The 141,847-nt window shown below is 40.9% G+C and overlaps 3 protein-coding genes across 4 annotated transcripts; 2 read left to right on the top strand and 1 right to left on the bottom strand.

Annotated features, from left to right (window-relative positions):
- Positions 1–2,776: 2,776 nt before the first annotated feature.
- Positions 2,777–3,322, top strand: LOC308492875 (dynein light chain 1, cytoplasmic). The gene has a single exon (XM_081038336.1). It carries the CDS (start codon positions 2,873–2,875, stop codon positions 3,140–3,142), a length of 270 nt encoding a protein of 89 aa, XP_080894462.1. The 5' UTR covers positions 2,777–2,872; the 3' UTR covers positions 3,143–3,322.
- A 42,846-nt stretch (positions 3,323–46,168) lies between these two features.
- TNPO3 (transportin 3) lies at positions 46,169–118,544 on the top strand. The gene is made up of 23 exons (XM_081038549.1): positions 46,169–46,682; positions 69,418–69,618; positions 71,509–71,582; positions 72,900–73,056; positions 78,424–78,567; positions 80,929–81,104; positions 81,654–81,792; positions 83,010–83,156; positions 85,006–85,113; positions 86,784–86,875; positions 88,922–89,061; positions 90,256–90,447; positions 93,182–93,273; positions 94,088–94,164; positions 95,629–95,689; positions 97,904–98,044; positions 100,322–100,438; positions 101,336–101,430; positions 102,750–102,906; positions 105,866–106,033; positions 109,182–109,294; positions 115,844–115,935; positions 117,426–118,544. Exons 1-22 carry the CDS (start codon positions 46,563–46,565, stop codon positions 115,902–115,904), a joined length of 2,772 nt encoding a protein of 923 aa, XP_080894675.1. The 5' UTR covers positions 46,169–46,562; the 3' UTR covers positions 115,905–115,935; positions 117,426–118,544.
- A 7,668-nt stretch (positions 118,545–126,212) lies between these two features.
- Positions 126,213–136,974, bottom strand: IRF5 (interferon regulatory factor 5). 2 transcript variants are annotated; one of them, XM_081038551.1, is made up of 10 exons: positions 136,719–136,809; positions 131,582–131,787; positions 129,642–129,831; positions 129,171–129,229; positions 128,653–128,686; positions 128,202–128,471; positions 127,816–127,964; positions 127,572–127,719; positions 127,365–127,483; positions 126,213–127,059 (listed from the first exon to the last, which is right to left on the bottom strand). In XM_081038551.1, the coding sequence occupies exons 2-10, from the start codon at positions 131,774–131,776 to the stop codon at positions 126,829–126,831; spliced, it is 1,395 nt and encodes a 464-aa protein (XP_080894677.1). In that variant the 5' UTR covers positions 131,777–131,787; positions 136,719–136,809; the 3' UTR covers positions 126,213–126,828. The 2 variants fall into 2 exon arrangements, with proteins under 2 accessions (XP_080894677.1, XP_080894676.1); XM_081038550.1 differs by having other exon boundaries at positions 127,572–127,964; positions 136,719–136,974.
- Positions 136,975–141,847: the final 4,873 nt, after the last annotated feature.

The raw sequence follows: 141,847 nt of genomic DNA, 5'->3' as shown, positions 1-141,847 counted from the left end.
CAAGCATTTAATGTTTGCTGAGACCCAGTAGCAAGTCAGAGCTATTTCTCCAAAGGAGAGTAGTTACCTTCAGACACTAGCATGGCTTTGCTCCAAAATCCCAAGGATCTATGCTGTGATTCACCTATGGGGGTCTGCCAAATGCTTCATATAACATTTCAGTCTGCCATGGCTACTTCGAACACCATCATATTTGCTCAGCCTTACAACAAGCAGCAAAGCAGCTTGTATGGTGGTCTGGACCTATTGCCGATCCTTCTCATGTCCTGAGCCCCACTCAAAACTGGCAGCTTTTCAGGTCACTCAATGAATTGGTCAGAATAACATTCCCAATGAGGTATACGCTACCTCCAAAATCTGTGGAGTTTCACTAGGTACTGTGCCTCTTTCTTAGAGATAGGAGGAACCAATCTGTTCATTACCTTGAAAGGGTTATCTCAAATGCTCCACACCACTGGACCCCTAGAAATTTTACTGAGGTGGAAGACTCCTGAATGTTTGCGGAATGTATTTCCAACCATCTGGTATATACGAGTGTTACCCATGTGTCTATATAGTTGCCCTTTCTGCTCATGGGGTACCATCATCATGATATCAACCACGTAATGGACCAGCACGATGTTCTGTGGAACGAAAAAGTGACGAAGGTCCATGCAGACTAGATCACAACATAGTGCTGGAGAACTGATATAGCCCTAAGGTGGAACAATGAAGGTGTCTACTGGTCCTGCTGGCTGACAGCTCATGGCTTCTGATGGCCTTTACAACAGGTATAGAGGAAAAAGCATTCACCAGGTCAGTAGCTATCTACCAGGTACCAGAGAAGAGGGTGATTTCCTTCAGCAAAGATACCACAGCTGGAAGAGCAGCTACGATGAAAGTCAGCACATGATTGAGTTTATATTGAACTGCTTTCATCCTCTAAGATCCACTTGTCTTCATAGGCCAAATGAGCAAGTTGAATCGGGATGTATTGGGAGTCATCACCATTGCATTACTCAAGTCTCTGCTAGTGACACTAATCTCAGGCATGTGATATTGCTTTTAGATTACAATACCGGTGGGTAGAAGCAGCTCTAAAGCCTTCCCCTGGGCCTTTCCCATCATAATAGCTCTCACCCCATGAATTAAGAAACCACTGTGGGGATTCTGCCAGTTGCTGAGTACGCCTGTGCCAAGGATACATTACAGAAGTGGGAAAATAACCAGAGGATGGTTGTGGGAAACCACTGGGCCCACTGTGAGATAAACCTGAGGCAGAACTCCATCGATCATCTGACAAACATCAACCCTGCTTCTGACTAGTGGACCACAGTGGTATTTTGGGTGTTCGGGCATTCGCATCAGTTCAGAGCCAGTGTCCAGTTTTCCTTAAAGTGTTTATTTCTCCTTTCCCAAGGCACTGTCACCCAGGAAAATGGCTGCAATTCCTACTAGAGAAAGCTTAATTAATTAATTAGAAAAAGAATTACAGTATAAATTTTAGACTGTGTAGCAGGTTCCTTCCTCAAGGGGACCTGGATTCCCCTTCATGCAAGGGGCTCTGGGTCTGTGAACTTGTTCCAGTTTGGGAGTTGGTTGGTTGATATAAATTGGTAAAATAATGCAATTCTTCAGTATGTATCTCACCTCTTCACAGGTTATATTCTGTACCTCATCATGTGGGGCATGCTATAAGTTGAATCTTATCGGCCTAGGGGCAATGAGAAGTGGTAGGGATTGGTCCTTAGGAGGGCTGTAATCCCTTGCAAGGGGAAGGCCTTTATGAGTTCTTTAGGCAAGGAGTCTACTGCAAGTTCTTGATAGGATGACATAGAAAGAAACAAATAAAAATAGTGAAGTATAATTGAATTTTCCTTTCAAGAATGATCAATTCTTTAAAGATATGATTTCATTACACAAAAACAGATGCAATTTGTCTCTTTTTGAAAGAGAGGTTGGATGTAAATTGGGTTTCGTAGACTACATCCATTCTATTATGAAATCCACAGATCTGTGACAGCGATTGCTAGGGTAGAAATTACCACTGGCAATTTTGATCACTATTAGTCATGGATTTTATGTCACCTTGATTAAAGGAGAGTTGTGACTCACTTTTTCAAGGTGATGTATTTGTAATAGGATACTGTTCTCTGTGGGACTTTTTGTGGGCACTCACCATGAGTGAAAACCTGTGATAATAGGTGTAAACTTTTTTTTTGAAATAAATCTGTAAAAAGAATTTGGATCCTTATGTGAATATCCAGGATGAAGTTATGCTTACAGGAGTTCAAACACAGTATAGCAAACATGCTGTGGGCACCTATTATATGTCAGACATTATGCTGGAGTACAGATTAAGATATAATAGCCTTAGGCATAAACTAAGGAGCACACAATCTACCTGCAAGGTTAGCTAAATTGATTAGGTTCAAAACAGAAATTGGGCTTGCTTTATCAATGGAGACAGAAAATAAATTTGAAAAGAATCAAGATAATTCTGGAAACACCATACCAGCATCTCTTTAAAAATAAAAAAGTACTTCAAACTGTATACAATTAGAACACATTCATTATTTTAAAATGCAAACAATAAAAAAGAAGAAAATAAAAATCATCTATAAGTTCTTCCAGAGTTTTCTCTGGGCACATGCGTGCACTGCCCCAAATGTATATTTTTCACAGCAACAAGTCTGATATTTAATGTTTTCCAGAAACCCAGATAACAGCATGGGGAATATCTGAAAATGTTTAAAGAACAAGGGAAAGAATTCTGTAATTGTCAGATGCGCCACGGCTTCGGTAGCGACGGCTTCTCCCGCCGGGTCTGAGCCTCGCCAGCCCCTCCCCCAGGAGACCGTTGCAGTCGGCCAACCCTTGCTCCACTGTAACCATGTGCGACAGAAAGGCGGTGATCAAAAATGCCGACATGTCCGAGGAGATGCAACAGGACTCGGTGGAGTGTGCTACTCAGGCGTTGGAGAAATATAACATAGAGAAGGACATTGCGGCCCATATTAAGAAGGAGTTTGACAAGAAGTACAACCCCACCTGGCACTGCATCGTGGGGAGGAACTTCGGTAGTTACGTGACACATGAAACCAAACACTTCATCTACTTCTACCTGGGCCAAGTGGCCATTCTTCTGTTCAAATCTGGTTAGAAGCATGGACTGTGCTACACACCCAGTGATCCATCCAAAAACAAGGACTGCAGCCTAAATTCCAAATACCAGAGACTGAAATCTTCAGCTTTGCCTAAAGGAACACCTTGATCTTGAACCTTTGTGTTTTGTACAGGGCTTTCCTGTACTCATTTGTTGTGGTTATAAAACAATTAGCAAAACAGCAAAAAAAAAAAAAAAAAAAAAAAAAAAAAGAATTCTGTAATTGTCTTTTGAACTGTCCCCGGATAATCCTACTTATTTTGTTTATGTACTATTTGGGGGTTAATTCTTAGTGAGTGTTAAAATTGTTTGTGTGTCCACTTTGATGTGGAATTTGATATATTTGTCACAGTATGTTTTGCCTAGTGGTTTGGAAAAGAGATTATCTGAAACACAAAGGAAAAGGAAAAATAAAATAATCTTAAACTAATCAAAATGTTAAGGTCAGCTTGACCTTGTTTGCCTGGAGCTGAGGGGGTTCCTGGGACATGGGACTTACAGTGCTGAAAACGAGACGGTCTGGGGCAAATCAGGAAGTCTGATCAACCTAGACAGAGCCTGGGGTGTTACAGAATACATGCTATGCACACCTTATTACAGCCTCAAATCTGAAAAGTTCTGGATTCTGAAACTCACCTGTCCCCAAGGATTTGAAACAAAGACTGTGGAGTGGACCTGTGAGGACATAGATTATCTCTGGGAGGAGACTCAAGCAATAGGTCAAATCTCCCTCCCCCGGGAAGAAAACAGGTGGCTGGAGGGCAGGGGTAGAAGGGAGAGTTTTCATTGCATGTGCTTTTGCATTTTTGGACTATGCACATGCATGTATTACCTATGCAAAAAAATAAACACAGTAAATTATTGACAGACAAAACTGGTCAGCATTAATTTAGGGCCTCTGGGTATCTGCTACAATTAAGCTTATTGGTTGTTTATAAAATCAGTAGTTCCAGTATCACTTGCTTCCTTATTCATCGTGGCTATAATATTCTTTCCACACATATCCCTTTACCCTCCAGGAACAGCAAGGAAGAGTGTAGACAGCCCCTACTCTTTGGAGACATGCTATTTTAAGAGTTTACAAAGTAGGGATGTTGGACCAGACAATGGTTCAGCTGGAGGAGATGAGCTTTCCTTTAAAGGTAATGGGACTTAACCAGTCAGAGGGAAATGATATTTACAACAATGCTACTTAGTGCCTGTCACTGTTGTAAGCACAGGGTGCCTAAAAAGTTAGGAAACTTAAGATAAACTAATTTTAAATCATATGTTATTTAGCTTTACAAATAATATGTTTTGTTTCTTCAAATCCTAAGACATCTTTTCAGTGAAATGACTCTAAATTTGAAGAAATGGATACTTGTGTTAATGTGAAAAGAAGTTTATTTCATATATATGTTTATATATAAAATGTATATATAATTTTTCCCATACTTTTTAGTATAGTGTTTATTGTACTTTTTACAGATTAAAATTAGACTCATTCCTTTAAATTAGGGGTCGTCCAAGGGTTGAAGAAAAGAATACTGATGATCTCATTTGCAAAACTAACATATTGTTTATAAACAAGTTTTGCCTATGTTTCTTGACTTTTCATATACCCTGTACTTTATACATATTGAATTCATTTAATCCTTTCAGTGATAACATGAGGTAGGTATTGTTATCCTTAGTTCACAAATGAGGAAACTGAGGCAAAGAGAGTTTGTCTAACTTGTCTAAGTTTATTCAGGCAGACACAGCCAGGAGGCTGTAGTCTGGGGCAGGGGTGTCAAACCTCTTTTCAACGTTTTTCACCAAGGGCCATATGCGGTAAAATACACAAACAGCCAGGCTACTCACTCGAGATGAAGTACGTATTGCCTCACCTGGTTTACTTAAGTAAACTAAATATATTTTTGGAATTTGCTGCGGGCCAATTAACAATGGGTCATGGGCCGCAGTTGGCCCGCGGGCTGCAGTTTTGACAGCCCTGGTTTAAAGCCAGCTAGACTAGCTCTTGTGCTGTTCTCATAACCACTGAATCTCACTGCCTCTTACCAAAAAAGTGTCTGAAGAACTAGGTACTTGGAACTGAATCCATGCGGGATCCAAAGTCTGATTCTGAAAAAGGGAAAGGAAGCTAATATCAAATATGCAATATTTCCAGGTTGCACTGGAGTCTTTAGATAGCTCACTTATGATTACAGAATACATCTTTAATGAAAACTGCTAAAAAATGGTATTCTAATATTTGCATACAGCTCCTCCTCAGTCTCCATTTCTAATTACTGCTATTTTCTGCAAGAATTTTAAACAATACTTTCTAACTCCACCCGGTGAGAAGGTAAGGTTCTGCCTGGGAAGAGTCCTACAAAACAGAAAAACTGCAACACAAGCCTAAACAGTGGTTTACACACTAGCCTCTGCACAATCTGTAAGTTTTTCTTTGTCCCACGGTGTCTTAAAATTTTTGAATTTGAATGCCTTTAACTTGGCTTACCCTCTCAAATCAGCCAGAGTGTCCACCACTCCTAATCACATATTCAGCCAGCTTCAAACATCGCATTTCCTCCTTGGCCCTGGGAGGCATTGAAGATTACAGTTCCAGTGCTAGAACCATACCTTATTAAGGAAGAGCAGGACACACAGAGAGGTAGAGAATTGGTGCTCTAGAGGGATATAGCCAATGAGAAGCCAGTGAAGAAGGATTCAAAGTAATTAGAAGCGCGTTGTGAATGAGGATAAAACTAGTGGGAGGTGGTTCCTGTGCACTGGACAGGAATATGTTACAGGACAATCTAAAAAAAAATTTTTTTTGACATGTAGGAATGATCCCAGGGAACATATAACTTGGTCAAAAGGCCCTGGGAGATTTTGAAGTTCTTTTTTAAGCAGAAAGACTACAAACCAGTATATGAGTGGAGACATTTCAGGTTCTTTTGTATTCATTCAAGAAATCTAAAGCACTGAGGTCCTTTAGAATACAGTGAAAAATCCCAGTTGTGCTCAACTGGACAATGTCATCCTCGCAGATCACAGCAGGTGGAGGACATATAATGTGTAGAACTCAGTGAGGCATCAGGGAGGGGCATCATGGGCAAAGGTGAAGGACTGAGGCCGTGTGTGCCCATTGGAGGAAGGAAGAGCCAAAGAAATTGCGGGTCCTTGAAAAACAGAACAGATTGTATTTAGGAGGAGCGAAAAATACTTTGGGGGCCGCTTATGGAGCGTCTGCCGCGTATGTCTGTCTGCCGAAAGACAGGCAGAAGAGTTCAGGTTGTATGAGTGAGAAACAAATAAGGTTTGGACTCTGGAGCCCTGGAGGTCTTGGAGGATGCTGGGAAATGGAGACTTGTCTGAGCAGCTGCAGATGGGGAAAGAGGGGACCAAGGGAACCAGAGCAACAGATCCAGAGGAAGGTTGGCCTTTGTTAGAAAAGGGTCTAGTCAGGGAGGTAACGGATCAATCCAGTGGGGACCTCAGGGAAGCATTCTGTGGTTGGGACTGAGGGCATGGACTGCAAACAAGGAGGGTGGGAACATTTTCTACCAGGAGCAGCCTAACACCCTTGGAGGGGTAGAGCACTGTCCATTTTTGTGTCATTTGAGAGGCTACATAAAGCTGCCCTTCGCTTCCTTCTCACCCTTACCAGCTTGCCTGAAATTCCCATTACTCTCTAATCTAACTATAATCTAATCTTATTTTAGAATAAGGGGTTAAGTCACTTATTAAATGCAAATATTCCTCCGAGGGATACCAACCCCAATCTCTACCCTTCATACCATCGATGTCATATATTCATGGAAATGTTTATGCTGTATACCCTCCATTTAAGCCATCCAGAAATCAAAGGATGAGAGAGATTGGACAGAATCTAATAAGTTTGAAATTTGGTCATTCTTTGGGGAGAAACAGGTACAAACACTTAAATGAGTCAAACTGAGTCCCTGTCCGTTATTTTGCCAAGCCCAGCATCCATTCCCCCTGCTGGTACCAGCACTCTAGATTTCCATTGGGAAACCACCCCACCTTTCCCCTCAGACTAAGTGTACAATAAGAGGGACATCTACTCTTGGGCCCTGGAGCTAGAGCATATGACTCGGTTCTGGCCAATCAGAACACAGGGATGGACATGTAATCCAAGTTGTCTCAATTAGAATGAATTCTAGAATTTGAACATTACTAAGATCCCCTCTCTCTTTTGCTGAGACCCCTAGCATGACAGGTGACCTGCTGATGTTGAGAACCACAACACTGTCAGAGGTAACACTGCGGGGAGCCATAGCTGAGAGATGGGGTAAAACTAAGTCCTGATGACATTGTTTGGGTCACAAGATCCAACAGTGCCTGAAATTAGCCCTTTCCTTAGACTTTTCAGTTATGGGAGTCAATACATTTATTTGTTTTGCTTGAGTCAGAAAAAGTATTGCTATAGTCTGAATATTTGTGTTTCCCAAATTCATATGTGGAAACATAATGTCCAACACAATGGTATTTGGATCTGGGGCCTTTGGAAGGTCATGAGGGTGGAGCCCTCATGAATGGGATTAGTGTTCTCATACAAGAGACCTCAGAAAGCTCCCTAGTTCCTTCCACCATCTGAGAACCTAGGGAAAAGACAGTTGTTTATGAACCAGGAAGCAGATTTTCACCGTCTCTGCTGTGTGCCTTAATCTTGGCTTCCCCTGTGAGAAATAAATTCTGTTGTTTATACACTACCCAGTCTGTGGTATTTTGATATAACAGCTAAACAGACTAAGACAAGTACTGACTGGCACACCATTCCACCCAGCTGTGTGCTGTTGTTAGGCAAAACGGTTTCTGGTGCTAGACACGACTGAAGCCATCTTAAGAAGTAAGTTGCTCTGAGTGACCAACAATTCACCCCCTGAGCGGTGGGCCGTATCATCTGAAAGGTATGTTCTTACATACAGAAGGTGCCAAAAAAATGCATACACAGTTTAAGAAAGGAAAAACTGTATTTAAATCGTAATACTCAATATATACTGATAACAAAAGATGAATACAAGTCATATGTATACATTTTTGGGGGGCATCCCTAGTAGATAAGAAGGCCCATTGAGTTGTTTACTGTTTTGGAATATACAGCTCTTAACAAGCATATGTCTATGGCTCAAGTCACCTGTGGTCCTGGAGGCTATATGTATCAAGCCCCATTTCTGTGTGGAGATTTACCATCTTGGTACTGCCCAAGACTCTGCTTCTGTTTGTAAGTTCCCTTACTAAGCTCTTCATTTAATTCTGGAGTTGTCAGCCTTTTTTTGGTCTCTTGGCCCCATTTTCCTTTGGAAGTTGGTCCCAGTACTCCTTGTGAAATTTTCCCAACAGCCGTGATCATAATATTCACCTTTTCTTAGGAATTCACCCCATCTGTAAAATCACCATGATGTAGCCAGATCTAAGACGCCTGTTTTTATAGTTTAGTCCTCAACTTCTTTGCGTCTGGTAATTGCCTGATGACCTCCTTTCAGCAGCTCCAGCAGAGAGAAGCACAGTAGGGCTCTTTGAAAACTGGATCCCAAAGACTGGTTACGCCAACAGCTAACCACAGTTAACTGTGGTAATCACAATTGGCCTGGGCAGTCCTGAAGTAGATGACCCACCCCTATACTGTGGACAGCTTTTCCTGCAATGCTAAACTCAGAAAGAACCCACCACAAGTTCCTTACTGAGAGGAAATAAGTTAGGGAAATAACTCAAGAAGTTTGGCTCTCTAAGCTTGGGACAACCCAGAAATGAGTCAGCTTTCTGGAGAAAACCCTCCTTCCTACAATCTGTGATTCACCACCTATACCAGGCCCCCACCCCCACACCAGTAAGGCCTATGCATTTCTTTCAAGAGCATAATAATACCTTACATTTGAAAAGCACTGGAGTGCTGTACCTCTTTCAAAGTACTTGTGCATTCATTATCTCATTAGGATACCAGATTTGCTATTTTTCTTTCATATTCATTTTTTTAAAAACTCAAATCCAGCAGAGAAATTTTTTATGTGGCTTTCAATGAGCCTTGAGAGAAGAAAATCAGAATTCAATCCAAGAGTGAAGCTTTCCTAGAGCTTCAGATATAATCCTTCTATCGTATGCTAAAAATAATAAAGGGGCAGAGGCTAGATTCTAGAGGAAAGAACATTGAGTGGGAATTGAAACCTGCGTTCTAGCTCCAAATCTGCCACTAAGCAGCTGTGTGACTTGGACAAGCTCCTTAACCTCTCTGTGCTTCAGTTTCTTCCTTTGTAACATGGTGGCATCAAGGTTCCCTGGGGAGATTCGCCTTGATATTTTCTAAAGACCTTTAAAGCTCTGAGGGTTAAAAAAAAAAAAAAAAAAAAAAAAAAAAAAAAAAAGCTCTGAGGGTTTTATAGCTTGGGGAATTGTAGAGCCCTAAGGGACTAATTTATAAGCAAGTTGGCACATTTTAATAAGTCCAGCTGCTATTTTGGGGTGTGCAGAAGAGAGTCCCTATCCAGCTCTATCCTGTCCTAGCCAGGAGCCAGCACAGGGGGACACAGAGCTGTGCATGGCTGATTACCCACAGATTCCAAGCCCGTCCCTTAGAACCACCTCTGAAAATAGTGCTTGGTTGGTGGTGATTAGTTGGTTAAGTGAACAGTGAGTGCCTGACCACTCACAAAGTGCTGGCCTCTTGATAGATCAGGAAATCCTGTGGCCTGTGGAACCGCAGATGTCAGATTGGTTCTTGGAACAGAAGGGAAGTTGATCCAGGCATTTTCCTGGAGACATGGCCTGTGTAGGTCTTGGCAGCCAGAGTAGGTGGCCCTCCTTCGCAAACAGGGACTGGCCCAAGAATTTTTCTTACTGAATTTTTCAACCTACCTTTTACAACCCTTTCCTCAAGCAAGCACTCTCTGCCCAGTGGTGAGGTGAATGGATTCCTCACCCCCGTGATCCCCTTCTGTAAATATAGTTTCCAATGTATTCTGGCTCTTCCTTTCATTTCCAGTGACTGCCTTGAGAAACTAGTATGTCAGGGGTTTCTCTTGTTTCACTGGAGCCTGAATTACATATTGTTTGAGAGTAAGGGCTATATGTCAGATGGCCTCCTACCTTACTCAGCACTGCTTTAGCTCTGAGCTTTTCTTCAACCTATCCCCTCCCCATCACCTGCCCCCCCCCGCCCCCGCAAAAAAGAAGAAAGAAAAAGGAAAAAAATCAAAACAACCAACTAGGACCACCACTAACAACAACAAAATCCCTCACTATTCTGCTATACATCTTATCGTCTTAGGAAAATTTTCTTTGTTCCTGAAGTAATTCATGCTAAAGTGATGATAGCTACTAAGGTTTATTTTGGATCCAGTTTGGCAGAAACACTCCCGGTAAAGGAACAGCATCAGACTTATAATGGGAGATATTTTTGTCCTTAAAAAAGTACCTTTTCGGTTCCTGCAGTTACAGAGAGGAGGCTGGGTACTGGTGAGGCCAGCAGCCTGGCCAATCAGGCCTTCCCTTGCTCCAGAAGTACCTTCCTATAAATAACCAGACCTGCAGTTTTAACACCCAGAACAAAATCTGCAACATTGCATTTGCCAGCCTCCCCGCATTTCACAGGTTATTTTGTTGTTTCAGGGATCTTCTCTCTTCCTCCTTAAATCCTGGCTAAGCCTCAGAAGCCCCTGGCTCTGTATGGGCTGTACTGCCTGGGTGTGGCATCTTGGCACCCTCTGAGAACTCCTCAATTTCCCTGCCTGCACCCCTCCCACACATCATTCCTGTGCCCCTTATAGAGTCTCCCACTTCCCATCGCCTAGGCCCAGGACATCATGGCCTGAGCTTTAAACAGGACCAGAGAAAAAGACCACAATTCTATAAAGTACAAGTAATCTCGAATGAATACTAGGAGACTGGCTGAGTCTCTGGAGCTTCCAGTTTTATGTTACAAGGAAGCAACTTTCTATTCCAGTCGTTTGTCTACTTTGAATTTCGATCCCCGATTAGTATGCTCTACCACTCACCTTGTCCCACCCGACTCCCCACAACAAGGCTAGGCATGTCCTTGTGAACAGGAATTGGCCCAGTACCCCAACTTGGAAGTCCACTTGATTATTTGAGGGGAAAGGTTAGAAGGGTCAGACCTAGCTCTAGGGTCAGGACATCCTTCAGTGAGCAGTTGCTCTGGGTTTTGCTGGCCTGAACCGATACGCACATGCACACACAGGCAAACTAGGAAGGAATTTACAGTGATGTGTAAACGGTGGCCAAGCGAAAGTAATAACGCGAATAAACAAATAGAAGGAAGGTTAAAGTCTCTTTTAAGTTTGGCACTCTAAACCAACACAGAAGGTTCCATTGGAAAACCCATACCACCCCATGCGCTGTCCTTTTCCCTTCCGACAGCCTGGGGCTGAGTTCTTGCAGCTGGAGAGAACGGAAAGAGACGCTCCCTTGCAGCCCCTGATTCATCCTGCCTGGCTCTGCCCGGTCCGCACCTAAACTCACCGTTCAGAGATGTGGTCACTTTCGTCATCTGTTCAGTCCTCTTGCCATTTCCACGCCCTGATGTTGATTTGGTGGACGACGCAGCTCAAGTCACAGCAAGCCCTTGGGAAGCACCAGAACCCTTTGTTAGGTCCCAATGTGGAGGTTAGTGATGAAGCCTCATTCATGATCAATGATCGAGAGACTTATGGGGACGTGGTAAAAAGAGATATTACTGCATAGGAAGAAGGAGGAAGAGGGAGGCTAGGGCTGAGGCTGAAGGAAATCCACTAACCAGTGAAGCCCATTTCAAGGTCGTCTCTGCAGCTGTGTCTGTGCTCAATAGACTCTTGTAGCTGCGTGGATCCAGGTAGACCTTGCCCAGCAGCAAACTAGAGCATCCAAACCGACTTTGTTCCTAATCCCACTTCTCTTACCGTGAAGAAGCTTTATCATCTTGTCTAGGCTTCTAAAACCTCACCAGCTTATTACCCCAGACTTGGGCTAACACCAGCTACAGAAAAGGGTCTTTGCTCAGTTTTCTGACTCACCCACTTGCCACCAATAGTCACAACCGCCAACACCAGTATGGCAGAGTGACTCTGCTTTATGCAAAACTGAAACATGGAAATCCAGATTTTCCCCCAAATAATTAATTTGGGAGATGATTGTGTATTTTAAATTAATTAATTAATTACATTTTTTGCTTTACAAAAGCATCTCTAAAGTTTTTTTCTTCAGCTTTTGTATGGTTTGGTTGTGTTTTTTTAACATTATGTTTGGTGTAAAATTATATAATCACTTTACCAAAAAAATTTGGAAAAAGGAAACCATCATACATGACTCCATCCTCTTAATGCATCTAGCGTATTTGCAAGTTTTCTTTCTCATCTTTATTCCTATCCACATTTTTTTCCTTCTAACCATTAAAGGTTCATTTTGTTTTACATTAAAAACAGTAATTCATATACATGAGAAAAAGTAAGTCTCTCTCCTCCACCCTTATCCCCAGTGGTCACTGTTAAGTCATACATATCTTTCCAGAAAATGGCTTTTCATATAAGGTATGCAGCTCGGGATGGGCGTTGGCGCGTGCCATGAGGAGCTGGGGCAAGCAGTAGATTTGCTCCTATTAGGAGTGTGGACACAAGTACCCTGTGAGTAGCCCCTCCCCGATGTCAGAATTGTGAGATTGAAAACTTGGGAGCTGCTAGGGATGGTGATACTGGCCATGTAACTAAAACAAAAGACAGGAGAGCTGGTGAGAGAGCTCTGGTACTTTTAGAGATTCTGGATCTAGTCCTTTCTGAAGTTGATCCATGACCTGGGCCTTCCTATGGTTTAGTAGTTCAGCCTCTCTCAGAATTCATGCCCAGTGAATTCCCTTTCTGTTAAAATGTATTTGAATTGGGTAAATGCCATGTGTCAACAAATTAGCACATTCATCATAAGCATTTCTCTTTCTCTGTACAATGTTCATGTCTGTAATTTTTAAGGATAAACAACAGCAACAAGCAACAAAAAGAAAAAATAGATAAATTGGACATTATCAAAATTAAAAACTTTGGCACTTCAAAGGACATCACCAAGAAAGTGAAAAGATAACCCAAGAAAGTGAAAAGAATGGCATAGAATTTTTTTGCCAATCATATATGTGATTTGTATCTAGAATATACAAAATACTCTTACAATTAAGTAATAAAAAGACAACCCAATTTAAAGCTAGGCAAAGTATTTGAAATAGATATTTCTCCAAAGGAAACATACAAATGGGCAGTAAACACAAGAAAAGATGCTCAATGTCACTAGCCCTCAGGGAAATGCAAATCAAAACCACAATGAGATACCACTTCACACTCACTAGAAAAGACAAATAATAAGTGTTGCTGAGGATGTACAGACAATGGAACTCTCATATACTCCTGATGGCAATGCAAAATGTTGCAGTTGCTTTGGAAAACGGTCTGCATCTCCTCAAAAGCTTAAACATGGAGTCACCATATGACCCAACAATTCCACTCCTAGGTAGATCTCCAAGAGAAATGAAAACATGTCCACACAAACACTTGTGCACGAATGCTCATAGCAGCATTATTTATAATAGACAAAAATTAGAACCAATTCAAATGTCCATCAACTAATTAATGGATAAAACAAAATGTGGTATACCCATACAGTGAAATATTCAGTAATAAAAAGAAATGAAGTACTAAAACATGCTACGACTTGGATGAAACTTAAATACATTATGCTAAGTGAAAGAAGTCAGTCACAAAGGATTCCATTGTATAATTCCTTTTGTATAAATATCTAGAACAGGCACATCCATGGAGGTGGAAAGTGGATTTTCCAAGGCATGGGAGGCTGGGGGGAAATGAGAAATGACTGCTAATGGAGGTGATGAAAATGTTCTAAAATTGTGATGATGGTTGTGAAAATCTGTAAATAAACTAAAAGCCATTGACCTGGATACTCAAATGGGTGAATTGTATAGTGTGTGAATTACGATAAAACTTATTTTTAAAAATAGCCTATGAAGTGGATGTGTCAATGGGATTATATACACAGTTGTCCTTCATTATTAATACTGCTGTGTTTCATATCAGTTAACAAATGTTAACTGAGCATCAGATGTGTTGGGAATATTAAAAGCAGAAGAGCATCTCAAGACCCAGTCAAGGAGGCAGCACCCAAGCACAGAAGATAAGTAACTTGGCAAAGCAGCACACAATACGTTCTACTGGTTTCAGAGGCAGGCTGGCTATCATGGGCTATCCAGCCTAAGGAAGTCTCATTGGGGTGATGGAAACCTTTGACTCTTGAAGGATACATGGGAGAAACATAAATATAACACAGTTATCATTTGTTGAGCACTTACCCTGATGGGCAGTGTTTTAAATACAATACAAAGAGGTTGGGGCTTCCAAAATGGCAGAGTAAGAAGTTAGATGAACCCTCTCCCCAGCAAAGCAACAACTTAACTGGTAAAAATAATAAAGCAAAATGCAACATAATCATTTAAAATCCCTGGAATTGTTCTAAGGGCATAAAGCAAATGGAGGAATATTATACAAGGAAATCTAAATCTTAGGAAGAACAACAAGAGTCTGTGGCATTTAAGCCATGACCCATTATTCCCTGAGGCCTTCTCCCCCAGCTCCTCATTACGGAAGTTCTATCCAAGAGCTCTGTTCTCAATAAGAAGGTTCCTCCCAGTTCCCAGTCTGTGGATACAGTCCCATCTTGGGAGAGGCAGACTGTCAGGGCTTCTCATCCCCCTAGTTTTCTGTTGTAGAAACTCTATTATAGGCATGACAGGCTGAGAATACCATGGGCCCATCACTTCACCCTTCCCTTAAGACAGTTTGTAGAGTGGAAGGTCTATACTAGGAGGAACAAGCTTCTATCAGGAACTCCCATTCCCCATCTCAACCCACTCACAGAGCAGGGTGTCAAGAAAAGTGGAACCCCACCCCCAGCTCTGATGGAGTGGCACAGGCATTCTGCCCAGGAGGAAAGGAAAATCCCCAAGAGAAATAAAAACATTTCCACACAAACACTTGTACACAATAAGGACATAGGTCTTTACAGCTCTGCTTGAGACATTGATTTTATTGGAACAGAGCCTGGAGAACTCAGCCTAAAGATGTTGTGGAAAACAACAGAGTTCTTGATGTGGAGCAATTAAGAGGAGGCTGGTAGCTCCATGACATAAGAAAAATGGCAGAGCAGCTAGAAATTTAATAAAGAACTAGGAAAGAGAAAGCCAAGGAGAGCCTTCCTGGAAGCCCTTTCAACTCTCCGGATCAGAAGGCTATGCAGACGAGCCTGGCTGCACCCATTCAGGGGCAATCAGAGCAGGGCAGGGGCAGACTTGAAAACAGTCCCCAAGCCACACACAGGCCTCTCAGGGCACAAGGGGCTTAGATACAACCTCTAACCGAACTGACTGAACAAGAAGCTACTCTGACCACGGGCCACTCCTAGGAAATCAGGCTTAAAAGTAAAATCACATTCATCCGTGGCAGTTGGGATGACTGTGCTCATGTCCAAGGCTGCACCCTTTCAGCAGTGAGTAAAAAGCGAATATCCAACCTACCAGGTCCTGGTCAAACATGGGGCAAAAAAGCAAACTCCATGAACTGCAATCGCATCCTCTAAGCCAAACACATATTTAACAACACAGAGTAAAAATATAACTGGCTAAAGGGCCTTAAATAAAACCTTTGACCAATAAGTAGCTTATGTCAACCAAGGGAGAACTCTGGGTAGCCAGGCAAAAAGGTGGAAACAAGGGGAAAATATCTGAATGAGAACATCAAAGGCTGCACAACACAAGGGAAATAGACTTTGCAAAATTAGTTCAGCCAACTCATTAAACAAATAAACAATGAAGCAAATAACAATAGCCCCAACCCCCTGGATGGGAACTCAGCATCTATAGTTGCTACAATCTATTATCTAAAATGTCTACTTTTCGATAAAAAATTATGAGACATGCAAAGAAATAGGAAAATGTGACCCATACACCAGGGATAAAGTAGGCAATAGAAACTGCCTTAAAGGCAGAAGGTGCACTTAGCAGACAAAATCTCCAAAGCATTTATTATAAACATGTTCAAAGAATGAAAGGAAACCATACCTCAAGATGTAAAGGATTTATGATGACAGTTTCTTACAAATAGAGAATATCAGTAAAGAGATAGAACCTATAAGAATCAAATGGAAATTCTGGAGTCAAAAAGTACAATAACTAAAATGAAATATTCACTAGAGGGGCTCAACAATAGATTTGATCTGTCAGAAGTAAAAATCAGTGAACTTGAAGATAGATCAAGAGAAATGATGCAATCATAAGAACAAAGAGAAAAAAGAATGAATAAAAATGAACAGAGCCTCAGAGAAATGGGGAACCATTAAGTGCACCGACATATGTGTAATGATAGTACCAGAAGGAGAAAAGAGAGAAAAAGACAAAAACATATTCAAAGAAATAATGGCTGAAAAGTCCCCAAATTTGATGAAAAGCACTAATCTACATATCGACGGTATGGCCTGGTTTCTCCTGGTTGTTTATAGTAAAATGCAAAACAAAAAAGATAAATTGAAAAGGGAACTGTTAAGCAAAAAAGAACCAGAGCTTAATGATTTGGAAAACTCTCAGCCTATCCATATTGCAAAAGATGAGAAAACATGCTCTGGAGAGAATGCCAGTGGAGCTTGGACAACCATTTGCTAAAGAGATTAGGCATGTGATTTATGGATCCAATCAACCATCTCAGCAGAAGCCAGGAATAGAGATGAGTTTTCCAGGAGAATGATTGTGTCTAATGGTGTGGATCTCCTTGACATCACAGAAGACTGACAAGGTTTTTGAGACTTTTGCACCGGCAGAAATACTCCCAGCCTGGACTGAAAGGGACATAAATGGGATGAAATGGAGGAGGAATGACTCTAAGGCAGCACTATGGACGCAGAGACCAGCAACAGTAGGGTCACCCTTGAAGACCAAAAGGACAGAGGATAGAGCCACAAAAGATTACCGTCGGGTATTGAAATCTAATGGAATTTGCCTACATGTTGTGAGTTTACTTTAGACCAGTAACCCTTGTATTCCTTCCATTTTTTTCGCCCTTTCAGAATGGGAATATCTATCATATGCCGGTCCTACCACTGTATTTTGAAAGCAGATAACTTTTTTTTAGGTTTAGCGTGTTTGTGGACTGAGAAATTTTGTCCCAGGATGGATCATACCTACAGTCTCACCCCTACTTGTTTAGATAATTTAGATGATGTGATTTGGGTTTTTTAAAGTTGATATTTAGATGAGACTTGGGACTTAGAGTTGATGCTGGAATAGATTAAGGCTTTAGGGGGTCTTGAGATGGCTAGAATGTATTTTGCACATGGGATGGATATGAATTTCGGGGACCAGAGAGTGGACTCTGCTGGGTTGAAGTGTCCCCCCAAAATTCATGTCCACCTCGAACTTCAGAATGTGGCCTTATTTGGAATTACAGTCATCCCCCCTATCCGCAGTTTTGCTTTCTGTGGTTTCAGCTACCTGAGGTCAACTGTGGCCCAAAAATATTAAATGGAAAATTACAGAAATAAACAATTCATAAGTTTTAAATTGCATGCAGTTCTGAGTCAGGTGATGAAATCTCGCACCATCCTGCTCCATCCCACCCAGGACATCAATCACCCCTTTATCTAGCGTATCCATGTCGCATATGCTACCCGTTCATTAGGCACTTAGTAGCTGTCTGGGTTAGCAGATTAACTATGGCGGTATCGCAGTGTTTATGTTCAAATAACACTTCTTTTACTTAATAATGGCCCCAAAGCACAAGCGTAGTGATTCTGGCAATTCGGATATGCCAAAGAGAAGTGCTTCCTTTAATTGAGAAAGTACGTATGTATAGGAAAAATCGTAGTACTTGTATATATAGGGTTTGGTATTATTCGTGTTTTCAGTTATCTACTGGGGGCCTTGGAATGTATCCCTCGCAGATAAGGAGGGACTACTATAGGGTCGTTGAAGATGTAATTAGTTAAGATGAGGTCATACTGGATTCGGATGGGTCCTAAACCAAATGACTAGTATTCTTATAAGAAGAGGAGAGGACAAACAGAGACACAGATACAGAATGCAGTGTGACAATGGAAGCAGAGACTGGAGTAAAGCATCTACAAGCCAAGGAACACCAAGGATTGTCACCAGCCACCAGAAGCTACGAGAGAGGCAGGGGATGGTTTCTCCCGCAGAGCCTCCAAAAGGAACCAGCCCTGCTGATATCTTGATTTTGAACTTCTGGCCTCTTGAGCTTGAGAGAAAAAAATTTCAGTTGTCTTAAGCCACTCAGTTTGTGGTAATTTGTTATAGCGGCAGCCCTAGGAAATGAAGGCAAGTGCCAAGATCATTCATTGGGGAAAGAATAGCCTTTCCAACAAATGGTGCTGATATAACTGTATACCCACATGTAAATGGATGAAGTTTGACTCCAATCTCACAGCACATGCAAAAATTAACTCAAATCAGATCAAAGACCTAACTATAAGAGTTAAAATTACAAAACTCTTAATCTTTATGACATTGGATTAGACAATGATTTCTTAAATATGACACCAAAAGCATAAGCGACAAGAGAAAAAAATTAGATAAATTGGAATCATCAAAATTTAAGGCTTTTTTAAAATTAGAAACTTTGTGCTTTAAAGGACACCATCAAGAAAGTGAAACGACAATTCACAGAATGGGAGGAAGTATTTCCAAATCATATATCTAATAGAGGACTTATATCTCGAATATTTAAAGAACTCCTACAACTCAATAATAAAAAGATGAGCAAAGGATTAAAAAATGAGCAAAGGATTTAAATAGACATTTCAACAGAATATATACAAATGGCCAACATGCACTCGTCACCAATAGTCATCAAAGGGTGAATTTTATGGTATTGAGTTATATCTCATTTTTTCAAAAAAAAATCAATGGCATAAAATAACATGTATAGAATTATACTGTATTTATACTGTATACTGGCTTGTAACATGGCAAAAATGCTGTTTGATAACAGCAGCACAAAGGAGGCAGGTGGGAGCAAAGCTACATTAGAATGAAGAAATCATACCAGATGGCAACTCAAATCCACAGGAAGAAATAAAGAGAAACAGGAAAGGTAAATCAGAAGGTTAACATAACAAACTCTGTAAATACATACTTGTTCTCCTTCTCTAAGCTTCTTTAAAAGTAATAATTATAACAATGCATCGTTGCGTTTATAATGTACCTAGAACTAATATGTCTAACAGTGATAGCACACGAAAGAGAAAAGGAAGTGCAGCTATTTAGGAGTAAAGGTTTTATATTGCGCTGGAACTATTTAAAACATAAATCCCTAGAATCTTTTGAATCTTTTGAATTCAGATTTCAGCGGGATCGCCAGGGCTTTCTTGGTCCCTACAGTGCTTTTGTGTGAGTTCCAAAGGCTTCCCTTCCTCCCCTCAAATGTAGCTCCATGTCAGACCAATAGCTTAACAAGCAGAACATGAACTGGGTCAAGCACCCACTCACCCTTGGGCCCTGAACAACCTGCCCGACTATCTGAGGGAGGTGGCCCCAGGCCTGACCCCATCTGTATTTTAAGATTGTTCGCTAACAGGTGGTCATGCACCTGATTACGAGGCCTATGCATAGTGCTGCCAAGTAGCAGGTAGCTGAGGAAGGGCTGCCACCTGTGGTCTCAGGACACTCCCTTGGCATCTTGAAAGTTGAATGCCAGTATCATCATGAAAAGTGGGTAGTACAAATGCCAATGGCTTCACAAATGGCCAGCTGTCATGGGGTCTCATGTGGGACAAACCCCTTTTGCACCTCTCATCCCCAGAGAGCACGTCTGGTATTGACATTTACCAAGACCAGAAGTCTTGGGCCCACGGAACTGGCCCTGGTGGATGAGGTACCCAGAAACTTTTGTGGCTTGAACCATAAATAAATTCCTGCAGATAAATGGTGAGGCATGAAGGAAAAGGGGAGGGTATAAATAGGATTGGAACTGGCAGGTTATTGGAAAAGGGCATACAACAAGTCCCACCCACAATATGAATGATACTTATCTCTATGGTCATGCACACACAGCTATAATTGTCCCCGTGGGACTCTGTGTTGTGAACAGACCCCAGGCAGGTTCCAGGCTTGGCCAGACTGATGAGCAGATGTAAGCAGTTAGCCAGCCTACCTTTCAGTCATACCCTCAGGGCCACCATTCTATAAGGCAGCTTCCCTTAGCAGCCAAGCTGATTCATAGCATCATTAAGTTCAGTCTTTCCTGGAAATTTGCACACAGGTCAAATCCAGAGCCAGGAAGCAGAATTCCATGAAAGAGAGGCTCATTCACCCTTTTCTTTGCTAAAGTGGACATCGGCCAGTGCCTGTCAGTCTTTTTTATCCCAAATCCAAATGATCCCATGAGGAATCCAGTGGAGTGTGGACTATGCAGGGTCTTTCTGGCTACATGAGGAGCACGAGTCATTTCAGGGTTTCCTAGTAGGGCAGGAAAACAGAAATCATTCTCTGATTTTCCTTGCCCCAAAAAACATGGGCCCTGGAGGGTCAAAAAAATACGGATCACAGCAAGATGCCACAAAACTTCAGGGTCTTTGGTGCAGTTGGAAAGGTGGAGGGAAGACACGGAAGACTTGGCCAGCACAGGGTCAAGTGACAGTGGCATTCACAGGCTCAGAGCTATTGGCTCCACTGATTGTAGAAGCTGAAATTCACCTCTGAAAAGAGAAACTTTCTTTACAACACCAAATTAGCCAAGCAGAGCGAATGCAGAGAGCCTGTAAGCTCTTCCTTCTCGCCTGACTGGGAATCTCAGCGTTTGTGAGTTAGTTACTGAGTAACCAGTAGAGGCAGTTGATGTGACCCTAAAGCCTTTTATAGAATCAGCAGTTTAAAGAGCTGCAGCCAGACATTGAGTCCAAGGTCAAAAGCTGGGAGAAACCAAATCCTGGGCTAAATTGAAGAGCTGCAAGGCAGAGAAAAAGCAGTCCAAGGCATGTCACTTGCAGTCACTTGCAGGAGGCAAGTGAATGGAGCAGAAGAGAAGTGACTTAGTGCAAAATTTAAACCTGGCCTCATATTATCTTGATACAAAGGGAGCTGAGCCATCAAGAAATGACCCAATCAGATTGGACATATGCATTTTGTGCCTTTCCAGTGTCTTTAAGCATAGACCCTTGGAGTAGACTATGAGTTGTCATTCCATAATTCCTCTTATCTTCTACTTGCTACCCAGGAAACATTAATGATTATATGGCTTTTTTGCAAAACCTTCCGAGTGGCCTTCCTTTCTCTCCTCATTGCTGTGAGCAGAGTTCATAGATCTCCTACTCAGCACTTAAGCACACGTCTTTTGCACTTATCTCACTACTGAAAGTGTTTATTTTTATAACTCTGTCTCCTCCCTAGACTGTCGCTTATTGAAGGTAGAGCCATTTCTTATTCATTTTTATTTGTGTTAGCAGTGCTTGACTCGGTATAAGGTGCATAGGAAGTGAGAAATAAATACCTAGTGAATGAAGGGCTCAACCCAAGACTGAAGGCACATACATATTAACCTGGCCCTCCTCTCCTTCTCCAGGCTCGTCTCCCATGGCAATGTCCCATTCATCCTGAGCTTGAACTAGTAGGTTGCACTTCTTTCTATCTCAAGTCCCCAGCCAAGAACACACCCTCTTTGTGCTTTCTCTACCGCTGTCTCATCATTCTAGAATACTCTTCTTCCCTCTCTTTCCTTTTGGACATACGACTTCACCCTTACCTGTCCACCCCCTGAACTGGAAGCTCCTTGAAGACAGGACTTGTATTTCCAGCAAAGTCTGACTGATGCCTTGCACTCAACAGAGACTCCATCAGTGTTTTCTCAGGAGAGGAATGAGTTACTTTGGCTTTGACTAACGTGACCTTCTGGCCTCTGTCAGGAAGCTCCTCATTATGTCTACGTGATTTATTTAAGAGGATTTGCTGAGGAGAGGCGAATAACTAACTAAACAATTCAAAAATTCAGTGTTAAGTAGAGCTTTCAGTGGGAGTAATTTGAAAATTGTTGGATTGATTGCGTGGGCAGCTACTTCCTGTTTCACTGTGGCCATTTAGTTACTCTCATGAAGCTGTCTTGGCTTTGTGACAGGGAACTCTTGGTTCCCCCTTATTCCATGAAAGTCAAGTGGGTGGGAGAAAAGGGGAATGTGGAGAGACATCTCCACCTCACTCTCTACTGCCCCCACTCCCTGACCCAGCCCTGGGACAACAATGCCAGGTTCACACACAATCATAATGATTAAGGTTTGGCTTTGTCTGTGCCCTACCTCTATGCCTTGTTTCCCTCTTTGTCTCCTTCTAATTTTTTCCCCAGTTTATGGACTAAATGTTTCTGCTCTGTTTTCATCCCTCTAGGGTGGAGGAAAGGGAGTTTGATCAATCAGTAACCAGAACTGGAAAACCCAAATGCTAGCAGAGGCCAAGGGAAACCAGCCAAGTTACTTGGGCAGGGGTGGTAACCATGGTCCGATTAGAGGGGCAGCTGCTTCTCTGCTCTGGGACCAGGGTCCCAGTGTTGCCTGATCTTGTGGTTTGCACAGTCACCCTGTCATGAGCCTTGGAATCATCAAGAAAAATTGTCTGAGACTGGGACAAGAACAGTCCTTCCCGTGGACTGTAGGTTGTAGTCTCCAGGACTCTTCAGGGATTATCTGATTCTATAAGAATTTTCCCCTTTGGTGGATAATCAGGGGAGATTATCCTGTATTATCCAAGTGGGCATAATAGAATCACAAGGATCCTTAGAAGTGAAAGAGGGAGGAAGGAGAGTGAGAGTCAGAGAAGATGTGACAATGAAATCAGAGAAGCCAGGGTGGTGCAGAGTGAAAACGACTGTCATGCAGGGTGGCATTTGGGGTCTCTAGTCCTGCTCCCCACATAAAAACACAGGATATGGTAAGGCCAAAAAGGAACACCCACGGAGCCATAGATGGGGGAGTCATACCACTATAGTCTCGCTGGCGGCTGGGTTGGAGACACAGGAAGCAGGAGCCACACGATCTGCAACCCGCCGTCCACTTGTCTCTGTCAACCAACCTCACTTGCTAACTGCAGTCCTCCTCTCTGCAATCCGCCATCCATACTCCACCCTTGCTAGCCCTCATCTTCTTGCTAACCCCCATTTTCTGCTAGTGTAGCCACAGCAGTCATATTAGTGGCCAATGGCTCACTGGTTACAGCTGACGGCCAGCTAGCCACAGCTGATGGCCATCCATTCACAGTTGATGGCCATTTACTACCTGAGTGAGCACCTTTCCAAATGAGGGCGAGAGCCTGGAAACTGCACTCCTGGCTTTGTCCCCACAACGACTCAACCTACTATTACTGACTTTGAAGATGGAGGAAGGGGACCATGAGCCAAGAAATGGGTGTGGCCTCTAGAAGGTGGAAAAAGCAAAGAAATGGTTCTCCCCTAGAGCCTTCAGAAGGAACACAGAGCTGACGACACCTTGATGTTAGCCTGGTAAAACCCATTTTGGATTTCTGACCTACAACTAACTGTAAGATACTCCAACTGAACTGTAAGATAATAAATGTGTGTTGTTTTAATCTACCAAGTTTGTGGTAATTTGTTATAGTAGCAATAGGAAACTAATAACCAGGTTGTTTTATAACTTGCAGTGGTAAAAATTAAGTTGTAGAAAACTGATAGCAACATAAATGCTTCTTGTCCATAGTAATGCAAATGGTGTCTGTTCTTAGAATTGTACAAATATTGTACAATACATTGTCCAGTGTGTCAAATTCTCATTTGAACTGCTTTTAACATCTTATTGCTTCCTTCATTAAGAGTGGAATAAAAATCTTTGACACGTGTTAATTTTATATTTGCATAAGTTCATGCTATTAAAAAACTATACATTAGTATAGTTCATATATGTTCATGCTATGTTCATATCCTGCACCTCTGTGCCTTTGAACTTAAGCTCTATTAATACTTTTGGATCCACTGTGATATCACTCGCTAATTTGATTTCTATTTTTCAAGCAGTCAATTATCACCAATTTCAAAAAAGGCCCGGGTTAGCAAGGCCAGCAGTTGGGATCCCAATGAGAAGGTGTTGTATCTACCAAGACTTTGACTGTGATGTGGTAATTCAAACTTGGGAACATGTCAGTAGCGTATTTTTTCAATAGCTAAGGCCTTACAGAGGATTTTCTACAGAGGCAATAGGTCCTATGTTTTGAGACTTCTTTTCAGACCGTTCATGCTAATATCCTCCATGTGATCACTGCTGAATATATTTATCAACAGGAACTGGGAAGAGCAAAAGCACTTTGTGCAGGAGTAACTGGTCAACCTTGCCAGGCGCTGCCAACAGGGGGTGGGCGGGGTAGGCTGCGTGACTAGTGTGACATATGGCCTGCCACCAGCGCAGGGAGACAAAGTAATTGCTGCTGCTGCTGCTAAGGGATGCAGGGGTATGGGGACAGAGCCAGGAATGCAGTTTCCAGGCTCTCGCCCTCATGTGGAAAGGTGCTGGCTCAGGTAGTAAATGGCCATCAACTGTGATTGGATGGCCATCGGCTGTGGCTAGTTGGCCATCAGCTGTAACCAGTGAGCCATTGGCCACTAACATAACTGCTGTGGCTACGCTAGCAGCAAATGGGGGCTAGCAAGAAGATGGTGGCTGAGGTAGCAAGAGCGGATTGCAGCTAGCAAGTGGGGTTGGTTGGCAGAGAGAAGTGGATGGCAGGTTGTGGATCATGTGGCTCCTGCCTCCTGTGTCTCCAACCCAGCCGCCAGTGAGAATATAGTGGTGTGACTCCCCTACCTATGGCTCCGTGGGTGTTCCTTTTTGGCCTCACCATGTCCTGCGTTCTTATGTAGGGAGCGGGACCAGAGACCCCGCAGGCCGCCCTGCATGACAAGCCTCGTAAGAGGAGACATTGAGGCTCAGAAATGTTAAGTGACTTGCACAGGGTCTCACACAGCAAGTTTGGCATAGTGCCCAACTCAGGTCTTTCCAAGTCCGAAGCCCAGCTTTTTGGCTGCATTCCATATATCAGGCAGAGACGTTGCTGTACGGAGCACATAGTGTTCTCAGCAGGAGCATTACTGCCCCAAGGTGTTTTGAGTTGTCACAATGATTGGGGGACACTATTGCCATTTAGATAACATGGGCCGGGCCTGATAAGTTGTCCTGCAATGGACATGACAATCCCCAAAATGAACTGTCCTGCGTCTCATCCAACTTTTGAATGTATCCTCAGGTGTTCATGTAGGTGAAAAACTGTCCATAATTATCTGAGCCTAAAACTGAACTCCTTTTTGTATATAAGCACAAAACATCTTTACATAGCTTAAAAATATAGTGACTTTCTCGGGAATACAACAATTGCACAAGTGAAGAGATGATTGTACTTTGTTTTGTTCAGAATTTTACTTCAAGTTGTTCACTAACTTGGAAAAGCATGTCAGGGAGGGGATTAGAGTTGTCAGTACAACCACTTGTATGTGTCTGTACTTGTGGCTGTTTGAATTTATAGTGACTCTGGTTTTAGGAACAAGCATCTATTATTTCATTACATGTTCTAGTATAATTGTGATCGAGCATTTATTATTATTTTATTTGTAATTATAGGAAATCACTATTCTTTTCATTTTTCTTTATGACATAGGGAAAACATATTATCTTTTGAAATTATCTACAGGTTTAATTTCACTGTGGTAAAAGGGGAGTAACCCAAAATATTTATTATAAAAGGTGGAGAGATGAAACGGGTTTGAGAACTTACAGTAGTGGAATGAGCACTTGACTAAGAAACAGTAAAACTTTGATGGAGGATCTTGGTTCTGCCATTTATTTTGAGCATGTAGCAATCTTCCCAAGACTGCCTGTTTCTCTAAAACAAGCATGGTTTACACCTACTTTTCAGAGTGCTTTTTGTATTAACCAAATGACATCATGTAACTAACGCACAAGGATAATGAATATCCCTCATTTGGGATTAAATTTAATACTGAACAAGGCTCTTATTATTCGTGGTGGGTAAATGTAGGCTTTAAAATTGTTTGCCTTAAAGCCTTGAATAGGCACTAAACAAAAGATATCTAAACCAAATGGCTGATAAGCTCATGAAAAGATGCCCAGCTTCATTAGTTATCAGGGAAATGTAAATTAAAACTAAAAGGTAATACCATCACCCACCCACCAGGATGACTAAAGTGAAAAACAATATATAAAAAAACTCTCACACATTGCTGATGAGAATGTAAGTTAGTACAACACTTTGGAAATCTGTTTGGCAGTATCAATTAAAGCAACCCTATGATTCCACTGCTAGTTATAAAGCCAACCGAAATGTGTAGATATATTCCCAAAAGATATGTACAAGAATGTTTATAGAAGCATTCTTACAATAGCCCCAAACTGGAAATACCCCCAAATGTTTATTATAAATAAAATGGATAAATTGTGTTATATTTCTACAGAGGTATACTACAGTAATGAGAATGAACCATAGGTAACAACACAGATTAGTTTCACAATGTTAAGCAAAAGTCATATACAGAAATACGTATTGTTTGATTCCATTTATATAAAAATCAAAAGTAGAAAAAAATAACCTGTGGCGTTAAAAGTCAGAGTAGCAGTGACCTTAGGGATGAGTTGTGACTAGAGGGGAGATATGAGGAGGCATTAAGGGTGCTGATAATTTTCTGTTTCTTGATCTGGATGCTGGTTACACGGATGTGCTGAATTCTACAATTAATTGAACTGTATACATTTATGATTTTATGCATTTTCTATTCTTATTATAATTCAATTAATTTTTGAAAAGTTGATGAAATTTTAAAAACATAATTGTTTTTCCAGGCATGGACAGCTTTGATCAGACGCTTTGCTCTCTCTTCTTTTAGTGAAGAAGCCCTGGCAAGTTTAAGGCTCTATTTGTCACCACAGAGCAGAATAAAGTTAATAGGCCCCTACAGGGGTTAAGGTCATGACCTCAGCTCCAAGGTCCGGCCTCCCCAGAATAAGGGTGTGGTCAGGTCTACCCTTACGCAAAACACAAGAAAGGCATTTACATAGGTTGTCATTTTTCAGTTTTTCGTTTTCGTTTTGGAAGGGGAGTAGAGGTGATGTGAAAAGGGAATGAGAATGGATTACAGGCAATGATGCTTGTAAAAACACATTGTAAGCTGCAAGGCATTATGAAAAAGTTATCGATAGAGTACAAGAATACGTGGGAGGACCGCCTTTGGGAGGCAGAAAGGAAAGGTAAAGGAGAAAACAATGAAATGTTCCTCTGGTGGTTATTTTTCTTCCCTTCGGTCTCTTACAACTTTTTGGATCACGGAAGAGTTTGGGGTCTTTATGAGTTCTTTCCGCCCCGCCCCTGGTGTATTGTTCTCCTCCACCGGAGGAGTTCCATTCTCCGCCGCAAGAGGGCGGTATGGGAACACCGAGCTGGGCCCTCAACTGCAGAACTGAGAGGATTCTGCCCCAGTACTGGGTGAGTGACCAGGGTTTAATCTGGTTGTGAGGACTAGATCAGATCCTCATTTGTCCTCCCCTGCTGCAAGCGACCCATGGAGAAACTATGGAGCAGAAGGGCAGGGAGGCATTTATTTGTACGTTGCATTTTATCCCCTGTGTATTCAAATCTGGGGCATGGGTTGTGGAAGTTTGCGAATGCTTTCTTCTGTGTGCTGGTGAAGAATAAAATGTGCATTGCCTTTGCAGAGAGCTAAGAGACCAACGATAGGAATCCGAGTCTCTCTTGATTTTTTTTTTATTGGGGATTATTGAGGAACAGTGTGTTTTTCCAGGACCCATCAGCTCCATGTCAAATCGTTGTTTCTTCAATTTAGTTGTGGAGGGCGCAGCTCACTGGCCCATGTGGGAATCGAACTGGTGACCCTGGTGCCATGACCACCGCGCTCCAACCACTATGCCAACCAGCCACTCCACAACAGGCTTTTAAAGACACTTTCCATCAACATTTTCCCTGTGGAGCGATTTCCCCTTCTGCTTTTCCTCTCCCCGTGCTCCAGCCCTGTGACTTCACCAACTCCACCTGAATGACCGACACAGGCCAGAGCCAGAAGGGACCTAAAAGACTGTTTACTTCTGTGTTTCCCAAATCATGCACGTGGATCACCAGCATCAAAATCAGCAGTGTGCTTGTTTAAAATGCATATTCTAGGGCAGGACACCAGACTTACTGAGTTAGAACCACTGGGTGGGCCAGAACTGCATTTTTAAACAGGCACACACACCGCCGCCTGCTTCATTACACACTGCGGGTAGTGCACACTAAATATTGAGGAGTTCCTGTTTAGTTCGGGCTCCTCAATTTGCAGAGGAAAAACAACTCAGACAAAGGTCACATGACTTGCCCAAGGTTACCCCGCTGGCTGGCAGCGTCCCTACCACTTAAATCAAAATCCTGAACCCTGACCTCATGCCACTAGTATTGCTCCATGTTTCTGAGAGCCTTAGAGTTTTGAAGAGGTGCTTGAAGGGTTCTGCAAATATTATATTGTAAGGTAACCTGCTTCAACGAAAACTGTTAGCATTGCAACTTCTTATGGTGTGAATCAGGATTTTTAAAAAGATCGTGTCAGTAGTTGTCATTCATTTATCCCCATTTAATATTATTGAGATGACCACACAAGTCCCACTGTTAGTACTGACTGACTAAAATAAAATAAACGATTGAAAGATTGGGGTTCTGTTTAAAATTTCATGTGACAAAATAATTCTGCTTCTCTATATAAAATGTATCAGGCAGCCATTAAACTCCAAGAACACAGTGTTAAGCACTGTGGAAATAAACAAAGATTACCCAAATGAGAAGAAATGAAGCTGTTTATTCAGGGCTTTGCTAGAGCCAAGGAATAGGCCATTATTACTTGCATTAAGCAGAGATTCAAAGGCAGGCAGGGGAATGGAAAAGTTTTATAGTGAAAAAAGGGAAGGCTTCAGGTGTGCTCTGTTGGGTGTTGGCATGGAAGCTGGAGGTGGGCTGACTAGAAAGGGGGCATCCTATAGTTTGGAGAAAATATTTGGCTTCCTCTGCTTGGTCCCGAGTTGTAAGTAGGGGCAAAAATTAGGGAAGCTGGCCCTCATTGACTCAGTCAAGTGCTGTCTGCTCTGAGCCAGTTGCTTGCAGAGATTGTAGTTTGTCTTCCTGGACTGTTGGCTGCAGAGGCTGGGAGTCACATTTCTATTGTCATGTATGTTCTGGCCATTGTCTGTATTTTCAGTCTCTTGGCATTATATACACTTTAATGTAAGCCCCATCACAACCTCATGAGATTGCTAATACTATCTCAACTTTGTGAATGAGAAATGGAGATGCAGAGAAGTTAGTAGGGAACGTGTCTAAAGACAAACCCCTATGAAGAGGTAGAGCTGGGTCTTGAACCTAGGCACCCTGACCTCTGAGCACTAGGTTTCTCATTAATATGCTGTATCTCTGCCTCTGCCCTACAGAAAAAAATGTAGAAATTGACAAGCTCTCTAAAATTCATATGAAAAGGCAAGGCCTAAAATAGCCAATGCAACTTTGAAGAGAATAACAAAGTTGGAAGGCTAACATTATTGGATTTTAAGACTTCTTATAAAATAATAGTAATCAAGATAGCATGCTATTCAGCAAGCTCCCAGGAGACAAAGACTTTAAAGATCATTGACTGACACCTGACGATTTTGTTTATTGGGAAAATCATCAAAGACATTCTTCAAGCTCATTGGAAGGGACCCTCTCAGGTGAATGGACAGCTACCCTGTATGTAGACATCAAGGACTCTTTGAGAATGAGAAGACACTGACGGCAAAGGTAGACAGCTATCTCAAGACACTGATAAAGCCTATGTACCTATGGATTGATATTGAACCCAGAATCCATTTTGTTTGGTTGTCTTTACCTGTCTGCTAAAGATATTAGTTATAATAATAGTTACACTTGTTCTTTGGGTTTTTCTGTATAGTCCAACTGTTTTTGATTACTGAATATATATGAGTAACTGTTAATACTCTTTTCCTGGTTTATGTAAATGTTATACTAGACACCAAATACAGAAAAATGAGACAAGGCAAAATTCAGACCATGACAGTTCATAGGATAAAAATGATACAGAGTGTGTTTTGTTTTGTTTTTTTCTCAATGAAGGCCATAAGACCTGACTGCCTATCATTTGCCTGCCCTTCTTGTTTTGGAAAAATTCAGCCTCAACTCAGATCCCATGGTTGTGGTATTGCCCCATCTTCAATGGTCAATAAGACTTTGTTGATACTGAGAATTCTTCGAATGAGCCTTCCTAGCCCAGTGAGGCTACACTATCTGACCAAAAGGTTGGTCATCAATACATCCTTTGGGTTGATTTATCACCAAAAGGGGGGACTGTGGATGAAAAGAGGTTCTAGGGAGATTAACTTCACAGGGTGATCTGATCATAAATTCCTAACTGGTCAGGTCATGATGGGTAGTCCTGCCCCAGGCATGTAACTCCTTTACTAAAGACTTATCTTTGACTTAAGCAAGTCTTGTACATTGTTTCTGCGCACCCAGGTTAACACCCTTAAGAGTGCACATAATCATATTTCGTGATCTGGTAATCCGATCCCCTTCTAGCTTTCTCCCATGTCTGTTTTCTTCCTTACTTTCCCTTCTTAATTTCAAATTCATGAAAGAAGCCACAAAACTGTTATTCTCAAGGGCATTTGAGCTCTTACTCCCCGCTATATGTCCTCAATTTGACTCAAATAAACTCTTATAAAAACTTGGAAACAACAACAATAATGACAACAAAATAGTGGGCTACTGACAACAAGATAGACAATAGAACTAAATAGAGAGTCCAGAGATATATAGATATACATAATAAAAAATGGATTTTGAAAAAAAGACCCAAAGTAATTCAGCAGAGTAAAAATAGTTGTTTCAATGAATGAGGCTGGAACAATTGGATATATGTATACAAAAAAATGAACTTCAATCCATACTTTATACCATATACAAAAATTAAGTCAAAATAGACCTAAATATAAAATCTAAAACTATAAAACTACTAGAATAAAACAGGATAAAATCTCTGTGACTTTTGATTATACAAAGATTTTGCAGGTGACACCAAAAGCATAATCAATAAAAGAAAAATTTGACAAATTGAACTTCATCAAAATTTAAAACTTCTGTTCTTGAAAAAACTCTGAGGAAAGAATGAAAAGACAAGTCACAGACTGGGAGAAAATAACTGCAAAACACATATCTGATAACATATTATTTATGTACCCATACCTAACTAAACTCATTTGGTTTTCCTAAACAATACATATATCCAGTGATAGGCCTTTTTCCTTCTTTCATCCAGGTAGGAAATGGGCTTTTCTAGAGCATTACCATTCATTCATTTACTTTGGCAGTGAAGCCAGGAAAAGAAATAAAAGCATCTACAGGGTAAAGGAAGAGGTAAAATTGTCTCTATTTGCAGATGACATGATGTTGTATACAGAAAATCCTAAAGAATACACTAAAAAACTATTAGAACTAATAAATGAGTTCAGCAAGTGTGCATGATACAAGATCTATGTACAAAATCAATTGTGTTTCTATACACTTGCAATGAACAATCCAAAAATGAAATTAAGAAAACAATTCCATTTACAACTGCATCAGAAAAAAAATAAAATACTACTTAGAAATAAACAACAAAAAAGTGCAAAATTTATACTCTGAAAACTGCAAAACATTGTTGAAAGAAATTAAAGATAAGACCTAAATAATTGGAAGAACTTCCCATGTTCGTGGATTGGAAGACTTAACATTGTTAATATGGTATTTTCCCCCAAATAATCAACTGATTCATTGCAATCCCCATCAGAATCCCAGCTGACTTATGTGTAGAAATTGACAAATTGATTCTAAAATTCATACCGAATTGCAAAGGACCCAGAAAAGCCAAAACAGTCTTGAAAAAGAAGCAAAGAGGAGCAAAGAGGAGGACACACTTCCCAATTTCAAAACTTATAACAAAGCAATGACAATCAAGACAGCGTGATATTAGCAGAAAGATAGACGGAGAGATCCATGGCATAGAATTGAGAGTTCAGAAATAAGTTCATATATCTATGGTCAACTGACATTCCACAAGAGTGCCAAGATCATTTAATGGGGAAAAAAATAGTCTTCTCAATAAATAGTGCTCGGGAAACTGGATATCCACATGCAAAGCATCAAGTTCTCACACCATATACAAAAATTAACTTAAAATGAATGTAAGATCTAAAATTATAACACTCTTAAAAGAAAACACAAGTAAATCTTCCTGGCCTTGGATCTGGCAAAGGATTCTTAGATGTGACCAAACGTATGAGCAATAACAACAAAATAGGTAAATTGGACTTCACCGAAATTAAAAACATTTTGTACTTTGAGGGACACGGTCTTAGCTCTTTCGGGCTGCTATAACAAAATGTCACAGACTAAGCAGCTTATAAACAACAGAAATTTATTTCTCACAGTTCTGGAGACTGAACGTCTGCAGTTAGGGTGCCAGCATGGCCGGGTGAGGGCCCTTTTCTGGGTCATGAACTCCTTCTATCCTTATGTGGCAGAAGAGACAGGGAGATTTCTGGGGTCCCTTTTATAAAAGCATAATCCTATTCATGAGGGCTCCACTCTCATGACCTAATCACCTCCCAAAGGCCTCACCTCTAAAGACCATCACGCTGGGGATTAGAATTTCAACATATTGATTTGGGGGACACACAAACATTCAGCCTATAGCAGACATCAAGAGAGTGGAAAAACAACCTACTGAAAGGGAGAAAATATTTGTAAATCATATAGCTGATAAGGGAATTTTATTCAGACTATATAAAGAACTGTTGCAACTCGGTAATAAAGAGATAATAACCCAATTAAAAATGGGCAAAAGATCCGAATAAGAATAAAATACTGGTCCATGCTACAATGTGGATAAATATGGAAAATATTATGCTAAGTGTAAGAAGCCAGTCACAAAAAACTACATATTATATGATTCCCTTCATATAAAATATGCACAACAAGGGAATCTATAGAGACAGAAAGTAGCTTGGGGGTTGTTTAGGACTGGGTTGGGGACAGGAGGGCAAGGAGAGAAGAGATGACTAAAAGGTCTGAGGTTTCTTATGGGAAATTGTGGTGATGACCACTAACTATGGAGATCGTTGTACAGATCTGTGAAGCTACTAAAAATCATTGAATAGTACACTTTAAATGGGTGAATTGTATGGTATGTGCACGGTATCTGCAAAATTCTGTTTAGCAGTAAAAAGGGAATTTATTAGAAAGACGCAGATTCTTGTAACCTCAGGGCAGGACTGGGCCTATTGGGCTCTCACGACCTGGAACTCGGGCCCAGAGCAGAGTCTTCACAGCTTTCCCTAACTAGCCCCATCAACACCACCTTCGAACTCCTTAGAAAAGCAAATCCTTGAGCCACATCCAGACCTACAAAATCAGAAACTCTGGGGGTGCAGCCCCGTTTTAACTAGCCCTCTAGGTGATGGGTGATGATGCCTGCTCAAGTGTGAGCATCGGCCTAGAGCACTGTGGGAAAACCCAGAAGATGCCCTTTCCCTCTGCTCTTTCTGGGCATGTGTGTCCTCAGTTGCTACAGACAGGCTTTCTGCATGGCTCATCCTCCCCCATACCTCCCAGTAGTTTTCACAGTAGAAAATGGCTATCAACCATTTCCAACTGTACATCTCTTGTGGTACACGAGGCAAATTGAGATTGGCATTGAGTTGCAAGTGCAAATTCTGGGGGAGGACCTCAGGTGGCCCTGCTTGGGTCAGCCACCTCCTCGAGATTGTTCCCAATGTAAGCCTTGGATGGAGGAAGGTTGGGGTTAGGAAGGGCCAGTTCCCAGAAAAGAGGAAAAGAAGGCAGAAAAAACAAAGAGCATCGCTTATGGGCAGCAATAGAAGCAAATCTAGGGTTACTAACCTCACAGTTTGTCCGGGACTTTCCTAGTTTTAGCGCTGAAGGTCTCATGTCCTGGAAAACACCTCGGGCCTGAGCAAACTAGAACATGGGTCAAGTGAGAACTGAAGGGTGGGGCGGGAAGGGAGGGCTTTCACTTGGGGAGTGGTGCCCAAAAGGAAGAGAAAGAGTTAGTGAGATTCTCAAGTAGGGTATTTGGACATGGTTGGTGTATTTTTGGTTGTCACCACGACTTGGGGGGGGGGCGGGTGCTAGTAACATTTCACATGCTTGGATCAGACCTTCACAAGGAGCTCTTCTGCTGAGAAACTCTTCTGTAACCAAATGAAAGCATGGCTAATAACCTAGTTGCATAGTAGAATCATCTGGAAGCTTTAAAGGACCTAGATTGAGCTCTACACCTAGCCCCATTGTTTCTGACTTAACTGGTCCAGGGAGATTCTCGGGTTTTGGTAGTTTTAAAAGTTCCTCCCCAGGTGATTTTAATGTACAACAGGTTGCTAGGCACCGTTGAGAATCAAAGTGACATTCAGAGAGGGAAGAGCCACAGAAGTTGTAGTCCTGCGAGGTGAAGTATTTGGAAAATGAGGGAAAAGGGAAGTTGGAATGTCTGAAGCTGTAGAGAGATCTAGAAGCCTGAAGGACAATGACGAGGGCTTGGGGCTTGTTCATGGAAAGAGGCCTTGGAGTCCAGATCCAGCAGCGTGGAATCAGACCAGGTATGTGCTTAGTGTCTGCTAGGCAGAGTGGCAGGGAAGGTGAGAGTCATACTGGATCTAAATATCTAAAATCTTCAGGAAGCAGGAGCTGGCTGGTAAGCACTTTGACCCTGGGAAACGGAGAGGCAGGCAGGGGGACAGTTGTGACAGTAGTTATAGGTGCCTGGCTTATTTACTGTCTCGGAACCTCAAATACTGTTGCTCCTATATTTGAAAAGCCTATTGATTTTAGGTAACAACCTGTGGTTTCAAAGTATCTCAATAAGACCAGAAGCGACTGTTTGACCCCATCTATTTGTAAAAGTGAATTTAATTACTTTATGTGTTTACACTGAGCCAATTCCAAGGCACTTTCATTGATCTCACTTGATCCTTTTTGTTTGTTGGATGGATAGGTATCTTGACTCCTTTGGGCAGGTGAATCCAGTCAAGGAAGGTCATTACTTGGCTTGAGTCACATGGCTAGAAAGAAGTGGTGCTGGGACAGGTCTGATTTTTAGAGTAGCCCTCTTTCCACCACACCACATAAGAGAGTTATTTCTTTCTCTCTACAGACAAGTGGAGCCTTCTGCTTTTGCGACGGAAGTGCATTCCCCAGCCAGCTTGGGCAACAGTTTGGCCTAAATCACACCAGCCCCAGTGCATTTCCTAATACCCTAAATAAAACTGGTTTAAGGCTCAATAAATTGTGGATATAATATATCAAAATTAATCTTGTTGGAACAAAGCTACTTTTTCCTTCCTCTACAGAGAAGAGAAGAACCTAACAGAGGAAGGGAGATTTTGGGAGGGATAAAAGGAGGAGTCAGGGGACAGCTTGGTGGACCTTTACTGACACGTGTGTTTTTTCTTGTCCATTGTCCCTGCGTTCTCTGTACTGTATTTCCTTTTCTGAAACGAATCTCACCTTGCTAGTGTTCAGAAAAATTCAAATGTACTCAGTGCACTCGCACTCCAGCATATCAGAAGTGTACTTCAGAACACTTTTAAACAAGGCTCCTTTTGACTATGGACAGCTAACTGTGCTCTCATATTCATAGAAATTTGTGATCTCTATTCACCATCCTCCTCTCCCAGTCCCTCCCACCAGTTAGAATTTGCTTTGCAAGTGAAATCAGATGAAAAGCTAGCCATGAGTGAGGGCAGTTCTGGACTGGAGGGACAGACAATGGCTGAAGCCGTCCTCAGCATTGGAGTCCCGAATGTGGGTTTAATTGAGGGAAAAGAGATTTGTTGGGTGCTGGGTTTTGGGCTGTCTCCTGTTGTGCAGCTGGAGGAATTTGGTCTAGGATATGCGCCTTAAGAGTTGAGTAGTCAGGCGAAGTTGGGCCAGGAAAACATTTTCTTGGAAAACAGCCATCCAGATTCAGTCAACACTGATCCCTGAAGGTTATGACTTCTTCAAGTTTATAGTGTCGTTATTTTGGGGGGGAAAATTAGCTGTGCTGTTTTTAATAAACTATGTTTCTTAAAAATGTAAATAATCATTATAAATAAAAGTCAAATAATATCAATATTAATGCATTTAACAAATATTTATTACATGCCTGCCACATGCCAATCACCTTTCAAAGCACTGTGGATATGACAGTGACTAAAACAGTCCTTATCTGCATAAAGCCTACATGTTAATGGAGGGAGTAGCCAAAGAATAAAAAAAAATATGGAATATGTCAAGTGGTGACAAGTGCTAGGAAGAAACACACACAAAAATAAAGTATAACACAAACCACTCAGTATCCCATCACCAGAGATAACCATTGTTAACATTTTGTCAAGCATCTTTCCAGATGTCTTTCTTTGCCTATATACAGAGGGTGCCAAAAAAATGTATACACATTTTAAGGAAGGAAAAAACTGTATTAAAATTGTAATACTCAATATCTACCATTAACAAAAGATGAATACAAGCCATGTTTGACTTCTGCAACTACAAAAGATGCTCAAAGTGGTTACCATCAGGGTAATTTTAATACAGGTTTTTTCTTTCTTAAAATGTATATACATTTTTTTGGTACCTTCTGTATAAATATAGATAGAATTTCATATCAAGTCATTTTCACATGCTGAGTCATAATCTATATCTTTTTGCAATAATATTTTCTGTCATATTTTCATGTCAATAAATAAAAATTGACTTCAATTTTTTTCCAGTTTTAATTTTTTTATCAATTTGGAAAATTTCAAACATATAGACAAGTAGAGAGAATGGTATAGTGAACACATTTACTTATCCCCTACATTTAACAATTGTTAACATTTTGCCATATTTGCTTCATCGATTTGGGGGGAGCGGTAAAGTTTATATCTATTCAACTAAATTACAGACTTCACAAACATCTTACTTGTTTTGTTTCTACCCCAAGTGGGTGAAATGCACTTCAATGCTGACAGTAACTACCTAAAGTTAGTATCAGACTCCAGAGGCTTAAGAGATCTGTCCCCCACAAGACTACCCTCACTTCAGATGTCAGTCTTATTTCGGGGATTCCCCAGGCCACCTGCATTCCTGGCCAACTTGCTGCAACTTCAGGGGTTCCCATAGCCCCCATAGGTTCAATAATTTGCTAGAACAATTCACAGAACTCAGGAAAGTGCGACAAGTATGATTAAAGTTTTCATATAAAGGCTATTACATAGCGTGAGTTCTTGGAGGAAGGCAGAGTTCTCATTTCCTCTCTTGGTGAAGATAGGGTGTGTCACCCTCCTGGCACATCAATGTGTTCATCCACTGAGCTTCAGCGTCCAGAATTTTTATCAGGATTTCATTACTAGGAACAATTGAGTAAATACGTGGTCCTGTGATGAAACTCAATCTCCAACTCCTCTCCTCCTGGGAGGTCAGTCTGGCCCAAAGTTATAGCCCTCTAATTGGTCTTTCTGGTGATCAACCTCCATCCTGAAACTAGGGGCCCACCTTGAGTCACTTATTGCAATAACAAAGACATTCCTGTCACTTAGAGAATTCCAAGAGTTTTTTAAGTACTACGCCAGAAACTGGGGGGCAAAGATCAGATAGTTCCTTTATTATACCACGTTGCTCCTAAATAGTATGTATCTCTAAATAAATAAGGACATTTTTCTATATAACCAAAATACTACTATCATATGTAACAAAATTAACAATAGCCTGACTTGATTTTCAATGGGTATCTCCTATCTGTCTAACGTATGCATTCGCATACACACTAATGTTCAGTTCCTTTAGTGATAGATATTCAGGATATTTCACTAAGGCAAACCACATAGGGGTGAACATTCTTATACATATACCTCTTTAACCCTACAAGTGTCCTTTTACTACCTGAAAAATTTGTTACTGCTTGTTTCCAGCAGGAGTTGTGAAATCCAACCTAAGGATACTGTCCTCTGTCGAAGCATGGCATATTCCTGCCCCTGGAGCAGTCAGCCCAGCTGTGCCTGAGTTTTTATTATCATCTGTGTGCCAAAGAAGTCTGATGTTATCTGATTATTTTGGGTGAAAATGAGGGTCTCCTCCTACTCCCCAAGGTCAGTGGAGGTAATGGCAGATGCTATAGACTGAATTGCATCTTCTCCCTGCCCCAAATTCATGTGTTAAAGTCCTAACCCCATCACCATGAGAATATCTGGACATAGGGTCTTTAGGAGGTAATTAAGATTAAATGAGGTCATGAGAGTGGTGCTCTATTCTAATAGGACTGTGGCTTTATAAGAGGAAGAGAGATCTCTCTCTCTCTCTTTCTCTCTGCCATGTAAGCACACAGTGAGAATGTGGTCATCTGCAAGCAAGGAGGAAAGCTCTCATCAGAATCTGACCGTGGTGGCACCCTGGTCTTGGAGTTACAGGCTCCAGAACTGTGAAAAAATAAATTTCTGTCACTTAAGCCACCCAGTTTTTGGTGTTTCATTATGGCAGCCTGAACTAAGACAGCAGAGTATTCATCAAAACTATTTTGGGAGAGAGATCCAAGATGGTGTAGTAGATAAACGCTGTGCTTATCTCATCCCGTGAACACTAAATTACAGAACAGTCGACCTGGAGAACCATCTGAAGTCTAGCTGAACAGAAGTTTTATAACTAAGGATATAAAGAATGAGTCACGTTGAGACTGGTAGAAGGGGCAGAGATGAGAAACGAACTGGCCCCAAACTTCCATGTGGTGAATGAAAATTAGGAGGGATATCTCAGCCATAGAGTTTCCCCACAGAGGAGCAAAGGATCCCAGCCTCACACCAGGCTCCTCAGCCAGGAGTACTGGTACCAGGAAGAAGAGCTCCAACAACATCTAGCTGTGAAAAACAGCAGGGATTCTAACTGACCAGGTGGAATGGAAGACTTTGGGGAAACCCAGACATTCTCTTAAAGGGCCCACACAGACTCACTCGCAGGCACTCACCCTGGCTCCAGCAGAGGGACAGTGACTTGAGGGCGCGTAGGAGACATATGGGGAAAGACTGAGTTGTGTAGTTGCAGGGTGAGACCGGAGGGACAGTTGCCATTTTCCCTGTGTGAGGTTCTTCTCCCATGCAGCCGGCAGGCAGAGGCCATCTTTCCTGTGTTGAGCCCATCCCACACATTCCAAATCTGAATCTGATTGGTCTGCTCGCTCCACCCGTGACTCATTGAGATCCCACCATACCCAACTCCATACCACCTCAGGCTTTATCAGCAGCTGAACCTTATGGGAACCAGCAGGTGGCATCAGACCTTGGAATGTTCTAGCTTTATGTGGAGCTACCCCGGACCCAGTAATGGTGGCACGGTCCTCTCCCATGTGCTTCCAGGTCCAGCACAGGCAGAAACCAAACATGGATTGCTTTGTACCTCCTACCAGGTAGTTCCTGGTCAATCACAGGTAGTGTATAACCTGACTCTGCACTTGAATCCCTCCCAAAAGGTACCAGAACCAACATACTTGGAAATTGGCTTCAGACCACAGCAGAGCTCCACCCAATTAGTCCCACAAGTATCACACCCAAAGAGTAGTCTCAATAGGCACCAGAGCCCACTGGGGGGAATCCCACTCTGTGTGGTAAGCTCCCCACTACCCCACCGCAGCCCATATGCTATGGACATGACCAAACCCCACTGCCAGTCAGCCTGAGGGTCAATCAAACCCACTGATGTGCCCAGAGCAATCAAGGTTCAACTATAACAGGAGGTTACACACAACCCACATAAGGGACACTCTGGGAACACCCACTGCAGGTGAACAGGTAGACTGTACCACTGGGTCCCACAGGGCACCTACTACATAAGGCCACCTGGCAAGACTGGGGGATGTAGCAGATCTACCTAATACATACATGGCAGCCAAAATGAATACAGAGAGACTGCCAAAATGAAGACACAAAGAAATACATCCCAAATAAAAGAAAAGGAGAAAACTTCAGAAAAAAAAAACCCACAAAAACTAAATAAAATGGAGGCAAGCAACCTACCAGAGACAGTTCAAAACACTGGTTATAAAGATGCTCAAGGAACTTAGTAAGAATTTCAACAAAGAAATAGCAAGCATAAAAAAAGACATAGAGACCATAAAAAAGAACCAGTCAGATGTGAAGAATACCATACCTGAAATGAAGAATGCACTAGAAGGAATCACTAGCAGACTAGATGAAGAAGAGGATTGAATCAGTGACTTGGATGACAAGTTAGCAGAAAACACCAAAACTGAGCAACAAAAAGAAAAAAAGAATTTTAGAAAATGAGGATAGTTTAAGAGAGCTCTGGGACAACATCAAGCATAACAACATTCACATCATAGGGGTACCAGAAGGAGAAGAAAGAAACAGATTGAGAGTGTATTTGAAGAAATAATCACTGAGAACTTTCCTAGCCTGGTGAAGGAAATAGACAAACAAGTTCAGGAAGTGCAGAGTCCCAAACAAGATGAACCCAAAGAGGCCCACACCAAGACGCATGATAATTAAAATGATAAAAGCTAAAGACAAAGAGAATCCTAACAGCAGCAAGAGAAAGGCAACTAGTAACTTATAAGGGAGCTCCCATAAAAATGTCAGCTAATTTCTCAACAGAAACTTTGCAGGCCAGAAGAGACTGGAACAAAATATTTAACGTGATGAAAAGCAAGGACCTGCAACCAAGATTACTGTACCCAGCAAAGCTATCATTTAGAGTCAAAGGACAGAAATAGAGCTCCCCAGACAAGAAAAAGCTAAAAGAGTTAATTACCACCAAACCAAGGAATGTTAGAGGGACTTCTTTAAAATGGAAAAAAATTTACAAATCAAAAATATGAATAATAAAATGGCATTAACTACATGTCGATCAACAATTACTTTCAATGTAAATGGATTAAATGCTCCACTCAAAAGACATAGGAGAGCTGAATGGATAAGAAAACAAAACGGTTACCTATGCTGCCTACAAGAGAATCACTTTAGACTGGAAAATGCACAGAGATGGAAAGTAAAGGGATGGAAAAAGATATATCATGAAAATGGGGGGGAAAAAAGCTGGGGTACCAAGAGACAAAGGCTATACCAAGAGACAAAGTAGGACCCAGTAATCCCATTTCAGGGTATTTATATGAAGAAACCCAAGCGCTACTTCAGGGGTACACGTGCATTGCGGCATTGTTTATAATGGCCAAGATGTGGAGTGTCTGTTGATGGAAGAATGGATAAGGAGGAGGTGGTACATATATACAATGGAATATTGCTTGGCCAGGGAAGGGAATGAGTTCTTGCCATTTGTGATGACATGAATGGACCTTGAGGGTACTGTGCTGAGTGAAGTGTCAGACAGAGAAAGATGAGATGTGATTTCGCTTATATGTGGAATCTAAATAACAAAATAAACAAACTCATACATACAGAGAACAATTTGATGGTTGCCAGATATGAGGGGGGTTGGGAATGGGTGAAAAAGGGGAAGGGATTAAGAAGTACAAATTGGTTGTTACAAAGTAATCATAGGGATGTACGGTATAGTACAAAGAATATAGTCAATAATATTGTAATAACTATGTATGGTGTCAGATGGGTACTAGATTTATCGGGGTGATAGATGGGAGGGAGGTTGGGAGACAGGGTGAAAAAGGTGAAGGGATTAAGAAGTACAAATTGGTAGTTACAAAATAGTCATGGGGATGTAAAGTAAAGCATAGGGAATATAGTCAATAATATGGCAATAACTATGTATAGTGGCAGGTGAGTAGTAGACTAGTCGGGGGTTCACTTCTTAAATTATACACATATCTAACCACTATGCTGTATGCCTGAAATTAATATAAAATAATATTGAATGTAACTGTAATTGAAAAATTAAAAAGAGAAGGAAAAGTGAAAGGCAATAAGAGGTTAAAATTTCCAGGTATAAAACAAATCAGCCATGGGGATGTAATAAACAGCATGGGGAATATAGTCAATGATATTGGGATAGTGTGGCATGGTGTCAAATTGTTGCTGGGCTTATCATGGTGATCACGTTTTTAGGTATGTAAATGTTGAACTACTATGGTATACACCTGAAACTGATATAATGTTGTATGTTAGCTATATTTTTAAATAAAAATATTTTAAAAGCTTTTTTGGTGGCAAGTGATAGAAATGCAATTTGAATTAGGGGAAAAAAAAGTATTCCTTCAAGGAATACTCTAGGAAGGTATTGAACAACCCAATGAAGAAAAGAATAGGTATTAGGAGGAAAACCTAATGCCTCTGCCTCACTGCCTTTGCAACTTCTCCCTAAGGGGCACCTCACCCTGGGGTTTGGAGAAGCAGGGGTCAGGGGATGAGAGAAGAGAAATGAGGATTCTGTGGAGGTACAATCTATGCTTAGTGTAACCTGAAGTTCACCACAAGTCACAAGCACCATTTCATGGTAGATTTAAGCTTTTATGGAAGTTCCCTTGGCAGCACCATCTGAAACTGGAGAGGACCTTGTTCATTGAGGTATGATATTCTTATGCAACCTTTGGGTAAGCTCATCACAAGTGATTAAAAAAAATCCACGAACACTCTCTTTGCTTCTTTCCCTCAGAAAATTATCTTCTTGCTTAAAGAAAATGTATTTAATTTTCTTGAGGGTGTGGGGACCGTTGTTGTTGCCAGTGGAGTTGAGCACATCAAACTTTGTATCAGAGTTCAGTGTTCCTAGTGTGCCATCGTACCTAAGAATGAAGAGTTATAGAGCTTTGGGTATTTCCAATATTTTATTTCAAATGTATTATTCTAACAATATTTGACCTCTCTGGAGCACTTGATGCTGCTTCCAGATGAGTAACGTGTTCAAGATAAATAAATGTATTCACTATACCATTTGCTCCACTTTTCTGATCTGTCCACAGCACATTCTTCCGGTTCTCCACCTTCCCCTCTGGCTATTTCTTCCTAGTCTCTACTTCCGCTGCTAGTCCTTTAAATAGTGTTTACCTGTGGAGACCTGCCTTGTTCCTTCTTGTGCCTGGATCATCTCAACCATCTCCTTGCCTTCATCTACCACCTTTATATACACTGATGACTCTCAAATCTGTATCTTCAATCCTGTCCCTGGCTTCATTCTCACATGTTATACTGTCTGCTGACCTTGGTTGTATCATAAGTGCCTCAATACTCAACATGGCTAAGATTAAACCGATCGTCTTTGCCCCTGTACCCCTCCCCACTACCATAAAAGCTGTTTCTTCTTCCAGTTTCTCTCCTCTCTCCTCATATCCTACAGCCACAACAATTACTACATTAAAAACCTTCCTAAATTAATCTTGGATATCTCTACGTCTGTCTGCCAACAGTTGACTCTCAGCCACCTATACTCCTCACCGGGATTATTAGAACAGTTTCTTAATTCTGTGCTTGCCACCCAGTCCCCTGCTCAAGCCATTTTGTGTTGCAGCTAGAATGATTTTTCTAAGACTAAAAAGCTAAGAGAAAAGTCACTTAAAATACTTACTATGCACCCATTGTATATTAGACAATGGCTTGAGGGCACAAAGATAAGTGACACACTTTTTTTGTTGCTGTTGTTATTTTGCTTTTTTGTAACTGTTGGCCAAATGTCTATGTAGTATTTAAAAAATTCCTACTCATAGAACTTTTTAAAATGATGGTTTTATTGAAATGTATTTCACATACATGAAGTTATATTCTTGTTTTCTTCCAAGAGTTTTTAGTATAGTCACAAAGTTGTGCAACCATCACCACTATCTAATTCTAGAACATTTCATCTCTCCTCTCTTTTCTGTCAACCATTAATTTACTGTCTCTAGAGATTTGCCTTTTCTGCACATTTCATATAAATGGAATCATACCACATGCAGCCTTTTTTGTCTGGCTGCTTTCACTTAGCATGTTTTCAAGGTTTATCCACATTGTAGCATGTATCAGTACTTCACTCCTTTAATACTTAATATTCCATTGTATAGATATACCACATTTTGTTTATCCGTTCATCAGTTGATGGACTTGGGATTGTTTCCACTTTTTGGCTATTATGAATAATGCTGCTATAAACATTCACATACAAATGGACTTGTTTTCATTTCTCGTGGTATCTTCCTAGGAATGAAACTGCTGGGTCATTTGGTAACTCTGTGTTTAAACTTTGGAGGAGTAATTGTCAGACTCTTTTCTAGAGTGACTGCACAAATTTGCAATTCTACTAGCAGTGTGTGATGGTTCCAGTTTTTCCTTATCCTTGCCAACATTTATTGTCTCTCTTGTTTTAGCCATTCTAGTGAGTGTGAAGTGGTATCTCATTGTGGTTTTGGTTTGCATTTCCCTATGACTAATGATGTTGGCATCTTTTCATGTGCATTTTTGTATGTTCTTTGGAGAAATATCTACCCAAATTCTTTGCCCATTAAAAAAATTGTTGAATTATGAGTTCTTTATGTATTCTGGATACTAATCCCTTATCAGACATATGACTTGCAAATATTTTCTCTCAGTTTGTGGGTTGTCATTTCACTTTCTTATAAGTCCCTAGAAACACAAAAGTTTTTAGTTTTGATGAAGTTCAGTTTATCTATTGGTGCACTTTTTGTGCCGTATCTAAGAAAACCATTACTTAATTCAAGGTCATCAAGACATGTTCCTGTTTTCTTCCAAGAATTTCTTACATTTAGGTTCCAGGATTTTTATTTTATTTATTTGTTTATTTGTTTGTTTATTTATTTATTTAGTATATGGTACAAGGTAGGTCCAACATCATTCTTTTGCTTGTGGATATTCATAGAACTTTTTAACTGTGCTGAATTGCTTGTCTTTTTTTGCAATTAGATTGTAAATTCCACAAGGGCAGAGACCAAGGTGGTCTTACTAAATCTTTTTTTAATGAATGGATGTAGCCAAAGTATGAAGTTTCGTTTCTTTTCTGAAATTGTATCAACTCTACAGTAACACTATTTTCATCCTGGTGTTGGCAGTGAAAATCCCTTGAGAACGACAATTTAGAAACAAAGTAAATCACAGGATAATAGGGATTGTAACTGTTTCACAGGGTTTGGAGTGAAACTGATTTGGATTCAAATACTGATTTTCATTTAAGAACTGTATTACATCATCTACTTCTTATTCTGTAAAATAGGGATTTAGTTGGTATATTTCTTAAAAGGATTTAGGTCTTGTAACTACAGTGCTTTACACATTGTAAGCACTCAATAAATAGCATTTCTTACTTGCATTAATGTTGCTAAATCCATTAACATACCTTATGTTGTAGTACAGATTTCAGGATTTCTATTTTCTTTTGTGAATTGAGAATTGTTAGACCACTCACTGATTTTTGATTCAGAAAGGCATACACAAAATTACAATTCAATGTGAGAATGCAAAAGATGCATGCAAATACTCTGGAATTCAGTGTCCTGAGCAACAAAAAGAAATACCCTTTTGAGTGTAAGAACTTAGTGGAAATAGGGGCTGAACAGGGACTCTACGCATTTTGGATTTATTTCAGTGCGGCACGTATTTCACGTTTGTACAACAGTTATTTGATTATGTGTCTGTCTTCTCCACTAGAGTCATTATAGAATCCTGTCATAGGTCATCTTTGGATTTCCAGTACAGTGGGCACTCCAAGGATGGTTGGTTGAATTGACGCGTTTGGGCCACAGGGGTCAGAAAGGATTCTCTGAAGAGGCATGGAGAAGTTGGAAGGCGGAGGGAAGACCTCGGATCCATTGCCAAGGAGAGGAGAGCAGCTCAGGTATGGGACACACGTCGGTCCTAAAGCTCCAGTCGGACGCTAGGAACCGAGAGAATCACATGCGATCACTTCTTTCCGGCTCCTGGCCCTGCAGGGCCACTTCCGGAAGAGGGCGGGGAGACAAGAGGAGGCGTGCCGGGGAGGAGGCCTTTTGCATTGCACCAGGCGGAAGTGTGCCAAAGGTATCGGTGTGGCCGCTTCCGGTCCGGGTTTCGCGGTTTTGATATACTGCGTGGTTTGTAGTGCCGGGACAGACTTCTGAGGACAAGTCAGCGGGTGAAGAGGTGGTCATCGGAGCCTCTACTCAGAAGTCTAGAGTCCAGTGGGAGAATCTGAAAAAAGGCCAGGAACTTGAATACGCTCTACTCTCTGTTTCCGAGGGGGCAACTTCCACGGGGAACCCCTCTGCCCTGGTAACGGCCAAAGAGGAGATGGCGCCAGTCCGGGAGCGCTTGTGGCCGACACAGTGAGGAAGCGCGAAGACGGAGCAACCCGAGAAGCCTCGGGAGGAGAGCCAGAGCCGTCGCTGCCGCCGCCACCGCCACCACCATGGAAGGGGCAAAGCCGACATTACAGCTCGTGTACCAGGCAGTACAGGCGCTTTACCACGACCCAGATCCCAGCGGAAAGGAGCGCGCCTCGTTTTGGCTTGGGGAACTGCAGCGTTCGGTGAGGGGCCCAGAGAGGCCGTTCAGCTCTAAAGGGCAAGGGCGGGGTGGGAACTAGGCTCGGACCTGAGCTGGAGCCCGAGCCCAAGCCCGGCGGTTGGCCTCGTGAGGTCCTCCTTGGGGAGGAGCTATTGGCGCGGGGTGGGGCTGCGAAGCTCCATCTACGCGGCTTTTCGGAAACTAGTCGCTGCTGGTCGCTCGCGAACTGGCCCTTTCCCCACCCCGTAGACTCTGATTTGTAGGTCCTGTACTTTCTAGTGGCATCGTTATTGTCCTCTTTAAGTTGTACCCTTGCTGCTTGCCTCTCAGGCCCCGCTTTTCCGTTGTGTCTTCCTTCAAGCAAATCCAGCCCCAGTCTTTCTCCATCTTCTACTTAAGGATGTTGTATCCACCTCCCTTGGGTGTCCAAGTGTTGGCGTTCAGGAATTCCTTCCCAGTCGTAGCCCTAACCTCACTGTGCCCTGCTGATTTTTCACTCTAGTTTGAGTTCAGTATTCTCGCAACTTCCCAGGTTTCTAGATTCTTATACACGTGAATTTCCCGTGTTTTGGAGTGCAACGTGATGTAACGGAGACATCGATTTTGATGTCAGAAAAATCTTGGCAGTTCTCATTTTGCTGTGTATTTTTGTTCTTTAACCTGGTCTTTTCTGTTCTTCATCAGATGTGGGTATCACAGCTGCCTTGATTATTCCATGTAACTGAGCATCCAGTGAGGAGTTTAATTGCAACCCATTATACCTGTTGTATTTCTGCATTCTTTGATTCGCGTGTCTTATGCTTCCGTCTCTAGTTTTCATACTCACCTTTGTGCTTTGTGTGTGTGTGTGTGTGTGTGTGAACTTGATCTTGCTGACTTTACCTTTCTTATTTTTGCATTTTATATTCCCAAGCTTTTTGAAAAATTGTCCCCCCCTTTTCTTTTTAAAAACTAAATAACTGGTACTTAAAGATGCTGTGCCCTTTTAAATCAGCTCCTAGCCTGCAAGTGCATAATATTTAAAATTTTGCAACTTTGATTTAGTGTTTAGTTTTTGTAATGTAAAGTAAGTGACAAGTTAATGATGAGTCCCTGATCTTCATATAGTCTCGTAAGTTGGAGAAATGCTACACCATCCCAAAAATCAGCTCTTCCCTACTAAACCTGCCTATTGTTATGTGTATTTTAAATCAGTATTTGAGTGCTTACCATGTACCAGCAACTGTGCTAGGCAGTGGTATATGGAAATAATCAGATAAAATCTGCTTGTCACATAGGATGTTTGTAATGATTAAATGAGTTAATACCTTCAAAGAGCTTAGTAAAGTTCTTGGAACCTAGAGCTCAAATATATTAGAAATTGTAGTCACTTTTCTCTTATTTCCACTACTCTCTGTTACAACCTTACATCATTATCATCACCATCACCATCGTCACTATTTACAGTCAGAGTCCCAATAGGAAACACCTTTATAGGATAATTCGAGGAGGGTTTATTTTATAAATGTAGTGTTTATAAAGAAGCAGGTATAATGTGGAACCTGAAGAGATAGTGTGGTAACCTTTAGCCATATTGTTAACATCTGTAGACCAGAAGGGATAGGAGAGGGCGTGGTTACTCGACTTAAGAAAAGTATGGAATTGGCTACCTTCAAAGGAGTGGAAGTTTTTGGTTGAAGGGACACAGCCAGTGTGTGGTGACTGCAGGAAGGAAGCTCTAGTCTCCTGGGATTCCCTATATTAGGCAAACCCAACAGGAAGCTGGGGGATATGGGAATCTGTTGATAGAGTCCATATAGGTCAGCATACTGGGGGCAGAAAATGTGGTAGAGAGGGTGGAAAAGCTGCCCTGGAAAATGTCTTGCACAGCCACACATCATTTTTAGGCAACTTCAGCATCTGGATTGACAATTTAGATAACACTTTGGCCACTTAACTCCTTCACCTCTTTTTCTCAGCCATTTGGTCACATCTTGAATTTTGTCATTACTAAAAAGTCACCAGGCCCCCCAAATCACTACCTCAACCACCTTGTCACACAGTCACACCCTGGATCTTGTCATTATTAAAGTCACCCGCTCCCCACATCATTAACTCAGACATTCTGCTCTGATCACAACCCACTCTTCTTCTGGTTTGCTGGCTCAAGAACCTCAAGTAACCTCATATAACAGTTTTTATTTTTTGAAGTCTTAATGTAATTTTAATTTTTATCAAAATTAAAAAGTTTTAATTTTTAAACTTAAAAGATTTAAAAATAAACTTTAAATACTTTTTAAAAAAATTATAAAATGGAAATTTTACAAGAAAAAGGCCTAGGATAAAAAAGAGCAGTTATGTATAGACCTCCTATGAAAGATGAGAATTCAGGCTCCTTCCACTTCCTCTCATCCCATATCTCTAATATAATTATCACATTTTTGTTTAAATCAGTACACATTGTGAACTGTGTAGCGTGTATTCCCTGGTAATATTTCCTTTTTTGTGTAACTTTTTTTTCTGATGGTAAACATTACCTTTTTTTTCACATTTGCTTCATTTTCTATATATCTGTAGTAATTTATCTCAAACTTCCTGTCAGTTAAGTGTGAATATCCTTTTAGTATAATCAAACTGTCAATCTCTTTCCTTTTTTGGCGGAATGAAACCTTTTCTGAGAGCCTTGCACCCCCTGGCTCAAATCTGGCCTGGTTGTTCTCCAGGTTTGTTGCATAATTATAATCATAGGATCTCCATTCAACACTATCGTAGGGAATTCCCTTCACCTCTTTCTTGGATTGGATGTACTGAATCCTGGATCCCATGGTCTTCTCTTGGATTACTCCCTCGTTTGATGGGCAGTTGAGAAGAGGATTTTCACCCCCTTCTGTCTTTCTTTCTGTGGGTCTTTTGGACTGCTTATGCCCTGAGAGAAGTCCTGTAGTCTTCTGCCAGCGTGTTATGCACTAGGTAGCCGTTCGGGGAATGAGCCAGGAATGGACTCACCACTAAATACGTTGGCTTTAATTTCATCTCCCATTTTCAGTGTGGTAGTCCTGTCCTCTGGTGAGTCTGTTGTCCAAGAGTCCGCAGCCCCTCTACTTCAGTCTTCCCGAAGTAAACCTTGAGTCTTCTGTGATGGTGGGAGGATAGTAGCCTGGACACTCAGAAACAGGGAGAAAATCTAGGAGTCTAACTGCTTATACAGATTTTGAACCCACTCACTCCTTTATTTTCTGTCCCACCTGCGCATCTGCCTGCAGATATACCTGGTACTTCTCATTTCTGAGCCTAACTGGAATTTTGCAGACGTATCAGTTTGCCCCTTGCTGGCATTCTCATTCCATCCTCCCTCCCTGCCCCTTAGGCTTGTCTCAGCTTACTCACGCTTGCTAAACAGTTAAGACTCATCCACTAGCTTTCTAGTTTCCACACTTGTGTTACTATCAATCCTGTTTCCATTCTCTTTGTTCTTGTGGGTTCCCCCACCTCCCTAACCCAGCCTTTTTCTTTTTTAATCTCTTTACTCTGATTTTAGTGTGTTTTGGGAAGGGACCTGAGGGCCAACAGATGTCATATTGGAACAGTTCAGTCATGTTAAACAGAAGTCCCTGCATTCATTCTTGAATTTCATCAAAACCTTTTTCCATGGACTGGCCCCTACTTTCCCTTTTTAGTTCTTGTCTTTTCTTCTCTTATCCACTTTGGATTCCAGGGTCTATCATTCTAGTCGCTTTCTTATATCCATCAACCCTTCACCTCTGATTTGGTAAAACTTCAGCTTGGGTCTATCCAGCTGCTTCTCCCTTCTATCTGGTCTAGGTGCTCTGCATCTCATTTTCTGAATTCTCAGGAGCCTTGATCTTTTCATTATCCTGTGCCACACTCGCATCTTCAGACTCCCTCTTTATTGGGTCCTTCCCACCTGCATTCAAATAGCTGTGGTATCTCCCATTGTAAGCAAATGGTTTTCGGGGGTACGGGGGTAGCAATATCACCTTTGTCCAGTTTTGTGATTTCTTTGATTCTTTCTCACCTCTGCGCTTTTATTATTACTCTTTCCCAATGCTTTCTTCAAATGAAGAAACTAACCCATCTTTTCAAAGCCCAGCCTAAATTCCACTTTCTCCTTGAAGTCTTAACTGATTCTTTTCCACTGGAAGTAATTTCTGCCCCCACTGAACACCTAGAGGACTTTATTTAATTCCATTTATTTATTTTTACTTTTTTGGAAATTCATCTCTCCTAGCAGTCTGGAGGATCCTTTTATTTGTTTACATGATCTGATTCCCATAGTTAAAGGAATAAACCATGGTTATTAAGAAAGAAACGCTCAAGATCCCTGACACACACGTTCTTAAAAATGGTTGTTGAATGACTAACAGCTTGTAGGCACCCCCAAAGAACAGTTGGATAACTCCAGTGTGTCTTTATGAATTTCGTTTATTTTTGATGCAACTCTCTACCACATCCATGAGTAATTGAAAATAAACAACATTATTTAGCCTCCTGTGTTGGTGTTTTCAGTCTTTCCATTCTTTTTTTAAAACAACCTTTATGAGAGAAGTTTATATTGCTGTCATTTATGCTTTGAAAGACTTGGATACAGGAAGAAGTTTTTTGACTCAGTAGGCTTTTTCAAAGTATTCACTACGTGATATTTTAACCAAAAGTCTGTTTTGAATACACGTTTTGAAAAACTATTATCCTTTCTTTCCTTCATCCCTCATTTACTAATCTTAAGAGTTATTCAGTATAGTTCTAATAACCTGGTGAAGGTAAATTTGATATAAAGGTGTAATTTGGATACGGGCTTAGCCCATGGTATGAGTTAGCATCGTTTCCTTTTTGTTAATATTTGTATAAAACAGCCATTTTCTGAAGAATCTATATTCATTAATCTTTTTTCCCATCAGAATTCTTGGAAACAACCGATAGCCATGGTTTTGTTTTATGTGATAGACAGATATCACTGATATCTTCAAAGTATTTTAAAAGAAATGATTCTGAGACGGATCTTAAAGGAAACCTATCTACACCTAGTTGTTTCCTTTGTCTACTCTCCAGTAACCCAGATTAGTAGACAAATGTAGAAGCAATGGAAGGAAAGATCATCTTTTTATAGCATAGGGCTAATGAATTTTGTATGCTACTCATTTGTTCTAAGTTTGTAATTTATATCATAAGGAGGAGATTACTTTTGCAGAGACAATCTAGTTCAATCTGGAAACTGAGAAGGAATGATGAAAAGCATAAAAAGCATGAATCAAATGAAATCAAATCTTTCTTTGATGGACTAAGTTGGCATTGTCGTGTTTGGTTTATCACACATCCTTGGGAATTTTCTTCTAAGTTTTAGGAAGGTCATGGAGTATCAGCTTTAAACTTCTTTCCTAGTCATTTCCCTCTGTAATTTCTTGATTCTTTAGCTTACTTCTGAAATGTAAGGGCTTTGGTTTTTCTCTGTCTATTGCAGTCATTGATTTGTTTGAAAATCTAGGCATTTTTTTATGCTTATGCTCTCATTCTCCAGTCAAGTGACCCTTAAAACATAACATGTTTTTGAAAGGAAAGCCTTCTAGAAAATAGAAAATGTTCCCAAACAACTTCTATGGATCAGTTAGTTCAGTGAACATTGGAAATGTTCTAGAAAATAGAAAATAGAAAATGTTCCCAAACAACTTCTATGGATCAGTTAGTTCAGTGAACATTGGACTACAGTTGATCCTTGAACAATGCGGGAGTTGGGGGCGCTGACCCCTCGCGTAGTTGGAAATCCACATATATTAACTTTTGACTCTCCAGAAACTATTCTTAATAGCCTACTGTTGACCGGACTTCTTACTGATAACCAAGTTGATTAACGCCTATTTTTTATAGTATATGTATTATATGCTGTATTTTTACAATAAAGTTAGCTTTATTAGAGAAAAAATATTAAGAAAATCATGAGGAAGAGAAAGTACATCTACAGTATTTACCGAAAAAAAATCCGTGTATAAGCGGACCCGTGCAGTTCAAACCCATGTTCAAGTGTCAGCTGTATTGTATGCCTTGCGTTGCTGGAAATTATAAGTAAATGATGAAAAGACTTTTTCTCAAAGAATTTACCAGTCTGGCTGTGTCATCTAATGTTGTAGCCGTTAGTTAGTCAGATGGCTATTGTGGCTATTTAAATTTAAATTAATTTAAACGAAATAAAAGTTAAAATCAGGTCTTGGACACTACAAATATAGACATTTTATGTCTTTGGTATATTGGAGCCTATCTATGAATGAGAATTTGTTGTGTGTCTGCGGACATGGTAGTGTGTTACCTGGTGGCTTTCATCCACATTTGGACTGGTTTATTTCTTGTCTTCTCAGGCTTAGACCAGAGTTGATGGTTTGATTCAGGATATAAAACCATCAGGGCACTGCTACATTTTCTAATTGTAACAGTGTTCTTCCAAAGCCCCCCAGATATTTCTTCAGCATTCTTTCCTGTTAATTTCACTGATGTTTATGAGGGAAATGGAAAATACGTTTTATAGGTAGGTTTTTTTATTGTGGTCAATAGTCTTAGCAATATTTGCCATTTTAACCATTTTTCGGTGTACAGTCAGTGGCATTAAGTGCATGTTGTGCCACCATCACCATGACCCGTCTGTAGAACTTTTTCATCTCCCCACACGAACACTCTGTACCTCTTAAACAGTAACTCTCTAGTCTCTCCTTTCTCCCACCCCAGCAACCACCGTTCTACTGTTAGTCTATGAATTTGACTACTTTAGGTACCTTACATAAGTAGAGTCAGCCAAACAATATTTGTCATTTTATATCTGGCTTATCTCACTTAGTATCATGTTTTCAAGGTTCATGTTGCAGCATGTGTGCGAACTTCATTTTTTTCAATTGTGGTAAAAGTATACATCAATTCATTATTATAACCTTTTTTTTAAAAGATTTTATTGGGGAAGGGGAACAGGACTTTACTGGGGAACAGTGTGCACTTCCAGGACTTTTTTCCAAGTCAAGTTGTTGTCCTTTCAGTCTCAGTTGTGGAGGGCGCAGCTCAGCTCCAGTTGCCGTTTCTAGTTGCAGGGGGCGCAGCCCACCATCCTTATGGGAGTCGAACCAGCAACCTTATGGTTGAGAGCCTGCACTCCAACCAACTGGGCCATCCGGGAGCTCAGTGGCAGCTCAGCTCAAGGTGCTGTGTTCAATCTTAGTTGCAGGGGGCAGAGCCCACCATCCCTTGCGGGACTCGAGGAACTGAACCAGCAACCTTGTGGTTGAGAGCCCACTGGCCCATGTGGGAATCGAACCGGCAGCCTTTTTAAGTGTACAGTTCAATGGCTTTAAGTATATTCACCTTGTTGTGCAACCATCACCACCATCCATCTCCAGAACTTCTTTCATCTTGTAAAACTGAAACTGTGTACCCTTTAAACAGTTAACTCTCATTTCTCCAGCCCCTAGCCACCACCCTTATGCTTTCTGTCTCTCTGAATTTGACTGGATACCTCATCTAAATGGAATGATACAGTATTTGTCCTTCTGTGACTGGCTTATTTCACTTAACATAATATCCTCAGGGTTCATCCGTGTGTCAGGATGTCATCCCTTTTTAAGGTTGAGCAATAATGTATGTACCACATTTTGTTTATCCATTCCTCTGTCAGTGAACACTTGGCTACAGTGAGGAATGCGCTTATGAACAAGGGGGTTAAAATACGTGTTCAGGCCCCGCTTTCAATTCTTTTGTCCTGAAGGGGAATTGCTGTATCATAAGGTAATTCTGTTTTGTTTTATTTGTTTATTTATTTTTTTAAGGAACTGCCATACTGTTTTCCAGATTTTACAGAATTTTAAGCTCTGTTGAGCTTAAAAACAAATTTAATTCATAGAAAGTTGAGATTGCTCAGATTACCTCTCCTGTGTTTTTCTAGCTCTGGTACTGAAATATTACCAGAGAGTGTTTTATTGTTGTGTAGGTAAAGCCCCAGAGAGAAGGTATATTTCTCTTTCGGAGGTTCACAGTCCTGCTAAAGGGGATAATTTTGTAGTGTTTGGTATGCAGAACCTTTTGAAAGTACTGATTTAATTTATTTCTGGTAGAGTTTCTAAAATGAAAATATTATGAAATGTGTGTTTTTTCTCTTTTGATAACAAATTTTATAACAGAGTTTACAGTATGGTTTTCACTTATTTTTTCTCAAGCCCATAGCAGAATTCTTTTCAGTTTTTCTCCGTATTCATTGTTTCCTCGTTGTATTTTCTGTCTCAACAATGATGAAATAATAGTAATTAAACATATTCCTAAAGCAGAAGAATATACGTATTTGAAACTAGACTTGAAACTATACATTTTTACATAAGAACTCAGAGTTTTCTAACACTTCAGTGTAATTTTTGCAACACTTGAAGCTAGGCATCTCACATTTCTATAAGATTGAAAAAGTTGGATCTCAGCACAGTGTTAACATGCTGGTGACACATGTCCTCATTCTTCTGGTGTATGAGTTGTTAAGTAGGCACGAATAGAGACCAGTGATTAATTAAAGGAAATACATTTTCTATCTTTTTGGCTTTCAGGAAGCCCTCACATGGGCTACCCATTTGCTTCAAATGAAATGGTTTGAAGCTTGGCATTTTCTACTTTTAAAGCAGGGCTGCCTATGTCATTGGAAGGGGCCACAGTGAAGCTATTATCAAGGAATGCATGCTTCAGTCACTCCCAATCCAAGTTGATTTCAAACTTTTTATTTAAGTGTGTTTTTCCAGGACCCATCAGCTCCAAGTCAAGTAGTTCCAAGTTGATTCTATGTACCCAAATTTATATTTTTTTCACGGCCATTCTTGAAGTTAATATTCACATACATAGGTGACTGAGGGTTTTAAATTTGGATAAATTCTTTGCACTTGTCATGAAAAAATTTTGGCAAGATTTCTCAGTACCAGTACGTGTGGCTGATGGCTATAGATTTGAGCCAGAATTCATTTGACTGAGGTCATTATGACATACGGTTATTTGAAAACTCTTGTCCCAGAAACACTGGGATTGTATCAGAAACTGAGGAGACCACAGTGTACAGTGCTGTCATTTGGTCTTGATTTCTTTTGTTGTTCTCAAGAAAGAACAATGTATATGGGCACTGTAGTCTTCCAAAGTTTACTTGAAAAGTGAGTATTTATTCCTCCTGGAATTTCAATAGCTTATGATGTTTTAAAGAATTATTTTCAGCCAGGAATCTCTTTTGTCTCACAAGGGAAATAATATCTCCCTTTTGATTTTTCAATTGTTATGGTGATGGCTGTGAAAATGTAACTTGTCTCCATAAATGAGCCTTTTTGCCTCTAGAAAAGTTGTTTATGCGTACAAGGGTATTTTATGGGTCTCAGAGCTTGCTAGCGGCTTTATGATCATGTTTTCTTTACACTCTACTTTTGGAGGTAGTTTTTTACTCATCATTGCTGTGGTGAAGGTATTAGCTAAGTTTCATTTCACCATGGTTTCTGTATTTCAGGCCATCTTGCAAAACAAGTTATTTTGAAAAATATCATTTGTAGGTAGTGGTGGTTATCTTTTCAGCCCCACTGCTTATATTTTTCTTAATATCTCCTCAAGCTATTTTTCCTCCCTGCTATCTAAGAAAACCACGAGAAAGTAAGTAACTTGTGACAGATCTAGCAATTTGTAAAATTCTTCTAATGGATTAGATACAAAAACTTGAGATAGTTGACCGACTTAAAAAAAAAATCACTCTGTTTCTGGTAAACTAGATCTGTTCTTTCTTTACCTGTCTCACAAAAATGCTTTTTTTCTTGATTTGGGAAATTTTGATTTTCTAGATATACCACATTGTTACTGGGCATATATCTAAAACGTGTTGTTTTACTAATAGTTGTGTTTTTTTTTTAAGGTGTTCTTTTCACTCTGTACTCTGACCTAGTTCTTCTTCTATATATACTATATATGCTATAAATATACTTTAATCTTTGTAAGTATTTAATAAACATATTAATTGAAATACTTTAAAAACCACAGCGACCTGACACTTTTATGTTACTTCTCAAATCTCATTGAAATATTTGTATTTCCAGAACCTCATTTTTTTATTTACCAAAGCCCTTCTGTCCTCAGTGAAGTATGTTAAGTAATTCTACTTAATTTGAGGAGTTTTGTGTAGGATTAACTAGCAGCCCTGATGCACTGCTAATTCTTGGCAGCTCATGAATCGTTAGGGGCTCCTGTCTGGGTGTGCTTGCATTGTTTGGGGCCTGCTCAGTGATTTCCGTGGAGTCGGCAGTTTTAGAACTGTTGGTATGGAAGCAAGTCTCAGAGCAACAGTGCACCATTAAAGGCAAAAGGGGCAAGTCCTTTGAGGATCTGCTGTGAAGTGTAATGAAAGAGTATGTTAGTGAAAGGATCACTGGGCCATAGCCTGCCTGCTTCATAGTCATCACATAGTCATGGAAATATCTTTTGAAAAAATTGATATAAAGGCCTGTTCTGCTACTGCTTTTGTGAAATGGGAGATTGGAATTAGATGCTTAAATGGAAAATGTTCTCTTGTTGCAGCCTCTTTGAAATATGCTGTTAGTGGGAGCTGCAGCTTCCTCCTGCTGACTGAGCCCCAGGCTTCGGTTGAGATGGTCCTTTCAGAAATGTGGAGCTTAGTCCAAGCCTGGATTTCAGTGGGTAGCACCTGGCATCTGTGGCTAGAAAGTCCTATGAAGTGTAAGTGCTTTCTTCTCTCCTTGTAAAGATTCCCTTTTCCTTCTTTCTTCTCTTCCTTCTTTCTGCAGCTTAGCAGAGGGGAAGAACAGTGAGCGCTGTATTGTAGAGCCTAGGGGATCAGGATTTGGTTGCATTTTCTTTATGATTCAGTGATGACAACAAGATAACTTGGTTTGGGATGTCAACAATTGAAAACCCTCCTGGATTTCAAACTAAAGTGATAAATTACGACTCCTTAATATATAGTACTGGCAGTATCATCCCAGGTAATGTTTCATTGACTGTTTACTTAGTAGCTCGTAATATTCAAGTTTGCCAGGTTTCTTTAGCCGTCACTCTTATCTTTTGTTCTTACTCCAAAAGACAAATATTTGAAAGGAGAGGCACATTTGGTCAGTGCGTGAGGCAGCATCAAGATAAACAGGGATGCTTGAAACATGAAGACAGCTCTTCTTTCACTTTGGTTCTACTTGAAATATTTGCACAAGGAGTAATTCGGGAGTTTTCTAAGTCCAGTTGCTCATAGAATTGTCCTAGGAAACTCATGTAGCTGCCATCTATATTTTAATTTAGTTATAAAAATTTTTAAAAATTGATAATAACATAATGGGCATTAGAAAGTGCAAGTTTTATATTTGGTTTAGTTGCCTGGGGCAAAGTGCTATTTTCTTTTTTCCTTTTTCAGAAATGTTGGTAATATTTTAAAATAAGCTCATTCCAGAAAAAGACTCCCATTTGGGGGGTATTTTAATTTCCCTTCACTGAAATTTTTAAATCTTCAGATTTTAGTGAGGAAAATATTGAGCTGCTTCTTATTGCTAAAACAAAATGTGTATTTAAAGAGCAAAACAAAACCAAGGCTACATCTGGGCAAGACAAGTGAAGTTCTACGAACGAGGATTCTGAATGAAAAATGTCCTCTAAGGGCCTTTGTATTCTTTATAAAGAACTTATTCGCTTGTTCTTTATTGCCTTTTCTGTCTCTAAACATTATGGATTCTGTTATTACAGCTGACTCCCAACCCATTAAGTATCTCAACTACCTAGCGAAAGGATGGGCTTTCTGTTTGGGAAAACAAAGATGGGTTACAGACTCAGGAGATGATGATACCTTGTCATTTTGCTTCATATTTAGTCACTTAATGTACACTTTTTTTATTAGTTTCAGGTGTACGAAGCAACATAATAGATAGTGCTTTATTTTTTATTTTTATTTTTAAAAATACATACTTTAAGTGACTATGGCTAGAGGATTTGAGCTGCAGAGGTAATTAAAGTTTACTTTTGAAGAGCTTATAGTCTATTAGAAAAGGTGAACAAAGGCCCAAGTAATTACAATACAAAGTTTTACAGTTGAGCTGTTACAGAGTCAGGCTACCTTGGTGGTAAGGATTCCTGCCTCTAGTATTTTCATCTCGAGTTTTCAGGAGTTTGCATGTGATGTGTTTAATTTGTTTGTTTGCTTGTTTGTATGTATGGGGTCATGGGAAACAGGGATGATCTCTGTTGCCCTGATCTACCACAGTCTTGAGCAGTTCCACTGTCCACTCTTCTCAGTGGTGGGGCTTTCTCAGTGATCCTGTCCTCCGTGACATTCATGTTCTACCTTACATCTGGAGGGTCTTGTGCAGGATGCATTTTTGACCCTTCCCTCAGTGGTAGGAGACCTCTGGTGGCATTGGTCTAGTATCATGAGTTCAAGACTGTTTTCTGCCCTATTCTGTAAGGGAAGATGTTCTTTTCTTTTACCCTTACTACAACAGCAGTGGGTATTAACCTGTGCCTTGGGGGAGACAAGATTTACTGCTCCTGCCACACACTTAAGGCTTTTGTCAGTCGGGGCGAAGGGTCCAGTCAGACCCGTGTGCCTTTTCTATAGTTGAGGCTGCACCTCTCCTCCAGGACTGTGCCACCAAAGGAGGTTTTCTCTGGTCTCCTGCCCCATCCACAACTTTTCCCTTGAGATGTGGTTGAGGTCTGTGGAGAAGAGCCTGGAAGTAGTTGTGAAGTCCTCTTGTGCTAGCCCACACTCAGCCTTTCTCAGTTTGTTCATAATTTTAGCTGAATTTTTGTTACCTGGTTGTGTGGTGCCCTGCATTTTCTCCTCCTTTGTTCTGCCACAGATGAGCCAGTGATTGCCTCTTGGCCTTGAATAGTTTTTTGATTTCAGTCCACTTGGTTGCCCTGGAACCTCTGCTTTCTGATGCATTTAAGAAAAGTTATTTTTTAGTTTATTTGCTTTTGTTTATTGTTAAGTGGAAAGCAATATAGTTGCTTATGTTTATTGTTAACTTGAGGAAAGAAGTGTTAGTTCCAACTTTCTACATTTTAGGTGGATGTAGTACTCCTCTCAGGCATTTTTATTCATACATTTTAAACCCTACAAGATACTGTTTTATTTATTTATTTATTTATTTATTTATTTATTTAAGATTTTATTGGGGAAGGGGAACAGGACTTTATTGGGGAACAGTGTGTACTTCCAGGCCTTTTTTTCAAGTCAATTTGTTGTCCTTTCAGTCTTAGTTGTGGAGGGTGCAGCTTAGCTCCAGGTCCAGTTGCCGTTGTTAGTTGCAGGGGGCACAGCCCACAGTCCCTTGTGGGAGTCGAACCGGCAACCTTGTGGTTGAGAGGACGCTCTTCAACCAACTGAGCCATCTGGGAGCTCAGCTGCAGCTCAGCTCAAGGTGCCGTGTTCAATCTTAGTTGCAGGGGGCGGAGCCCACCATCCCTTGTGGGAATCGAGGAGTTGAACCGGCAGCCTTGTGGTTGAGAGGACGCTCTTCAACCAACTGAGCCATCTGGGAGCTCAGCGGCAGCTCAGCTCAAGGTGCCGTGTTCAATCTTAGTTGCAGGGGGCAGAGCCCACCATCCCTTGTGGGAATCGAGGAGTTGAACCGGCAGCCTTGTGGTTGAGAGCCCATTGGCCCATGTGGGAATCGAACTGGCAGCCATTGGCGTTAGTAGCACGGAGCTCCAACAGCCTGAGCCACCTGGCTGGCCCAAGATATTGTTTTATATAGTCAATGTTCATAAGAAATTTACTTACATACTTAGCCTTTCCATTACTCTTCATTTCTTCTTGATTTTTCTTGTTTCCATCCAGAATTACTTTCTTCATAAAGAACATCCTTTATTATTTTTTCTTTGTGGATCTATTGTTAGTGAACTCTTTCCTATTTTACTTTATTTTATTATTTTATTTTTATTTTATTCTTAAAGTGTCTTACTTTTGTTGCATTTTGGGAGGATTTTTTTGCTGGGTATAAAATAACCAATTGACATTAATTTTCTTTCAGTACTTTGAAGATGCTTAGTTCCCATTGTTTCTGTTGACAATTCAGCTATCGGTCTTACTGTTGTTCCTTTAAGGATAACACATCTTTTTTTCCTCTGGCCTTTAAGATTTTCTTGTTTGTCTTTGGTTTTTCAGTAGTGTTATTATGATGTGCCTGGGTCTGATTTTTCTGTCCTTTGGGTTTGTAGAGCTTCGTAAATCTGTGGCTTGGTATCTTTTATCAATTTGGAAGTTTATCAGCCATTATCTTTAAATAGTGCTTCAGCCCCATTTTTTTCTGTTCCTTCTGGGATTTCAGTTATATGTATGTTAGACTTTTTCACTATATCCCACATCACTTGGATTGTTCTCATCTTTTTTTTTTTGGCTTTGTTATTTTCTATCGTAGTAATTTTTTCTTCAGTTGTCTGATTTGCTGTTTAACTCTTCCGTTTGGTTCTTAATTTAAGCTGCTGTATTTTCCAGTTCTAAATTTCATTTGATTCTTTTTTATAGATTCCATTTATTCATGGAAAGTCTCCAATTTGCCTCCTAATTCACTGAATATATTAATCGGTTAATTTTTTCCAGCTATTTATTTTTAAAAATTCATAACTTGAAAGAATTTTACAGTGAACACTGATACACCCTTTTCCTTAATTTAACAGTGCCCCATTTGCTTTCTTTTTGTCTGTTTCTGTTTTGGTTTGCTCTCTGAGTGTATTTGTTTTAACCTTTTGGAATTAAATTGCAGCCCTCATAATGCTGTATCCCTGAGCATTTTAATACATATCTAGTAAGAATAAGGACATTTTTCTAAACTAAACTAAAACCATTGTCACTCTCAAAAAATTGAGTATTGATACAATGGTGCTGTCTAATACAGTCTATATTCAGATTTCCCAGTTGTTTCAGTTACAGATTTCTAGCTTTTAACAAATTTTATTTTCTCTAATCCAGGACTCAATCAAGGCTAATGCATTGTTTGTGGTTGTTACGTGTCTCTAGTTCCTGGGTATTTTTTTTTCTTTTGTGGTAGTGACATTAAAAAAACCAAATCCAGGCCCATTTTGTCTTTGCTTTTAATATGCCCCACTATTTGGATTTGTCTGGTTGTTTTCTTATGATTACATTCACGTTAAAACATTTTTTGGAAGAATACTACAGGGATGATAATTTGTGGTTTTCAGTGAATCCCACATCAGGAAGTCACATAAAATGTGTCCCGTTATTGGTGATGTTATGTTTTATCAATTTGGTTAAGATGTCACAGTTTTTTTAGTCCTCATCTGATAATTTCATTATCTAGTTTATTTTTTATTGCCACCTCCCCCTTTTTATTATTATGTAGCCTTGCTTTTGTTTGATAATACTGGGTATACTATTTATGGAAAGTTGAAGAAATTATCAATGATGTGTTTTTTTCCTGAGATGATTTCTTTTGCTGCAGGCAGGTTTTTATGATATGACCAGATCCCTTTAATCTAAGAAGGGGTTGAACAGATTCTAAACTGTTATATGTGAGTGGGCATCATTTTACCCCTTCCTTCCAATTTGGATGCCTTTTATTTTTCTTGCCTAATTGGTCTGACTAGAACTTCCAATACTATGTTGAATAGAAGGGGCAAAATTGGGCATCCTTGTTTTGTTCCTAATATTAGAGTTTTGAAAAGCTGTCAGTGTTTGACCATTGGGTATGATGACATTGTGAGTTTTCATATACAGTCGTGTGTCAGTAACGAGGTATGTTCTGAGAAATTCGTCATGAGGTGATTTCGTTGTTGTGCGAACATGACAGAGTATTCTTATAAACCTAGGTGCTATAGCCTACTGCACACCTAGGCTATGTGGCATAACCTATTTCTCCTCAGCTACAAACTTGTATAGCATGGTACTGTGTTGAATACTATAGGGAGTTGTAACACATGGTAAGTATTTGTGTATATAAACATATCCAAACATAGAAAATGTCACTGTGTTGTACACCTGAAACTAATATAATATTGTATGCCAGTTGTATTTTAATAAAAATAAAGAAAAATAAGCATTAGAAAAGTACAGTAAAAATACGATTTAAAAGATTTTTTAAAATGGTGTACCCGTTGTAGGGCACTTACCTTGACTGGAGCTTGCAGGACTGGAAGTTGCTGTGGGTGAGTCAGTGAGTGAGTGGTGAGTGAATATGAAGGCCTAGGACATTACTATACCCTACTATAGACTTTATAAATACTGTACATGTAGGCTGCACCAAATTTATAAAACAATACAAGATTAAGTCAAGCATAAGAAAAATTATGCAATCAAGAGACAGTAAACACAAGATGTGCGCGGTGAGACAATTAAGTTCGTGAACTTGTTGCAATGATGTTGCTGACCTTTTTTGATACCAGAGGGATTATTCATTATGCATCGGTACCAACTGGACAAACAGTTAACCAAGTTTACTATTTGGAAGTGCTGAAAAAGCTGCGTGAAAAAGTTAGACGACCTGAACTTTTCGCCAACAATTCATGGCTCTTGCATCACGACAATGCACCAGCGCACACGGCACTGTCTGTGAGGGAGTTTTTAGCCAGTAAACAAATAACTGTATTGGAGCATCCTCCCTACTAATGTAATCTGGCCCCCAATGACTTCTTTCTTTACCCGAAGATAAAGGAAATATTGAAATGAAGACATTTTGATGACGTTCAGGACATCAAGAGTAATACGATGACAGCTCTGATGGCCATTCCAGGAAAAGAGTTCCAAAATTACTTTGAAGGGTGGACTAGGCGCTGGCGTCGGTGCGTAGCTTCCCAAGGGGAGGACTTCGAAGGTGACCGTAGTGATATTCAGCAATGAGGTATGTAGCACTTTTTCTAGTAGGAGTTCGCGAACTTAATTGTCCGACCACATATAAGGGCGCTGCCTACATAACAACATCCAGTTTTACAGCAAAACTTTTTTTAGGTAAGTTGAAGGAGTACACTCTAAAATAATGATAGTCGAATAAAACATAACTAGTAGCAGTTGTTTATTATTATCATTATCAAGTACTGTACTTAACTGTATGTGCTAGATTTTTACGTGACTGGCAGTGCAGCAGGTGTGTTTATCCCAGCAGCACCACAAATATGTGAGTAGTGCATTCTGCTACAATGTTATGACAGCGACGACTCAGAGGAATTTTCCAGCTCCGTTATAATCTTATGGGAGCACTGTGTATATGCAGTGCATTGTTGAAACATCATTATGTGGTGCATGACTGTATGGTCTATTGTGTTAGAATAGTTCCCTTCTTTTCCTAGTTTGTTGAGGGTCTTTATCATGAAGGGGTATTAAACTTTATCAAATGCCTTTTCTGTATCAGTTGAAATGTTTGGGTTTTTTCCTTCATTCTGTTCATGTATATCACACTGTTTGATTTTCATATGTTTAACCATCTTTGTATTCCATGAATAAATTCCATTTGGTCACAGTGTATATAATCCTTTAATATACTACTGAATTCGTTTTGCTAGTATTTTGCTGTTTTGTTTTTTTTTATTTTCTTTTTGCATCAGTATTCATAAGGGATGTTGCCCTGTAGTTTTCTTGTGGTATCTTTGTCTGGTCTTGGTATCAGAGTAATGTTGGCCTCATAGAATGAATTAGGAAATGTTCCCTCCTCTTCAGTTTTTTTGGAAGAGTTTGAGAAGGATTGGTGTTAAGTCTTCTTTAATTGTTTGGTAGAATTCACTAGTAAAGCCATCTGGTCCTGGGCTTTTCTTCGTTGGGAGGTTTTTGATTACTGATTCAGTCTCTTTAATAGTAGTGTAGTCTATTCAGATTTTCTATTTCTTCTTGATTCAGACTTGGTATGTTGTCTGTTTCTAGGAATTTGTCCACTTCTGGATTATCCATTTGTTGGTATACAGTTATTCATAGTATTTCTTACAATCTTTTATTTCTGTAAAATTGGTACAAATGTTCTGTCATTTCATTTCTCTTTTTTTAGTTAATCTAGCGAAAAGCTTGTCAATTTCGTTGATCTTTTTGAAGGATGAAATCTTGGTTTTTCTATTCTCTATATCTTTTATCTAATCTTTATTGTTTCCTTTTTTATGTTAGCTTTGGGATTAGTTTGTTCTTTTTCTCGATCCTTAAGTTAAAGTTAGGTTGTTGATTTGAGAAATTTTTTATTAATGTAAGTGTATATAGGTATAAAGTTTTATAAGTTTTTACTGTATCTCATAAGTTTAGGTATATTGTTTCCATTTTCATTTTCTAATTTTTTTAACCCATTGATTATTTAAGAATGTGTTTGTGAATTTTCCAGTTTTCCTTTTGCTATTAATTTCTAGTTTGATTTCATTGTGATTAGAAAAGATACTTTCTATTGTTTCGATCTTTTTACATTTATTAAGACTTGTTTTATGGCCTAACATCGGGTCTCTCCTGGAGACGGTTCAGTCTTTGAGATATATTTCCTGTTTCCTTCAGTGGGTCACATCTGAAAGTCTGGGCTATGCACTCTTTTTGGCAAGCTCTGAATTTGTTTTCATCTCCTCCGTTCAATGTGGCTGCCCATAGCTCTTCAGCTTCTTAGCCTTTTGTCTTCCATTTTCAAATAGGCAAATGCCATGAGAGGAAAAGTGGGGCCAGATATTGAGATGAACTCTTCTATTCCATGTCTCTGGAATCTGTAGCCTCGTGTTCTAGCTATCTTGGTAGTTTTTTAAAAAACTTTTTAATTTATTTTAAGTGTGTTTTTCCAGGACCCATCATCTCCAAGTCAAGTAGTTGTTGCGATTTAGTTGTAGAGGGCGCAGCTCACAGCAGCCCATTGTCTTGGTAGTTTTGATGTCTTCAAACAGGTTGTTTTTGGTATTTAATTTGTTTTGTTTTTGGCTAGGAAAGTAGTGTAATGCCAGCTAGTGTTTTATAACCAGAGTTGAAACACCTGATAAATGCTGTGAGAGTGATAACTTGAGGTTACTTAGGGAGCATAAAGGGCATAAAACTAACTCCTGTATGTTAAAAAGCTTCATTACGCTTTTTAAAACAATGTGGGTAAATTAAATTTTTGTAAAAGAGATCTAAAAATATCAGCATCTTTGTTTTTTAATTGTATATCTTGGAGGTCTTTCCATATTAGGAATGCAAATCCGTCTTTATTTTTAAAGGCAATTCCAAAGGACATGTTAAAAAATATTCAAACATATTAAAGGTGCTTGAAAAATAAATCTTTGCATCATCCCTACTTTCAAGTTTACCAGTTGTCCAGAAGGGCATACTTCCTCCTGTTTGTTTTGTTTTGACTTTTGAAGCCCTTCATTTTTGAAATCTCGTTTTAAGAATATAGAAATGTTTAAGTCAGAAATAGATATAACCTAGAATGATACAGTTGGTATATTTTGGTAGTTTCTGTCATTCAGGTTAAATGACTTTTTCACAAGGGTTGACAGATTTCACTTAGGAGACAGATGTCATTCTAGTTCAATTTAATGGGCAAGATTGGGGTTTTTTGTTTTGTTCTACTTTGTTTTTAAACCATACAAAACAAATGTATAACTCGGTGAATACTGTAAACGGGCATCCTTATACCCACCACCGAAGTCAAGAACTTTACTGACCAGTCCAGAAATCTTCCTTGTGCCTATTTGACACAACTGCTTCCTATCCTTGAAAGTAACCACTGCCGTTTCATAGGAAACCCTTCTTTGTGTTTCTTTATAGTTTTATCACCTACATGGGTATTCTTCCACATTGCACTTCAGTCTTGCTGTTTATTTTTAAAATACGTCTTTTGTTCAAAAGACGTGTTTAAATCTTCGGGTTCTCTCTCTGTCTACAGATGATTTATCTGTCGAGGAATCTGGACCATTTGTGTTGAGTTTCCCTACAGTCTAGATTTTGCTGATTGCGTAATTGTGATACTGTTCTTCTCTCTATTTTCTGCAAATTGCCCCTGGATCGAGAGGCTTGATGAGACACAGAGTCAAATCTTTTGTCATTGTGGTGTCCTGTTCTCTCACCAGGACGCACATACTGATTGTTCTCATGCTCTCCTGCATGAGACACATTACCTCACAACGTAGTGACTTAAAACAGAAACCATTTCATTGTACCTCATAACTTTGTAGGGCACGAATTCAAGCAGGTTTCCATGGAAAATAGTTCTGTGCCCCATGAGGCACCCAATTGGTGGATGGGCTGATGTCAAGATTCTGAGATAGCTTCATTTGCATGCTTGACACTGTGTAGAAATGGCTGGGAGGCTCCACTTAACGGGGCGCCTATTGCATTCCATGACTTTTCAGACTTCTTGGTCTCATTTACATTGTCTCTCTAGTAGAGCAGTCTCAGTTCTTCTATGAGGACATAACAGTAAAACCACCACAGTAACTAATAAATATTTTGGGGAGATACTTTGCTATATCATGTTTCACTTTCAAGTTTCACCTGCTAACTATCATTTATCCATGAATCTTGCTTCTAAAGCAGTTATTGCTGTAGTGTTCTAATGGAGATTTTCTGCTTCTCTTATTCCTTCTACATTCATTGCTAGCATTCTGTAAAAAAGATGTCTATCTCCTACAATAACTTCTCCCCTGTTATTTATTTATTTGGTTGTTATTCACATCAGTAAGGACTCATGGATATTTATTTTTGAGTTATAATCCGATACTATTATAATTAACTTTGTTATTCCAGGTTTTCTAGCTTTGCCCATTGGAAGCTCTTTCAGATTAGCTCCTATGTCCTTTGGACTTTAGGCTAGTTTTTAAAATGTTTTCTGTCCTACTTTTCTTTTAGGGATATTATTCTTTTCATTATTTCCTCCCCCCACCCCATAGCTATTGATGGCATTTGACCTCAGTTGCTTATTTTTTGTGAAATGAGTTTTTCTGAACTTTTAGGAGGCTTGGTTATGGATAGTATAATACCTCCAATTTTAAGGAGCTTCTTTTTCTGTTGTTTTCAGATAGTATTTATAAATATGGTAGTTTTAGGTCTAAGATTTCCTGCCTTCTTCTTTTTTCCTTTGTCTCTAGTATACTTGCCCTGTATAATTTTGATTCTGTTCATAGCACTTTCTTCTCAGTTTGGAGCCCTGTCCTGGCTCTTCAGTTTCAAGAGTTTATAGAGGCTAGATTGTTTCATCTCCTAAGACCTTATGTTGACCTCTTCTACTCAGGAAAACCTCTTCTATTTTTCAAATACAGTCTTCAAATTGGCTCCCTGTGCTTTTAGTGAATACCTGTTGGCTCTTTTGGTTTCTTCTGCTCTTAGATCCATTAGCTACCTTGTTATTTCCCTCTGCTTTTACTGAAACTGAAATTATACAAGTTTTGTAGATGTCACTGTTTTATTCCTAACTGCTTATATTCTTGGAGATAACTAGGGAATGCCTAGTTTTGTTGTAAATGTCCGTTGTGCTTTGTTTGGTTTTGCTGTTTAATTGCTCTGTTTTTATGAGGGCATGTATGGGGATTACAAGGCTTCATAGAATCTTTTTGCTATTTTTTAAAATATCAGTTTGAGTAAAATATATTTTGATGGCCTATTAAATCATAGATGTGGTTGGGTTACTCGTTGGATAATGAATAGCTAAAAACTGTGTGGCTGGAAGATATTTTGCCACATGCTGAGATTCAAAGTCCCAAAAAAGTAATAAAACACATTTTATCTGGAAAGATGTTAATGTTTTATGCTTATTTTCCACCAACTTACTGATTTAAAGCTAAGTTTTATGTCAGTAAACCTGTCATGAATTTCAGGGTCTCTGTTTTTAGTTTACTTTGGTAGCTTGTACAGGCTATTCTGTTTCTGTCCTTAACTTGCTGTTTATCTTTGGAAAAATCTTGAAGAATCACTGTGTATTATTTATGAAGTGCTCCATCTTCATAAGAAATTGACTAGGTAAATCTATGTGATCTCTCCTCACAGTTGGCTCTATTCATGTATTGAGACTGAAAAAAATCTTTTCAATCCATCATTGCCAGTTCATCTTCTCCCAACGAAGAGGTGGTGTGGTGTACAATTGCTTTAGAATTTATCAGTTGTTAATTGTTGCTTATTGTGTACTGCACAGTTTTGTTCTCAAAGTTATGTTTCAAAATAGGACTCCCTTCTATAACTATGACTAGCTGTTAGAGACCCAATTCTATGCTTTGGTCTATTTATTATTCTCCTGTGAAAATGATTTTAGTAGCATGTATAACACTTTGTCAAATTTAAATACATCAAAAATAATTGAAGTATGTGAAATAGTCACTTGGGGTGAAATAGTTTTTCTGCTGTTATATTCAGGAACTAAAGATTGAAATGTAGGCCTCTTGAGACTACTATGAAATATATTCTATTTATAGATACGTTAAAATAGCTTCCACACTCAATTCTTAGAGTGAACAAAATGCATTTATTTTAAGTGGAAAAGAGAAGAAACATCCAACCTTAGGGTTGGAAAGTTATATAGTGACATTTTAGTTTTAGTAGGAACTTTAGAGACTTTTTTCTTCATAATCTACTCCCTACATAATTAATGATTTTAATGAGCAAGACTAGATCTATTGATTCAATTGATAACTCTCATGCCTTTCTAGAATGAGTCAGAAGATTTTAGGTGATATTTTTTGAACAGGGCCTATAAATATGTAATTTGAAGTATTGGCTGAATTAGTGGGTAAGTTAGCTTGTCAGATTTTTTTTCATTATACGTTGGTCTAAATATGTTTGTATATATTGAGGTGGTATGACATTAAAATTATTTACAAAAGTTGTCTTTAAGACATTTTGTCTGATCTGCTTTTAGGTTCATGCGTGGGAGATTTCAGACCAGTTGTTACAAATTCGACAGGATGTGGAATCATGCTATTTTGCTGCACAGACCATGAAAATGAAGATTCAGACCTCATTTTATGAGCTCCCCACAGACTCTCATGCCTCTTTAAGGGACTCATTACTAACCCATATCCAGAACTTGAAAGACTTGTCACCTGTTATTGTAACACAGGTAAATTCTATGCTTATCATTAGGGGAATTTATGAGGCCATTTAGATTTATCAGGTTAATTTCGATTGTTATCGCTAGCCCATGTGAAGTAATGTTGACAATTTTACACTAATTGCTGTATGAGGTGTGATCAAAAACTACGGTGAATGGTTAAAAAAAATTAGTGCAGTAAAAGACAAATTGACATTAATCCCCCTCAAAATACTCCCCCTCACTTTGAACACACTTATCCCGTCGTTCTTACCACTTTCTGAAGCAGTTCTGGAAGTCCTTTTTTGTGAGTTTCTTTAGTTGCGCTGTCATGGCTGCCTCGATGTCCTGAATCGATTCAAAACGCTTACCTTTCATGGTCATTTTGACTTTGGAGAAGAGTCAGAAGTCGCATGGTGCCAGATCCGGTGAATAAGATGGATAAGGACACAATGTAATGTCACAGTGTATGTGACAGAAATTGCCATACCAGAAGTGATGTGTGACATGGAGCCGTTTCATGGTGATCACAAAATACGGTGAATGCTACTGCCTCAGGCCACCCAATGGAAAGGCGGGGATCTTCAGTGCAGGAAGTAGGGCATTGAACCTTAGTAACAATGTGTGACAAGTTTCAACTTGTTTGGTGCAGTCGGGTGTGAGCTATGGTTGAGAGAAGATGTGTTTTAAAGTGCGCCATAAATCATCCTCCATCATGACAACACTCTGTGTCACACATCGCTTCTGGTACAGCAATTTCTGTCAAATAAAAACATTATGGTGTGTCCTTGTCCACCTTATTCCCCAGATCTGGCACTATGTGACTTCTGACTCTTCCCCAAAGTCAAAATGATTCAGGACATTGAGGCAGCCACGACAGCACAACTAAAGACTCTCATGAAAGAGGACTTCCAGAACTGCTTCAGAAAGTGGCAAGAACAATGGGATAAGTGTGTTCGAAGCGAGGGGGCGTATTTGGGGTGGGGGGAATTAATGGCAATGTGTTTTTCTGTAATAATTTTTTTTTTATTTAAACATTCACCGTATTGTTTGATCACAACTCATATTCTTTTAAGTAGATAGAAAGTGAAAATTTGAATCTTTTATATTAATCTCAGAGTTCATTTGATTTTAAGCTAACTTAAATACCAGAAGTGGAGGAGGTGAGTATAGGTTTTCACTGGAAGTCATGTGCCCTACCCCACCCCCACTATTAAAATTGCAGATGATGAAAGTACTGTATTTTTCTGGGTCAGAGGTCTATATAGTTTCCTTTGAGAAAAAAAATCCTTTCTGGACTGATTGGCTAGTAAAAGTCCCATGAGTGAAACGGTGAACTAGAGCATTTGGCCTTTCCCCCTTAGACAGGGAACTACGTTAGGAAGAAAAAGCTTCAGTGAATACATACTCACGTGTGTTGTCTGCCTGGCATAGAAGTGCCCTTGAAGAGGAAGGAGGCTTTTGCATAAGGCTTCAAGATGAGAAATGGAAAGAGAAGGGAAATGGCAATCCATTACTTGAGGAGTGAGTCAATGCGCTGACTTTGTCAGTAGCTTTGGCCTTTTGACAAAGTATAAGTTATCTGTCCATGAAGTTCTATGGTATTGCCAAATACAAGTAAGTATTGATATATTCTGAGGAAAATCTGTAGTCTGTTCCTTCTTCTTTTTGTTGGTTTTTTTGTTTTTGTTTTGTTTTTCATTTTTAAAGGTTACCTTTTAAATCCTAGCGATTTGTAGCTAGCCTAGAAGAGTTTACAGTGATGTAGATAGCTGTGTGGGTGGGGGGCGGGGGGTGTCAGTCTTACTTGTTATGTTGTTTGGAAAAAATGTAGTGTCTTTACTTTTCAGTTAATAGTGATGATAACCCTATTTCTGTTCATCCGTTCTATTAATTTGTTTAATCTCTCTTCTGATTCAGCTGGCTTTAGCAATAGCAGACCTTGCCCTACAGATGCCTTCCTGGAAGGGATGTGTACAGACATTGGTGGAGAAGTAAGTAACTTGTATTGACTGGATGCTCATATATGGGATTACCATTAACCTACACTGAGAGATTTGTTAGCAGTAGCTAGACATTTGGACTAGTTCCCCAAATTCTTAACATAGACTTATTTATTATGAACCTTTGTTAGGTTAAAAGAAAATCATTTAAAATTTAAATACTATACAATTATGTCGTGTGGGACATAAAAGATCCTCATAATTTATACGCATATGTATCTCTTGAATTAACTGCAGCAAAGTCTTTCATTGCCTCAGATCACGCTCATTAACAGCAGTTCTGTAAAAATATTGTCAGAATGTTTAAGATTACATTAAATTGAAAGTAGTCCACATTCTTTGGTCTAAATATGTTTATATATGTTGAGGTTGTATGATATTATGTAGACCAGGGGTGGGATTTGTTTCATGTCTACCAAAGGGACAGTATTGTTTGTAGATAGACGGAATCTCCTCCTCTGACTAAAGCATTTCCTCATGGTCTTGGCAAGATAACCTTGATATTTACTTGCATTTTGGCATTTGGTCAGGAAATTATTTCTGAATAAAGTGGAAGTCTTGTACCTCCAAATATGGTGTGTCATTAAAGACTTTATATGAATAGTTTATTCTTTGTTTTAAGAAAAAATTTATTTAGAGAATTAACACATGCTCCTTGAAAAAATTCTAACAGGATGGAAGCTTTCGAAGTAAAAGTGAACAACTTTCTCTTTCCATATTCCTGTATTTCATAAGTTACCACTATTAATGATTGGCTATCTAGCCCTCTAAACTTTCCTTTAAGCATTTTGTAGTAAATAAGTGCATACATATTTTAGTATACATATGCCTATGTATGTATTTGTTCATTCCTATGTAATATGTTTCATATACTTTTTTCACTTCGTGCATTGTGGACATCTTTTCATGTTAGTGACATAGATGTCTTATTATAATCGCTACGTATGTTCCATTGTATGACTGTCTATAGGATTTTTAAAACTGTCTGATTAGGGAGGACCTTTATATTTTCCCAGTATTTTTGTTATGATAAAAAAATACTGCAGTGCACATCTTTGTATGCTTTATATGTTGGTGTGAGATTTTCCTGAGAGATAAATTTCTGGAGGTGAAATTGCTGGGTAAAAGATCGTGCAAGTTGAAATTTTGATTTTCAGATAGCTTTCCACAAAATTATATCTAGTTTTTTCTCCTCTTTAATAGTAGTAAGAAGCTGCTTTTATTGTCATGAGGTTGTTCTTATGGCTGTTGTTACCTTACGTGGTGGTGTTTCTTCAGACTGTAGGTAACATATCTCTTCTTTCCCAGATACAGCAATGATGTAACTTCTCTGCCTTTTCTGCTGGAGATCCTTACAGTGTTACCTGAAGAAGTACATAGTCGTTCCTTACGAATTGGAGCTAACCGTCGCACAGAAATTATAGAAGATTTGGCCTTCTATTCTAGTACAGTGGTATCTCTATTGGTGAGTAGGTTTGAAATACTGAGTTGCTGCCTAGGGGCAAAAAACAATGGTGGTTATTTTATAATTCAGTTGCGTTACTGTGAAATAGCTTTCTTTGCAAAATTTGGCAGTGGTATTACCGTAGCATTCATATAACGCTTTACAATTAAAAAAATACTTTCAGAAACTATACCTTTTGAGCTTCTAAGTAATGCTGTGAGAGAGTGGTGTCATCTCCACCTTATGAATGAGAAACAGGCATTAGAATTACACAACTGTTAATTCAGAAATTGAACTTGAGCTTTCTGATTACATATCCACTGTTCTTCATGTTACAAACTGTCGGCTCTTGATGAAGGACCATGCTAAGGGAAGTGTGCATAAGTTTACTTAAGGAAAGTATCCTCTCAAGGATGAGCTGAGCTTTTGATAGGGAGGTGGTACAGGACTTTACTTGACCTTTGAGCAATCTCACAATTATAGATTAGCTAATATTACACCATCTTTTAGAAAAGAGTTAAATGTGATCGTGTCCTTTTAGATTAGGTGGAAGTTTTAATGCTGTAAACTAGGGGTGGGTAAATTTATGATCCATGGGCTGGTCGTCTATTTTTATAAATAAAGTTTTATTGGAACAGTCATGCCCATTCACTTACACATTGTCTGTGTCCACTATTTTTTTTACAGAGACCATATATGGTCTGCAACGCCTAAAATTTTTACTACCTCACCCTTTGTAGAAAATATTTGCTGAACTTAGATGGTATTAAATCAATTATCTAGCCCACATCTTATTTTTAGGTCTTTATAGTCCATCTCAGTGTTCTCAGTCATGTGGTTATAGTAGATTATTTCTCAGGGATTTGTTTCAATACTTATGCAACATCATAAAGCTTTTTATTTGAAAAAACAAAAGTTTAAAATTGTATTCAGTTTGGTATTAGAATTCACTGGTTAAATGTATTTTTCAAGTAACCATTTGTTTTAAGAAATAATATTATAGAAAATTGGAAAATAAGAAGCACATTAGGTTCATACTATCTGGAGATCACACTGTTAACCATTTAGTACATATCCTCTGTGAACATATGTACAGATCTTAAAAATTCCAATGGGATACTTTACCTACCCTTCTGTAGCCTGCTTTTTCAATCGTCCAGCTTTATCTTTCCATTTCAGTAAATTTTTATGTCATCTAAATATGTATCCAGGCCATATTCATATTCCCAATTTTGGTTGTAAACAAAAAGTTGGCTAGGTATTTTGTCCCCAAAAAGGATTTATGTGGGAAAAGAAAGGATTGCAATCCAGTACACATAGACATGGTGAGCCACATCACGAAATGAAGTGAGAAGAGGCAGAAAGTTCTTTTCAGAGAGGAAGAGGAAGTTAAGGGGAAGGGCTGTTACAATCTTGGAACTCTGTTGTAAGCCTGGAGTTCTTCCTGCTGGGCTCACACAGGGTGTAAGAGCTCCTCCTACAGGCCCTGCCACTTCCTGTCTCGGTTAAGGTGTCGTCAGTTTTGACACCACATTGGTCCTAAAATGTGCTTTGCAGCCTTTTTCCCCATCAATATCCAGTCTAGAGCCACGCCTTGTAGCAGGTTGTTATAACTCTCAGTCAGTCTCTCTTCCTCTTCCTTTTTCAAAACGACACTGATTTGTTGAAGAGATTAGACCAGTTGTTTTATAGAATATCTTACCTTCTGAATTTCCTGGTTGCCTTGTCTCTGTTTCATTTAGTTTGTTTTTCTGTTCTTTGTAACTTCTCTAATTGGAAGTTATATCTAAAGCAGCTCTTCTCCGTAGGGATTCCTCAAGAGAATTAAGCCTTAATGCCGTAAAGCATCCATTGTATGTAATGAATTTTCTCCTACGCATTAATAATGGTACCAGCTCTATATCACCCTTAGAATAATCGAGAAAATACTCAGTCATGTTCTGCAGGGTTTAATTCTTCCCCAGAACGCTGGTTAAAAAAGACTGAAAGGCTGGATGGATTCATTTTAAAGTTTGAACATTTTGGCTGGAATATATCACAGGCATTTCATGTGCATTTTATCCCTACTTTGTGGACCGCTAAGACCTTCATGAAGGTCACTGTGCGGGCCTGTAATGCTGCACCCATTCACCTTCGGGGGAACAAGCATATTGTGCAGGTTCATCTGTAAACCAGGCTGTTTTCTTCTTCAGTTGTGGTTGTAAGGAATATCCCAGGAGGCCATGCGCGTGAATTGAGGGGGATGAATCAAGGCAAGAAGAGCTGATGTTGAGGGAATCTGAGCCACCTGCTCACGCAACCTGTACCTTCCAGACCTTTCTGAACTTAGTGTCTTATATGACATTTCCATTTGATGACAGGTTGCTGCTGCTCCTGCCCAACGTTATGGCCAGGTAGTTCAGACAGTGCTCCGTGAGGGGAAGCCCAGGCCACATGATCACCTGGTGTCCCTGGTTAGATGTGTAGTCTCTACATATCTCAGCAGCAAGCCAGACGCTGCTTCTCAAAAGGAGGGAAGTTACCTGCACGAGAGGGCATAGATTTGTTACAAAATCCTAGATATTTGCACTATGATTTTCCTATTGGTGTTTCCCAGAGGCTCCATAAACTCATTACATCTAGAATCTCTAGGAAGTATACTCATATTTATAAATGAGTTTGTTCAATCTAGTGTTACATTCCAGCCTCCCTTAGAACCCACTTCCACATAATATTCCCCAGGTTTCTTCAGATCCATATTAGCAAAGTTTTACAGTTCTTTTGGTGTGCAAGTTATTTCCTTCTGTGTGTACCTTTTTCCCTAGAACCTGCTGAGGTTTGACTTTAGTTATGGGTGTCACGGGATGGTCGTGGTAGGGCATCCCTTTTCAAAGGTTCTGTCTCAGAAGATGTTATTCTAGGGCAGGGGTGTCCAAACTGTGGCCTGAAGGCCAATTGCGGCCCACAATCCATTTTTAATTGGCCCGCAGCAAATTTCAAAAATATATTTAGTTTTGCTTAAATAAACCAGGTGAGGCAATACGTACTTAACCTCGAGTGAGTGGCCTGGCTGTTTGTGTATTTTATTGCATATGGCCCTTGGTAAAAAACGTTGAAAAAAGTTTGGACACCCCTGTTCTAGGGCTTTCAAGCTGAGGAAGGCTAGTCTTCTCAAACACTGGAAGGCAGGCTACTTCCACTGGTAAGGGAGACTCAAAGTGACCTGGGGGGTTCAAGATTATCAGTTTCATTAGAGTCCAAACAGATGTCTGCATTCAAAGAATCCCATTCTTTATCAGTTTCCTAACTTTCACATGAGAAACTTGGTAAGAGTGTAACTTCAGCTGTTGTTTTTAATTCAGCAAGCCGCACAATTCAGTTTGGTGTATGAGTTTCAGCAATACCAGCCCTGTAGCTACAAAAAATACGGGCTTCATTTGCAGCTGTGGTGGAAACTCTGGTTCTCAGACTGTGACTTGAGCTGAGTTAATGGACCAGAGCTTGTCATTGTTTTGTAAGCACTCGAGTGAAGTCGGAGAATCCAGTTGACACGACCATCCTGATAGCCATCTTTATTGCCACAGTGGTCAGTACAGCAGCCACGGGCTCCCAAGGCATGTGCTTGGCTTAGTTGGCACTTCCTTATAATTGACAACAGGTGATCACTTGATTTGTTGTGATGAAATCTGAAAAATATATCCCTGTGGTACCTAATAAGGTCGATAATTCTGTCATGTAGCTTGTCATGTTACAGAACCCAGAGGAAGAAATGAGGCCAAAATTGCCAAGAAAAATAGTGTTTGCCTATCATACCGGGTACCAAAGGCCTTTTAAAACCTTTCATTCAGTTAATGGTTCTATTCCATCCCATTTTCTTATCAGTATTGTACTTTTTCAGTCTATTCAAATGGACACGTTCTTAAATATTATATTGAACTTTTAAAGGTTTTTAATATTATTATTCTTGACCTTATGGGTGAACTGAGCCTGGCCTCTAATACATTTTTCTCCCTTCATTTATTCTCCATTTTGTTAATCCAAGATCAATTCTTCTTTACCTCTGCTGTGTGTCTACTGATGAGCTCTTCTGGCATTTATCCTTTAGCTTTTGAGGCCTTACTTTAAGGGTTTTTAATAATATAGTTCTCAAAGAGGAACTGAAAGTAACTCTTAGTTCTGACGCTTTATGATATGTATTTGATTTAATTAGCAAAATTTCTTCTCCAAAGCAACTCGTTTTAGATGTAGGATTTTTCCAAAGTTGTATCCTTAAGTTTGAGCTGGTAGTTAGAATTTACAGTCAAGTCCTTCCTTTTGTAAACATTATGCCTAAATAAAATTGAGATGTCATTTAGGAAGCATAAAGGCCAAGCAATTGTGTTTGAGTTTACATCAAGAGCTTCAGTGATTCGCCGCGGTGTGTGTGTGTGTGTGTGTGTGTGTGTGTGTGTGTGTATGTGTTTGCTTGCCATGAACTTACTTGAATCATTTGTTTTTCTTCCTTCATTTCAATTCTATTAAGTACAATTCAAAGTAATTAATGAATATATAATCACTATTGCCTGATACTGCAAACATAGGGGGAGAGTGACTACCTAGAAGTACAAATGTCAGCATTTAGATCATAATGGGATTCCATGCCCCCCCCCCCAAACCCCATGGCAATTATGTTTCTAACGCATTGCCTGTTAAAATTATTTTAAGCTGCTTTTTGTCCAGAAAATGTTATATTACATTTCACTTTGAAAAGATACACATCACAACAGTTTGCAGAGAGAAACAGTGGTGAGTTTTAGTCTGACTTTTCATTTTATCTCTTTCTAAGCTGTCACATTTACCGTGTTTCCCCAAAAATAAGACCTGGCTGGACCATCGGCTCTCATGAGTCTTTTGGAGCAAAAATTAATATAACACCTGGTTATATCACACGGTAGTGTGATTGACTTTCTGTTGAATGACATATTTGCTTGAGTATCCTAGTGACGAAGCTGAAACATCAGCTTTTCATGTGGGAATATACAATAGTATGACTAGCTTATTTTTATTTCTATTCTATAAAATCAACTGTATAGATGAGTATTACTTTAAAGACCATCCTATTGATAAGATTAAATAAATGCAGAAGTGGATCTAAGAAAGTTAGTTCTGAAACAATCTATTTTGGGGCGAGTCTGTAACCTCTTTTTGCCTCAACTTCTCAATTAAAAAAGTGGAAATAAGAATAATACCTACCTGTAGAGTTTTAATGGGGATTAAATGAATTAAGAGTGTTGAGAACAAAATCTGGCACTTACAAAGCACTTTGTTACCTGTTACTATTGTCATCCTTCTTATTACATCTGAAAGGTGATTGTAATAATGGTTTATATATAAAGATTGACATTGTTTCGACTCTTTTCTTCTTTTCAGATGACCTGTGTAGAAAAAGCAGGAACAGATGAGAAAATGCTTATGAAGGTCTTTCGCTGTTTGGGAAGTTGGTTTAACTTAGGCGTTTTGGACAGTAACTTCATGGCTAACAATAAGTTACTAGCACTCCTTTTTGAGGTTTTGGTAAGTAATGGCTTTGTTTATGAAAGTATTTCTGCCACATAGTCACAGTAACTAACTTTCTGGGACATAACCCTGTTTTCAGATTTCTGCACAGTGACCAGGAGGCATGTAGTAGGAAAGTAGCAGTGTCCCCTCCTTGTTGCCAAGTACCTAATCAAGGTATTAGTTTTAATACTCACAGCATGTAGTTAGGTTTAATAGGAAAGCAGCCTTATATGTAGACCAACGATTTACGTAAAAATCCAAGTAATGAAAAGCCATTGCGTTCTTGTTTTTAAAGTATAAAGTTGTGTTTTTTAATAATGTTCATTGGGTCTTAGAGACAGTCATAGATCAGAATATTATCTTTGTAGTAGAGATCGTTAAAAATCAGGGTATGTATAGGATGGATTTTGGGTTTTTGAGATTAACAGAATAAGAAGTAATGCCTTTTTATATATTTGTGCATTTCTTCCTTAAACTTTGAAAGTAACAGTGCCTAGTAATCATTCCTCTGTTTTGGTAGATAGCAGTAAGTGAGTGCTTAGAATAAGGCTAGTTTTAGAACAAGAAACATAGCCATATCTTAAGCACGAATATTGAGCAGGTCCTTCCAGATGGGAATGACTGTGTCTCTTTCTCCTGGATGGTTTCCCTCCATGAACACATTGTAGGAAAGCTCTGTGTATAATGGTTGTATGCTGGTACACTATCATTTAGAAGATGGTACTAGATTGATAGTGAATTAAAGAAAGAAAAGGAAAGCACATTCTTGGAGACATTTTTGACGTTTCCTTATCGTTAGTGTATTTCTGCTGTCATTCTTTCACCAAAAGCTAAGACTCAGTTAGGATGCTAATAATTGTTTTGCTAGTAACTGTCTTTGTCTCCATGTCTGTCAGTGCCCTACCTCAGTCATGGTAATTTTGATTCTCCTCTCACCAAATTGTGTGAAGAATAGTCAGTATAAATAAATTCAAATCCTACTTTTGTTTTAAAAATGTATAAATATGTTTACATGTGAATAGAGGACAGTCTAGAATACACTTCAAACTTCAATACACTAGATGGTATAGAATGCATTTCAAAACAGTGGTGACTTCTGGGAGTTGAGATTGGGGTAAGGAACAAGCTAAGTAGTGTCACAGGATTATGTTATCTTCTCTACTGATCCAGGGTCAGGACCCCTCTGTCATTTTAAAGAAGAGATTTTCTAGAGTCATGGTCAAATACATTCTTGTTTCTACATTCATTCAGTGGTTCAAAATTATGCCGTATTTCATTGGCTTTGTATTTGGACTATGACTTTCTTATTATATAGCCTTTTCTCGTATGGTTCTTATTTAAAAAAAATTTTTTAAATACAATACTTGATACATGCAAAAGAATAAATCTCAACATTTATTTAACTTTAAAACATAGTAATACAGTGAATATTTTTGAATCTACCACTCAGTCCCACCCCAAGATTCTGAATGTCTGTTTTTTATTATGCACAAAAGACTAATATACCTTCACTCAATTTATCCAACCTCTAAACTGCACTCTCCTAAATGGAAACCCTGGGGGCCTCCCTCCTTGAACCTTCTGATCTGCTCTAATTTGTATCAATTGCTCTTCAGATCTGCTCCCCAGCTGTCATCCTGGGACTTCTCTTTACTATGCTTCTGGATTGGATTAACTGTTTTTGAGCCTCCTCAAATACCTTCCTCAGAAGGATATGTGGGAAGTAAACTTTGAGTTTTTGCATGCCTGAGAAATATTTTCACTTTGCTTTCATTCTTAATTGATGGTTTAGCTAGGCATAGAGTTCAGTATTCTTTTCCTTCGAAATTTTCAAGGCCTCTTGTATGCTGGCAGACATCATTGCTAATGAGAAGCTGGATAACTGTCTGATTTTTGCTCCTTTGTAAGTTACCTTCACCTCTCCTCCCCAGAAGCTTTAAGAACCTCTGTTTAATAACCTCGGTACTTTGAAATATCACATAGATGTCTTACATATGGGTCCTTGATCCTTGTTGGACCCCTTAATTTTAGATAGTACTTGAATGTCAGAAAAAGGATGGAAAAAATTTCCAGAGATCAAATAGGGCAGGAAACACATGGCATTCCATTTGGAGGGACTGATATGGAAAAAAAACATGGATTTTATAAGTCATGTGACCATGACTGAGGTACAGAAAAGGCAGATTTACTTGGCATGTAGGAGAATAATCAGAAATAGCATTGGGAAGATGGATGGATATTGTCTCGTCATAGACCACGACTACCAGGCTGTTAGGCATTGAAATTGCGTGTTCAGAAACAGGCGGTAATGATTTACGTATTACTTGGATTATAGCTTAATGATCATACTTCTTCCCTATTCCTGCTATTCCTCAGCAACAAGATAAGACCTCGTCCAACCTACATGAAGCTGCTTCAGACTGTGTGTGCTCAGCTCTCTATGCCATTGAGAATGTGGAGACCAACCTGCCATTAGCCATGCAACTGTTTCAAGGAGTTCTGACATTGGAGACCGCCTATCATATGGCTGTGGCACGTGAAGATTTAGACAAGTCAGTGTTTAAGACAGTAGTCCTGGGTTCCCAAATACAGCTTGGTGTTTTTTTAAGTCATTTTTATTATTTGATTTTATTTTATTATTTGATTTTTAGTATTTGATTATCCTTTGTGATTCTTTAAATATGCACACTGCATCCTAAAGATGCCCTGCTATTCTCATCTGCACCCAGAGTGGCTAAATAGATGCAGAAGGGGAGCTTGTAAGCTTGGAAAATAGTAATTTTTTGCACTTAGAACAGGAAAGGCTCGAAGAATTGGGGATGAACTTTGAAGTACCGAGTGTGACTTGATGGGAATTTTATACGAGTGTTTAGTAACTGAGAATTTGAACTGACTCATAAGTCATTTGCTTATATGTATAAAAGCACATGATGTAAAGAAAGGTGGCTGTTACGGAGATTGTGGTACAGCATAACAAAATAATCAGTATGTGTCCACTGGACTGAAGCTCCTTTTTTTCATTTGATTAACTGTGTCAGTGAGTATTTAAATATAACACCCAGATTTCTAACGTGGTGCTCTCATTCCTCTTTCATCTACAGAGTTCTGAATTACTGCCGTATTTTCACTGAACTGTGTGAAACTTTTCTTGAAAAAATTGTTTGTACTCCCGGCCAAGGTCTTGGAGACCTACGAACTCTGGAACTACTTCTTATCTGTGCAGGACATCCTCAGTATGAGGTAGTGCTTATACTGTGCTAAAGCCATTATCCAAGTTTTGTGTTGCATGTCATCTGTATGCCATTGCCTCTCACCCAGCTTTTTATTCATGGGAAGTTATGGTCTTGTTTTTAATGAATGTGTGTGGGAGTTTCCTCTGTACTGGATTTTTAAAAAATTATGTTTGGACTTCTGCTTTGAATCTTTTTCTATTTTTTACCTGGTTAACTGGCTGACTGGTGTATGCCTGTCAAGGAACCCGTTAGTAAGAGAGCCTGCTACCTTTCTATTGAGCCCCCTCTCTAGCTTCAGTTACACTTTAGATCTCTACAGCTTCAAAACAAACAGAAAAAACCACATCTTAACTACACTTCCACAAGTCTTAACATCCCAAATTTGTCTCCAAATTTTGGATGGAAATGAGAAAGGGATTAGAAGTACTTAAAAAGTCTCCTTTATTCCAAAATCTGTAAGACATCCTGCCTCTTTTAAGTTTGCTGGATTTTTAAAAATCTCTTCATTTATTCAAGTAGTTTTGTCTCCTCTTAATAGTAGAAGTGAGAAAGAACTCCCAAGTTGGATGTTGTTTTAAATAGCTCTATTTTGGATCCTTGACGGGAAAAGAATGATATAGGGCCCTTCGTAAGGGAAGTAGTTAATGTTTATTTGTTTGATGTAATCTCCTGAGGATAGCTGGATTTGAATGAAACTCAAAACATTTTGGGGAGGAAGTATAGCACTGCATAATAATCATCACTCCTTTAAACAGTGTCATAACTAAGGTAAGCTGTGGATACAGTCCCAGACTTTTTCTCCCTTTTCTCTCCTATTCAAGAGAGCAAGCGAATAAAAATGACACAAAGTTGGTATGTTCAGGGATTTGCAGATGGATTATCTGGTTAGAAGTGTTCTAATCTCAAACATGAAATGATTTCAGAATTTGGGAAAAACTGAAGGAGCCTTCCATTTTTCTGTCTTTCTAAATTCAGAATCCAATGCTATACTGTTGGAGAAGTTATCTCAGGGCTACACAGGGGAATGTAAAGCCTGTCATCCTAAATGGAGTTTTGGGTCTAACGTGGCAAGATAATTTGGGAGGATGAAAATGAGTCTGCTAGAGAAAATGTGGCTTCTTAACTGGTTCCACTCATATTAAGTATATCTTGTTTCCTATATGGCCCTAGTAATAATAAATGTCATTACATTTCTTTTTCTCTTTCTCTCTTTTAATTTAACAGGTAGTAGAAATTTCCTTTAACTTTTGGTACCGACTAGGGGAGCATTTGTACAAAACTAATGATGAAGTTATTCATGGCATCTTCAAAGCATACATTCAGAGGCTGCTTCATGCCTTGGCTCGACACTGCCAGCTGGAACCAGACCATGTAAGATCTCTCCTACTTTATCTCAGTTTCCTTCCCTTTTCAGTGCTAATTTGAAAGGGAACTTTTGAGAAAAAGCTAATGGAATCTGCAGGTTTTCTATCACTCTATCGATTACACTGAAGAAATCAATCCTGCTGAGCCAGTTAATTCCCCCTGGGAATTTGCCTTAATTCTACAGAAGAAAAAAAAGAGCTACTTTATGTACAAAGCATTATCTATAAAAGTAAAAAATGGTAAACCGATGTACAACAGAAGAGTTACTTCAATTATGATGTAACAACTTGATGTCCCATTATGCAGCCGTTAAAAATAATACTTTGAAATAGTGACAGTTGGCATGCTAAATGGAAAAAAGGAGAATAGGAGAATACAAAAGTTTATACTCTATCTTAATAGTATGAAATATGTGATTAGATTTCACTAACAAAAGTGAAATATTTGAGAATGTGTAGAATAACATGATTTCCCTCCCACATACATACATTTTTCTTAATATTATTTATGTTGATGTTATAATGTAAAAGAAAATACAGAAATAATTTATTTGCTTAAAAGAAAATATACTAGAAATGTTATAAAATAGTCCGTTCAGAAACTCTTCAACCTCTATTCTTTGGTTAGTCTCTTCAGATTTTACAGCATTTCATCCTTTTTGTCGTTTGGTTGGTTGGTTTAATCGCTGTCCTTTAACTTAGGATCTGGAGAGAGTTTTCTTCCATTGCTTGCAAGTATCTCTGACATGAAAACTCTGTTCTCTTCATTTTAGTGTTAACATTGTTTCAGTCATGGTATTTTGTGTCTCCACAGAACCTTAGTGATCTAGTCTAGTGGTTTTCAATACTTTTTTTAACTGAGGAATCCTGTCTTTAACTACATCTTACTTGGAAGCCTGATATGTATATAAAAGCGGGCCTGCTCTAGTTTAAATGGCTCTGCTTGCTCGATCCCCTTCTTCCCTTTGCTAGTTCCGTTGCACCATTTCCCTTGCAGGTAAATTCCCTGCACTTACAGGTGTATAGTGCTTTATAATTCATTATCTCGTCTGAGACAGCCATCATTTCCTCCTCACTCCTTCACTTTAATTTCTTCATCTTAAAGCAAGGAGGTTGAATTAGACCAACAATTCTCAGTAGTACTAAGGGCTTTTTCCAGATTTCATGGTCTATGCCCTTAACCATCTCACAATTGGTACGCTTGTGTTTACTCATAGGAGTGTATTAGGATAAGAAATATTTAAGATGCATGAAATGTAAATGAGCTCTGTATTTTTTTATGAAAAATTTCAATACAGCAAAAGTGAAGTTATTTTATAGTGAATATCTGTACACCTACTACCTAAATTCTACCATTAATATTTTACTATATGTGTTTTATTATGTATCTATCCACCTATATAAAATTCTAGTTAAAGTCTAAAATTCTATTCTGTGGTGGTAAGTTACTGTGATAATGGTCAATTTTAGTAGGTCTTGAACCATAAAGCTTCACAGGCTTATTTAGTACTAAAAAGCTAGACCTTATCTAGATAAGCTTATAAAGTCTTAAATTACCACCCTCACCACTCCAAATTTTTCTAACAACAGAACAAGGTGTAGCTTGGAAATGAAAAAAAATAAATGAAGTAGAAAAGCGCTTCTCATAGTAAAAGTGGTAGAGTATAGGTTGCATTGACTTTACCTACCTAGAAATTGGGAGATACTCTACTGTAAAATATCCTGTGATTTAGGTGATTGATCTTTTGTTCATTGGGACTAGACTACTTAATGGCTTTTTCTTCTTCTTGATTTTATAGAAGTCAGTGAAAGCCTTAGTGAGTTTAAAACAAATGTTACTCGATTTGAAATTTCAGGAGGGGGTTCCTGAGGAGACTGATGATTTTGGGGAATTTCGGATGAGGGTATCAGACCTGGTGAAAGACTTGATTTTCCTGATTGGGTCTATGGAGTGTTTTGCTCAGGTAAGCCTGTTTGGAGTTTCTTCCCAGTTTTAATGCTCACTTTAATTGTGTTCACTTCTGTGTCTTCTATAAATGTTCCATCTTTTTCTTGAATCTCAATGGCTAAATAGGGCAATAGATATGCAGGTGCCTAGCACACTGCCTGGCATATAGTAGCTATGTTTATTTACTGTTTTACAAGCCAATTGCAGTCTATGGATGATTCAGTTATAGTTTGGTCTATGACTCTTGGTAATGAGAGCTGTTCCACTTGTCTAGTTGGAGTGGAATATCATAGATAAACCTGAAAGCCCCCAAGATACTATTAGGGAATTTGGACCTAGCCAGGAAAAATAGCAAGTTTTTCTGCTTTAATAATTACGTACCAACTCCTGGCAACTCTTTTAGTTATTTGGCATTTCCTTTGTCCACACTTACCGTTAGATTCCCGTGCAGTTTCATCCCAGAGGTGACTATACTATTTACCTCATGTAAGGTTGCAATCATCACCATTCCACTTAACATTAGCATAATTTCAGGCGGTTTTCATATTGTTTAATCATGCTCTGAGCTCTGAAATTCGAGTTTTGATGCTTTTTCAACAATCTTGAACTAACCTAATTTTTTGTAACCCAGCCATTTTGTGTATTTTGGGACATAATATGATCTAGAAAGTGTTAATAAAATTATAGCTATTTTTCTTTATATTAATCAAAGTGTGTTTATTGACCAAACTACAAAGGATTGGGGATTCTTAGAAAACAGATTCAGTGAGATCCCCAGGTAACAGGCAGATGAACTGTGCTCAGATTTCACTTCTTCTCTCACTGGCTCTGTGGCTTTGAGCAAATTACTTGTTCTTCTCCAGACCTCAGTTTATAATTTACATAAGTCATGAGTGTTGTCCAAGATGTTTTCTGTGGAACACCAGTCCCATGAGATATTCTTTGGCCAAAAAGGTTCTATTATCAATTAAAATTGGGAAATGACTTAAATAGTATATTAAAGGCTCTGTGAATTTCCATAACAACAGAATTATTTAATTTTGTCTTACCCAGCTGTCTGTTATTTTACTACAGAAATCTTATTTAGACTAACACCCAGTCACATTCCACAGATGGATAGACCCTGGGAAATTTCTGGACATCTTTGAATATTCTGCTTAATTTCCTTTTTCCCCCCTTGCTTCGACATGGTGTTGTAAATAGGTCCTTTAGACAGCCACTTTTTAGGAATTAATTCTATACTACCAGTGTTGATGTAGAGAAGTAGTTAAAACAATAGAAATGTAAAGCCGATGCATATATAGAAGATTTACGTTGTATCTCAATTTTAAGTGTGTTTATGTATTTATCAGTTATTATCCGGACCAGGAAAAGACACTCATGTAATATGTTTTGTTTTTTCCATAGTACTCATTTTGTGGGGGCAGACAGTAATCTTGGTATACTCTTGGGAATGTAAATGGGTTTATTTCAAATATTAAATTAGTAGTTACTTACAGAGTAATAATTAGTGAGGCTGTGAATAATGAAAATAATATTCTCCCCTGGCTCTGAGAGACAATTAATTAGATTTAGAAACAAGGGGCTGGATTTATTTTAGCTAACAGGATTTTTTTGGTTTGTTTGTTTTGGAATTCTATTCTGTTTTCCTTTTAATGGATCCGTAATCCACCTCTTCTTCTCTAGTTGTATTCTACTCTGAAAGAAGGCAACCCACCCTGGGAGGTGACAGAAGCGGTTCTCTTTATCATGGCTGCTATAGCAAAGAGTGTTGATCCGTGAGTGTCTAATAAGTCTTTTGCTGGGAACTCTAAATATCAAAGGAAGGAAAATTATACCATTTTTCTCATGTGGTATATATTTGGAAACTCTTAGAACTTCTTACTTCTATAATTGCTACCTAGTCTTATGACTTGTAGAGTCTAGCCCAAAGTAGCATGCTTTGCTGATATCCATGTTTAAACCACATTTGCTAGAGTTAAAATTATTTTGTTCTTGATGCTAGGAAAAGAATGCTGATTTATTTTTCCATCCAAGGATCCTTTGTGAAAGTTGGTATAATCAAAAATATTGTTCTCCTTTTTTTCTGTCTTAGAGATTTCATTCGTGAGTTTCAGAAAGGCAAGGCATAGGCACTGTTTTACCTAAAAGAATAGCAGAATCTAAAGGGCAGTTATTTTTGTTATTGCCATTGGAAATGTTTAAATTATTAGAATTTGATTTCTAATTGCTTAGCATGGAAATTCTATTTATGATTTTAACATGAATCCCTAAAAACAGTTTACTTTGTTCCATGAGTTTATAAATTGATGCTGGTAGTATCTGTTAAGTTTTCTTGTGTTATGATCAGATACCTGCAGTTGAGCTCTCTATCCAGGGCTTTGATTGGAGAGATGGATAAGGCATGTATTTGTAAAAAGTACAGTGCTCCTTTCTTAGCTGCCTTACAGGGCCTAGTCAGTGAAATCTGATATCGTTTCTAATCCAGTAAACATTCAAGGACACATGAGTAGGTTCATTTTTCTTAATTAAAAACTTCTGGTCCTGAATTACATCCTATGCTGTTCGCTCTTAAATCCATTTTGGTGTCGTCTGAAACCTTCATTGACAGCCTGAAGATTATTAAAATCACTAATATTCTGACTGATATGTGTTGATGTGACAAAGGATGGGTAGAGAGTTTCGATAATTAGCTTAATGTCCCTGGGAAACATAAATGAGACAAGATTTTATTTTGTTTTTTCCTTATTTACATTTCAAGCCAACTGCATGATTGTAAATTTTTAGTACATATAAAGGAATTAATAGACTTAGTTTATCAGGGAGTGCTCTTGCTCTGATCCAGGATATAGCATGTATTTTAAACATCTTTCATTTCTGGATTATGTTCTACTACTTTGGGGGTATCCTCCACTCTACTTAAAAGAACTTCAGCCAGGGGCCGTCTCTTGGCTCAGTTGGTTAGAGCACAGTGCTCAGAACACCAAGGTTGCCGGTTCGATTCCCACATGGGCCAGTGAGCTGCGCCTTCCACAGCTAGATTGAAAACAACGACTTGACTTGGAGCTGATGGGTCCTGGAAAAACACACTGTTTCCCAATATTCCCCAATAAAAATAAATAAATAAGAACTTCAGCCAGTATTCTTGGGGAGTGAATGAAGAGAAGGTAAAGGAAAAAATAAATTCTTGGAGCTGTGGAAAGTATTTGGTTTACTTTGATTTTCCCTCATGTTCCACGTCAGGATACCTTTACCCATTCCTGCAGCTTGTGTCTTGTCCCTTTAGTTAGTGAGCTGGCCCACTCGTGTTTACCTGTTCTTATAGTTTCCAGTATCCAGCTATAAGAAATCTTTTGGAGAATAACAGCTAATAGAAAGTGGTCTATGGGAACTATTCATTCATTCATGTAGCCATTCAGCAATGTTTATGGAGTGCCCACTATGTGCCAGGCACTGTTCTAAGTGCTGCAGATACAGAAATAAATAAAACATTCTTTAAAAGAAGACATTCATTCACAACAAATGCCTGCCTCTCCAATTTGAAGAGCCTTATTTGATAGCAGGATGTGTGTTAGAGACACTTCACTGACATTCAGAAGATTAAGGAGCAGTATGCTTCTGAAACAATGTTATCTTCCATTTCTTTCTTTTCCCCTTTTTTGAGGATTTAAAAAACTTTCGTGCCAAGTGCTGAGCACTTTTATCCAAATGGTTATTTATTTAGAAAGCAGCCCTTTAGCAATGATTTGTGTCATTGCAGCCTGTTACTTGGCCAGAACCTAACCTCTGAAATCAGTAACTGAGTGCTTGCCTTCTGTACTCAGGGAGAACAATCCCACACTGGTGGAGGTCCTGGAAGGAGTTGTCCGTCTCCCAGAGACTGTACACACGGCTGTGCGATACACCAGCATTGAATTGGTCGGAGAGATGAGCGAAGTGGTTGATCGAAATCCTCAGTTCCTTGGTATGTGTGAACTCACCCCTCAGCTGCTGCTGCTTCTGGTTTTTCTGATTGTCTTCTTCCTCTTTTTCTCTCTTTCTCTTATTGATAGGTAGAATGTTCCTAGGCACCAAGAGTAAATATCATGAGTTATTACTTAGTTGATACAACATCTGTAACCTGATCAGACTTTGGAGAAAGGATCTGTGAAAGACTAGATCTTTAGATAGGGCCAACTTTGCTGCCAGCACTCTGCTTCAGAATGAACATTTCTGTCTTTGTTAGTCTTTGGCATGTGCTTGAGCTAATCACTCAGACTCTCCTAAGGCTCTACTTAAAAGCTAAAGCTAAGGAGGGTTTTTCAGTGTTACATACTCCATTTAATGTGTTTCCTGTACTTACCTTTATTAATTACCACTTTTCAACTTGATTTTATATTACACAAGATTTTTTCTTTTTATTGACTGAAGCTCTCGTTTAAAAAGTAATGTGTGTTCCTTTTTTGTTTGTTTCTGTACATGATTTTTCTTAGGAGTTTTCCATATAAAAATATTATTTTTATAAAGCAAGGTAAAAGTAGGATTTGCTTTATAGTAATTCATCTTAATAATCAATTTTCTTGGAGCACTTAACTTGCGTTTGGTAAAGCAAAATAAATGAATTCTAGTAGTGCTAAAGATCTGTCTGCATGTTTTTAAGGCCTCTTGTAACTAAAGAAGTAAGTATTAAAGTGTCACCTTTAGGTAACTATCATTGTTCTGATTAATGTAGGCTATTTTTACAAAGTGATTCATTGTTGAGTATAATGGCAGCTCTCTGAGCTTTTACATTCTTTCTCACATTACCCTATTTTTAATACTTGGATGGTCATACCCACTAGTGATTTTCGGTGGTTTTCAAAGTGCTCTGTGAAATCCTAGCAACAAGCATCGGTTGACTGCCATGAAGAAAGAAATGGAAGATACACGTGTAGATAGGACTCGGGTGGGGCTTCCTGATACTGTGTCACTGAGATCAGCTCCATTTTTATTTGTTTTATGTATTAGGGTTTGATAACGTTTCTTTTTTTTTAATTAAAGTTTATTGGGAAAACATTTCATTCTTTAAAATGGTTCTTTTGCTTTAAAAAGAAGGGGAATGTAAGCCTCTGTTGTAACAAACTTGAAGTTTTCCTTGACTTTCAAATATATGATCTCTACTGTATGGTTTTCTCCTTAGACCCTGTGTTGGGCTATTTGATGAAAGGCCTTTGTGAAAAGCCTCTGGCTTCTGCTGCAGCCAAAGCCATTCATAACATTTGCTCTGTCTGCCGAGACCACATGGCTCAGCACTTTAACGGACTCCTGGAGATTGCCCGTTCCCTTGATTCCTTCATGTTGTCTCCAGAAGCTGCTGTGGGCTTGCTAAAAGGTATTTACTTATGCTAGTAACCAGGAACAGTCTCCTCTAAGCCACTTCTGGGGGTTGTCTTACATCAATTTTATCCCAGTTTTTCAGTTGCAGTTTACTTTGTGGTGGGGAAGGTGGCTTTTCATTCAGAGAGGAAGGTGTTGATTATGTGTACATGCATATTTTTTTTTAAAGATTTTATTGGGGAAGGGAAACAGGACTGTATTGGGGAACAGTATGTACTTCTGAGACTTTTCCAAGTCAAGTTGTTGTCCTTTCAATCTTAGTTGTGGAGGGTGCAGCTCAGCTCCAGGTCCAGTTGCCGTTGTTAGTTGCAGGGGGCGTAGCCCACCACCATCCCTTGCAGGAGTCGAACCAGGAACCTTGTGGTTGAGAGCCCGCGCTCCAACCAGCTAAGCCATTCCAGGAGCTCAGCGGCAGCTCAGCTCAAGGTGCCATGTTCAATCTTAGTTGCGGGGGGCGCAGCCCACCATCTCTTGCGGGAATCGAGGAGTCGAAACGGCAACCTTGTGGTTGAGAGCCCGCTCTCCAACCAACTGAGCCATCTGGCACTGGCCCATGTGGGAATCGAACTGGCAGCTCTGGGCATTAGGAACACAGAGCTCCAACCGCCTGAGCCACCGGGCCAACCCCTGTACATGCATTTTTAAACTATTTTAAAGCTATATAACTCATTCAAACTGCTTACGCTATGTATAGCACAGACCTAGATTTGGAGTAGATACAACAGGTTTGAACTAAACATAGTGCCTTTTTGAGTTAGAGGAAGAATAAGAAGGGAGCTCAAGTAAGCATTGCCATACCAAAGAGGCAAGTGGAAATTTAAAGGTAGTGTGCCTGGATCAGTCCTGTAAGTAGAAGCCAAGTGTCCTGGTCTCTTAGTGGACTTCAACCATTACTGATCAACTCACATTGAGTGATTGCCTGTCTAGAGGCAAACAGCCAGGGTGGTGATGAAGCTCAGAGTAATAGAAGAACTAGAGGTATTAAGCCCTGGAAAAAAGACTTAGGAGAGACTTTAAACATGATATCTATTTTTGTATGTTTGAAATATTACGTTATAAAAGGGAGAATAGATTTATTCTATGAATGATCAACTGTTGACAATTTACTGCTCCTAGAAAGAAAATGCCTTCTAACTAGTCTTTCTGAAAACAGATTGGGGTGTCTCAAGAGGTAGTAAAATCCCTATAGCTGGTAGTTGAGAAGGGATTGGGGTATATCAAATAAAAGATTGGGTAATATGACCTGTGCAGCATATTTTAAGCCCCTGTGAGTGACAGACAGCCTTGGCAAGACTGGATGACCTTATGTCTGAACTAGTTCTGTTCTTTCCACTTCTGTGACCAGGATCCTTATCAGCCAATGAACCACATTTTTCCAAGACAGTTTTTCTTTTTGTAGCATAGGTTTTTGTTGTTTCCTTTCATACGCATAAATAATAAGGTATTAAATCAGAGTAAGATATTGTTTGTAACTACTACTGTGCTTATCATTTTCTAGTGAAATTAAACATGCTGAAGTGGTATCTAACCTATAATATTTTCTAGTGAAATTTAACCTTGATGCCGAAGTGACTTGTAACAGAATGTGGCATCCTAGTTTTCAGTGGTATTTTCTAGATATACAAAATTCTTTTTAGTTATGTTCTTTTCTGTAGAAATGAATTAAAAGGAAAAAATCATATTTAAGTTAGATTCCCTCCGCCCCCCAAATTTTAAATAAAAGTCTACACATCCATGGCTAATAGACTGTCAGGAAAAATCAGTTCAGTTTTTTCATTCACATTTGAAGATTTGTGGATTGATCGCTGTTCTGTTGAATGAAATTTCAGGAGATGAGAAAAATCATAGTCAAGGAAATTTTTACTTAGAAGGGACCTAGTCTTATAATCATCCTTTGGTTTGGGGGGAAATGCTTCAGGAGTTGTTGGGGATTGGAATGAGGAAGGTTGAGTGGGAAGTGTCTGGACCTTCTAACCCCACTGTGACCTTATTACTTCTTTTTTTTTTTTTTAACCTATTTTATTGGAGTTCCAAGTTAATTAAGATTTTATTTGGGGGAAACTGAGAAGGAGGAGCCTTTTGCAATTATCTTAAAATGAACAAAAAAGTCAAATTTAACTATTACTCTCTGTTTAAAGCATTCATTTTACAGATAAAGAAACTGATGACCAGAGAGAATGCCTTCCCCAGCTCATGGGTTGTATTACGGTAGAACTAGAATTAAATCTCTAATTTCAGCCCATTCTTCAAAAAAAAAAATTATGTTCATATTTCTCCAACTTCTCTAATGATAAGAATTGCCTATGGTACTCACCAAAAATGAAGACTCTCCCTGACCCTCTAAATCAGAATATCTGGGAAGTTTGGGAACCCTTGACTATGCTATGTAAAAATAGTTTTGGCATTGGCTTTGTGAAGGAGATTTTAAGGCTTTGAAGAATTGGAAGGGGATATTGTTTAAGCATCTTTAATCCAATAGGCTGCTGAGGAGAAACAATTTAATATTAACTTCAATTGTAAAGTTCACTGTGAAAATCAGTATAGTCATCTTAGGCAAATGAAGAAAAAAACCAACCATCAGTAACAAAATATTGTAATTTAAAAAAAAAAAGAGTGCTGATCTTTTCTAAAAGAATGGGACTGGTCAGCCTTTTCTATTAATTATGTGCCAATGAACTGCGTCAATTCAACTTTTATTTTCTTCATTTGTATCTTCCTTTGTCTTTTAGGGACAGCACTTGTCCTAGCCAGATTACCTTTGGATAAGATTACTGAATGTCTTAGTGAACTATGTTCTGTTCAGGTTATGGCATTGAAAAAGGTGAGTCCAATTAAGTGAGGGAGTGAAACAAATATAAGATGTTTACATGTTAGGGAAAGACATTTATTTACAGGTAATTTTTTATCTACCTGAAAAGTTATTAAAAGTAAAAAGTCTACCGAAGTAGCTGTATACATGGAATAAATTCCTATATAATCAATAGATTTTCACTATATCAGTAATACCATTTAGAAGATACAACGGAAAAAATACCATTTGGCAACCAAAACCACAACCTGCCAAGTTTCCTTGAAAAATGTTATAAAGATGTCAGCTCTTCTGAAATTACATTTTTAGAGCAATAACAGTGAGCATACCAATGTGATTTTTAGAATATGACAAAATTATTCTAAAGTTCATCTAATGATAGGCTAGTAAAAGTGTCTAAGAAATTTTAGGAAAGGAAAAGGGTAACTTGCCTATCTCTTAAAATGTATTATGAATCTCTAATAATTTTAAAGCTTTATAATGTAAAGTGAAATGTGAATATATATAGATTATAGAATATATAATGTTATATATAATTTATATTTCAATATGTAATGTAAATGATATCTTAATTATAATAAAAGTAAATGGAAAAAAATTAAATGTTTTCCACTCTACAATAATCATATACTAAAATGTTAGGAATATATAGTCTTGGCCAGATGTCGTAAGATGGAGGAAAGTAATTTGACAATATCAATTAAACATTTGCACCATTTGAGTAACTTTCAAGAAATAGAGATTGAGGCAGAGGTTGGTGTGTAAGGGTATATGTTTCAGTGTTTACATGTATAACGACTAGGTGTTAATGTCTCTGTCTCTTCAGCTGTTGTCTCAGGAGCCCAACAATGGCATATCCTCAGACCCCACTGTGTTCTTAGACCGTCTCGCAGTAATATTTAGGTAAGAAAGGAGACTCCAGAGGCCTGCCTTGGGTTAAAAGTGCAGATGAGACCATTATGTATTAAAGTAAGCAAGTTTTGTTTTGTTTCTCAAATTTCCACCTCCTATAATCTCCTCTGTCAGGAGACTAATTAAGGCTATCACCAGAAGTCCTGGGGCAAAGGCAAATTCTAAGAAGTTGTTCTTGGTAGACTTTTGTCAAAAGAGCCTTTAAAATGTAATTAATTCTTGGTCTCTAGATCAGTGATTCTTAAACTTTCACCTGCACCTGAGTCCCCTATAGGGCTTATCAAAACACAGATTGCTGGGTCCCGTCCCCAGAGTGTCGGATTGATTAGATCTTGGGTAGGACCCAAGAATTTACATTTCTAGTAAGTTCCCAGGTGATGCTCCTGCTGCTGCTTGCTTTTCAGACCACACTTTCAGACACACTGTGTAGCATGCGGGTACAAAAAAATAATGAAGCCTTTTCAGTGACCAGGTGAAATTAATCCTTTTTTGAAGTCAAGAGGAGCCTAATGATTGACAGTGTTCAGAGTGATTCTGAGTTACATAATTGATCATTTGTGAGACTCACAGGTATAACTAAAATATCAGAGTAATAGTTGCATAAAAGCCTTATGTGAATGCGTTAAAATAGGCATTGTTTTAGCTTATTAGTTCTTGTGAACAGGTGTCTTTTTCTGAGTTGGTGCAATGCTTCCTTTGTATAATAAGGAAAGCCCTGTTACATGCCACTCTGAGAGCCTATTAACAGTAGCACTTATTTCACAATAAATGAAGGAAAATCCGCAATAAATGGAAATGCTGTGATTTAAAGAAAATCAGATTTTTATTAAATTGCTGTTGCGCTTTTTAAAATTAAAGAATTTCTTTAAAGAGGCTGGTAATCATACAGTTGGTTTTTTTTTTCTGCTTTCCTTCAAATTAGTAGATACCAGAACTAGACAAAATAGTTGGATTTGACATAATGTAGATGGGCCCATATGTGTATCGTTGGGTTCAGATTAAAATCATGAGAACCATCTTGGGCAGACTATAGAGTTCCTAAAGCTTTTGACTTCGTGCTAGAATGGAGCAGTATTTGTGTTCTCATAGTGGATTCAGACAACCTGTATATGTTTTTTATTAATTTGGAAGAGGGTACATAGTCAGGTTTATAAAGGGAAAAAAATGAAAAAGATAATTGTAAGTACCCCACACCCACAGCCCGTGTACCCAGAGTTAGATGGAGTGTACACTTTCTAGTGGGAATGGCTTACAGGGGGCAAAAAAACTGACAGGATGACTGAAACTATATGCATGTGTTTGAATGGAATAAGAGGAAAAGGTGTTGAGTCAAAAAAGAATTTACTATCTTTTTTTATTTGGTGAAAATGATACTAAGTAAACTAACAGGGACAAGGCTCTGGATCCTAGATAAAATTGCTTTTCTTTCACTAATTTGGGCTGTTGTCTCCCCAGACATACCAATCCCATTGTGGAAAACGGACAGACGCATCCGTGCCAAAAAGTTATACAGGAAGTAAGTACTAACAGACGCTGATGGAACAAGGCTTTCTTCCTTTTTTCTTACAATGCTGTGGGTAACTGAAGTGAGAGGTACTTGCTTCTGTGTTCAGAGGAAGATACAATTTGTTGATATGGTTTGTATACTAATGAAAAGAGAAATGGAACCATCCACTTATTTTAAATTTCAGATTTTTTAAAATTTTTATTAAATTTATTGTGACATTGGTTAGTAAAATTATTTAGGTTTCAAGAGTACAGTTCTATAATACATCATCTATATATTGCATTGTGTGTTCACCACCCAAAGTCACTTCTCCTTCCATCACCATATATTTGATCCCCTTTACCCTCTTCTACATGCCGCCCCCCTTACCCTCTGGTAACCATTGAACAGTTGTTTGTGTCTATGAGTTTTTGTTTGTCTTGTTTGTTTGTTGCTTTCAGTTTTATATCCCACATATGAGTGAAGTCATACGGTTCTGGACTTTTTCTCTGACTTGTTTTGCTTAGCATGACAATCTGAAGATCCATTCATGTTGTCGCAAATGGCAGTGTTTCATCTTTTCTTATGGCTGAGTCATATTCCATTCTGTGTATGTACCACATCTTTATCCAATCATCTGTTGAAGGGCACTTTGGTTGTTTGCAGGTCTTGGCCACTGTGAATAATGCTGCAGTGACTATGGGGAGTGGGTACATATATCTTTATTGATAAATGTTTTCATATTTTTAGGGGAGATAACCAGAAGAGGGATTGCTGGGTCATATGGTAATAGGTTGGTGCAAAATTGCAGTTTTTGCAATTGTTTTTAAACTTTAATTTTAATTTTAATTATTATTATTTTTTTTTTTTTTTTTAAGGAAGGCGCAGCTCAGTCGCCCATGCAGGGATCAAACCGGCAACCTTGGTGTTATTATTAGCACCTCGCTCTAACCAACTAAGCTAACCGGCCACCCGTTTTTAAACTTTTAAACCGCAATTACTTTTGCACAATCTAATTCTTAATTTTTTGAGGAACCTCCATACTGTTTTCCATAATAGCTGCACGAATTTATATTCCTACCAGCAGTGTAAGAGGGTTCCTATTTCTTCACAACCTCTCCAACACTTGTTATTGGTTTTTTTTTTGATAATAGCCATTCTAAAAGGTGTGAGGTGGTATCTCGCTGTGGTTTTGCTTTGCATTTCCCTAATAGCTAATGAAGTTGAGAATTTTTTTCATATATCTGTTGGCTTTTTGTGTGTCTTCTTGAGAAAAGCGTCTGTTCAGGTTCTTTGCCCATTTTTTAATTGGATTGTTTGTTTTTTTGTTGTTGAGTTGTATGAGTTCTTTATGTATTTTGCACATTAGCGCCTGATTGGAGGCGTTGTTTGCAAATATCTTCTCTCATTCAGTTGGGTACCTGTTTGTTGATGGTTTGTTTTGCTGTGCAGCTTTTTCATTTGATATAGTCCCATTCATTTATCTTTGCTTTTACTTCCCTTGTCTTTGAGGTCATAATTCATAAAAATGATTTTAGATTTTATAAGAAAACAGTCTGTGGGGAAATGCATTAAAAAGCCAAAGAAATAGAGATTAACTGTGTAAATCCTAGAGTGTAGCTAGGAGGTCCGAACAATACTAGCAAAAAATTTTTGACAAAGCCAGTTAACCTTCATGGCTTTAGTTTCCCCATTGATAACATACTTCCCTTATGCTTTTTTCACTTAGGGTAAGGTGAGGATCAAAGGGCATGTTTTGAGAAGTGCTTTTCAGATTTGGGGAAGAAACACCAAATATCCTTAAGTGTTCAATAATAAAATAATACCATTTCCTTAACTCTGCTCCTTTTGTTCAAGGTCTTCCAACTTCTTGGAGCTTTCTTTAAACATCTTCCTCTATAACTCATACTAATTCTTTCCATTGTAACTCAGGAAGTTAATAAAAGTTTAGGAAAATGTGTATCTTTGTCTTTTGGTAAAGGTAGACATGCTCTTATTTCTGTTCTAAAGATTCTCCATGCTTCTCTTCAGAAGTGGTTGTGTTTTGGTGATGGATAAGGTATTGAACCTCTGCACATACACACACACACACACCAGCCACAATTGGGCCATATGTGTTCCTATAAAGAAAACTTTTTCCAGGTTATTTAAAAGCCAAATCAAATGTTACCAGCTTGGGAGCATTGTTTTCTAGCTGTTAGTTGTTCATTATTTTTGTGTGTGTGCTCTCTCATGGTGACTCAGATATGGCCAGTTCTATCCGAGACGCTAAATAAGCACCGGGCTGATAACCGGATCGTGGAGCGCTGCTGCAGATGCCTCCGCTTCGCCGTTCGCTGTGTGGGCAAAGGCTCTGCGGCCCTGTTGCAGCCACTGGTCACACAGGTAAGTTAAGTTCACGAAATGGGAGAAGTGAGGTGTGTGGGATGAAGTAGGAGCCATCAGAACAAAACTCTGCCAATGAAATAAAACACTGAAGTATTCATTTAACATAGACGAGAAAATGTTGAGAAGAGCTAAGCAGTGCCTGTGGTAGGTGTGTTGTCCTAGGAGGGAGACAAGATAGCCTGTGATCTGTTCTGTATAGTGATGGTCTAAACAGTAGTACATTCCAGTGTGGAATTAGGACAAGAGAACGGCTTTAGTGCTTGGCTCTTTTATACCAGGGCTAAGCATTTTTATATTCATTTCCTTGTTTAAAATGTGGCAAGTCAGACTTTGCAATTTCTTGGCCCTAAGGGATTTTCTTCTATCTTGACCTTCATTAGTTCACATAAGGCTCTTATTTATCAAGACAGAAATTTGATTCTTAATCACTAAGATTGACGTGTAATTACGATGGTGTGACTCCCTGTATGAGGTTCTCTAAGGTCCTCTCTAGACCTACTCTATATGGGATACCAATGACTAGTGACTCTTCACTAAGTAGTTGGTGTTGATGTTAACCTTAGAGCAGAGCCACAACTAGACTGGCAAGTGCAGTGCCATGGACACAAAATTGAGGGAGGCAAGGCCAAGTGCCGATCTTGCATTTGCAGGACTCTGAGCAAGTGCCTGCTTAAATTTTACACTCACTTTCCGAGGAAAACTGCTCCAGGGCTTCAGGCTAGACCATACCCTCCCCACCTGAAGTGACCCTTCTCCATCTGGGCAGGGCACAGACAGTACAGATTTTAAGGAGGTAAACACTCTCGGGAGCTGACCCTGACAGCAAGCTCCTCCTTCAGTTCTGCACCCTTGGGACTCACTCTCCAGGAAACACCTTCAGTCAGGGTCATGCTAGTAGTGTCAGGTTGACACTTGCGAGACCTTGCCTCCTTAAATTGTAGATTTGGTTCACGTTTGCACAGGTGCATATTTTAACAATTTTAATTTTTACTGTACTCTGTGTATGTTTGCATTCAGGCTTGAGTCCACCTCTGGTCAAGGGTCCCCTTTTGCTATTAGAGGATCCCTTGTGACTTTGATATTCTTGTTTTTTTTAATTCCTGCTAATTAAGTATGTAACCAATTCAGTAGAGTAGTGTAGCACGTTATATAGTAAGTTTGTTCTATCTAAAGTCAGTACCTATGACAAAAATTAAAATTCTTAAAAATTTCATAAATCAGAGGTCAGAAAACTACAGCTAGTGGCTCTGTAGTTTGTAAATTAAGTTTTTATACGTAAAGTTTTACTGATAGCCTTACTTAGTAAGTATTATCTGTTGGCCATCTTTGTGCTATAGTAGCAAAGTTGAGGAATCAGAAGATGGTATGGCCAGCAAAGCTTAAAGTTTTTACTATCTGGCCCTTCAAGAAAATGTTTGCAAACCCCTGACTTAAATTGTTATTCATTAAGTAGAGCATATAGTTTTTTGAGTAGACAACACTGAACAGATTGATAGCTCCCATCTCATGCTCATACTATGGTACATGCAGATAGGAGTCACTCAATCCTTCAGCCCCCACCAAGTTCAGAGTTGAATTTATATAATAAGATCAATACACATGTGTTGTGATGGCATTTTAAATAGATGAATGATCTCTTAATTTTTGGAGGATGATAGGGTAAAATTCCTAAAGAAATCATTTAATTTCAATATGTATGTTGTATTAAAATTTCTGTTCTTTTGAGATTCAGATATTTCATTGGAAACACTATTTTTTACTTAAAAGAGTAAATAGAGGGGTTTAGGAGCAACTCAAAATTTAAACAATGCTTTCACAATCTTCTCCAAGATGAGGGCATTTGATATTTTTGTCTCTGCTATGGCTATACTAATTTTTTTAAAGAGTTATTTTTAATGCAAATACGAGCAACCTTTAGATGTTGGAAAATTTGAGTATACTATGCCATGGTTTTATAAATATTACACAAGCCTTGGGTAATAGTTCTTTAATGGGTAATAGTCTTTACCCATTAGTCTTTACCCATTCTTTAATAGTAATTAAATGGGTAATAGTCTTTACCGATTCTTTAATGGGTAATAGTCCAGCTTCAAGTATTATACAACTCTCTTGCAATTTGAAAATTATTGAGGAATTGAGCCCTGTTTCAAAAAATGTTGCCAACAAGCTCTTGAAGAAACCAATCTATTTCTAAATTTCTTCCTCCAGACAGCTTTCTAAGTTGGTATTTATCGAGAAGTAAAGAATTGAAGTAATTGGTTTTCCCCTTGTCAGATGGTGAATGTGTACCACGTACATCAGCATTCCTGTTTCCTGTACCTCGGCAGTATCCTTGTGGATGAGTATGGCATGGAAGAGGGCTGTCGGCAAGGACTGCTAGACATGCTCCAGGTATGTTTTCTTGGCAGGAGACAGATGTGTTGGGTTTTGGAGGGTCTAAAGGCCTAGCAGTGTGTTCTTCACTGTGTCTTTAATTCTGTTGCTTCTTTATGTCCCCTCCCGCCCCCCTGGCATGTTAATTTCCTAATCATAGGGAGGTAGAAACGTGTTAGTTGTTCTCCAGACAGGCCTGCTTGGGAGGATGAGAGAGATGGACCGAATGTAATGCTCACTAGAGATAGTGCAGCCTCATTTATGCTCTCCAGAGATGGGGTTTTTTTGGAGGAGTGGGGAGGTAGGGAAATGGATTTAAAATAAAGGACCTCTAAGCTCAAGCGTGACTCTAGTTTTAATTTCTTGCCTAGAACAGCCAGTAAAGTAGTTTACTTAATCAGCAGGGCGGTCTTAGGGTAAATAGCAGACATTGAAAAAGGCTCCTGATATACTTCTTTCCCCTCCTAATTGCATGGGGAAAATACATTAGGGACTTAAATTTTGATGCTCCTTTTCCCAAGAGGTCTTTCCCTTTAAAACTTCATCTATTATTTCATACATTATCATTAAAACTGTACATCTACTCCCTTAGTGGACTGACCATATCTAGGACATGAGCACAGTCTTTACTCTCAGAAACTTCTAAGACTTAGACATGACATCTCTCCACTGTCATATAACAACTAATACCTGTACCCCCAACCCTTTCTGGAATGAGGATTTCGTATGTGAAAACTCATCGTATCAACTGGGAAAGATTTCTGTCTTTTTCTTGATCTGATTCTTGTCAGGTAGTCTTTTTCTTTGCCTGTCGGTGCTTCCCTTCTGTTTCCTTTGTTTGTGTTGTGATACTGAGGAAGTCTGAGTGCTGTGGCGTTTAAACAAGCGTTTGTTTTGCTGTCACTTGTGTCGCAGGCACTGTGCATCCCCACCTTTCAGCTCCTGGAACAGCAGAATGGGCTCCAGAATCACCCGGACACCGTGGATGACCTGTTCAGGCTGGCTACCAGGTCAGTGCTTCCATAGAGCAGCCTCTCCTTTACTGTTCGCCCCGTCACGACTTAGTCTTTCCACCTAACACTTGACTGTTTCCTCCTCTGTGAAATGAGGTAAGTGGAGTAGGTTGACTTTTGATTCATAACCCAAAGTTCAGTTGTGGACCAGAATATCCCCGTGAGTGAGGACGAGAAGTTGGATGGAAACAGAGGAAAGTAGCTGAGTTGCCATCACAAAGGAGGGACATGCGCAAGACAGTGAAAATGAGCTTGGTGAAAACATTGGACTAGATAGTCTTAGTTTTAACATGTTATGCTGCTTTGATGTCATGCCTCACCTCAGCTTTTTCCTTGAAGAACTTAGCATCCTTTAGACATAATTACATCTCAGAATAAAAAATTCTTAGCATGTTAAAGTACCTTAGAAGTTATCTGGTCCTAACTACACTTCCCAGCCCTACCCCGAGCCTGCCACCCACTTAATGCTTCAATTCCTTTTGCCAGTGACACTGGTGTTGTTGCCAAACCCTTGAATTCTTCTTAGTCCCTAGCGAAAGAATTTGAATCAGACCAATTAGTGAGCATAAAAGCTTTTCTAAAAAAAACACCATTATTAAATATGTATAATTATATATGCAATATATATAGTATCATTTACAACTGTAAAGTAATATTGACTTCACTTGCATCTCAGGTTGAACACTTTTTTTGGTTAGTTTTTGGACAAGTTAGAAAATCTTTTTTTTTAAGTTGATATAAGAGAATTGTTGGGTGGGTTGTCAACCTCTTTTTCCCAAGACCTGTTCCTTGAAAAATTAATCTCTATAGACATTCTTTGTAGAAATAGTTACTTGGTGAAATAAATTTGGAAAAATATTGTATCTTTTTCTTGGAGATTCTGCACATACATTAAAGGAACTGAGAGACCTTGTAGAAAATTGAAAGTATAGAATTTCTGTAAACACCTGCTTTCCCCACCCCTTCCCTTATTATCAACATCCCCTGTCAGAGTGGTTTATTTGTTAGAACTGCTGAACCTACATGGACACGTCATTATCACCCACAGTATATAGTTTACATTAGGGTTTACTCTTGCTGCTGCACCTTCGATGGGTTTAGACAAATGTATGACGTGTATCCACCATTATAGTACTGTACAGAGTAGTTCTACTACCCTTAAAATCTCCTATGCTCTGCCTATTCATCCCTTTGTCCCCCACCCCAATCCCTAGCAACCTCTGATCTTCTTACTATTTCCGTAGTTTTGCTTTTTATCCTGGCTGCTTTTATAGCCTAAGCCTGTCATTTATACCTAGCCTGTCTTTCTGCACTAGGTTTATTCAGCGTAGCCCTGTTACCTTGCTGAGGAGCCAAGTGGTCATCCCTATCTTACAGTGGGCCATTGCCTCTACTACCCTGGACCACCGGGATGCCAATTGTAGTGTCATGAGATTCCTACGAGACCTCATCCATACAGGGGTGGCCAACGATGTAAGTATCAACATTGTACCTTTCCTACTTTGCAGCTCATTATCTTCTCATAGTTCTTCCTCTTTTTCATAATGGTATCTATCTCCTTATTTGATCTGTATTGGTAGGCATATACCATAGTGGATCATTCACTAACCAAAATATCAACCATTAGATTTAAGACAACCTGTACTAAGTGCTGTAAACTGTATAAAACAGCCTAAAATTATCTCTGCTTCCAAGCCATTTGTTTTCTAGTTAAGAGATAAACAGATATAAAGACAGCAAGAAGACAGTATTTAATTGTCAGGTGGGTGGTAAAAGTCATGATTACTATGAGATCAGAAGAGGGAAAGCTCTTTGGAAAGAAGTAGATTGGGACACCTTTTCTGGAAGAGGAGGGACTTCGATGAAGCTATAGGTAAAATTGGGGTAGATTGGAGCAGGAATGATAGTCTAACCGGAGGTATAAATCCTGAGCAGAGAAAGTTAGGAGAGCACTAAGTGTGTTAGTAGACAGTTAAGAGACCTGTTTGGCTGGAGTAGTAAAGTGGCTCATAAAGTTTTCAAAGGTATATATATAATGTGATGGCTGGGTGTGAGGTCGGAGGGATAATGGTTGGGGGTGGGGGGTTCACAGTGTGAGGGATATAAATGATGAACGTCTAAGTATTACATTGTCTTGTACACCTGAAACTAATAAAAAAAAAAAGTTTTCAAAGGTAGATTTGACTAGGTGTGAAGTGGAATTGAAGGTAAGGGAAGTGAAGAAGTAAGCGAGTATGTGAATAGGCTTTATTATTATTAAGAAGTTTGGCAGTAAAAGGAGAGAGAAAGAAAACAACTAGAAGTAAAAGGCAGTTTAAAAGTTATTTTTTTCAAGATGTTAGAAATATTTGTGTATTCAGAGACTAGAAGAAAGGAAAATACATGTTTTTTGATAGAAAACGTTAGATATCTGATAGAAGTCTTTGATTCTTATTTCAGTTGGTTTTTAAAAAGGAAATAAGAATATTTATTTTTTCACAGAAAAAAAGATTAATTGCTACCCTTCCTATTTAATCATTATTTCTCTTCTGCCTTCTATTCGTGAAAAATCTTGGCGTTAAGGTTAATTTTGGCTGAAACCCATGTCCATTTCCTTGATACTAAACTTTTTTATTTTATTTTTCAATTAGAGTTGACATTCAGTATTATTTTATATTAATTTCAGGTGTACAGCTTAGTGGTTAGACATTTATATAATTTATGAAGTGATCCCGCAATTAGTCTGGTACCTCCCTGACACTATACCTAATTATTATTATATTACTGGCTATGTTTCCTATGCTGTCCTTTACAGCCCCCTGACTGTTGTATAATTACCAATTTGTACTTCTTAATTCCTTCACCTTTTTACCAAGCCTTCCAAGCCCTCTCCCATTTGACAACCATCAGTTTGTTCTCTGTATCTATGAGTCTGTTTCTGTTCGTTCATTTTGTTCTTTAGATTCTACATATAAGTGAAATCATACGGTATTTGTCTTTCTCTGACTAATTTCGTTTAGCATACTACTCTCTAAATCCATCCATGTTGTCACAAATGGTAAGATTTCGGGTTTTTTAATGCCCAAGCAATAGTCTGTTGTATATATGTGCCTACCATGTCTTTATTCAATTATCTATTGATGGGTACTTAGGTTGCTTCCATATCTGGGCTATTGTAATAGCGCTGCAATGAACATAGGGGTGCATATATCTTTTAAAATTAGTGTTTTGGGTTTCTTCGGATAAATACCAAGAAGTGGGATAACTAGGTCATAAGGTAGTTTTATTTTTAATTTTTTGAGGAACCTCCATACTGTTTTCCATAACGGCTGCACCAATTTGCAAGCCCACCAGCACTGCACAAGGGTCCTTTTTCTCCACATCCTCGCCAACACGTATTGTTTGTTGATTTTTAATGATAGCCATTCTGACTGGAGTGACGTGATATCTCGCTATGATTTCTATTTGCATTTCTCTGATGGTTAGTGACACTGAGCATCTTTCTTTGTCTGTTGGCCATCTGTACGCCCTCTTTAGAGAAATGCCTATTCGAGTCCTCTGCCAATTTAATTGGATTGTTTGGGGTTTTTTGGTGTTGAATTGTATTAGTTCTTTTTAAAATTTGGATATTAACCCCTTATCAGATATATCATTAACAGATGTCTTCTCCATTCAGTAGGCTGTCATTTCATTTTGTCAGTGGTTTCCTTTGCTGTGCAAAAACTTTTTAGTTTCATGTAGTCCCATTTGTTTATTTTTTCCTTTGTTTCTCTTGCCTGAAGAGCTATATCAGAAAAAGAGTTACTAACAGCAATGTCAGAGAGTTTACTGCTTATGTTTTCTTCTATCTATGAGTTTTACATGTCAGGTCTTAAATATAAGACTTGAATCCATTTTGAGTTTATTCTTATATATGGTGTAAGAAGGTAGTATAATTTGATTTTTTGCATGTATCTGTCCAGTTTTCCCAACACCATTTATTGAATAGACTGTCTTTACCCCATTGTATATTCTTGCCTCCTTTGTCATAGATTAAATGACCACATAGGTGTAAGTTTATTTCTGGACTCTATTCTGTTCCATTGATCTGTTATACTGAGGTTGCCAAAACAATGTACACAAGTGGACACTTTGGTCAACGTTGTTCAAGCAGTAGTTTGCCATAATTAGAAGTGTCTGGATGCTTTGAGCACCTCTTGTAATTGCAGAAGTCAAATGTGACTTGTATTCATCTTTTGTTATCGGTATATATTGAGTATTACAATTTTAATACAGTCTTCCTTTCTTAAAACGTGTGTATATTTTTTTGGCACCCTCTTTGGCACCCATGTATAATGTATATACATGTAATATATGTACTTTTTAAAGAGAAATTGCTAGGCTAAACGAAAAATAGTACTTTGTCTTTGGAAAGTTGGAATTAGAACTTAGCCATTGTTCCTGTTTCCTGCAGCATGAAGAGGACTTTGAATTACGGAAAGAACTGATTGGACAGGTGATGAACCAGCTTGGACAGCAACTTGTAAGCCAGCTGCTCCACACATGCTGCTTTTGTCTCCCTCCGTATACCCTACCAGATGTCGCCGAAGTACTCTGGGAGATCATGCAGGTTGACAGACCGGTAAGATTATTTTCATAAGCACTCATTCTCCCAGTCCTACACTTGGGTTCCTTGAGGCCGACTATTACTTTTAAACCAGCCCTGTCATACGTTTGTGGAACTTAATTTAGGCATATTGGTAAGTTTAATTATTAGATGAAAGGGGCCTATAGGAGGCCAGTAATTCATCATTGGGTTCTCAAAAATGTGTTTGTGTCACTGTCGTGTATTACCAGAAGTGAATACTAAGCATTGAATTCAGCTGTGTGGCTGGCCAATGAGAAAGTTGTTCACTTGTGGAGATGCCTATGTATCAGTTATATAGTGTCACAGGTTATTCAGGAAGTATTAATACACTTTAATCTCCTTAGATAGCACTGTATGGTTCCCTGGTAATAAGTCTAGCCAGAGCGTTTGGAGGCACGTAGGTATAAAACTAGCCCACAGTGTATACTTGGATTTGTTTCCCCTTTGGATTTATTTGCTTCCTGCTTCAGTTCTTGAACCAAGTTCTTCCGGTTCTTTATCACCCAAGCATGGAAATTTTTTTAGGCTCTCCAGCAATATCCAAGTAATTTCAGTCCTGGGCACATGATCACAAATCAGGTTATGTGTACTGCATGGAAGTTTTGAGCATAGTGGTAAAGTGTAACATAGTCTATAAAGTATTTTTTAGTGGGATTTATAATTTTTAGTACTAGTATAAAAGCAGTTCAAAAAAGTACACAGTTGGACCTAGTTAAAGTGAGCTGTCTTCCAGAACAGAAAAGTGTGGATACATAAGTATCAGTATATATGTTGACGGTGTCTCCTGCTTTATATCCTTTATGGCAGTTCTTAGCCTCAATTTCAGCAGTTTCACAAAAGGGAGTGCACTTTCACTGCTAGATTCTAATAGAACTGGGCCAGGAGTCCGGCCTAGTCTTGGATTTGTGTGTTCACCTCCCAAATTCAATGATGAGTTGTATAGTCTTACTGGGCATATGCTTTACTTGACCCTTGGCTCATCAAACAAAAAACAGTTACGTGTAGGTCAGATGCTTAAGTAGATTTCTAACATTGTCTTTAGGTTTATACTTCAGAACAGCCACATGAACTTTAATTCTTACACATCAAACTCTGTGAGGCTCCTGTGTGACTTTGGTTTCATCAAATAGCTCCGTAGATTTTCCGTGTAAGTTTAAGTGCTTCAAGCAGTGAGTAGTACCAATAGTTCCCCTTGCTGGTTGTTCAATACACCTGTTCTGTTTCAATCTAATACAGTAATATTTTTGTGTTTTTCTAAAGAAAATACTATGTGAGCCTTTGGGGACCAACAACTTGAATCCCAAAAGCATTTGACATGAGAAATAAAATTACCATACTTTTTTACAAATATATCTGGTTTCCAGGTAACAAAAACTTATTACATAAATTTAATTTTACAAAAACATTCTTGATTTGTAAACATATTAGTTAAATGCTAACAGAAGAAGAAAATGAGAACAGCAAGTTTGGGCAGGAATAGAAACCAGGTAGCTATGTGTTCTTAAGAGTTGACTAGTATATACCCACGAATTGTCGAGTAATTTAAAGTGATAGGTATGGCTGTATTTATAGGAAAGTTTGTAAAGGCACTCTTAGATAAATTTGGGTTGTTTATACCCTATAAACTGATTGAAATTGTAATTAAGGATTTAAGTCCAAAGAAAATTTACATTCTTGTGCACTTAATCATACCAGTTTCAAAGTTCAACATACAAATTTTTCAATAGAAGATGACATACCAGCTTTGTCTCTTGACTTGAATGAACAATTAAAGCCCTTTAAGTGGGGTGGCTGGTTGGCTCAGTTGGTTAAGAGCTAATAACACCAAGGTTGTTAATAACACCAAGGAGGTGCTAATAACACCAAGGTTTCCCGTTCGATCCCTGCATGGGCCACTCTGAGCTGCGCCCACCTTTAAAAAAAAAAAAGCCCTTTATTCTGTTCCCCGCTTTGTTTGTTGGATACCTTTCTGACAAATTTATTCAGTATTTTCAACCAGATGTCTCAGATTCCTTTACTGGAAGATGATATGGCCCATTATATGCTAGCTAATTATTTTTTGCTTTTAGTTTCTTACTGTTTTTGTTTTGGGGGATACTATAGTTAACCCATGGGTGATTTTTGGATGCCAAAACTTTGTCAATTAAGGGTTCTTCCTGAATCTTTTGTCTCAGCTTGTTTTTGTCTGAGTAAAGTGTTATCTTCCTTTGGGGCAACCTTTGGAGAATTACACAGTACTTTTTAGCATTTATAGTGGAATATATACTTTTGCTCTGGTCTATTATGATCATAAATTAACATAATGAGAAAATATATAATGTAAAAAAATTAGCTTAAAACTAAGACAAAAGTATACATCCTCCCTTCTTAAGAAAGAAATGAAGAAAAACTAGAGCTGACTCAAAGAACTACTTAGCTGAAAATAAGAACCGAAAGGAAGTCTTCAGAATTTTGATTTTTAGTTTGAAGAGGAAGGAAGTAAGGGGGGTGATGACAAGCAGGTTTTGTGCTTATAAAAGGTATAAAGAGACTGTGCTGGGATATAAATAAATTATTTTAAATAGCAACAACTGTGAGCAACAAAAAACTTTTCTAACCCAGAGAACAGGCAGATATCACAAAAGAATTTATTTATACAACTTCTACTGAAAGGATGATCTTAGAATCCTTAAGATTCTGGATTCATGTTACGTATATATTTTTTGACATGTTTACTTAACACTTTTTGTCCTGCTCTTTCTGGTAACTGCACCTTTGCTTTGGATTGCCTTTAATCTTGACGCTCAAGAGTTTCCTGGCAGCTATTCAATTTTTAAAATATTACATAAGCTTAATGACAGGAACAGAACAATAGCCTCATCCAGAAGAGACTTCCTTTCCAAGGTAGAAGGGCGCTGTCTGAAATGATGCCTGCCACCTACCCTGCCCCTTTGAAGGGAAGTCCAGGCATGCCTTTGTAAACTATTCCAACCCCCAGAGGGTTGGAAGGCCTAAAGATAGTACTTTTGTTCATTGCTTTACTTGGTTCCAATTTGGGGGAACTAATGCTACTAAGTAAAACCTGTGGGTTTTTGTTATTACCTATAGAGTCCCAGTTGAGTAAGCCCTGCCTCCTTTTAAAACTCTTATCCCTCTTCTTCAGACTTTTTGTCGATGGTTAGAGAATTCCTTGAAAGGTTTGCCAAAGGAGACAACTGTAGGAGCTGTCACAGTGACACACAAACAATTAACAGATTTCCACAAACAAGTCACTAGGTGAGTGATACTGGATTTTTCTTTTTTTTCTTTTTTTTAATGAATGTGAACAACATCTGGGGTGTGTAGAAAAAAATGTATCTTTGTTTCTTATACCATTTTACTTACAGATCTGCCCAGGAGTATATTTCATGTGTGCCTTTGTATATTCACAATTTAGTTTCCATGTAGTCTTAAATTGCACAAACTAGCATTGGAAACCAACCTTGGGGAAAAGATCACCATGCAGTATATATGTGTGTCAGTTTTATTGTGCATGTGTATTAATTGGTATAAGATCTTAAGGGGTAAGTGGAAGCATTATTTCTTCCAAAAGAAAAATGCACTGAGCAGCCCACAACACTGCAGGAGATCTGTTCTTTTTTGTTTGATTTTGTTTTGAAGTCCTGAGTTCTCATCCATATTCAGGGGTCAAGAATACAGTCCCTGAATAGGTGAAGCATTGGTAGTAAAACATACAGTGATATAGACTGCAATAAATTGGAAAATTTTTGCTATGCCTAAAGATACTCAAATTCTCATTTCATGCAAAGTAAACAAAACATCTCCTGGGATGCATTAGTCTCCTGAGCCCCTTGCTCAGTTAAAATGTGAAGTGTACGTAAGTGGGTTTTTTCACAGTGAACATAATAAACATTTTAAGTATAGCTACACAGTGTTCCTAATTACTATTTTATTACAGGTGTTGCCTGATTTCCTTACAGTGCCTCTATTACTAGACATTTGGTTTTGGTTTTGGTTTTTTCATTTTTAACAACAGCAACTTAAGTTGGATTTTGTAACTGTGTTACCTTGCCCTGATATTCCTTTTTCTATCTAGAGCCTTGAGAATTTTGATTAAACTTTAGGCGATGGCTTATATTCATACAGTTGTAGAACAATTTGTAGATCTAAGAATGAGTGTTGCAAACGAGGTTGGTTGTAGTGAAAAAACTGGAAATATTCTAACTGCCAATCAATAGAGAATAATTAATAGTATGTCTATACTAATAAGTAAGCACTAAAAAGAAGTAAAAAATGCATGATACAGAAAAATACATAAGATATAGTACAAAGGGAAAAAATCACAGTAAAGTATCATGTAACCCAAGTGGCATTAAAAAATTTTTTTTTATTTTTAATGGTGGTAAAATGCACGAAAAATTTATCATCTTAACCATTTTTAAGTGTACTTGGTCAGTGGTGAATGTCCAGTATTTTTCATTTTGCAAAACTGAAACCATACCCATTAAACAACAACTTCCCATTACCCACTCCTCCCTGCCCCTGGCAACCATCATTCCATTTTCTGTTTTTATGAATTTGACTACTCTAGATACCACATGTAAGTGAAATCACATAGTATTTATTTGTTCTTTTGTGGCTTGCTTAGCATCATGTCCTCAAGGTTTAGCTGTGTTGTAGCATGTGTCAGAATTTCCTTCCTTTTTAAGGCTGAATAACGTTGCATTTTATGCATAGACCACATTTTGTTTATCCAGTCGTGAGCTGGTGGACATTTGGGTTGTTTCCTTGACTTGGCTATTGTGGGTAATGTTGCAGTGAACATGAGTGTACACGTATCTCTTCAAGACTGCTTTCAATTCTTCTGAAAGATTTATAAATTTTATACCTGGAAGTGGAATTGCTGGATTATGTGGCAATTCTATGTTTAAGCTTTTGAGGAACCTCCATACTGGTTTCCATAGTGGCTGCACCATTTTACGTTTCCACCAACAGTACACAAGGTTCTAATTTCTCCATGTCTGTTTTTACTTTTTGTTGTCTGCTTTTGATGTAATATGCAAGAGATCATTACCCAGTCTAATGTCATGAAGCTTTTCCCCTGTTTTCTTCTACGAGTTTTACAGTTTTAGATCTTACATTTAGGTCTTTGATCCATTTTGAGTTAGTTTTTTTATATGATGTATGTTAAGGGTCCAACTTTATTCTTTTGCATGTGGATATCCGGTTTTCCCAGCATTGCCCTTTTCCACATTGAATGGCACCTTATTGAAAATCGCTTGACCATATATGCGAGGGATTTATTTTGGGGCTCTTTATTCTATTCTACTGGTCTGTGTGTCTGTCTTTATGTCAGTACCATACCGTTTTGATTACTATGGCTTTGTAATAAATTTTGAAATTGGGCAGTGTGAGACCTCCAGCTTTGTTCTTTTTCAAGATTATTTTGGCTATTTGGGGTCTTTTGAGATTCCATGTGAATTTTAGATAGACTTTTCTATTTCCACACACACAAAAAAATTTCAGTTTGGATTTTTTATAAGGATTGCATTGAATCGGTAGATCGCTTTGGATTGTATTGACATCTTAACAATATTAAGTCTTCCAGTTCACGAACACAAACTGTCTTTCCATTTACTGGTGTCTTCAATTTATTGCAGCAACATTTTGTAGTTTCAGTATTTTATTATTTTTGATGCTATTATAAATGAACCAACTGTCTCATTATATATGTTATATATATGCATATGTGAGAGAGATACTTTGCAGGCTACTTTGTGCATAGTAAATGTCTGGAAAGATACACAACTAGGACTAAGATAGGAGATAAGGGAGACTTTCCCTTTTTCATAATCTCTGTACTATTTACATTTCTTCATGAGAATGTGGTATACTTTTATAATTAAAACCAGACCCAGTTTTTAAAAGGGAAAGAAAAATGAAATAAATTTTAGGCAATGGTACAAGAGCTAATCTTTTCTGAGAATTTATTTCTTAATGTCACTTTTCAAAATGGTTTACTTTTTCATCTCCCAGAATATTTCCAATAATTTTGTTAATGTTAAAATCCAAAACCTTTGAGTGCTATTTTGTAGCTTACTAAGTGGCTTAATTTCATGCCCCAGAAGTAACTGACTTTTGGCCATAGATCAAGTGACATGCATGACTGGAAAATAGCATGTGACTGCCTGCCTTCGTGACACATTTTGCCAGAAGAGGGGATTTCTCTTCTACTAGGTAGGCGTATATTGACTGGGATGACCTCACAGAATTATTTTCTTTCTTTTTACAATGAATCTTACAGTATAATTAGTATTCCACCTAAAGCTGTCTCAGGGGAAAGAGGTGTAACGGTTGCTTCTCTCTGCTCTTGTTTTGCTCTGTTGCGTCTAGTGTTGGTCAGTAGAAGGGCAAGATCATATTGGCTCTGATTTCCTTAGAGCAAATCGGAGCCTGAGGAGAACCTCAAAGGACAGATTAGAGGCAGGGGTGTTAGTTTGAGTCTTGCCACTTGCTGTCACTTTGAACATCAGATTATTCATCTGTAAAATAAAGTTAGTAATAAATCTCATAGAATTATTACAAGATACCAATTGGAAATCTATAAAGATCTGGCACATAGTAGGTAATCAGTGAATGTTAACTTTCTCCTTGGAAAGAACCTGCCAGAATGTCACCGTATACTTGCAAAACTAGCTGGAGCATGTCTCCTGCCAGCTCTAAGGCAACCACCCACACATTCTGGAATAAGTCTTTACCAAGCCCATATTCCCTCATCCGAGCTAGTATATGACAGGTAAAAAACAGTAGAGTAAGTCTGAAATAAAAGTTACGGACATTCCCGAATTTAAGTAAAATCTTGGGGCAAGGTAGAGGAACCCAAATAATGCAGTGCTGTGAACAAAAATTATCAGCGATCTTTGCCCTGTGATACGAGAAAATAAGGAGCACTACCAGCCTGGCCTACTTGATCTCTCATTGCTAAACAAGTCCGGCCACTCCTCCTGTGGTAGCTGTGCCATATGGTGGGAAATGAACAGAAGTAAGAGGTAATGCTGAGGTGCTAGAGAAAGAGTTTGAGATAGCTCACCTCTTCTAAATAATTCTTTCTTTAGCATACGTGTTGCCCTTAAACCTTCTGTTCTCTGCATGACTCAGTCTCCCTTTTGGTTTTAAGGTCCTGCAACTCCTGTCTCAACATGCTGCTTTGTTTGCCATCCTAGCAGGGAGGGTGAACTGGTTCAGTTTCATTTCAGCAAGTCCAAGCCTGTTTTTCAAATGGTACTGGTAATTAATTCCTTAGCATTTTTAGTTAACTTGAAGAAAGCTGGGATTTTTCATTCTAAAATATCATTTTTGCTTTCCAAACACTACTAATTATGACTAAAAGAAATTCTGCCATCATTTCCCATCTCTCCATTTTGGTGTTTATTCTGACTCTTATTAGAGTTTGGTGAACGGATTGGGTTTGTGGGACTAGAAGCCCAAAAACAGAACCTAGAAAAATAGTGGCAGCTTTTGATAGACAGACAGACAGACAGACAGACAGACAGACAGACAGACAGAGATAGCATTAAGGCAGGAAGCAAAAAATAGTTATAGCTCTTAGGAGGTTTTTTAAAATACACTTCTTTGGGCTTAATCATCGCGGACACTTAAACATTTGGCTGAAGCTCTTGACACTAAAGCAATTGCTGACAGGATTGGGAGCAGAAGCTGAGCTGATTTTGTGGCCCATCCCTCATTTCACCCAGTGCTCCTGTACTTGCATTTTGGTTTTAATACTTTTTCTTGTGTGTCACAAAAGAGGCTAAGGATGGAGTTACCATTTCTCTACCAGATTAAATCATGATCTCTGGTTGAAGAGTAGAATTTAAAATATGTAAAGTATTACGATAGCAGAAGAGTTTCTAGCACTCTCCTAAGTTTAACTGTTTCCTATTGTCTTAGTCCCTTAATACCACACCACATAGCGGCTTCTCTTCTGTTACATATGAGGTCCGACAATTAAGTTCGCGAACTTGTCCTAGAAAAAGTGATACATACTTTTCACTACGGTCACCTTTGAAGTACTCCCCTTGGGAAGCTATGCACCAACGCCAATGCCTAGTCCACCCTTCAAGGCAATTTTGGAACTCTTTCTAGAACAGCCATCAGAGCTGTCCTCATATTACCCTTGATGTCCTGAATGTCATCAAAATGTCTTCCTTTCAATATTTCCTTTGTCTTTGGGTAAAGAAAGAAGTCATTGGGGAGCCAGATCAGGTGAGTAGGGAGGGTGTTCCAATCCAGTTACTTGTTGACTGGCTAAAAACTCCCTCACAGACAGTGCTGTGTGGAGCTGGTACATTGTCGTGATGCAGGAGCCATGAATTGTTGACCAACAGTTCAGGTCATCTGACTTTTTCACGCAGCCTTTTCAGCACTTCCAAAGAATAAACTTGGTTAACTGTGCATTTGGTACAAATTCATAATGAAGAATCCCACTGATAAAGGTTAGCAGCGTCATTGCAACAAGTTCGTGAACTTAATTGTCAGACCTTGTATCTTCCTCCATGAGTGATACGGGCTCACTCTGACCCTGGCCGCCTCCTTAACAGTCAGTATTGACCTGGGAATAGACTGAGAAATGTAATAATACCTTCATTGAAGCATGTTAAATTCACAAAGAGCTAATGGCAGGATTCCAATAAACCAGAAGACATTTCTCATTTTCACTACATTTTTAGGATGGAGACAGACTAAAAAAAAAGTGTCTAGGATATTCTGTTGAGTCAAGTCTTGCAATCTAAATCAAGGTTCTTAATGATGTTTTAGACCTTATAATAGGTGGGGAAATCCAGATGTGGGCACTTATGGCAGTAGTTCTCATTTTTCCTTCTTTTCTGTTGGATCACTGTTAGCAGTTCCCTCCCCTGGTGTTTAGCCATTAGAAGGAGAAAGAGCTTTCTCTTCATATTGAATCTTAGGCTGTACTGTGGTCCCCAAGCTTTTCCGAACCAGAGAGGGCCACAGAAGGGTGAGCATATTAGGAAGTGCTTCCTTTTCTACTGCTTGGACAAAGGAGGCCTTTTGAAGAAACAGAGTAAGATGAATATTGGACCATTCAGTACCACCAAGGATTCTCAGTGCTTGTCTGAGAACCAGGTTCTGCTTCCTGCTCCTCCCTTTCTACACGCCTTAACCCTTTCCTCTCTCCTCTCCCTCCTCCCACAGGAGGAAGCCCTGAACAGCCTGTTCAACTAGAAAACCGGTGACTGATAGAGACTTAGTAGCTGGACTGGGCTTTGTAAACAAAATCTGCCTTTGGAAGAGAATGAGGAAGTCAGGGTGCCTAAGTGAGCTTAGCTCGTAGCATTAAATAATCAGCCTTACGTGAATATACTTTTACTTGGGGGTTTCTGGCTTACTGTATTTACGTCAAAGATTTTCACCAAGTGTTGTTGTTGCTGCTGTTGTTGTTGTTGCTGCTACAGCCTACATTTGTTGAATACTATTTTGTTCACTGCTCTATTAGTCTAAGCATTTTGTATGTAAGAACTGATTTAATTCTCAGAACATTATGAGGGAGATCATAGATGAGGAAACTGAGGTAGATTGGTAACTTACCCAAGGACACAGTGGAACCAAGATTCAAAACTAGGCAATTTTTCTCCAGAGCCCATCCTTTGAGTACCACACAGCTTATACTTATTCTCAGGTTCAATAGTTAATATTTACCCTTGAGTTGCAGAAAGATCGAAAGCAGAGGCAACGTTGCAGTGGTTTTTCAGCATATTGTACCTTTTTCGTCAGTGAGGGACCAACCTACCTTTTCTTTTCTAGTGCTGAGGAATGTAAACAAGTTTGCTGGGCCTTGCGAGACTTCACCAGGTTGTTTCGATAGCTCACACTCCTGCACTGTGCCTGTCACCCAGGTGAGTGGTCTGTGGTTCCCGGCTTGAGGCGGGGGGCTGCGCGTGGCTTTGAATGCCCATCGGGGGACTAGGATTCTAACTGGAGTCAGCGGGGAACCTAACAATTCAACACTGCTGTGCGGCTGGGAAATGCAAGGTCCCGATTTTCTTGGACCAAGGCAGCCAGATAATTGTCAGCTTCTTTTGGATGCCATTTTCACCCCCATAAGAAAGTTACTGTTACAGACATGTTTTTAACCTGGCTATTTTGGTGAAAATAGTGCTGACCTAAAGTTGATTGTGGTACATGGCATCACTCTCCTAAAACTGACCTTACAGATTTATGAGCAAAGATGCTTATTCTTACCACTTTTATAATTTGAACACTGAAATGCCAAGTTTTGACAGAGGCAGGACGTATAGGAAAGGAGCTGACATCTCTGTGTAGCTCCTGGACATCAGTGTTCTCCATGTGCGTCCTGTCTCCTGATTCTGAAGCAAAGCAGAAAGCTGAGCTGAGGAAAGAAAGGACTGGGTATTGGCATTTGGGTACCAGTTTCCTGGCTGAGAAAAGAAAAGTAGCTCTTCTCTAAACCTACCCTTTGACATCCTAAGCAGAATTTATTGTCAGGAGACAATTCTCGATGCATATACAGCACTCACTGGTGGTTTCTGTGATTAAATGCATTAGTAGATGATGGTTTATTCAGCAGGCCTTGCCACGCCAGAAATTCTACGTTTGGTTCTTTAATGAGTAGTGATATCATTTGGGATCCTCAGGTTTTGCAGTGTCTGTAAAAGCAAATGTTGCTACACATTGGGTGGGCAGCTGTGAGTGTTCATAGCTAACATTCGTGGAGCCCTTCCTGTGTGTCAGGTACTAAGAGCTTTATATGTATTAACTAAGATAAGCCTCATACAGTTCCCTGGCTTAGTTACTATTATTATTCCCATTTTGCAAATGAGGAAACTGAGGCTCCAAGATGTTAAGCCATTTCCTTGCGGTCACAGTCAGTAATTGATAGAGCCACGATTGAAATACAGACATTCTGGTGCCGCAGTCCTCTTTTAACGACTCTGTTTTACACGATTGCATTAGTGTTCTTTCCAGAGAACATAAATCATTGGGTTTTACACTTTTGTTAGTAGGCAAAGCCTTCTTTCGAAACAAAATCTTGCATGAAACTCCAATGTTAAGTAGACTGAAGTGGAGATTTTCTGGTTGGTTTGGAGTGGGCATCCTGGACCTACTGGCTCACTCTTTACCCCCACATATTATCCTTGGTGTCCACAGCACCTTCAGGATTGGAAAGGCACTGCAGACAGTATTTCATGAAAGCAATAGCTCCTTCAGGTCGCAAGTGAAAAATCCAACTTCTTTTTTTACTGAGTTCTTATGGTAGAGGCCCAAGTGAAGCTCCTGAGCAAGTGTATAAACTTCTGCCTTGACTGTATAAAATGCTCTCTATCTCTTGGACCACAAGTATGGACCGTCTTCTCTCTTTTGTCAGGAATGTCTTTTTTAATTAGAAGACAGGAAGAAAACAAAAACCAGACTGTGTCCCACAATCAGAAATCTCCATTGTGGCAGAGGGGCCTTCACCGCCACCAGGGCGTCCCACCAGACGGGGAGAGACTCCAGCCTTCTGAGGCCATCCTGAGGAGTTCCTGTTTGGGGGTGTGAGGGAAAATCAGCGCGGTTTTAAAAAAGATGGCTGCAGCCTGTCCGGCGTGGTGGGTGGGGAGCTGGTTTCCTGGTGAACTTGTTTCTCAAAGGAAAATTAATTTTAAGGAAATAAAAAAGGAAAAAAAGAAAAACTAAAACCAGAACTGAAACATTCGCCTGGTAGCAAATGAAACGCACACATACATACACTTACACACATGCTAACACATGTGTGCATACACAGAAAAAAGTACAAACTTTCTGTGAAACACAAAACGGGAAAAATAAATTCAAATGAATTAAACAGCTGTAATTGGAAGATAACGGTCAGGATCATCTAAGGTTTTGTATTGTTTTGTCCTCTTTTCTCTCCCATACTTCCCTTTGTCCCATTTCCCCTTCTCTTTTAACAAAGTGAGTAGAAATTTCTCCCATCCTCCCCAACCATTTCTTACAACTTTTAGAGTTGTTTGGACAGAGGAGGAAGCAAGGAGCTTTTTCTGTTTTTATATCGTGGTCACATCAGTGATACTAGGACCTGCAAGGGCCAAAATTTGTGTGTATCCCAACTTGAACCACCCCATTCAGTCTCTAAATCCACTTCCAATCCACATTGGGTTGTCGTCAGCCTTGGAGGTGAGCCAAAATTGGGGTGAGTTTGATATAAATGTACATTCTAAGTTTTAGTTTTTTTTAAGATTTTTTGTTGTTGTTAATGTTTCACCCACAGACATGAGAGAAAAAAAAAGAGGGTGGGAATATGGAAAAAAGTGTTTACAGGGCTAACTGTATTTTAGTAAAAAAAATGTGGACATTATTTGACGCCATGGGTATGAGGCGGGAGAGGGAAGCCCAAAGCAGATCTTAATGATTTAAAGGAGTTGCAGCCCTGCACAGGCACTAGATATGAAGGCATTGTTCTGTCTGGTGTTGTAGCCATCTCAAGAACAAATCAACAACAACGAAAAAAAAAAGAAAAAGAAAAAAATAAATTTTTAAAATTTACTCAGTGTTTGTTTTCACTTCCTTTCACTGCTTCATAGTTGTAAAATGGTGCAGCTAGACCACTTCAGTGAGCAGTCTTAGTTGTTATCTAATCATCTGTATATGGAGTTTGAAAGGCAGTCCCCTGGCCTTAATGCCAGAAACCTTCATATTTCAGGGGAGTGGCTCATTCTGCATCTTTTATTCTGATTCATCCTAAAACTCTTCATTTTATCTTTTCGTGTAGCCTCAGTGGAAAAGAGAATGGGTCATTCAGCATGTTAAACAGAAATGTGGTATGTTCTTGCCACAATGGCCACCCAAGTAGATTGATTATTTCCTAACCTACTGAGTATTTGGTCTGTAAAAAATATCTGTATTGAAGTACAATGGACATACAGTAAGCTGCACATATTTAAGTTGTACATACAGTTGATAAGCTTTGACATAGGATACACCCATGAAATCATTAACAATCAACATGGTGAAACTATAGAAGTTTTCTTATGGCTCTGCCTGTCCTCTCTCATGCCCAAGTGGCCACTGATCTGCTGTCTATCATTGTAGAGTAATTTGCATATTCTTGAGTTTTATGTAAATGGGATCACATAGTATGTTATCGTTGTTGGGCTTTGAGCTAATAACCTTGACTGCAGAGCTGCATCTAGTATTTGGAATCAGTGAAACAATCTTTCCTGCATCACATCAATTATACTCAGAGTTATACTCTAAAGAGGCATCATTGGAAGGAAAGGAAAAAACTTGAATGTGAAACAGTGTTTAGAGTGAATTATCGAATTCTGGGCATCAGCACAACACCCTAGATATCCCTTTCATTTTCTGGGTAAACAATACTTTAAATCCTGGTCCAGTCCTAGGTTATTGCAATAGGTAGTTGATTTTGCTCTGTTTAAGGAATTTAGCTTTTATAACAGAAAATTGTATCTGGGACTGAAAAAACATGGAAGACTTAATACAGCTCTCCCTGGCCACTGAAAAATAGCATGTGGAATGCATATCCTCATTAATGTCAAGAACATCACAGCTCTAGCTTTGGAAACCAGAACTCTTAGTAATAGTGTCAGGCCCTCACTCCTTACTGTACGTCTCACAAATCGCTTCAGACTAGTTCTTAAAATGGTCATTACTTAGTTCTTAAAATGGTATAGCAAGGACACCCACATATATTTTAATTTAAAAAGGGACTGTTTGGGATCAGGTGCCCTAATGTAGATACTATGTTCCTGCATGACGTTGTCTAGTGAGAGTAGAATGAGAGTCGTGCACCTGAACTTAACCTGTCAGAAAGTCTCCACAGAATTGTCTGTTCCCCCTTTCCCCGATTGGCTTGGCCAAGGAATTTTAGTCATGATTATGTGAAACAGATCACCCATTGGGGCTATTCCAGTGAGATTATACTAAAGGAAAGTAACTTGTAATTTTTATGTGCCTGAGCTATAAAGATCAATAACTGAGAATGTAGGATAAATAAGAACTTGAGCTTTTAAATGGCATCAGTACCTCATGAATGCAATGTACGTGTCCACCTTGTGTGGCCCTGGTTTAACTGCCCTGGTTGTGCAAAGGCCAAAATCCAGAGAAGTTAAAAATCCAAGATTATGCAAGAAGATGTGCCTGATTTTCTTCGGATACATTATCAGCAAATGAGAAAATTGCGTCCAAGAACATTCCTCTGACAAAAATACACTGGACAACAAAAGCATATAGGTCAGGAGCAGGAGAATGAAATTCAAGTGTTCTAAGAAACTTGCATTATTCCTAAAAAGGACAAAATCTCTTCTGGTCAAGATGGTAAATGTTGTGCTGGCCTCCTATCACAACTACATCAAAATTACAACTAACTACAGAACACCCACTATGGAGAATCGCCTTAAGTCTAGCTGAACCGAAGTTTTCCAACTAAGGACATACAGAAGCCATGTCTAGACTGGTAGGAAGGGCAATGACACACTGAGTTGGTCCCACACCTGTCTGGGACCATTAAAAATCAGGAGGGATATCTTGACTGCTGAGTTCCCCCTACCACCCCCAGGAGCAAGGAGTCCCAGCCCCACACCAGGCTACCCAGGGTTCCAGGGAAGCCTGGAACTTCTCAGGAAGAAAAGTCCCCACAGCTGTCTGAAAACCATAGCAGAGTATGTAAATGAGTGAGACGGGGCTGCTGGAATCCCAGGCCCTCCTCTTAAAGGCCCCACACATGGACTTACTCGCTGACAGACTTGCTAGCTCTGCGCTCCAGCAGTGAGGCAGCAGCTCGAAAGGTGCCGGGTACCTAAGTGGAGGAACTGAATTGACTGGCTTCTGGTCAAGGGCTTGAGGGGCAGCTTTCTCCCAGACAGAATTGCTGGCCGAATCTATCCTCTGTTGAGTCCTCATCCAAGCCAGTGTGCAGACGCAGGCAGGTACCATATCTGAGTTTTCATAACCTGGCTAACACCATTCACCCTGCCCTGCTGATTCCCTGAGACCCAGCCCCACCCAACTTGTGGGCCCACCCAAACTGCTTCCAGTGGCTTTTCCATACAAACACCCTGTCTTGGCTCATGCTCCCGATTTTCCTAAAATCTCTCAAAGGTTCCCAAGCCCCAAACAAGCAGTATTGGCCTTGGCATGCCCCATATCTCTTGCTAAGCAGCCCCAAGTCCAGTACTAGGGGCAGTTCACCTTGGTTTGCAGCTTAGGCCCTACCAGGCAGCTCCAAGCAAAGCACAGGCAGTGACTAACAGCCTGCAACAGAGCACTTCCCAAGAGCCCCCAGAACCAACACACCCAGTGGCCAGCTTCAGACCACACTAGGGCACCACCCAACCACCACCACAAACGACACACCCAAATGGTGATGGGACAGGCACCAGCGCTCTGCTAAAGTGGATCCTGCTTGATAGTGTCAGCCCCTGCACAACAGCTCCACTGAAGTCAGTCCTCACGACCAGCCAGCCTGAGGGTAAATCCCTCTCACTGACATGCAAACAGCAACCAAGGCTCAACTACAGCATGAGGACACACATAACCCACACAAGGGACACACCTGGAGCACCTGGCTCAAGTGACCAGGGAGACTGCCACTGGGCCCCACAGGACACCTACTACATAAGGTCATTCTGCTAAGACGGGGAGACATAGGAGCTCTACCTAATACATAGAAACAAAATCAAAATGGGAAACAAAGAAATATGTATCATATAAAAGAACTCCAGAAAAAAATAAAATAGAGACAAGCAATCTACCAGACAGTTCAAAACACTGGTTATAAAACTGTTCAATGATCTCAGTGAGAACTTCAACAAAAAGGTAGTAAACATAAAAATGGAGATAGACAACATAAAAATAAATGGATTCAATCACTGAAATAATACATTAGAGGGAATCAACAGTAGATTAGATGAATCAGAGGATCGAATCAGCAATTTAGAAGATAAGGTAGCAGAAAACACCCAATCAGAATGGCAAAAAAATATTCCAAAAAGAAGAGCGAGAGCAAGGAATTAAAAAACTACTTGAAGAAATAATGATGGAAAAGTCCCCTAACCTGGTGAAGGAGAAAGACATACAAGCCCAGGAAACAGAGTTCCAAACAAAATGAAAATAAAAGAGAACCACACCAAGATACATGATAATTAAAATGCCAAAGTTTAAAGACAGAGAATCTTAAAAGGAGCAGGAGAAAAGCCGTTACCTACAATGGAGCACCCGTAAGACTGTCAGCTGATTTCTCAACAGAAACTTTGCAGGCCAGAAGAGATTGGCACAAAATATTTCAAGTGATGAAAAGCCAGGACCTACAACCAAGATTACTCTACCCAGCAAAGCTACCATTTAGAATTGAAAGACAGATAAAGAGCTTCCCAGACAAGAAAAAGCTAAAGGAGTTCATCACCACCAACACCAAGGAATGTTGGAGGAATTGCTTTAAGAAGAATAAAAAGAAAAGATAAAAAATATGAATAATAAAATGGCAATAACTACATATCTATCAACAATTACTTTCAATGTAAATGGATTAAATGTTGCCATCAAAAGATAGGGTGGCTGAATGGATAAGAAAACAAGACCCTTATTTAATATGCTGCCTACAAGAGACTCACTTCAAATTGAAAGACACACAAAGACTGGAAGTAAAGGGATGGAAAAAGATATATCATGAAAATGGAAATGGAAAAAAAATAAGGTGGGCTAGCAATACTTACACCAGATGAAATACTTTAAAACAAAGGCTGTAACAAGAGACTTAGAAGGACCTATTAATCCCACTGCTGGGTATTTATTCAAAAAAAAATCCAAAGCTCTACTTCAAAGGGACATGTGCATCCATATGTTCATTGCAGCGTTATTTGCAATGGTCAAGATGTGGAGGCAGCCTAGGTGTCCATCAGTGGATGATACAAATATACAATGAAATATTACTCCACCGTAGAAAAGAATGAAATCGTCATCCATCTGCAACAACATGGATGGATCTAGAAGGTATTGTGCTGAGTGGAGTAAGTCAGACAGAGGAAGACAAATGCCATATGATTTCACTTATATATGGAAACAAACAGAAACAAACTCATAGATACAAAACCTTTTGATGGGTGCCAGATGGGATCAGGATTGGGATGGGTGAAAAGTGGGAAGGGATTAAGAAATACAAATTGATTGTTATAAAATAGTCATGGGGATGTAAAGCATAGCATAAGAAATATAGTCAATAATGTTGTAATAACTATGTATGGTGTCAGATTGGTATTAGATTTACCAGGGTGATCACTTCATAAGATATAAATGTCTAATTACTATGTTGTATACCTAAAACTAATAGTGTATATCAACCCTAATTGAAAAATAAATTATTTGAAGAAAAAAATAGAAAAGCCATCAACGTCCTCTCCTATGAATACTGAAAAGTTATTTATATCAATGAAAAGCTGAATTAGAGGAAGGAATCTTGAATTAAAAGGGACTATTTAGTTGGATACAAGGATGAACTTTGTTGGGAGGAAGGGCTTGGAGGAGGGAAGGGAAGGAAGTTTTCTATTGGGTGCTACAGGTATGTTCGTCTGGGCCACAGACATCAGTGTTCTAATGGATTCCAACTTCAACACTAGCAGAGGCCACCAGCACAGCCAAAGGCTACTCCGAAGCGAAGCGGAACTCCAGCATAGCTAAGGAGCAGTGAGTTGCAACACGCATTGTCCTGCCTTTAACCTGTGGAATGGGGTATGTCTGTCCACAACTGGCTACTGCAACACACATCTCTGAAATGAGAGCCAGCTGTGCTGTTTCTGTCTGTTTTGTTTTTAAGAAGTAAGTAGAAGCCCAAGGAAGATTTCCGGCAGCCGTTGAGCTGCCTGCTGACATCTGTCCACACGTGGCCACCTAGTGCAGATCTCCCAGGCATCTAGAATTATCTATTCTCGGTCTCCCTGCTCTACTGTTCATCAAGGGTTGCAAACTCAAATGCCTTCGGGGACAAGGCAGTGAAAGGAGTGAAGCAGGCTCCCAGAGGGCTATTGAACTGAGAGGACATTCCCATCTAAAGGTTCAGCTGATTATTGCCATTGGGGAATGGAAGACAATGTTTCCATGTTTGCCAGTTTTCTGAGAAGCTGAAAATCTGATATGTGACATCTATTCTTAAAGTGTTGATAACTAATTGCAATGTAAAGAGGAAACAGAGCAGCACAGTTAGTGGGGAGAATTTGTAAAGGACTGGAAACTAAGACTAAAGACAAAAGGAACGATATAAGCACTGCTCTAATTGGTAAAATTTCTTAAAGGGATACGAGTTAACAATTCTGAAACCTCTGTACATATGTGCTGCATGGAAAAGGGCATAGCGAAGTCACTTTGTAGTAGAGAAACCTGACAAACACGACCTTAGCCAGGTGATGAAGGTCAACATCAACAATGATAAATCATGGTGATTGTATGTCCCCTCAGTATGATGTGGTGAGAATGACACTTCACCTCTGTGGTCTTCCTTACAAAAACTGTGAGAAAGACAACAGATAAACCCAAAATGGGGGATTTTCCAAAATGTACCCTCAAAGTCAAAAACAAGGAAAGAAATCCTTAGACCAGTGGAGGCAAAGGAGATGCGATGACTAAATGTAATGTGATAACTTGGATGGGATCCTGGAACAGAAAAATGATATTAGATTAAAAACTAATGAAATCTGCATTTTAAAAAAATGGAATTTAGTTAATAAGTGTATTCATATCATTTCATTAGTTGTGACAAATATACCGTAGTAATATAAGGTGTTAGCAATTGGGGAAACTTGGTCTGGGGTTTATAGTAACTCTATTAGTAATTTTTCTATAAAGCGAAAACTATTCTAAAATTGTTTATTAAAAAAAAAAATCAGCACAGGCTGCTTCACCATTTAAAGGTGCTCAGCCTTGCCCATAACAAGAAATGGCACTAACATACTATTTCTCACCTGTCAGTTTGGCAGAAATCCAAAAGGTTAATAATATCGTTGGTTGGTGAGACTAGGGAAATGGGCACCCTCAGATGTACAGGATTTTGCCAATATCTAGCAAAATTACACGCACGGCCCAGAAATCCCATTTCTGGGACTCCATGCCTAAGATACACCAGCAAAAATATGAAAAGACATAAGTAGGCACACGCCTATTCACTGTAGCATGATGTATACTAACTAAAGATGGAAACTCAAATTCCCACTTAACGGGTAATCAAAACAGAAAAAGCTGCATCCCTTTGAGCCTCAAGATTGGACAATCTAGATCAAAGTACCCATTTGCAGGAAATACAAGAGACAAAGTATGTTAACAACAGACATGCAGCTAGCATCCAGGCAAAAGCAGTATGCAGAACAACCAATTCAGTATCTTCCACAATTACACTGCAAGAGAAGAAAATCTATCTAATGCCTTAAATGTGTAAACAATAGATATTTGATAAAAGTTGATGTTTTCCCATTAGGTGTGATGATATTGTGGTTTTTGTTTTTTTCAAAATGGCCCCTGTCTTAGATACATACCGACTACACATGAAATGTTATGTGTAGGGTTTGCTTCAAAATAATCTCAGGGTGGGGGTGTGGATGGTAGTTTAAATGAGAAAGACTGACTATGAAGTGGTAATTGTTGAAGCTACTGCATACCAAAGCTATTTCATACCATCCTCCCTAATTTCACAAATGTTTAAAATCTTCCCAATGAAAAGATAACCAAATTGATGAGGCCAGAAAATTACATCTATGAGCCACATTCAAACAATCACCAAGAGTGTGCACGCATTGCCCTAATATATTTAATAGTATATGGATATACAGGAGAATAACAGATTGTCATGGTCCTAAGTGTAGTTGAAATACCAGCCCTTCCTTTTTCACCATTTCTTACAGGGAAATTGATTTGGACAGGATTTTCTATTCTGAATGCATGTACAAATCCACACCCTTGCTGTAGCCAGCTTCCTTCTGGAAAGCAGCCAGCCAGGTGAGTGCTTATGGAGGCCCTCCTGACTCATCAGCCTGGAAGGCAGGCCCTCCCTGTGTCAACGGCCGGAGATGGACGGCAGGTCCTTGGGGAAAAAGGGCTAGCTGGCATCAGAAATGGATGATAGAGAAGCATGGAAGCAACTGATACTGGATAAAGTAACGAAATAACTGAGTCTGTTTTTAACATTTATTAATCCAAAAATACATAAAATTCCACTTTCTACACCAGGCTCTCAGACTCTCAAGAAAGGAGGTAGCTGCCAGCCTTAAGTATCTGGTATAATACCTAAGTGCTCATATTGATCTCAGGAAGGGGAAAGAAGAAGAAGCGAGGCTCAAACTAGGGAACCCCAAAATCAAGCCGAGGCTCTGCAGAGGCCCTGCCACGGGGAGCTGGCCCACAGCACTTGGCTCTTTCTGCCAGGGGAAATGGGGGCACTCGGGGGCAATTCCCTCTGTACAACTAGGCCCCGGGGTTGGGGAAGCCCCTGCCCTGCTCACGGTGTTATGGCTGAGTTCCTCTAGAGCCAGCAGACGAGAGCTGGCAGAGGATAGGCATGTCCAGAAGACAGTCCCCAAAGCAAAACTGGCTTCTAGTTTCCCTCACCTTCCGTCTGCAGGGAGACCCTGGAATGTGAGCCTCTCTCCCCTCTCCTGTTTGGCCCAAGCCCATTTCCAGGAGACCCAGAGATAGGACCCTGCAGCCAGTCAGGTGCCCACTGGGGCCGTCGTACCTCCACATCAGCCCACACAGCCACGCAAGAAGCCTGTGTCAGTCAGTCTGCAGCCTCATTGCATGCCAACTGGGTGCATAGGCCAGGGCCCGGGGCCAGCAGGAGGGGCCTGGGCTACTGGCTGCAACTGCTGCTGGGACTGCCAGATGTGATGCAGCTCCTTGAACTGTTCCACCATGCGGTCTTTGAGGTCTGGGTTTGAGATCTGTAACCGGATACTATCAGCTGACCAGGAAAGCTCCCCTGAGAACATCTCCAACAAGAGCCGAGCAGCTACAGGCACCACCTGGGGGCAGAGGAGAGGAGCCAGGACAGGGAGAACCTTGGCAGGGCTGTCAAATCCAGCTGTGCGTGAGGGCATCCACCAGGGGGCGGGGGGTGAAATGCATCCACCAGGAAGAAGGGGCACAAATGTCCACCTCATACAAAGGCTACTGATGTGTGGACAGCCCTTGGTCTTGACTACCTCTGGCAGCCAAGTTTACACTGCCTGGAGACCCTGAGCCTCCACCGTGGAACAAGGGTTTGTCTCAGGATTACCCAATACTCAAGCCAACGCAGTCTTGGGAGTGTTGGGAGATGGTGACATACCTGGACAGTGATGAGCTTCTTCTCTCGGGGTTTGCGGTCTGGCCACTCCTCCCCAAAGCAGAAGAAGATTTCGAACGATGGTGGGGTGTTGGTCTGGCCCTTCTGGAACAGGATGAGCTCTGCAGCGAGACCAAGACGCTTAGTCAGAGGCTAGACCCGTGCCCCTGGATGAGAGGAGGCCAGATGGAACACGGTGTGGGCCCTCACCATTGAGAAAATGCTCCAGGCTGAAGAGCTTGGTCTTGACCTCCCGCTGGATGGGGTTGGGCTGTGATGCATGAGCTGAGGCGCAAGGCCCGCTCCAGAACACTTTGCATTGGCACAGGCGGATGGCGTACAGATCCTGGCCTTGCAGCTGGAGGATGAGCCCACGGTCCAGCACATCCAGCAGCTGGTTCGTGTAGAAGCGCTGCTTGTCACTGGGGATGTCCTCGGGGCTGGGGAAACGCACCTGCTCCAGGCTCACCGGCCCGAAGAGCTCTACCTGCTCCTGGGTGGCCTCCAGCTGGCTGTAGAAAAGCCGGCAGCCATGGGGGTTGCTGATGGTGAGAGCACGGGGTGGCCGCCCCCGGTACTGGAACTTGATCTCCAGGTCAGTCACTGTGGGGCAGAGGGGCAGGACGGCCCGTCTTTGAGCCCCACGCCTCCCCATTCTACGACGCCCTGATTTTCTCTGCCCAGGGGCTAGGTCGTGTGGTCAACTCTCCTACTTACTTCCCCCCACCCAAAAAGGGACTGGCATGGCGACTTTCTTCTTCATCATCCTCTATCCTCCTTGCAAACCGACCCCCGCCCCAACACGGATTTACCCTCCCCAGCCCACCCATGGGTCCTTACAAGGCAGCATGTGGGGGCTGATCAGCAGTTCAGGCAGGAGTTGTTCGCCTGCAGGGGGCAGACCAGCAGCCAGCGGCACAGGCGGCTGGCTCGGCAGGACCTCAGGGAGAAGCTCCCTAAAGGCAGCCGTGTCGCCAGCGGCAGGGACCAGGAGTCTGGGGTCTGGAGCAGGGGGACCCACCACCACAGGCGGCTGGAGAGTGGGTGGCCACTTGATATCCTCTTTGGGTAAAGAATAGGGTGCCATGGAGGTGCCAGGCTGCACTGCTTCTACGGGGGGGTGGGGGGGTGGACAGAGCTTTAATGCCGCTTCTGGGAACTGCCTCCCGGGCCCACCTACTTCCAGCCCTGGGCCTCCCCACCAGCCTCCCTTCAGCCCCCTCCCAGGGACCTATGGTACCTGAGGCTTTCCTTATACTAGGCCTCCAACCACACCACCTTCCTGCCTCACCTGTGATGCTCAGGCTTGGTAACATCCTCTGGAGCTGAAGGGAAGACACAGGCAAAGGAGGAGGGAAGAGGCCCGAGAGAGAGAAGGGTGGATAGCTTATTACATTGATCTGAGGCTAAAGAAATAACACGTGAGAACCACAAGGCAATTCCCTGGGTTTCGCCTTAGCCCAGGCCAGACTCTGCCTCCAGCCCCAGTTCTTCCATCCCAGGCAGGCCAGTGAGCTCTCAGTACCAAAGTTTCCACATCATCTTCTGAACAGGTCTAGTATGTACTAAGCCCCAACTGCTGTGAGGATCAGTCAGACAATGTGTGAGCAGGTTTTGTACCAACAAAGCCCCAGAGGGTTCAAGGTGGTAACTTTGTTCCTATCCTCAGAATCCCAGAGAGCTGCCGGAAGAGCAGCACGCTCCAGAGAAATGGGGCTACTCGGTCCTAGAGCAGAGGAGAGCAGAAATGTCCCCTGCAGGCCCATCACGTCAGGGTTGGTGGACGCTGGGAGAGAGGCCCTCACTCACCTCTTCCTCTTCTTCCTCCCCGTCTCCTGCACAAGTACAATCCTCATTGGGCTGTGACTCTGCAGATGGAGGGAGAGAAAAGAAAGACAGGAAGGGAGTCAGTGAGGGAGGAGAAGGGAGGCCCCAGGGGCAGGGCAGCTCCTGCTGTGACTTTACCCTGCCCAGCACTGCCCAAACACAGTGAGGTGAAGGACTGCACAGCCATCAGGAATCAGTAAGGACCTCCCCAACCCCATGGCACTCAGCTCCCTGGGCCAAGATCCAGGCCGAGGGCTGGCTGGCCGAGGAAGTTGGCCTTGGGCTCTGGTCCATGCCAAGCGACTCGGCCCCACAAATGACCTATCCCAGACCACTCCTTGGGAGTCCTGGGTGTAATGACCTAGCAGCATATGCCCAATAACTGCACCCTGGAGGTCCCTGGTTCTTCCTGCACAGCCACCTAGGTGGCCCACACAGGGCCAGGAACGATACCTGCGGAAGCAGGGCCATTGGAGCAGACCTCGTAGATCTTATAGGGCTGAGGCGGCATGTCCCGGGGCCCATCATAGATGAGGCGGAAGTCACGGCTCTTGTTAAGAGCGCAGCGCAGGTTGGCCTTCCACTTGGCGGGATCAGCCTCATCTACCCCTTCGGTGTACTTCCCCGTCTCCTTGGCCCAGGCCTGGGGCAGGAAGAGAAGACAGGCGACCACAGAGAACCTCACCCCTCACCAAAGCCCAGCTCCTCTTGGCTGATGGGAGTCGCTGCTGTGTGGGGAGACTTTCAGCCACATACTGAGTGCCTCTCTGCCAGGTGGGAGATATAACACCAGTCCTTCCCAGCCCCTGGGGCTCCAACAAGCTACAGGAAATCCAGGTGCTTTGAAAGGCATTGCATTCATGGCTCTTGGGGAGTAAATAGGAACAATCTCTAATGGGCCTGGCGCAACGTGGTGGGTAAGAGCATGAGGTCTGGAGCAGGACTGGGTTTGAATGCAGAAACTGCCACCCACCAGCTGTGTGCCAGGGGCATGTCACTTTGTCTCTCTTTGCTTTGGTCTCCCCATCATAGAACCCACCTCATAGGGTGGTCGTGAAGACTCAAGGGCCCATAAAGCTCTCAGAACTAATTGTACTTGTTCTTAGGACAGGCTCCATATACTTCCATTTGACTTCTAGGAATTTATCCTACAGAAGCATCCCCACACATACAAAGTCATTTATTGCAGCACTGTTTGTAAAAACAAAAGACCCCAAGTAACCTAAGTGTCCATCAACAGGGGCTGGTTAAATTATGGCCAATCCGAAGAATGAAATAGGAGGCAGTAAGAAAAAAGGAGGAAGCGTTTGATATACTGACATTATGTGGTCTTCATGAAATATGAGGTGCAGGAGAGTATGCATACATCTGTCATTTTGTGAAAAGTGTTCGTAGAAACACAAAAACCTCTCACGCAGGATAAACAAGAAACTGATAATACTAGTTGCTTCCAAGGAGAGGGTGGCTTGCTGGGGACTGGGGTAGGAGAGAGACTTTTTGCTGCAAACCTCTTTATGCTTTTTAAATTTGGAGTTGTGTGGCCATGTTAACTGTTCAAAAATAAGAAACAGATTTGAAAAGAATCTTGAAAAGGTAAATATAAAGTGCAAAGACTAATATCAAAGCTTTATAAAGTACAAAATGTAATAGCCAAAGCTTTAAAAATAAGCATTCCCTTTGGCCCAGCAATGTTGAATGCTAGGAACTAACCCCAAAGAAAATCATTTAAGATGTGCAAAGGGTAAGAGTTTAGAGGGAGTACCTAGCAATGTGGTCTTTAACACTGAAACACTAAAAGCAGCCCGAAGCGTCAAAAACTGAGACAAAAAAAAAAAAAAAAAAAACAGAGACGGGGTGAATAAACTGTGCTAAACCCCTCCCATGGAACCTTCAGCAGTCTCTAAAAGTGATGTGGCATATGTTGGAGAGAAAAGCTGGTTCTGATGTTGGATGAAAAATGTGGGTTACAAAATAGAGTAGCTAGCTTGATTCTACATTTGTATCTCATATATTCACATATGCAGAGAACTACAAATATAAGCAAAAAATAGGCAGAGTAGGTACAGGGGAATTCTGTTGTCTTCTTTTAGCATATGTGTACACCAAACAGGCACAGTGCACTTGTACTCACGTGTAATGAGAATGAGACAAGAAAAAGGTAGAGGAAGAAGAGTGACAGGAAGATCTGGGGTTCCATCAGTCCCCACCTTGCTCTGGGGATCAGGTTAGAAAAGGTATATACCCTGTGGTCATGCCTGCATCCCCTTAGGCCAGGCCTACGGTCACCTGCAGCAAGGCAGCTGGGTAAGTGGCCAGTTTGAGATTTGGGGCGGCCCCCTCACCCAGGGAGGTGACGCCTCAGAGGTCCAGGCAATAGCTCACCCAAGGCTTACCTTGAAGATGGTGTTATCTCCCTCCTGACTTGGGCCGTGCCGCGTGGCATGGCGCCAGGGGATGCAGAAGAATTTCCTTTCGCCATTGACCCACTGAAGCCCTGGGTACTGGCAGCTGTTCACCTGGGCCACCAGCCAGGGCTTCAGCCTCACGCGGCGGGGCGGAGGGGGGGCCCCGGGGGCAGGCTGGTTCATGGCAAAGGAGTCTGCAGAAGAAAGCCAGAGGGGAGTATCAGCAGATTTGCAGCTCAAGGCTCCTTTGGCAGAGGGACATGGGGACACTCAGGGCGCCCAGCTAGTGGCTTTCCCTTCCTCCCATCACTGGGGGTAGTCTCTCCAGTGGGTCCAGGTGCTCAAAGCCAATTCCCTTTTCCTTCGGCTTTCTTGTCACTGGGCCCCTGCTGTGTTTGGGCGCAAAGGAAGGAGGGGGTCACAGATGCAGTGAATGCTGTGGATATCCCACCCAGACTCCCTTTACCAGACAAAGTATCACATCCCCGGTCGTGCGGCTGGCACAGCAGAGTCACAGGGCCGCCCCCTGCAAGACCTGCCTCACTGCCTCCCTCCCCACAGGGGACAGCACGTAGCCAATGCACAGCTGATACACAGGGACAAAAGGAGGGTCCCCTTGCTCTCGGTGAAGCAAACTGGGGCTATGGGTGCTCCAGAACTTCCTGAGAGGTCAGGCTGATTCCACATCCTTGCTTAGCTTTCTCCCTGCCCCAGCCTGCTCCCTTCCCTCACTAGGAAATCTGGCCCAAGACTGAGGCAGATGTGTTTCCACACCCCATCCTCAGAGACTCCTTTCTTCCTGAGTTACCCTCAGGGATCCTGAGAGAAACCTGGACACCCTGAGAGAAATCCTATCAGCCAACTCAGTCTACTTCCTGCCTCACCAGGACAGCGGCCACCAGACTTAGTCTATCCTTCTAAAACCATCAACTTCCTAGACTCTGGTCCCTCCTCGACCATTCATTCATTCATTCATTCATTCATTCATTCATTCAGTAATTAGTAAGCACCTAACATTTGCCAGGCCGCATGCGGCCCAGAGCTGCGGGAACTATAGAGGCGAAGTCTAACAGCCACCCATGGGGAGCCAGTGCCACCTCTCCAGGCCAGTCACTGCGTCCCTACTCAGAGGCCAGCTGGCCACATGGAACCCATGCCTCCTCCCCTCCACCTGCCAGCTGCTCTCCAGACACAGGACCTGAAACTTCTCTTCACTGTCTTGAGCCCCCTCCTGCCCAGCTCCACCCAGGGTGGTTTTTCTCCTGCCCTTGTCCTTAATCTGTGAGCCCCGAATCAGACAAGAAGGGCTGCACCATCATAGAGCCACCCCTCCCGAGACTGAGAGGGGAATCTGTCACTCAACAAATAAAGAACAAAGGGCTAAGCAGGATGAGAAAGCAGGCTGCCTCTATCCCGGGCTCTAGTTTCTGAGCATAGTGAGTAGATGGGTGTGCATGCGTGTGTAAGAGGGCACACACTTCCCCAGGACAAGGCTCCTCCCCCTCCTTGGTACCTCCATTCCCTCAGAAGACCCTCCACAAGTAAGAAAAGGGGGGGGTGGCAATGAGGGTGGCATAGGGATGGGTAGGCATGCTGCCTGGAACAAGTGCAACATACAGACAGGTGCCAACACTTGCCCTTGTAGGGTGGGCATGGCAAGACGAACCCCACTCTCCAGGGAACCACGGGTGGTCCTAAACTCTTCTCCGGAGATGAGTGATTCGGGGCTCTTACTCTACCTTGCTCTGCCTTACCATTTTGTTTACCTTCCAGGAGGGAGCACAACCTCCTCCAGGGCAGGACTGTCTCTGGCTCTTTCCTTTCACAAACCCCCCAACCCAGAACCCTGCCATTTGTTGGACCAAAGTAGGACTTAAGAAACACCAGCCAACTGATATACCCCAGATGGCAGAAGCATTCTGTCCTCCAGCTGCCTCACCCCACCAGCTCTGCGCTCTCCAGGATCATCCTCCGACTCAGAGAGTGAGACCAGATCCAAGAGGAAGGATGCGAAGTTTCTAATGCAGGGGAGGGTCCAAGGTGGGCAGGCCTGTCAGGGAAGGAATGGCTGAAGGAATGGGGTATCTGGGTTGGTGAAGTGAACACTGAGTGGGATGGGGATGAGAGCTATCTTTAATATTTGAGGTACTCCTGTGTACAAAAGGAATAGGGTTTGAGTCAACACCACAACAACTTCCACGGAGGGAGACCAGGTTGGAGAGCTTTCTAACAGCTAAAACCATCCAACCGAGGCTGGGCTGCCCTGGTGGCCTCCTGGCCTGCCTGAGTGGGAGGTTAACTCCTCTCTCTTGTTCCAGGTCTGCTTTGGCCTTGGAGCACTGAGCCTCAGTTTCCCCTGAAATTCCTTGCCCAGTAACTTTTTGGGTTGTGGCTGCTAAGTGCCACCTCCTGCTAAGAAGTCTCCATTTGCAGGCCTCTCCTCAAAGCAGTGCCCAGCTCCAGGCTGGGTCAGGGAGGGTGGGAAACCTTCCAGCCCTGCCCCCAAGCATCAGAAGACGGGTATCTCAGTTCCCCTTTCTTCACCACCCTCCACCCAGCCCTAGGGGAAATGAAAGTGGCCAGAGAGGACAACTCAGAAACCTGACTCACTGTGAGCTGGGGGAGGGAAGGGACATGGAGAAAAAATTCTCATTTGGGTCCCCCAGACCAAATTATCAATCTCTCACCCCGTAGCCCATCCCCCAATCCCTAAGTCTGCTGGTGGTCGTTGGACATTTAGAGTGGTTCATAGCATTGGGTAGCCTCTCCCCAAAGGCTTTGGTTTTAGAATAGAGGGGCGAATGTTACCCGTAGCCGGCAATTCCGGCTAAGTGAATAAAGGTAGACAGAGGAAAGCTCTGTTGACACAGAAGGAAGGCCCACTTTCCTGATGACCCACGCACACATAGTTGGGCCTGCAGCTGTGTCGGGAGGTGCAGTGGGAGACCAGAAAGGCCTACTCCTCTGCCCAGGGCAAGAAGGAAGTCGGGGCCCGGCCCAGCACTGATGTTCAATACACACGTTTTGCAATGATAATTCTGGCCTCACGTCACTAAGGTACAGACCCTTCAAGCGGCCTTGGCAGGGCCGAGAGAGGGTCTGCCCAGCACACACAGAAGGCCTTCAGCCTCAGGGGGTCTGCCTGCAGCCAAGTGCACCAGGACCAGGGTCAGCCCCGGCTTCCCAAGGTGGCTTCCTCTTGCCGGAGGTGGGTTTAGATCTGATTCAGACCATCCTAATGCCTTTGTGCCCCATCCCTACTTTCCCTCCACATGGAAGCAATTGTCCAGATTTCCAAGGGACCCCAGAAGCAATCGGGCAGCTCTCAGAAAGTCTCTTTTACATCCCCCCCACACACACACACACACTCTGCTGGGAAGAGGACTTGACTTTCCATCAGCGGACAGGGCTGGCCAGGGGCCTGCCCAACTCCTTGACAGCTGAAAAGGCAGGGGTCTGCCTTTTCAGGGGAGAAATTTCTGTACCCTCAGACTAGCTTCGTGAATCTGAGCTCTGGAAAGTGAGAAAAACCAGTGCCTGCATCTGCTTCCAAGGAAATGCCAAAAGAGGTGTGGGCTGCTGAGGACTTGAGTGGGCCTCTATAAGTGAAGAATCTAGCAGGGCAGCCAGGAGCCCCTCTGGGGTCGGGGAGGCTCCACAATTCATGCCAGGCCCTGAAGTCCCAGGAGCCAGCGACCCGAGGAGCCTAGAACTCTGGGCACCAAGGACCCCCTAGGGCAGGAAGCACCGCAGCCCCTGGTTGTGGGCAGAGTAGCAAGCCCCTTGCCATCTCCCGAGTTTGATTCACATTGTCTCTCCGCAAACCCCACGCCAAGCACAGGGAGAAAGCGGGGGTTCCTGCACCAGCAAGAACCTAAATCAGCCCCCTCCAGGTGAGTCGATCGAACCCTGGGACAAGCGGAGGGTTAGGCAGGCGGCAGATGCGGGAGGAAGAAGTCTCTCTCGGCCTCCTCCCAGGGGCACGGTGGGGGAAGGCCAAGGAGCAGGGGGAAACCCCAAAGTCGGGCCTTAAAGTAAGAAAAGGTGATTTCCCAATGCCTCCCTAGACTTGCTGGGAGCCTCAGCGCCCGGGGCCAATAGCTCAGGGGAGGCCGCGGACTCTGCCTCTTACACGGCTGCTACCTCCAGAGGGCCTCAAGCTTCCTCCATCGGCCCCGCCCGCGTCCTTACTGCTCCTGGTCACTTATCCCCGCTCTGGACGCGCGGGAGTCCAGGCCAGACCCTGCGCTGGACCTCCCGGCAGGTTCCGCCCAGGGCACATTGCCTCTGGAGCAACGGGGGGGCGGGGGGGGGCGCTGGCTCAGGGTCTGCCTCTCCGACCGCCCCTCCGGCGGGTGGCGCCCCCGCCCTCCTCCCAGCCCTGCTGTGCCCGGAGTGGCGGCGAGGTCAGGAAAGTCCCCCAGTCCCTTCCGCGATACCTGGGGGCACCCGCTCCCGCCCCTCTGGGGTCACGGCCACCCTAGTCTCTTTTCCTCCGCTTTGAGATTCTTAATTGTTTCGTTTTTAAGCTTGAAGGAAGGACGTAAAGACACGAGTGCAAGAAATACTGTGCGCTGCGATTCCTCTGCTCTGCTAGGAGGGTCAGCGCCTCCCTTTCTCCGCGACGAGTCAAAAGACGGCGCCTCTACCTGACACCATCTTCCTACACACTCTCTGCCCGAATTCCGGCCATTGGCCTGGGAGAATGAACTCTTTAAACCTCATCCTCTTGCCCCAAAGGGTGAGGGGTGCCCCGGGGAGCACAGAAAGGAAGAATCGGGACTCGCCCCTCCATGGCCCAAGCCTCCCTTCTGCCAGGTGCCTGGGCGCTCCCCATCCTAGGGGACGCGAGACGGAGGGAGAGAATTGCGCCCCTCTGGGCTCCCCGGGGCCTGCGGGGCACAGGCTGCCGCTGCGGGACGCCCTGTGGTGATCAGGACGCAGGAGACACCCCGGAGGCCGCCAGACCCGCGGGGCGCGCCCTGCACTAGGTTCCCACCCGAGCTCCCGAGCCAAGCGAGCTGGACGCCGATCCCTGCCGCGTGCCCTCCCGGCTCCCGGCTCCTCCCCGCCGCTGGCAGGTGCCGGGCTGGCGCAGACAGGAGCGCCGGCCACCGGGACCTACCTGTCAGCCGTGCGCCCGCGTGGCTGCGCCCGGAGCACGGGCCGGGCGGCGGGGCCGACTGCGCTCTCCCGGAGCTGCGCCTCCCACCCGCCGTCCTGGCACTTCCGCGTCGCCCGCCCCCGCCCTTGGGCCGCGGCCGCCCAGCCTGGGTGCGCGGGCAGCGCCCCGCCCTCGCTGGGGCCCCCGCTCTGACCCGGCGACCGCGGGCCCGGGCTCAGCTTCGGGCCAGGCCGGACCCACTGCATCCCCGGCCTCCGGGGAGACGCGAGGGGGCGCGGTGGCCTGGACCGACGGCTGCGCTCCTCCGGCAACTGGAACCGCAAAATAGTCCTTGGACAGCCCCACCCACCCTGTCGCAGCGCTCAGCTGGGCCCTGGAGTTCCCCGCGCCCTCCGGGAGCTCAAGATCGGTGCAGACACAGGCAATCAACCACGCCGTGTACGAGAGCGCGAAGGGACAGCAGAGAGGTGGCCCCCGCCCTCGCCCCACCCGCCCGTCCCCTTCAGAGGGTCCTCCCAGCCCCCAACCCCGCGCCGCCGGCTCCCGGACCCGGACACAGGGCTCCTCAGGCCACCCTGCCTCTTTCTGATTGTCCCGCCCAGCTCCTCCGCCCTGGTCGCCTTCGGAGCCCCCCCGGGTCAGCACCATAATCACCTGTCCCGCCTCTTCACTCACCGCTCCCTTGACCAGCCATCAGCCATTCTTCGGTGCCATCAATGGGCGTCGCTCGCCGGCCTCAACCTTGACGCTGTCTGGTCCTTCATGGAACAGTCTTCGCTTCAAATTGTGTTTCAGCATCACCTCCTCTGGAAAGCGTCCCCTCCCGAGCTCCCGAGCTCTTCCTCGCCGGTTTCACTTACGGTTTTCATGTCTGATTCCCACTGGAATCAGCTTGTTCAGGGACCACTCCCGTTTTCTACAGTAATTTTCAATAAAAATATTTTTAAATAAAGAGCATTTCCAAGTTAACCGACTAAATTTTAGACAGCAACTAAAATATGTAAGTTCTACGAGGTACTATTTGCCCCTTAAAGTGTAGAGCCTGTGTTTTTAACAAATACGGTATTAGTCAGTTGATGAATCAGAACTTTGACCTTCTCCTCCCCTCTCCTTCCATCTAGGAAAACCTGACTTGGTTTTTACCTGTATCATCACTCATCCTGTTGTCTTTCTTCTTCTCTTCTGCCTCTCTCTCCCTCTCCCCTACTCCTTGTAGCCCTAATATAAAATGGAAATATAATCATACATAAGTATTTTATTATTTGTATTATATCTGCTGAGTATTTCACTATTTCGTATTTTTTAAATTTGAAGTGTGGATGGGGAAAATGTAGATAAGTAGATTGTTTTGTTGTATTTCTTTCTTTAAAAATCAAACTGCTATTTAATTGAAAATGGTCTCCCACAAAATGAGAACCTTTTTCCCTGGAGGCCAGGCATGCTTAATAGAAAATATTATTTATTGGATTAGAAAATATAGCTGGAGCAATCGTCAGGAAGAGCCTTCTTTTATGGTCAAATGCTCCCCGTACAGTCAGAGAGATCATGAGACTAGGATTCTGAAGTCTGCCCCACACACTCCCCCCCTTGTTCAGGTGAGACCCCCACCTGTAGAAGGCTCTGAAGTTCAACACGAACCCTGTAGGGGCTGAGTGCGGAGGAAGCCGCACGCACTGAAGCTTGCATCCAGCTCTCTTACGTTCAAGCTAAGTCTCCTTAAGTAGGTCCTGGGATTCTCATGCCCTGTCTCTAAGGGGCAGATGATATTACTGAGCTCACAGCTCCGGTGTGAAGCTCCGGGATGGGGGCGATTCAGGGGCTCCGCTCTGCTCAGGACCTGCTTTGTCCAGACCAGGGGAACCTGAGCTAAGAACCACTCTGGGTAAGAGATAGGACATAGGGAGGAAGGGGCAGGGGCAGGCGCATCACTCAGGCTCCTCCAAAATGGAAGGGTCCCCTTGCCTCCTGATGCTGTCTTAGGGTAAGGCAGAAGCAAAGGGGAAGTGAGGCTACACTGACCCCCATGCAGTCACTCCCAGTTCCCCCCAGGGCACATGGTAACAGGGATGTGGCCTTCACAGCCCCAGGAGCCTCCACAGAGATGTGTGTCTAGGCCCCTCACTCCCAACGGGGTGGCCCCTGCCTTCCCCTGGCTAAGGCTTCAGATTGAGGGTGTGGTTAGAGGCCTGATTCCCGTAGAAGTAGAAGCGAGGAAGTGTGTGTGTGTGTGTGTGTGTGTGTGTGTGCGCGTGCGCGTGTGTAAGCTGTGTCACCAAAGGGAACTGAAAGAAGCCCGGTATGAGTGGCGGGAGAGAAGACTGAGGTCCAAGGGGCAGCTGAACCTCCCACCCAACTCTGAACCTGCCCCCTTCAATGCAGGCCTGTGCAGACAGCGACCTTTGCCTGAAACCTACCCTCCAGGAGATATACTCTCTCCGACCCCAGCTCTCAGGGTTCCTCAGGCTGGCCTGTTCCTCAGATACCCCCCATTTCTGGGAACTTGTTGGCTGGACCTGGTGCTGAGTCACATTCTGGCTTCACCACTCAGACATTGAGCAAACCACAGACACTCTCAGAACCCCCATTTCCCACCTGTTAAGTGAGAATGATAACCTTACTTTCACAGGTTTGCGGTGAGGCCTAAATTCGACAAATGCTCAGTGAACACCTCTACGTGCCAGGATAAAGTGGCAAACAAAAAGTCCACTTTGTCTAAATCCCCTGCCCTCTTGGAGCTTCCATTCTGTGGAGTGAGGTAGACAGCAAATGCTTCAGTAACAAAATTGGGGCTTGTGAGTTGTTGTGCAGGCAAAGCAGAGATGCGACGTTATCTAGCATAGGTTTACTTTGGCCACTCTGGCTCCTGTAACGTGCACACCATTTCTGACACACACAAGTGTAGCTTTATTATTATCGATGCCACAGCTGGGGCTTCCTCCCCCTTTCTGACTAACTGCCGCCTCCTCAGAGCTTGCTGGGGCGTGACCTGGAAGTCCCTCACTTGGCCAGCACTGTCAGATGCTCTCTAGGCCTCATGTCCCCACCACTCCCAATGAGCGCCTTTCTCTGTTTCCAGGGCCTGAGGCCCAGGAAGCTGCACAGACGCCCTCTTCCTTTCCAGGCCCAGGGCCCCTGCTCCTTTGGCCCTATTAATAAATTCTACTTTCCTTTTCCTTCCTGGTCAGTACCTTTCCTCTCCCTGATCTCCTGCAACCTGGCTCCCACCCCTTTTCTGTTTTTTGTTTTGTTTTGTTTTATAGTTACATACCTATCAACAATTACTTTCTTTAATTTTTTTTTTAAATTGTGGAATATTGGGGAACAGTGTGTTTTTCCAGGACCCATCAGCTCCAAGCCAAGTCGTTGTTTTCAGTCTAGTTGTGGAGGACGCAGCTGACTGGCCCACATGGGAATCAAACCAGAAATCTTTGTGTTATGATCACTGCACTCTAACCAACTGAGCCAACCGGCCACCCTCCTACCCCTTTTCCATAGTTTCTGCTCTGGATCCACAGCTCCTACAGATCCTGAAACCCTCAGAAACTGCTCAGAAACTCCAGTCTCTGGGTCTCTTTCTCATTTAAACTCTCAGATCCCGGGGTTTCATTGTTACCTGGGCTTCTCACCATCCCCTTTAAGTAACTGTGGTGGAGACTTTCCATGTTGCCCTGGGATTCCACTCCTAGCTCAGTGCAGTGCCTAAGCGTCTTCCCCGCTCTCCTGGCCACCTCTCCCCTTCCCTACCTCTCACAGCAATAGTCATCGGTCCTTATTCTGAGTCTTCTCCCTCTCATGTTCTTCATCTAGACATCTTCATTACACCCCTGCCTCCACCAGCTGCACTTGAGATGATTCAAGTGCTCCTAAAATCTGCTTAGCTCAGAGTTTCACTAAAGCCACTTCCCACCACTGGGCTCCATCACGGAAGGACTCTGAGCCTCCATCCTTCCTGCCTGTCTGGAGGACTGGATGTAGCCCACGAGACACCTGGACAAGGAGGAAAAGAAAGGGGAGGCAGTCTGAGGTGGAAACACAGGGGCTCCTGCAGTCAGAATGGCTGAGCCCCTGCTGTGTAGGGACAGAGACCATCCCGGCCGCACAGGGCCCTGCTGTGGACCTCAGTGTCCTGTCATATCCCATGCAGACCTAGTTGAAGCCCAGAGTCCATAGGTATCGCCGCCAGGGAGTGGGGTCCCACCCAGGTGCCATCCATCCCAGCCATCACTGATATGGGGTGCAGAACGCCATAGGCGCCAGGGTGCTTATTAGCCTCCTCCGTCTTACGCCCCTGTAGCTTAGAACTAGGGTTCAGGATCCTCCCTAGGACAGAACAATCGTTCCTCTGAGATGGGAAAGGGGGGAACTCAGTTCTGTCCAGGATGTCAGAGTCAGCCCAAGGGCATAGGGGGCTCTCCTCATCTCACAGCTGGATCTCAGGATGGTAGGATTTCAGGATGACAGAGCCACCCTGGATGGGAGGGGACTCTGGGTGGCTCTGGCTCTCTGGAGGGAGCTGGCCTGGAGTAGCTGGCGTGAGGTCATAGGAGGGAGCCAAGGGGGCATGAAATTTTTCCCTCATGGCTTCTCAACACTTCAGTGAGGGGGTATGATGGCTCAGCTGCCCCTCTCCTGCCTCCTAAGGATTGGGCTGGGTCGGGGTCATGGGTTGAGCATTCTGTGTCTGTGGTGGAGGGAGGGGTGGGATCTCTTGGGGGCTGGTAGCCAAACAGAGCTGCGGGTACAGGTGTTTAATTCCTGCCAGTCTGGCACCCTGGAGCCAATGCTATAACCCTGTGGGGTTCAGGCCTCGGGGCCCTGGGTGGGGTGTCCCCCAGGCTACCCTGCTGCCACTGTAGCCTCTGATGCTGAGGTTCACAGTCAAGAAAGCAAAGACCTCTGGAAGCTAAAGGGCTCTAACAGGCCCAGAGAGCAGGGCCCACTCTGCTCTCCTGGGCCCCCCCAAGGGAAGAGGGGGTGTCAGACCTCGACAGAGGGGGTCTGGGGCAATTCTTACCAGACCAGTGTCCTGGAACCTCAGTGTTTGTTTGTTGAAAATTTGCCATATAATGAGACTTCATTATTCTTTTATTTAAAAATTTTTTGAATTACAGTTGAAATACAATACCATA

Source organism: Rhinolophus hipposideros, assembly GCF_964194185.1.
Source record: "Rhinolophus hipposideros genome assembly, chromosome: 25".
Taxonomy (NCBI): domain Eukaryota; kingdom Metazoa; phylum Chordata; class Mammalia; order Chiroptera; family Rhinolophidae; genus Rhinolophus; species Rhinolophus hipposideros.
This window is presented reverse-complemented; position numbering and strand designations above follow the sequence as displayed.

What these genes read in the sequence shown, in the direction of transcription:
- LOC308492875 (XM_081038336.1), top strand. Translation starts at nt 2,873, where the DNA reads ATGTGCGACAGAAAGGCGGTGATCAAAAATGCCGACATGTCCGAGGAG.
- TNPO3 (XM_081038549.1), top strand. Translation starts at nt 46,563, where the DNA reads ATGGAAGGGGCAAAGCCGACATTACAGCTCGTGTACCAGGCAGTACAG. An exon ending in GTACAGTGGTATCTCTATTG is followed by an intron (nt 73,057 to 78,423) that starts GTGAGTAGGTTT and finishes TCTTCTTTTCAG; the next exon opens with ATGACCTGTGTAGAAAAAGC. An exon ending in CTGTTCAGGCTGGCTACCAG is followed by an intron (nt 101,431 to 102,749) that starts GTCAGTGCTTCC and finishes TTTCTGCACTAG; the next exon opens with GTTTATTCAGCGTAGCCCTG.
- IRF5 (XM_081038550.1), bottom strand. Translation starts at nt 131,776, where the DNA reads ATGAACCAGCCTGCCCCCGGGGCCCCCCCTCCGCCCCGCCGCGTGAGG. An exon ending in CCTGGAGCATTTTCTCAATG is followed by an intron (nt 127,484 to 127,571) that starts GTGAGGGCCCAC and finishes GTCTCGCTGCAG; the next exon opens with AGCTCATCCTGTTCCAGAAG. An exon ending in AGAAGCTCATCACTGTCCAG is followed by an intron (nt 127,060 to 127,364) that starts GTATGTCACCAT and finishes CTCTGCCCCCAG; the next exon opens with GTGGTGCCTGTAGCTGCTCG.